The sequence below is a fragment of the Phalangium opilio genome, unplaced genomic scaffold (assembly GCF_054372755.1).
Source record: "Phalangium opilio isolate 3A_F unplaced genomic scaffold, DU_Popi_V2 ptg000014l_1, whole genome shotgun sequence".
Lineage (NCBI taxonomy): Eukaryota > Metazoa > Arthropoda > Arachnida > Opiliones > Phalangiidae > Phalangium > Phalangium opilio.
The window spans coordinates 1542511-1665363 of NW_028324149.1; the positions used below are offsets into that span (position 1 = coordinate 1542511).

Here is a 122853-nt window from a genome sequence, read left to right on the forward strand (position 1 = left end):
TAACGCTGTACATTACCCCCTAACATATGTCCTAGTTCGCGGACCCCTTTTGTTGGTGGTGAGCTTTCCAACAGTGCGACTTTTTCTGTATGATGAAGCGCCCTCTTTTGCTTATCGAAAAGACGAAAGAGGATTCAAAAATATACTCGAGGGCTCAAAATTTGAGGGAATATAAACGCGTGCAGAGGTGTAGGTGGGTCTCTCCCCCCCCAGGCATAGAGACCCCCGCAAAAAAAGAGAAAAGAAATATAATTTCATTTATTAAAAAAACACCGACAACTTTACGAGCTTTGGACCCTCTTCTCATGAGTCGTTTTTCTTGAGTTTTTAAACCCAAAGTTAACGTATACGTTTTAAAGGTTATTGAATTCACCTGCCAAAGGATAATTTACATAAATATAAATGGAAAATATTAGTTAATTTCGCGCGCGGTCTAACTCGTGAAATACTAACTCTAATGAACATTTTTGGTTTTTGAACAGTCTGCCCAATCACTTTCTAAAGATTTCTTACGTCACTACCTGAAAGCTTCCTGATTATATAAGAGTAAAATTAGACTATTATATTCAAACCTAACTTTGAAGGTGAAGGTTTACGTCTTACCTTGCTTGTTCAGGCTTTGAAATAGTCTTTTCCAAGCCTATTGGCGTATTACCTACCCCAAGATGTCCCTTTTTTGATTCATGGTTCCCTATTGGATTTACGTTCGATCCCTTTTCGTCCTTCCACTCTTCCTTCGCAATCCCCATTGTCTAAAATGGCGCGAAAATAGGAAAGGATGAACATAAATGGACTTTTTTTTTTCCTCCAGCCCCATCTCTTTCATTCTTTTCGGATTTATCATTTATTTTTCAAATAGAGGAAATGAGGCGACCAAGGAGAGCGACCAAGGCTTAGCTCTTTTATTATTTTTTGACGTTTCTCTCTCTCTCTCTCCATTTTATTCTCATTGGTTATAATAGAGTGGTTAAGCCCGTAAAGGAAATTTTACCGATAATTTTAGTAGTACCTTATCTGGTAGCTATTTTCCAAGATGGCCGCTTTCTTGGTAAGTAATTGGTACTTAAAACACTGCCTCCTTTTTAATTAGTTCCGATGATACATTAATCCAAAATATTAAAATTCGCGAGTTTTTTTTTAAATTTGAAATTACTTAACCTATCTATTATTGGATCATTTATAACACAGTAGAACACACTGACTCTGGTTGCAGCCGCCCCCTCCCCTCCCCTGGTGTTTCGCGCCTGCAACGAAAGTCGATATTTTTATACTAACTTCTTACACTAATTAGGGCCACACAAAAATATTTTTCGACCAATAGCCAGTATTTTTCTCCCAAACATTCATTTGCGTAAGTGCGTGCGTGATGGATTGTAGTTGATCTGTATAGACTATTTTCATTGAAGGAAACCCTCGCTTTGGGTTTATTGTACTAATTTTCATTAAGATTGCCACGAGAGAGGCTGGAATGAGACGCGCTGATAGCGTATTTTGATACGGCCCATGAGAGAACTCTGGAAATCTGACCGAGGTTATTTTCTTATCCGCTGTACATGTTTGGGGGGTGAAAAAAATCCCTCGCTGCAGATTTCGTGATACGAATTGAATTAAAATGAACGCGAAAAGGAGTTTTTATGGATTTTCCACACTCGGAAACAAAGCTAAGCTACATTATTTTCAACACGAATATCACCTTCTACCAAAGACCGCCTTGAATTACTAATAGAGCTAGGGTTATAACACCGAAAGTCGAGTTGTCATAAGGATAGCGATTTTCATAATTAACACTAGCTAATTTGGTTAATTACTCGAGTTCTGATTATTTTAACCCCAAGTTTTAGGTATCGTTGGAAAGGTCAGAAATGGGGCTATGACATACTCGGAGAATTTCCTCGTATCTCTTATAGAACCAGCGTTATAAGGCCTGAAATTAGAGAGAATTATCAATTAGTATTTCTGCAATAGGTATTAAAAAAAATACATTTGTTGCTCTTCAAATGGTATCACAACACGGTTCAACTCCCCATAATGTAATGCTCTTTGTAAGATGCGAGATGTTGAAATCCAATTTACGGGGTATACAGTATACTACCTTGTAACTTGTCGTACGTATCTCCCATTCGAGGGGTAAGCTACTATACTCGGAGATTCGGAATCGGTGTACACGCTAGCTGTAATCTGTGGATTACGGCCTAATCTTTAAAAGCTACGAAAATTTGAGAGTGGTTAACCCCTCGTACTCGGGTTTTTCTTCACGTCTATAAATACCAAGTCTGAAGGAAAGAAAAAATATATAAATAAAACAACTTTGGGTCGTCAAGAAAAGTAAAAAAAAAGAAGCGCTAAAAAGAGAAAAGAGATTTAAGAGTGTAAGAAAACTGGCTAAAAAATCTCTGTCCTCTCTCATTCTCTCTCTCTCTCTCTCTCTCTCTCTCCCCCTCTCTCTCTCTCTCCCTCTCTCTCTCTCCCTTTCTCTTGAGCTGATCTTGGTTGGTTTTAGCTAGCATCTAGCTAGCTAGCTGTAGGAGAAAAGTATAATGAAAAATGATAGCTGGAATTCGCTTCGTTCTTTGAAAGAGAACAGCATTTTCTACTTTTCAACTCTAGAACATACAAGGATGAAACGTCTACAAGCTATACAGTGTCTTTAGGAATGGGTGGAGATATTTTTGAAGAAGTTTTTTCTTTTTTTTGAAGAGCCTGAAAAACGCCTTTAGGATAGGTTTCATACCCTCAACCTCTTCTTCGCTTTTGCTTATATTTTTAAAGATGACTTTGGAGGGTGGTTGTATGAGGCGGTTTTTTTTCTTGGCAAAACAATTTGGTCAAGAACGTTTAAGGGGCTTAGGAATAAGTTGAATTAAAGGAAGTTCCAAAAAGGATTGATATCTTGTCAGAATGTTTTTTTTTATTGTCGTAAATCGTAACTTGTAAATAGAACATTTTAGACTCAAAATCGCCGTAATTACCGTTCATCTTCCAATATAAATACAAACCCCCGTAAACCTTACCTATCTTGGAAGGTTTAAAATAAACTGTACTGGAAAAAATATGAGTTAAAATAGAAGAAAAAGAAATAGAAAGGATAAATGGAAAATATTACAACTCGCTTGAATAGTTTCCAGCTTTATACCTTGTAATCAATAGTCTTCTTCCAGCTCTCTTATTTTTATTTCTTGACATGAAAGCTAAGAAGTTTACCTTAAGGTACCTAAGAATAAGAATCTTTGAAACAGGTAACGTCGGATTATGTTTACGTATTTATTCGGGTTTAAAAATACATATTTTTTAATTTTACTTTCGCTGTTAAATGTTAAAATTCCAAGAAACAATTTAATTTACATGAATAATTAAAATTTTGGGATAGCTAAAGTCAATTTAAATAAACTAATTAAGTATTTAAAATCTACTTCCTTTAAAAAGTGGAAAATATTAGCCAAGTTGAAACGTTAATTGCAATACTCTGAAATTACGTTGTTTATTTTTGTAATGGAAACCGCGAGAATATTCTAGTCTGACCTCTTTCCACTGGAGTCAAAGATTTAAGCTATTTTTAGGCACACAAACGAACCATTAAATTGTAACTAAAATAAAGAATTCGGTCGGAGTAATAGAGGAAGTACTAATTATCAGAGAGCAAAAAGATGGAACTCTTTTTTCTTCTTTTTTTATTTGAACCTCTTCCGAAATTACTATTCACTATAGGGTACAGTTTCCTCCTTAACTGAACTATACGTTCCCATTGATACTAATGGTTCTATTCGCGGCATTATGGTACAGTTCCAGAAGAATTTTTCCATTCCATTGTTGGATAAAAATGGAGGGAAAACAGCTCGCGCCAAAATTGAGATAGAAGAGAGTGCATTGCACTAGCTGCAGTTGTATAGTCTTAACCCGCCACTTCTCACCCCTCATCCTACCCTTTTCCAAACTACCACCCATTAATTGAGGCAATTATGACTTCCGGTGAACCCATTTTGCCGGAAACGGTGGCGCCCCGTATAGGAGAAAAAGAGAATTAAGTATATGTTTTAGAAGGAAAAAAAGGCGCCCTTTCGCGATCAAGGCATGTATGTTCTGCCATAGCGGAATAGGGAAGGAAGCGCGACAAGGCTTAGCTTAGTAAGAACAAAGGGTTTTCGTCCGTCCGGGACAAGCTCTGATTATCCAATGGGATGGGGTATAACTCGTTAATATTTGGAGGGGGAAGTAGAAATGATTTTCCGTGTAACGCTTGAACTGGAAACCGACAAACTCTGTAGGGTCTTGAAGGCATGGGACATTTTCTTTTTAAAATTTATTAATTTGAACATTTTTAACTTATGCATTCATAAAATAACATATAATTAGTACATGTATTCTGGTTACTTAGGAAGGAATACAATTTTAATGACGGTGCCAGTCGCGATAACGAATTTATACAGGGTGTCTCTGAAACACCTTTAACAAATTATAGGAGGGGTTTCTCTGGGCGATTTGGAGTCGAAAATGTGCTATGAAAGTTATGATTGAAATAAGTGTTTTACGGATGACCCCTTTAATTTAATTAGCATCGTCTTTCAGTTTCTTAATTTACTTAAGGGGTCATCCATAAAACACTCCAATCATTGCTTGGGGGTAAAATGTTATAGATTTTCGGCTTAATATCTTACAGACGTTTCAGAAACACCCTGTATTATGGAAATCGAGCCTCTTAATAATACGGAAATGTTTCAATAAAGACTGATGTCTCTTGTCATTAGAAAAGCAGGCTGGAATGTAATCTTTCTTATATTGGGATTAGGGTCAGGTGATATAAAAGCTTCAGTTTGACGTTCCGCGCGTTGATGGCGCTGAGGTCTCGGAGAAGCGACGAATTTTCTCTAAAGGAACCCGCACGTTTTTGTTCCGTTTCTTAAGGGATACTGTATGATCATGGACCTGATAAAACATGCTGTAGGGATGGGAAAATTAGGGTGTTTTCTTTCTCGATACAAAAATATATAATAACGGTATGGAAGAGCTAGCGTGATTGTTTGGATGATAGTATATCAAGGTTATTCTAAATTTAACTTCAGGACTCGCTGTTTAAAGGCTATGACATGACATTATCCCTTTAAAACTGAAAGAATAAAATAGACCAATCAATTATGAGTGACGTCATCACGCTTCGTCAACCCACCTCCTTTTTGACACTATTATTTCTTTCCCTTTCAAAAATCTTACTCGCATCCTTGGTCCTTCATATTCGCGTTCATCCTAAGAAAACCCCTTAAAGTCCTTAATATTTCTATATAAAAATGATCCCTTTCAAGAATGCAAACTCCCCCCCCCAAAATATCGTACCAGCAGCACCCCGTCACGACCCGATGTCAGACACTTTCATTTAGGTCCGGAACAAACCAAACCAAAACATAGACATCTTAAATATATATTGAAACCAAGATTATATTTTAGCTCATTTTCAACTTAGACAAGTTAATTCGATTTAAGAATTATCTCGTTATACTTTATGTCTAATATCTATGAAAAGAACCGCAACAACCGACCAGGGGGGGGTGAAGGGGGAAAGTTGTAATTTCGTGTCAAAAAATCTTCCGCATCGAGGGATTCTTTTCTTAGTCTACTCTGGTCGTCCTTTCTCTTTGTGGTTCACTCTCTCTCTCTCATTTTTGGTTGGTACTCTAATTATACGACGTCGACACTTGGACAATAGGTGTCGCTTCAGTCTAGTAGTCTTCTTCTCTCTTTAAGCTTTATTCCCGTACCAGTCCTAGCTAGCTACCCCCTATGGGCTCGAAATGACGTTTTTGTCTACGTTCTGACAGCAATTTGTCTGGAGACGTACGGTCATTACGCGAACGCGAGAAGGCTTACCTCCTATAGCGATGCTTCTCGGAAAAACCCAACGCGTCTCTGGCGTCTTCTCCAATCTTTATCTTAATCTAATCTGATCGGTTCAGAGCAAAAACCTCCTATCTATGGTTATTTAAAGTGAAGTAATGACATAAGTAAATAATTGTCATCTGTAAGTTAAATAAACTTGAAATTTATTCCGTGTACCTTCACGAAGAAATTCCTCTTTTTTTTTCTTTCTAAAATCTCACTACACTATAGAATCTTTGCTACGTGGAAAGTGAATTTGTTGAAACAATTTTATTTTGTTCCCTTTTTAATGAATCCCACTATAACATTTACATTTAGTAAGGCAAAACCCTCCCTCTCTGTCCACGTTTCTGGTCAGTCGCTTGCCAATTTTAGGCATAAAAGATCTGAAATTAATAACGTTTCTAGCTTGACTCCGACTTATGGGATAAACTTTTATATTATACCTAATTTTAAAAGTGATAATAATGTCGTAATAAGTTATGAACCAAAAATAAACCTTAGTGACAGTTACGATATTTTTGCATTAAACTGGCGTATCCTCCCTGTCATATTGTTAGGGTGGGTTATACAGGGAAATACGACTCCTTCTTTCTCTTTCCCATCATCCCTCGCGTGATCCCTGTGTGCCTGGGAGTATTTTTTTCTATCCAGTTCATTATGGATCCAAGAGCCTCCATCTCTTCTGCTCTTGGACGTCTCCTCTTTCGAGCAGCTCGTAACATCCATTAAGAAGGTGTTGATACAGAGCGTACTGCTTGCTACTTTAGCATCCACTCCTGTTCAGCACTAGGAGGGGTTTTTTTTTGTGTGTGTGTGGTGCAACCAAGATGAAAAGAACCAAAAAATTTGATGGTCTGTTTTATATCACGTTTTTTTTTTACTCTCTCTCGCTCTCTCTTTTAAGGTTAGCTGTTTTCAGGTTTTTGCTATAATTGGTTTTAGTCGATAATGCAGGTAGAATTCCAAGTACATTGTCATCCTTTCCTGATCCCTATTATCAATGTTTGACGAGGGATTCCAAAAATTGCCTCTTCTTATGAACTCCCCCATCCTCTCTCGTTGTAGAATCCCTATTGTATAAAAGCGAATTAAAGGGAGAATGAAATGGTCTGACAACCATTTTTTATCCTTTAAAAGATGAAATAACGTGAAAATTATAAGCAAAAGCTTTCGTTAATTTTGATTAAAATGTTTTATATATGTTTCAAAAGAAGGGTTGTTTATATTAAAACAGCATTGCCAATTAGCGAAGGCGAGAATATATCGCGTGCACTCGGTTGAAAGCGCCACCTCGCGTTTCGGGCCCTAATTGGTTATAGTTAGGCATAGAGTTCCTTATAAGGTTTATAAATCAAAAATAAGGTCCTCAACTTTAAAAATTTATAGATAATTATCGGTATACTTTTATTAATCTTAGTTAATGATTTTCATTCTCCCTTAAATTATAGATGTATTGCAACGTTCTCTCTCTCGCGCTCGGCCAATTTTTCCTCTTAATTTAGTTTAGACCCTAAAGAAAGGAGGGAGTTACTTTTAGTTATACTTACGCTTAAGGTTCTATCCAAGCGTAGATAACTCTTCCATTAAACCACCTTCCTCTTTTAACTTCCGGTTTTTCTTCTCTATTCCATCGCCATCCTCTTTGTCGGAAACCTCCGGCTCCGCGCGGTTTACACTCATTTAGGAGAATGGAGAAGCGAGCGAGGATCTTTACTTATTTGAAAGCTTTGACTCTATTAAAATGAGGTAAAGAGGTTTGGAAAAGAGGAAAAGAAAAAAAGAAAAAACTTTCGGCGTGGGTGAAAACAAACTCGCCGGGTTTGGTTAGGAAAACCGAGTTCGTCTTATCTTTAGTTGAATGCTTCGCTTATATACGAAGGAAGATGCCGAAGAGAGGAAAGTGAATTTTACCAGTTAATAAAAATACCGAAGTAAATTCCTTAAAGTAGATAATTTAAATGTTAAAATTAATTGAAACCAAGGCTTAACAAGCCAAGGTATATTTTATTGTATTCACAAAGCACGTGGTAATTGTCAGAGCGCGCGAAATTCAATAATTGAAAACAAGGCTTAACAAATATCTGAACGTGTTCACAAAGCACGTGGTAATTATCAGAGCGCGCGAATTTCTAAAATTGGAAACAAGGCTTAACAAATATCTTAGTAAAGCACGTGGTAATTTTTAAAGCGCGAAATTGAAAAATTTAAAACGAGGATTATTGAATGAAACGAGTTGAGGAAAGAACCTTTTCTGATGAACTTCTTTAAACAAACTTTGGGACTGAATTACTAAGAACATCCTACGACGATGCACCTGTAGACATCTTTCCATCAGTGCTTCCTAGTTTTAGACCTAATCTAAAAGTACTCAAAGGATTCTTAAGGACTGTATTTCTTTGAACGTATAGCTTTTGATGCATCCTCTACGTACGTACGTTTTTAATGGATTTATCAGAATTATACGTCGAGTTTTGCTGAGCCCACCCATATCCATTTAAGCGTGAAAAAATGTTTTAAAATTTTATTCAGCTTCGATGGGAATATTCCAAGAATATCTCTAATTTTCTCTTACACTGAAGTGTTTGGAAAACATTATATTGTAAAGAGTTGTTTATTGAAATTGTTTATTTAAGGGTTTAATTTTTAATATACCCATACAACTCTAAAATGCGTTCTTTAAAATTCACTTTACCTTAAGGTCTTTTTCGTGTAATTAATTTGTGGTAAACATACTTAAAACTTTTTATTTAAAAAAATTAATTTAGGATGGTCCACTTCGTTTAATTATGAAGAAACCCTATATTTAATTATTTTATCGAAGAAGTAATTCGTATAGAAAAATAAACAAAATATTTCTGAATCTGGGTCAAATAAGGTCAACTATATGATATACTCGAGCTTCATTCTTTTTGACTTTATTTATTTTTTTTTATCAATGAAACCATCATCAAAGCTTTGGTTCTTTTCAAAATGGAAAAACCAATAATATGAGCTAGCTAATGTCTAGAATTAATAAACCGTGCGCGAACCAGATAGACCAATACTTATTTGTGATGGGTACCAAAGAATAATAATAATAATAATAAAAAAATGCATGGTTATAAAATTTATTCCATACTTATGAAGGTCGCGGTTCATTTTGTATGTCTCTTTCATAGAACTGAATACCAATATTAACAATAATATATATATATATATATATATACATAGATAAACGAAACGTTAGTCCTGAGAGATGTTATTACTGTTTTGTTTGGCTTTGATAAACAAGAAGAACAATCGGGATTTGAACCCTCATCTTTGCTAAGCTTTTCAAATTAAGCTTAAGTTATGTTTTTCTCATGATTAATTGCTAATTATTTTATAAGAAATTCAGATAATTTTTTATAGATAACTTCGTGGTAGGACCTATATTTAATTAAAATTTATACGCCTACTTAGATAAATTATTTTTTTTACAATTTATTGTCTCCGCCTATAGCTACAATCTCGCCTGATATTAAGGAAAAGTAATCTTTAGGAATAAATCAATTTTTTTTCTCTCTCTTCTTGTTCTTCTTGAAATTCTCCCACGAAACCTTTTTCCTCTAATACATCTTCAACGTGCATAAATTTCTCCTAATATTATTCACCTTAAATTAGGGAATGAACTACAGCGTTAGTTTCCGTATACACTCACGTGTTTCTTTTATTAACTAGCACGTGATGAACGGACCCTTTATAAGCGGGGAAAACTTCGATTTTTCTTTCAAGATGGGAAACACGGTATCACGCGAGGTTTTCCTTTTTTTATTTTATTTTATCTTTCGGATTTTGGCGGGAAAATGTGGAGGGGAAACTTCTGAGAGTATACTGATTCTCTTACTCGTGTTGTAAGTTAAAAGCTGCCTGACTAAGTTCTGACATACTCAAATATTTCAAGCTTTTTTTTTAATTTAGTATTAACTGTAATTACTAATTAGATAATAATTTTATAACTACTGAATTAAGGATTAAGGGCATAATTATTAATTACTTATTTCTAGTAGTACACGCTAATAGAGTCAATGGTCTGTGGTTTTGCGTACCCATTTAGTCAGGATTTCAGCAGTAGAAATAAGTGTTTTTAGAATGCCAAGATTCTACGTCTATAGCGTTAGGTTCCCTTCTGAAACTCCCTAATGTAGTAATATCGTTGCCCACGAAGTTCTCAATTTTCCGGGCCTATTTATCGACTTATTTGTTTTATTTTCCGATATTTTTAGCGCATATTTGCGTGGCTGGTTACAGGGGTTTTTCCCTTCTATACCTTACTAAGGCTTGGGGTTTTTTTTTCTGCATAGAGTTCCACCTAAACTGCGCCTAAATATTCAAAGGATTACTTTTAGCCCTTTGCGAAAGGTGGCGGCGCCGGCCAGTAGAGAAAATAGAGCGGGAGGAACTATTTTTTTTATTCTTCTTTTTCTTTTTTTTTTTCTTTTGATACAGGCCAATGTTAAATCTTTTTCGAAAAACCTTTTCTCAGTTTTTTTAGGCCGAATAGCCTACCTCTAGTTGAAGTTACTTTTACTGGGGTGGTTATACAATAGTTTCCGAAGTATTTGTAGTGAGTTTGGAGGGTTGAAATATTAGTTTCTTTAAATCCTTTTGGGTAGCTGTTTCTTGAACACGAGTGTATCGCGCGATAAACATTTATACAGGGGCTATGGGAAAATACATGGAGTTGATTCAGCCTGTAAATTGGCTTCCCCTGATGTACTTTATATTAATACTGTTGGACATATTTAAAAATAACGGCTAGATATGTTACTAAAACTTCTTTTTCAGCTTTCATAAATAACTGTTTATATTTGTTTTACATTATAATTCATCTAAAATTTCATGGGACTCTCTTGATTTTACACCAATTGTCCTTCTTGTTCTTACCTGGATACTCCCCATTCCTTTGCCTTCCCCTTGGCACCCCTACCCCGATTTCCGTATGCCCCTCGGGATGAAATAGAAAGAAAATCGGCGGTTTGAAATATCTTCCCTTCTTTTTTTCTTTTTCTTTTTGCTTTCGCTCCTCCGTGAACAATTCTGTTCTAGCCCTAATGTTTTATTGATCAGGCCAGTTTGAATCTGGTGGCCCCCTAGCGGTTAGGCTTATCCCCTTCTCTCTCTCTCTCCCTCTAGAGGGCGCCCTGTGAACGGAAGAAACGCGGTCCATTTAAAAACCGAGAAAGGGGCCCAAAAATAACAAAAAAAAAAAAGATTCGTATTAACTACCTTTCCCTAAATCATATACTCAAATAATAAAAATTCTTCATTAAACATCGCTTCAAATGTGATAATGTTGTGAACGATGCTTCTCAACCATGATTTTAGTGATTTCGATCATTATTTTTTTTTTATTAAATAACCATGGGGATGAAGAGATCCTTATTTCAGAAATACTTGTAACTGCAAACTAAATTTCTTATTTAGTTTGTAGTCTAAGATTTTCTTCATTAATAAATAGAAAGCTTATTAGGAAAAGAAATGTGATTTGTGGTAAAAATATTAAAATGAATCATCTTTTCTCTCTATTCCGGGATGATGGATGACGTATTTCTGTCCACGAATTCGTGGACACGTATCTGCAAACGACAGGACCGGCTAATCCCCATTCGCGGCTGAGCACTGACCAAATATACCGAAAGAAAAAGCCGGTCGTTCATTCATTATAAGAGCGCATTTTCTCGGGCGCCGAAAGTAGCTCGAGACGATCGTTGAGATTTGGCGCGAAAAAAAAACAGTCCGCAAAAAACGAGGTCTAACACTACTGGCCTCTTGGTCGAATATAAAAGCGTTTTAGGTTGTATGGTACATACCAGAGGCTCGCACACATAACATACCCTAAGCGTGGGAAACCCTCGGTCGCTACGAGATGATCGTATAGAACTCTAGAAACTGAATGAACTCTAAGAAGATCAGAAATCCATTTGAGAGCTCTTCGCATCGGTGAAATAAGCCTATCTGTCAAAGACTAGGGAGAAGTAGGGCTTGAAATAAGCCAAGTACACGCGCTAAGCGGAGAAACGGAAGAGATGAGCGAGGATTCGAGCGACGGAATAGGAAAAAAAAGACAGAGAGAGCTTACAGTTCGTGACTGATAAGCCAAGTGTTGCGCCTTTTTCACAAACTCCACGCTCTATAAACCTTTTTATTCCCGGACATTTTATACCGTCTTAGGACGGCGGCGTCATTGACAATGGTACTTTTTTCACGGTCAACTATACCATTTTGTATTTTTTAAGTTGACCGTATATAGAGCGTTCATGGTCAGATAATATTTGTCGTCAGGTTACGCGCCTTTAAAAACGAGCAAGGTTGCCAGCTCAAAAACAATGCCGACCATGCGGTATTATCTGAGTAAAACGTTCATCTTAAGAAATATCAGTATCGTAAACTCAACACCATCCATAAGTCTGCATCCATTTTATAACGATATTGAAGTTTGTATAATTCTGCATCCCAACTTTTGGAAAATAAATAAACACGATTCGCCAGCCAGGAATTATGGGAAATATTGGCCCTATTAAATATTTTGGGAATTGGTTGTCAGGAGAACTGTATCTCTTACGATGAGAGCTGATGAACGAAAAAAAAATATGATTCCCGTAGGTGCTAATGCACGTTGACCCGCAAAGGCTTAGCGTATATAGATGCCATCCCCCCAAAAAAACCTTGACGACCGATATACTATATACTGCGATGTCGTAAAATATCATAAACTCGGGATTTTTCTGGTACGCTTTACTACCTATCATCATCGTCTGCTATTTTGGGATTTCAGTGAGGCTTTATTTTTCTGCCGGTGCGTCTCGCGTTAGGCTTAGGCCTGTGTAGGGACCTATCTTTCCAAATGGCTAATGATTCCGACTGTCGACGCTCGCTACCTATATTTTTGACGAGCAATGAATGTAACAGAGTTCCACCAAGATACTATTCTAGCCTATATAACTGTGGCAATAAGCCTTGGCATTCTTTTTTTTTTTATTTCGCGCCCTTTTTGTTTTTTTTTTGCCGTAGATGTCTTTCCCGCCAAAAGTCCCGCTTCTATCTCGCTCGTGTCCTAATGTGGTTTTATATACCTTGGGAAGTGGTTAAGGTTTCCAGGTGTGTTTGGTACACGGTGGCAGGTTTACACTGACGTTTCTTGTAGAGAACAATTAAGGCTGGTTCGACATATAGAGCAATGGCAGTACTACGTATGCAAACGTCATATTTTCTATCTCTTAGCTCGGTGTCATCTCCCTACTGGGCCCCTACAGTAGTGAGTATCCCCTCTTACAAGAGCACGTCCAGATGGAGGGATACACAGTCTACATCCCTCTCTACCGCCACTAGTCTAAATTTCAAGAAACCGCTTTTGTAATTAGTTTATCGAATATTAGTTTTGTTCACAGTTATCTTGGGAATCGTTTTGAATCGATTCGAACCGGTTTCCCTCTTATTCGTGGCTTTAAGAAGTTGAAGCTATAGGCCTAGTATATCAGGGACGTTAATTAGCGAGTTGTGGGTTTTGAAATGTCCTGTTTCCCTTGTTCAGTCTCTATTTGTCGGAATATTTATTATTAGACGGGTTTTGTGCCTCGAGATCTTTTCCTTTTTTCTCTTTCTCTCTCTCTCTTCTCTATCTTTCGCAGTCCTCCATTACTTCTTCTATTTTTTCCTTTGTACTTTTTTTCTCCTTCCCCATGCGCGTAGAAGTAAAGCCATTTGTCTACCGGCCCGAGATGATGGAGATGGATTTGCATTCACAACCAATTTCTTTTTTTTTTTTGTCTTTCTTCTAAAACTAGGTATCATTCTTTTTCCGCAACGTTATTTCTTTAAAACTGTCTGTGAACTATTACATTTTTTATTTATTTCTCTCTCCACGAGTCCTTGAAACGGGAGGAATGTCAGAAAAAGTCAAAATATTTTTAAACGGAAATAATATTTAAGATAATCCTTATCTAGTGTGTTTACGACTCTGACGCAAAAACAAACAAATATGTTTTAATTTTATAAATTTCGCAGAACTTTGGTAGATGGGGATTCGTGTTTCTCCTTGTAAATAAAATCGTCGTGATGGTCCAGTGGGTGTTAGACTCAGTTCATACGAATCTTTTGCTCCGCATCTTCTCGCAGTATTTCGAAAGATGCTATGGATGCTTGCTAAGGCTTGCTATTCTTTTCTTGACTCCATTTCTCTCTCTCTCTCTCTCTCTCTCTCGTCTTCTAATATTTACTCTCCAAACAAAAATCTACAAATCAACGCTTTCTTACTATGGCTTATATTGAAATTTTCTTGGGTAGTTTTGCTTCTATATACGTTCTTCCCACCCTTGGAATAGAGAGGTTAAGAATGGGTATGAAATGCCTTGTTGGGTAATATGAATTGTACAAAGTATTAACGAAAATATTCTTTGATTTTTATTTTATTTAGACGCTATGAAATTATTATTTTTATTCGGTTTAAATTAAGTTAGTGGTTTGCTTAACCTCTCCATTTTACTATAACACCCGAATTTCCTTCCCAATACCGTAGGGAATACTGAAAATACCGAAGCCTTGGATTGAATTCGAAGGAAAGGTAGTAATAGTGAGTGTTAATGAAGTAGAACTCTATTTTTTATTCTGAAATTTATTTAAAAAATTTGAGATTTATTTTTTAAACTAAACCACCCTACGTATTTCGTAATTTATTGAATTAATAGTTTTGCGCAATTTCTTGCACTTAAAATGCAAGTTTAATTGAATTTTGTTTTTTTATACTTAAACAACTAGATAGTTCGGCCACAATTAAATGTTTTGAAAAGCGCTTCGCTCAAATAAAATGCGTGGTTTCGAAGCAACTTCGATTAAAATTGTGTCCTGAACTACTGTTCGTCATAGGAAAAGATGAAAAATATGAGAAAGTTGAGAAAGTCAATAGTAAATTTCGAGGGAAGCTCGCGGATTTGAGTTTTCCTTTTATGCTTTGGCGTCCGGTTAGATTTAGCTTCGAATTCCCCTTAACCCTTAGCGGCTAAGCCAGAAAAAAAGAAAGATCCCCCAACGTGGAAGTCAGTAAGGTCCTAGGTTTTATTAAGAAATTCTTGGCCAGTTTCTCTTTAACTTGGATTTCCCTTGACGAAAGACTGACTGAACTAAGGTCTTCCTGCTGAGCTTGTCTGGAAATTCAATATTTTCTTCCTTATTTTTTCCTGAAGCTAGTATAGCCTTTCCCCACCTTTTGATATTTGTAATATGTTTACAAAAATGTCCCTGGAAAACCAGAGGTGTTAAATAATCTAAAGAATATTAGATAAGATAGACAGAAGTCTATCGATTAAAGTAGGATTTAGTTTTAATCTACGCCTCTCAGTCAATAAAAATGATGGATATCTGCATGCAGGTCTTCTTTCTGAAAATGATACTTTAACGGATAAATGTCTGATAAGATAAATAACCCATGATCTTTATTCTTTATTTTTTTAGGGTGGGGGGCTAACTTTTTAGATCTAAGAACGGTCAAAAAGAAGCTATTTTATAAAGAATTCCAGTAATCTATAACGAGCTTGGACTAATCCTATTGGAAAAGATTAAGCCCAAAAATGTTCCACCCCTGACGATTTATTCTAATGAAATGTAGGTCAAATCTTCCCGCAGCGCTGCGCGCGTCGCCTCCCAAAAGATTATCATATCTCTAGGACCCCATGGCCCAGAATGCCCCACGCTCACTAAATTGAGACTCTTTTTAAACCCCTGGAATCCAAGACACTAACGGGCTTCTTGAAGTAAGACAGAAGAAAGAAATCCACTTTTTCTGGCGATAGTTAATTAACCCAGTTTAGGTTGATTCAGAGTCGCGACGGACGTGAATTTGACTCCCCCCCCCCAATACTCAGTGTCACGTGATTTGGGTGAAACAAAATCAATTTTCCAATCATTATTATACCTCTACTTTGGTGTGTTATAATTTCGATTTAGGTAAGTCCTTTTGAGTATGTAATTGACCCGGTTCTCCCCTTCACAATGTTGATAAATACTTAAGGTTACAAGAATCGGAACACTAGTAATTAAGTACAAAGGGTTTAATCTCCGCTTCACCCTCTTGTTGGTATTGCCACTGATTTTTCTGTACAGCGTCTCTTGGCCGGTTGCCTCGTGAGGGGTTGAAAGATTGCCCTAAAAAAAGGGGAAATCGATGGACAATGGCGAAAGGCGACAGATCATTGTCGAGCCCTCTATAGAGAGACTGGAGAATGATAACTTTACGTACGAGACAAACTATACTATATATCTTTTGTATCGAGAATTTAGGGAGCACGGAGTCCTGAGCAGCGCAACCTCAATGAAGGAGATATGGCAATTTGTGTCGTGTTCTCCGATCATTTTGCTGCCCCACTAATCATCTTTCACTCTTTTAATGACGATCGATATGTTACTGGAGAATCGTTACTACTATCTTTCTGAATTGCGTAGAGTTAGCAATCAAGGCATTACGCATATGGTTACCAAAAATGTAATTCTAAAGAAGGCAAGGATAGGAACCGTTTCCTTCAAATTTAATTTTTTTTTGGGGGGAACTTCAACGTAAACATTGCCTAAAATATAATTAAATATTCATATAGATTATAAATTTAGCTTTAATATGAGGCCAGAAACGCCCACATAGGTCCATAATTAACTAAGCTATGAATTTTTGAAAAATCTCATACACCAGTGTATTGCGGGTAAAGAGTTTTACAGGGGCTGGTAGGAAATACATTACTGGGTTTGCCCCTGGAAGTTGGCAAACGTTTTTTTTTCTCTAAAAATCGACTGACCATTTTTTTTTAGTTTCATAACTGCTAACGCTAACATTTTAATAATAAATAAATAAATCTTATTTTTTCCGACTAATTTGAGCAAGAATGAACCTTTTACCTTCTTACCTAATTACATGGGCCTCGAACAACGTCATATTTTTCAGGGAAATGAAGCGTTTCCATTATCACGAATTTTTTTGCTATACGAAACAATTACCTTTAAATTTATTTTAAGTATATAACATCATTCAAGTAAGCCTTAAGAATGAATAAACTTAAAAATAAGAGGGGAGTTTGAGGTGCTTTCTTTAAAATTGCCTCTCTTAGTGCCGCGATAAAAGGAAAAAGGACCGAAGCTTGTAGTATAAGATGCCCCATAAAACTCAACGGTATATAAAAAAAACAACCGCCACTCGCGACCGCAAAATAGCCGGTCATAAGCGTTAAAAAAGACTGTGGAAGAGAAAGTGTAATGTGGAAGTAGGAAGTAGGGGTATTTCCTAAAATCTATTAAGTCGTTTATACCGCTCGCCAAACTTTTAAGTTACTCCTTGAGGGCCATTTTAAGGGCACCTGTAGTTGCTCTAACTTTCAGTTCCGCATTATTCGCATTTTCGATACGATAAGCTTATGCCCAATAAGTCTTCGTGAAGCCAAGAACACGAGAACTTATGAATGAGCTCAAACCTTTTGCAAGTATATCCATAACCATTGGGAACTATGACTCGTTTCTAAGAATGCTTCCCATGGAAAAATATGTTCACATGGAGTTATGGGTGATATCAGAACATAACCCTTGACTATGAAATAGTTTTCATATTAAAATATTTTTACTTCCTCTGAAAACTCGGAAGTGTGTTTTGAAGATCATGTATATTGGTGTCTTAGCTTTTTGTTTCTCGACGATGTGGACAGATGGCGATAAGGTTTCTACAACGAAACGCTTTATCCTTGGACTAACTAACTAAGTGTTTGTAATTTTTTTGTAATTGACCTTTTCAATTGTGAGATGGAAATTACTCCAAGGCTTTTCGCGACGCAATTGTCGTTTGGATTTCTAATCGAATAAATCCCAGACACGGTATAATAGACGAAATAAGGCTTAAATTAAATGTAAATATCGGAATTTATCCATCAAACTTGAAATTGAACTGTCTTCTTTTTTCTTTCAAACTGCATACACAATCGTTCAAAGATGTCTAGTCTCTTTCAACGCTTTAATACCGACTTAAAATCCCTGGAAGAGACTTTGAATTGTTGAATTCGTCCATTGAAATGCTAACTTCGATGTTTTTAAAGCGTGATTTCTTCACAAAAGGCAAGACCAAAACGCGAAACCTCGTATATTTCGTGAAAATACACTGAAAAGATACTATGATTTGAAAATGTTACCTCCTTAAAGTATATGCTGATGGCGCGCGTGAACTTGAAGAGACCATTCAAAAGTTACCAAGGGGTGGGACAGTTAATAAATTTTCAAAGATTGTATTGAAGTTTTAAGCGGTTTCAATATTGGTAACGTACGAAGTTTTCGACCTCTCGCGTGGGAAAAAAGCTGAGGGGGGAAAGAAAAAGAGAAGCTCAAGAGCGGAGAAAGAGAAGGATGGGCCAGGGATCAGCAATAGAGAATACATTATACACGCGAGACGTTAGTAAGAAAAAAAACCGCATTTTATGAGAAATATATCGCCATGCGCTTCTTGTAGCTCAAACCTTCTTTCTTCAAGATTGTCAAACTCTTTACCTTCGCGCCCTAGCTCCCAGCTCTCCCACTTTTCAGTACAACTACCTAGTAACCAAATAGACGTAACTCCAATTTAAAGCGTTTTGTTGGATGTTAGGAATTATTTTCGGAATAGCCGATACTATTTTGTTCTAAACTGCCAGGTACTTTCTATTGGTTGAAACCCTGTTCCCTAGAGGCTCTGTCTATAGGTAAATATTATGGAATAGATATAAGTAATATACAAGATGTTTCTGAAAGGTACGTCAGAAATTAAATGGGAGATGTTCTTTGTTCTATTTCGAGTCGAAAATTGTTCCATGACATTTTTGCCCTAAGGACCCATCGTTTTTGAGTTATGTATAAAGGTGTTTTAGGGATAACCCCTTTATTAAATAAATTAGGATTGTTTTACAGTTTCTTATGGTTAAATTTAAGGGGTAATTAGTGAAACAGTACACATATTTCTTATATCTATGTTCTATATGAATATATTTTCTCTTTCGTTTTTTGACTTCAAAATAATGCCAAACCTATTTTCTCTTTCTCCAAAAATTCTCTTTTGTTTTTATTTAAGCTTCCGAAACTTTCAACCCTTCACTGTTGTTTTTTTTTCAAACTTTTTCCCGCGCGAATTTAAGGTTTTTGACACACTGTAGTCGGGACTGTTTGACGCGGTATTTATTTGAAAATAATGGATACTGTGGTATACGGTGGTTAGTTTCAAAATGTTGGCTCTAGCCTTCACGTAAACGAACGACCATTGAAAGTCCAGCTTTTGTCAGACGTCCCTAAAGTCCCAGGATTTCAGTTGTCGTTATTTTACCCAAAAAGCCCCCTTTTTCCCGCCAAAAACTCACGCGCTGTTCTTTCCCTTAATTAGCCCGGCCTCATTTTCTTGGAGGGACGGACGGACTGAGATTACGGCATCTTTCATTTTAAAAGGGAATGTGAAATATGTGCAGAATGCTAGAGAAAAGGGTAATAGAAGCACAATAGATTTTATGGGAGATTTTCATTTTTTGAGTCCGAAATGTTTTATGACATTTTACCACCCTGAAAACACCGTATTTAACATTTATTTTAAATTGGAAAAGATCCTAATTTTAACTTTAAACAGTATGTTCTGAATTTAGAATAACATTGATATAATTTGCATACCGTATAATATTTTTGAAATCAGTTTTCTATCCCCTATTTTATATTGTACGTAAAATCAATGATTTCACTATCCCTTTAATTAAAGGTTTTGGGAGAGTTAAGTTTTTGGCATAATTCCGCGCTTGGTCGAATCTAAAAATCTCCCCTTACTCCTTTTTCTATTTTTTTTTATTCAAAAATTCAAAAATCATTCTTATGCAAATTTTTCAAATTCGCCTTTTAATTACTTTCTTGTTAAAATGTCGAAAACAAAAGCAATAAGATTGAGCGGAGTTGCGCTCCCATTGCGTCCAATTCTCTATTCCCCTTTAGTTTTGTTCACGACGCATGATTTAATGAAGGGGAAGCGGGGGAAAATATTAAAAATTATTAGATTAAGAAATACTCCGAGTTGCCTCGCGATACATTCAAGGGTTTACAATGAACAACAAGTATCATTTTAAAATTCCCAAAACCCCCTCCGCTCCATTGTTTTTCCTGGCACGGAGTTGGTAGTTTTCAAGTTTTGTCATGATGGATTGGTGTAGAATTCAGGCGGAGCCTAAGGCCAATTCAGGCTTAAAATTATATATATATACTTGAGTTTTTATACATGCATGCCTTAGAATAAATATATGCGTGTACACACAGTCAATATTTTAAACTAAAATTAGGTATGCATCTAATTATGTAGGACAAATATTTATTATAGCAGTATTAAGTATGCCTTACTAATTAAAATGTAAATTTTTAATAAGTATTTGTTCGTAGACGAAAATTAAATTGAAAAATCTATTTATGTTACTAAAAAGCGGTTACAATATAAAATAGTTTTATTTTATATCAAGCTTCAAGGATAGTTGAAATTTCAAAGCACCGTTTAAACGTGTACCCACGTGTCGGTGGAAGTAAATCAAATGTCCTCCCCCACCCCTAGGTCGAAAGTGGGAAGCGCCCGTTGGCAAAGAATTACGTCATCCATGTGTAGCTGCATTCATCAGCCTTTTGTCTTCGTTCGTTTCGGTAGCCACGATGATGCCAGCCAAGAAAAGAATTATTTAATATTTTAATATTTTAATTTAACGCTTTAGAAAAGCTAATTATAAATGTGAGGTTAGTTTTTTGAAGTTTAAACCTATTATTAAGTCAACCCTACTCGCCCTCGTGCTTTATTTCATCTATTTAAGACAATTTTTGAAGATAATTGTAAGTAATTAAGTTAAAATTAGTATAATTAAGGTGTATATATTATTTTTGTTGGTTTTTAACCGTGGTTTTATTGTTAGAAAAAGGAATTTTATCAGTTTTAGTTTAGAAAAAATTATGGTGTATAATTATTTTTTTTTTTTTGATAGGCGATAATTAGGGTAGCCATTTTATTCCCCGTCTTCTTCTTCATGCCTTAAACGGTCTTGAGATATTCTAATCACGTGACTCGAATCGACCAATAAGGTTCAAGGATTCCTTTTAGTTTAGTTAGATTTTTTTGGTTCAGTATGTATTTTCTATTTTCTTTCTTTGACTATAACCTATATTTTTTTAATTTTAATTTCTGTTCAGCATGATCTATGAAATTTTGGACTGAAAGAGAGAATTAAGGGACAATTTATACAATCGTGGACGGTGGAGGATTATGGGTAAGTCTTTGACCTTTGGTGGGGAGGGATATGATTGCAACCTCTGTATTATTACTGGGCCCCTTTATATTAAGCCGCAATTTCTAATTAATCCTTCAAAGTTATTTCGTAAGAGACACAATGGCCTGTTTGTCATTAAATAATTAATTAATGCAGCGGCTCATATTGAAACGCGATCCTAGTGACCTCTAGGTTGCCAAACCTAATCGAAAATAGACGTAATACAAAGAAAATAACCCCTAATAAGTTTCCCGTCGCTCTCTCTCTCTCTCGCATTTTACAATCTAGACTCTAGGCATCCAAATAGTTTTGTCTTCCAATTTTTACAAGGTTTTTTTTTCTCGTTCTTTCTTTTGCTCTGTGTGTTCCCCGCTTTGCTTAGCAGGGACTCGAGATATTAATCATGTTCTTGTCGTATAGTAATTATTGGTTTATGAGAATACCGAATACAACAAAGTTTGTCCTAGCAGCGGCAGGAGGAGGGTAATAAACTAGGTTAATATTTTAATCGAACTGATATGCATACATGCATCTACTAGTATAAAAAACATAACAACGATAAGTTTGGTGTTTGACCACACATGTGACAGTAGTCCGGTATGTGGACAAGCATAGGTTGTAGGATTACTATACCCCTGGTTGGTAGGCTTCGTATATTCCAGGGGTCATTTGGGCAAGGAAGAGTTGTAGGGTCAATATAGAGGTTAAAGCAGACGTGAGATGAGACTAGAAGTGAAGGGCTCTAGCATTGGTAGTAGATCCTGGCATTAGTGAACAAATTTGAGGATTTTATGCCGCTTCCCACGCGCCTACACTACTGAGAAAAAAATTGGTCGAGTTCCAAAAACATTTCCTACCCCCTTCCCCTCAACCTAAAGCGGCCGAACACGGACGCGGCTCCTTGAATCTAGTTCGGCCGTCTACCACCGCTAGCGTCTTACGTTTTGAAGGGAAAAGTCCGAAACCGCTACTAGAGGGCCAACCGTTCTTGTGTTATCAAGAATATACACTTTCGCCGAGTGAAGAATTTGGTCAGCTCAGTACTTCTAGTCTCATCTCACTTCTGGTTAAAGCTATAGGGGCGTAGAAGAGAGTTGATGGAGAGGAGGACGGGTCAAGGTAATTTCGTTTTTTTTTTTTAACTGTAGGGGGACGGGTCAGCTAGTGCTTCAATCAGACGATACTTCGCCCCCCCCTCCAGTCTGTTTTGAAAATTGTCTAATCTATCCAGTTACAGTTTAGTTTATATTCCCTTTAAATGTCGCCATGCACTTTAAGACTAGGCTATAATTAGGCCTAATTTTGAGTTGCGGTTCCCATTGTGTCATACTTATTGGTATGGTGTTATTTACGCTATCAGTTTGTTGCTCACTCCTAGACTCATTTTTTTTTATTCCAAAATTTTCGTTTGACTTTTATAAAAAAAAAAAAGCAATTGATCGATATTGGGCTACTTTTTTTAAAGGGTTTGTGTAATAAAGTTGTTTAATCTAGGGTTTATCTTTAGACTTTATCCGTGAGTTGAATATTATCTTAAAGGTATTTTCAGGATTTAAATATTATGCCTACCCTAAATTATTCGTTATAATACAGTATAAATATTGAAATTTTTAAGAAAAACATTAGCTTTAATAATTGTATCCCCTATATTTTTAATAATAACGTCACGTAATGAGTAACAAAGGGCTTTTATTATTATTTAAATGTAATCTTTATTTTATAATTATTTTTGTTTCAGTACTTTGATATTTTAACTTAGTTGCAAACATTTTATGCATTAATTTAAATTACGTATTTCTTCTCGGTATTTTTTTTATTATTATTTTAAAATAAAACAGCCTTGTCTAGGCCTACATCCATATCTTAATTTTTTTTTAAAAATAATTTTTGTATATCTCTATACCGGAAAATGTTGAATTTATCATTTTATGCAAATATTTTAAAAACGACAAAAAAAAAACAACTTTGTCTGGCAAAGTTTATATAGTTAGAATAACGAAGTACCTCCTTCCCGAGGGGCTAATCACTATTAGTTTCCCTGTACACTGATTACGGATTACTTGTAATAATTTTAGCGCTGTCAAGGGCAGAGCTTTCAAAGGTTACGCGTAATCACTGTAAAAGGTACGTCCTTCTACACCGGTTACACAGAGTGACAAGCCCCTCGCTCCCTCCATTCGTCCGTCCATTGTTAGAACTTATTACTTCCGAGGAAGTTTGTTTATAGGAGCTATAGATTAGGCGCGCTAAAGATGGTAACTTCAATATGTTCGCGTTGGAATAGGGAATACAGCGGAAACGGAAGGAAAAATAAACGCGTATCGTATATAAGGCTGTTGCTTTTAACAGGGTCGTGACGAACAGAGTGGTTATGTATGTTTTAGGTAATTTTGCCTATTAAAGGGATATGGTGAAGTTTATAGCGCCTTTCTAAAGTAAACCGTGCCTTTGTTGTTGTTGTTGTTTTCTCTTTTAACCTTTTAGACAGTTTCTCGAAACACTAGACGGCTACGGCTAATTTATATCCAACGTCAAAGGGATAATCGTATATATGTTGTTCAGAAGTGAGATGAGACTAGAAGTGAAGGGCTCTAGCATTGATAGTAGATCCTGGCACTAGTGAACAAATTTGAGGATTTTATGCCGCTTCCCACGCGCCTACTACTGAGAAAAAAATTGGTCGAGTTCCAAAAACATTTCCTACCCCCTTCCCCTCAACCTAAAGCGGCCGAACACGGACGCGGCTCCTTGAATCTAGTTCGGCCGTCTACCACCGCGAGCGTCTCACGTTTTGGAGGGAAAATTCAGAAACCGCTACCAGAGGGCCACCCGTTCTTGTGTTATTAAGAATATTCACTTTCGCCGAGTGAAGAATTTGGTTAGCTCAGTACTTCTGATCTCATCTCACTTCTGGTTGTTTTAATATATTGGAGAATCTAACCGTATTTTGTCAGTTTTTTCAACCCAAAAATTTCATAAGACTATATCCCTAAACTGACCGATTTTCAACGATAATAGGCCCAAACTACTGATTTATTTACATATTTAAGAAGATGAACACACTAGTGTTAATTTACTCTTTAAGAAAGATTTTTTTACAATTTTCCGCCATTTTTCAAGATAGTGGTGGATTGAAAAAAAAACAGGTTTCTTTCCGGAAATGTAACCTGGAGTCGTTAATGATGGCATAAGTTTCAACCGATATATTTATTTATTTTAGCTTTTTGGTTTACTATATTCTATGGTAAATAAACTTTTAGGGTAATTTAACACGTCCTTCGCTTTCATAATTTAAAATGGCAGTACGAAAAGTAACAAAAAATATCCCTGAAAGTCTCCGCATTGCGAGTTGGAAATATTGAGAAAGTTCGGTTTCATTTGTTTACCACTTTTTCCCTCTAGATATTGAGAAAATCGGTGTTACAATAATTGTGTTTGTTTTGTGCCGGAATCCTTGGGAGTACCTACTTATATTTCTTTCTCTAGAAAACATTCTTCTTAAGCCTTAGCCCCCTTTCTCTTTGATTAAATATTTTCTTACCTTTTTTCTCTTTGAGATTCAGAGAGAGAGAGAGAGACAGGCAAACCCGAGTTAGCCCTTGGTCTCACAGTCAGTGCATTTGTCTTATTAAAAATATTCTGCAATTTTTTTTCATTTTTCTTTTCGAGAATCGTTCTAAAAATTAATTTACCTCTAATATTTTTTTATTTCTTGATTTATCTTCATTTTGGTTCAAGAAGAAAAAAAATATACTAAGGGAAAATTGAAAAACCAATAATTTAATTTTCGGTAGTGAATCAAGACTTTAGTCAATTGTAAGTGGTTTTTTTTGGTTTTATTTTCTACGAGTTCTTTTAGGTGAATCAAAATTTCTTGTTTTTTTAGGTTTATTGCTTTGTTTTATTTGTTTTTTAGTAAGAAATCCAAAGACATTGATAATTATATTCAAGGGGGTCATCAGTAAAACACTGTGTCCCTTTGGGCAAAATTTTATAGAATATTTTAGACTCAACTTTGTCCATGGAACCCTTTTTGATACACCCTGTATTCATTATTTTATATGGTCTTTCAAATAAGAAATTATAGCTCTGCATAATTTAGAGTGTGTAGGGAAAAATATAGCTCATTTTCCGATAAAAACTTTAATTTTACGATAGCACATGGAAAATCCATAAATTCTGAGTTGTATAGGCCATCCCAATTTTTATAAGGAAACTTGGAGTCTTTTGAGGTGTCCCTCCTGTAATGTCCCTGAGGTCCCTTTAGTAATAAAAACTGGCAACCAACCCAACATGGGGACAAAGTAATACCATTGCCATACCCTTTACTACGTATACGTCTGTCTCAATCGCTTTGCAGTACTAAAAATATTGGGTTAAAGGTATGAGAAGTCTTAAGACACGGTGACAAGTTAAATGGTGATAGTTTTGCTTCCGTTAGATAGGAAGGGGTTGTTCCCCAGGCCTGTTCCCCCAAGAGTGACGGAGAAGGACACGCCCACTTTAATTTCACACCAGCAATTTATCACGAACGCGTCAACCCAAGTACCGTCCCGACGCTAGAACCGCGCGACTCTAGTTCCTCGCCTTGGTGACAAGCGCCTTCGAAACTGTACCTATGGTCTCAAACGTTGTAACTTAGTTAAGTAATTATTAGGGAATATTCTTTTTAGACACTTACGACATTTTTACACGCAAATTATAATACCTTTAGTATAACCGAGTCATTCTTAGTTGTCCACGTTAATAGCTATAAAATTCCGTAGAAGCTTTGTTAAAAATACCCTGTCATTGTTGAATGACCTTAAGGTTCCCACGACGCGCGTGAGATTGCTTTTATAATATAAATCTCACGCGAAACTTTTCCCGGTTCGATCCGAAACAGTAAGTCTCAAACCAGATTTTGCATTAAAAGGAAAGGCATTCCTTCATTTTCAATCTCACTCCCCCGCGTCATAACCTATAGTTTGTCTCTTAATTCAGAGCCAATGAGTATAAAGCTTGACGCGTGTAGGGCGAATAACGCTTACCATAGTTAAGGATTTATTGGCTTTAATTCGACGAACAAAGTCTTAAGGCCCGCTGTTTGCTATTATTTATAATCAATAAAAATATATTATATAGCGAATTTTCACCCGCTGCTCGACGTGAGTGCAAACTTATACGCGATAAAATTGGTTCAGGCTGTATTTTACGAAATAGAACTTGCCTTCAATGCCTTGCCTTACATTACAACCCTAGCTATAGGTAACGGGGGAAATGCATTAGATTAAAACAACTGTGCAGTAGTTAATTTACTTTCCTGATATTTAAGTGGAAAAGATCGTGCTTAGACTTAATTACATACTCTTATTTACGTGTTTATTTTGTTTTTATTGTTTTAAATTAAAGTAATAGTCCTAAAATTAAAATCGAGTCAAAACCAACTAAATTCGTTGCAGACTAGCTATAAAAATACGAAAGGAAAATGTTCAGTAATAATAGAATTTTGAAAAATCACCTATTTTACTTTAATTTTAAAGAATTTGGAGAAATATGCTGGCAGTGGAATGCTGCAATAGATTTCGTCCGAATATTTCGCTCGATGATTAGGGTAGCATGCTCTTGTTTCGACGATTTACGTTGACGAAACTCGATCCATCGTCGTTTTGGAGCGTTTGCCCATTTTTTTTATTCCTTTCTTTTTTTTGCGCTTCATAATCTATAGATTTTTATAAAGGGTGGGGAGGGGGTTGGAGAAGCAAGGGGGCCTTTTTTCATCTTAGTATAGGTTTTTCCCTTTTAGGCCTTTTTCCCTGTTCACCGATAAAACGGTACAACGGATCTTTTCGCGCGCGCAAAGTTGGGGCCTCGCGCTTCATTGAACCAACGATCTTTTTTTTTCCTTCCTTTCCTTAGAAGAGCTCGCGCTTCCTTTTTTCTTTTCCTTACTTTATTCCTGGCAAGCCAGTGATTATGTTCAAGATGTGTTCTTTACGCCAGACTAGCAAGCTTTTATGGCGTTGACCAGGGTGTTTATAAACGGTACAGGAAATCCGGATGAGTGATAAGATTTGATGGAATTAAAACACGAAGGACCGAATGTATTATTTTAATGACTAAACAATGCTATACAGAGTGATAGAACCGAAATATGGCGAGTTCTGTTCTAAGGGAAATCAGTTTTTTAACCATTGTACTTCGATCTTACGACCCTTTTATCCTACATGCGTAAGTTCATATGTTCCATAAGTTGTCAGTGGTTATTGAGAGTTTGTCATGAAATGGCGTAGGTCATAGATTCTCGTAAAGCAACGCCTGGTTGTGCGCTGTCAATGGCTTAGTATACAGACTAAATAAGAAGATAGACTTCAAATTAACGGAGTGTAGTCAATTCTCGCTTGTCCTTCCCGAATTAGCTCGAGCTGTAAGTCTCTGGCATTACGAAGTATCGGTAGTGTCATACTTATGGCACATATATTATAAACTTATGTACCAGTTGCGTGTTATTTATTGTATTATATTCAAAGATGGAATTAACGTCCTAGCTACTTCTACAGAATTTAAGCGTTAACACTTGCTCATCAAATGTTTTTTTCGGGCACTAGCCTTAGTTCTGTCGTAGGGTTTAGCCCGTTTTCTCTATCCGCGCTCGCTAACTGCGGATCTAGGACTCATGGGGACGCGTCATTATGCCGTTGACGTATAGAAAAGGCCCTTGGTGCCCAGAAAAGACTTCCCGCGCTTTTTCAGTATAGAAGATACCTTCGGGACTCGCGCTCCAATACGCTCGAATTTTTATAAGCCATTTTTTTCTTTTACCTTCGCCAGAGTGGGTCCCGTTTAGATCTATTCAATGATTTCAAACCATAGATGTCGCGCATTTACTCGGAATAAGAACAATGGGCAATTTTGCGGGACCCCAACATAGATATTAGAAATACATACAACGCGGTTAAGGCATTTGAAGCGATTTTTGGGGTCGAAGTGATAGAATGTTATTTGAAATTTTAGCCCAAAAAATTTGCTTAAAATTTATAAACAGGAGAATTGATGTTCATTACTAAACATGTAGTAGGCCTAACCTATTTGGGACAACAGCAAACCTTAAAATTATTTAAATTTAAATATTTTTCATAGCTTCTTTAATCAAAATAATCAATTATAAAGAACTTTATGGCATCTATGGAATGACAAAATCTCCTATTTCAACCCATTGGATAATGACGATTATTATCTGTGTGACCTCGTCCTTCCGTTCATGGTAACCGCGGCGAAGCGCTGAGGCGGAAAAAGCTTCCACCACTGGCCGTTAGATAACCCCGTGCCTTACACCACCTTCACCTGGTACGATATCCGTGCCTTGGCCTAAATGACGAAGATTGATTAGCGTTTTCAGTCTCGGATAACCCGCCAGCAAAAATAAAAGGGGAGTCAATCAATGCTTAGCCTTTAGTTCCGAATTTTCTATCTTTATAAGCTCTCGCGCTGCATGGTTTTTCAGTCGATTCTCGTGCCATTTTTAAACTACTCCAGGGAACATCTAACTCCTTGGGGTTGCGCGTGGCGTCCTGTGGCATTGGGGGGAGGTTGGAATTTCATATAAATGACTTCTGACAAAACTGTTTGACCCGTTTTCTTACTTTGGGGCTGTCGCTTTGAAACACGACAAGGGGGGACATGGGCGACAAGCGATTGTCAAATGAAATAATTACAGACTGAGGTGATTGGGGAGTAACGGTATTTAAAATTCATTTATTGAAATACTTTTTCTATGTCGAATAAGGTGCTGAAGTTTTAATGCAGGGATTTCAGTTTATTAACGCTGTAAAAACAAACGGGTTACAGGTATCGACTTTTTTAATCGAGTCCAACCCGTTCAAAGATTATGTTAATTAGTGTTGCACTTTAAAAATGATATACCACTCTAGAATAGGTCTTGTTACACCGAAATTATCATTCGTCAAACGATTTTCAATGTACGCAATTTTTGTACAATAGTTATTAGTTAGCATACCCAACTAAAATTATAGCTAACGTTAGGTCTCGTTAACAAATTCGTTAATGCGTGGGGTCGTTTGTAGAAATCGCCTAAAACTGTTCAATTTGTTTTGAATTCGTATACTGTATCGAAAAGACTGTAGTAAAGAAAATCACACCTCAGTAATTTGTTGTACAGTCAATGGGTATCATTGAAAGCTACAAGGACATGTTTGGAAAAGGGTTGTGTTAATCACTTCAGACCCGAGCAAGATGGTAGGTATACTATCAACATTTTTCTTCGCTCTTTCTCTCTCCTTATGGGCTGTCTCTAGTCGACTGCCGGTCGCGATGCTTCGATAGAGAAGAGATAGGGTAGTTACGGTTAGAAACTGCAGGATGTTAAGGAAACGGGAAGAGGTAGATGGGGAAGAAGTCCACTTTCCTCCGACTTTATCGAGTACCTTTCGATTCCCTAAAGTGTTTTAGTCTGGAAAATGGCTCGAGCTACTAGAGCCGAGAGAAACTCTTTCTATTCTTATTTAAGTAGAAAGTTTATCGTAACGCTTAATTAAGCCCGGATCGTATCTTCTTAGTGCAGTGATAAAAGGCCGGAGGTTAGAACTCTTTCCGCTGTCCTCATCTTTTAAAACGTATACCTCTATTTAGGTAATTGAAATTGAAGTTTTTTTCTTTATTTTTTGACCTAAATAACTTTTTCTTCTATCACTGGACAATTTTAATTAATTTGTACACAAAATCTTAAATTAGAAGTTTTATTTTCCGGTCTACCATGGACTTAAGAAATAGTTTAACCTAATTAAGTTTATTGAATATAATTAATTTAAGTAGCTTATACTCGAGAGTGCGTGCAATTTCTTCTCGACATTGTGAGTGATTGCAACAAGTTATTGATTTTATCATTTTAGGCTCATTCGATTCCGATCATAATGTTAGTTCTTTTTTCTTCTTTTTCTTTCTGACATTCATTTTTAAACCAAATATTTTCCGAAATGACTTTCAAATAAAAAAGTGAAAAAAATACCTCGAGGCGGCGTACACGCTCTCGCTAATAACTTTTCCGATTTATATACCTTCGTGCATTGCTAAGCCTATTTTTTTTAACCGTACCGCGTAAGGGAATCGCGCTAGAGCAAATTGAAAGATTGGTTTGCTATAGGGTATTAAGAGGGAGTTACCGCGTCCAATCTTTGCTTTTGAATTTGAGAATATACGCCGAGGCTTAAGGAGGAAAGCAAATTTGCTCTGGTTCCGTGGGAAGGAAGGCTATATCGTTTTCAATTCCACTTAAGGAAAGTCAGGATAGGCCCCGGGAAAATGTGTCTATAAAATGCTCCGAGACTCTGTTGGATTCTGTCCTAACTTCCTAAGCCTCGGATAGATCTCCTTGGAATTTTCCCTTACATCTTCGGGCGCAATCCCCATTGGAGTTTAGGCTAGAGACTCGAGTCAAGTGTCTCTGTATACGCCTCTTATTACTCACGGGCTAACGATCAAAGTCGTTTTAGCTACAAATAGGATAGTAGACGCTCGGAACCATCCGGAGACTCGAGGTTAGGGTTAGCTTTTGGCGGCAATCGTTTCTTTTTTCCCGCCCATTTTTTTTTAAGTGAAGACCTTGTTAGGGTATCACTAGTTTTATTTTTTAGTTTTTGGTGTGTATGTGTGTCCTGCTAGTTCTTTTTGTTCTTACAATTTTTTTTGGTTATTTAGAGCTCATGATACACACGTGGTCTCAATTTCTTGATTGAGATATATTAATATTAACAGTAAATCGGCTTGATTCATTCCGTAAGAAGTTTGAAGTATAATTTTTGGGGGACGAGAGAGGGTGTTAATTATAGCGTCGTATCCATCTTGTTTGAGTCTAGTTCTAGTGGAAAATAAAATGTAGGAAAGAGGTAATAAGTGGCCTTCTTAAAAGACAACCCCCCTTCGTTTCAATTGGCTCTTTATATGTTCTCCCCGAACGAATATTTAGGCGTTTAATGAGGGGTAAAGATGGAAATTCTTTCACTCCTTCATTCTCCAACCAACTCGCCGCTTTCGGGCGTTCCCCCTCCCCCCTCCTACCCACGAAGCCTTTGGATGAATCTTTTTTCTTCATTTTTCTGATGGGTTGAATAGCTTATGTTTTAAATTGAGTAAAGCTTCCGCTTTTCAAAGTGAATCGAGCGGAATGGATAGCTAGTTTTTACGGTTAGGACTGGGGTTTTTTATCTTTCTTCTTAAGTAATCTTAAAATTATTCCTATTTAAATGATAATTCAATAGCGGAGCTGTGGTTTCATAGCCGGCTCCTTGAAAGTGTTTTAGATGAAGTTATGTTATCCTCTTTTTGCAAATGCAATTTTGGGATTATATCAACCGAGGTTCGATAAGGGTTTTAAACAAAGTGTAATTTTTAAACAACAGATTTGTAGACGAACATGGATGCTTGTAGAAGACTTTGACAGTATGATAAATCTGTTTATTTATAAAATATACCTGGGGTCCTGGGTATATGTCAACAATAACCTGAGTAAATAAAGTTTGTTTTAACATTTTCCCATTTTGATCATAATATTGGGACGATTTTTAAAGTCAGAGTTCCGGATATTTAATTAATTTCACTTTTTGATAGACCGAATCGTCTTCTACGCGGCGATGCAAAATACTTCAAAAAGAGTAAATAAAATCGCGAAGAAAATAATTTATTTAAAATCAGAAAAGGGCCTTTCCCTGTCAACTGCACTTAAGCGGTAAAATTAATTATTTCAAATACTCCGGTATGGTTTATTAATGGTTTATGATTTACCAAGGCTTAGGAAAACATTAGTTTCGACTTTCAATCGCATTAGGGACTCGATAAAACCGCGTACTTTCACTTCCGTATGGATTTTGCGACCTACTTTCGGAATTTTGATGATATACTAAAAACCATTTTGGTTAAAAATAAATTTATATCGATATAAGGAATATATTTAACTTCTCCCTGAACCTTAATGGATCAATTACTATCAAGAGGAACCCTCAATATTATAGTAATGCTGTACAGCGTTGCGCTTAAGTTTAGGGAATATCTGTCATACCTTGTAGGTCCCATTAAAGTATTATAGTATAAAATCCTTAACCTTTTGACGGCTTAGGCTTATTTTGGATTGGAAAAAAATAAATAAAATAAAACTTAAGTTGACATCCCTCTTTTCAAATACCTTTTTGACTCTTTGGAGAAAGGATTTTCCCATGGACTCTTTGTATTGCTAAGAGGACTAGCAATGAAATAATGTTTTAGCAAGTCAAGTACCATTAAACTGTGCATGAGCTGTGTTAAATAAAATATTGAAACATTGACCTTGATATTAGAACGCTTATATTAATCTCTCGCTTCTGTTATACCGTTTATGTATAGACGAAGATAGCAACAAAGTTTTCTAATCCCTTATGTAGAATTGAAGATCCGTGGTTTAATCTAAAATATTTTTTGATCTGGATTTTTGTTTCCTATATGTTGTTAAAAGGAAAACCGTGTAGCTTCAACTAAACCTTGAAATAGATTTTCATTTAGAAATAGGCTCGGAAATTTTTCAATAAATGCGCTATAGTTTTATCTGTCTTATCATTACGAACACCGTCGATCTAGCAATTCTCACGGTTTAAAATCTGAGCGATTCAACCAAACTTCAAACGCTAACAATGCTTTATAATTATTTCTTTCTTTATTTATTTCAAGGGAAACTGTAATACAATTAAATGTTGTAGACCTCTTGTTCCTCGACACTGTCCACTCAGTTTGACCCTAAAGAATACAACCTTTAATATATGCCAGACTTATCAGAAACCAAAACTTGAACGAATTTTAATTCTAGATTTTTTTAGAATGGCTAAAAATTAGTTCAGATCACGTTCTCTCCAAAAATGGAAGTTTGACTTTTTCGGTTAAAAATGAAACCACAAAGAGAGGGGGAACAAAAAAAATTTAAATAATAAATATGTTTTAAAAACGACCGACCAAACTTCAGTTATCTTTAGAATTTATAAAAATGCCCCACAATTTTTAGGCCCGACCAGAAGGCTTCGCAATTTTAAAATTATCTATTGAAAAGTAAAAAGAAAAGATTGATTACACGTCCGCAGTTTTATGAGCTCGGTAACTGCGGTTACGTGAACGGCAAGAATAAATGGGATCCAGGCAAGCTGCGATGTGTATTAGGTAACGGCCATTGTTTCCCGAAACCATCATTTTTTAGTAGATTCTAACTTTTATGTTTTTAAAGAAAATGTGAAAGATAATGTTCATCCATTCAAGTTTTTTTTCTTCCCCCTTTTACTTTTCTCACACCGTTACAAATAGACAGACAGACTTGGTCTAACTAGATCTTTCTTACAATACCTTTAAATTTCCAAAGGATGGATCTGAATTATAGTTTTAAAGTAAAGTAAAAATAGGGGTTTTTCGAAATTAGTTTTACACTTCAGACCAATTTTAAGGTATTATATGTACAGGGTGCTACCCCTAAATGGAGGCAGGACCCAAATACAGTGGGATGTTTCTATGGAGTCGAAAATGTAACTTCTATGACATTTTGATCTAAGGGCCACCCTAAAATCCAGTTATAGAACATTTTATACTCGAAATTGTTCGTAGAACCATCCCACTGTATTTCGGTCCTACCTCTCATTTTTGGGGGAGGGGGGAACACCCTGTATATATCTCTTTCAATTGGAATTGCGCTGCGTTTGAAGTTTTCTTAAATTTCGAGAAGCCAACGCTCAAACTAAATTGTTAAATAAAACTAAAAGTTTTGATGGAGTTTTAATAGTTTATTTGAAATACTCTCTTTAGATAAACCTCCTCCCATCCTTTTGTTGTTTGTTTGACCGTCGAGTTATTTTGAAACGAAACAAAGAAATATATTGGTTAAGCCCCCAAAAATCTACTATTTCATTTTACACGAGACGTAATGAGTTTCTCAGCTTTCCATCGCCTTTTAGTTCACTGACAACATAGGTGCGGTATCACCTTTAAATTGAGAGAAAGAGTGAGATATATATGTACAGGGTGGAAGGACGATTTTGAGTCAAAAATGTTCCATGACATTTTGTCCTAAGCTATGATTGGAATGATGAAATTAAGCTATAAGAAACTGAAAGACATGCTAATTTAATTTAGGGGACATCCGCAAATCACTCCAATTATATCTTGTATTAAAGAAAATTTTTGAGTTGAAATCTCCCATATACTTCGGTCCTACCAACCTTTTCTTGGTATACCCTGTATTTGCCCAAAATTGCGAGAAGAAAATCGTTATAGCGCGATATTGTCTGTGTTTGAGCTAAGGCAACTTTAATTCCGAAGTAGAAATTGATTCTCTTCACAAAGGCAGAATTCTAATGTCGTTTTAAATGAAGAATTCAGCTGCCTCTTTTCGTGGATGAGGATGATAATAAGGCTAGGCGTAAGGCGCGAGGCTTTTCTTTTAATCCTTAAGGCTCAGCGCCAAAGAGGCAAAGAGCTTGCCCCCCCCCCGCTCCGCACCGCATCTTAAGCTTGGTTTTGGATGGTTCTTCGATTTACACGTATATCCAAACGCAAATTTGGGTCAATCGATTTGCCCGTTAGTTTTCTCTCTCTCTATCTCCTTAACTTATGGTCGAACACAAGCGAGGGTTTCAATTGGTCGATGGTGGTCTATTAGAATTTGTTACTTTAATCTACATAGTCGTATATTACAAGCAGATACACACGTCCTTAGTGGTATGCTGTGGTGGTAATGCCAATAATATAAATTTAACCATAGATGGCGTCACAAGAGACCAGGCTGAATCCCTTAAGTATTATGTCTGTATTTAGGGATGGAACAAGAGGGCTCAATCTAGGATGGAGTTTAGGCATGAATTTCTTCTATTATCTCTAATGGTCCACCGTGTGCCCAGACTACTTTGGTCTCCATATGGCTCCATACTTGTTCCGTAACCAGACGGAACCATTTTTGGAAGTCAGTCCTTTTGCTTGAAGTCTTATCTGCCCTCTCTGTTATCCACATAGGTGGTCAATAGCAGACTCCACAGCTAACCCACACTTATTCATGTTAGGATGTACCTTTTTGTCAACACAAAATTTAGTAGGATTTTTACAACAACAAAAAAAAAGATAAATAAAAATAAAAAACGAAGGCTATAGCTGTGTTATATCCCTAACCAAACGAGAGAGAGAGATGGTAAAGAATCCATTACTGGAACCTTACACAAGACTTAAAAGAGATTAGGAAAGAGATGGAGTGTAGAGATATAACCCTCGAGTAACCAACACCGTCATGAAGGGATTAATGCACCCGCGGAAAAACTTCCTATCCACGGGATTTTCTCTGGGTCTATGTTCGGTTCTTCAAAGAGGAAGGCATCTAAATCCGGATGATTCGCACCAATGGGAAAGCGATCGCGCGCGAATTCACTCACTCACTTCCGGTCTTAACTCTAATGAGCCAATGAACGGTGCCACCCTTCTTTGCTTTATTTTTTCACGCGCCAAATAGATGGGAATTGATTGCCAAATTACTTTTTTTTACTCTTGAACGAACACCAGTCTCCATCATTTCAAGTACTAAGTATTACTCGACATAACTAATTTAACTTCTGTTAAATATGATAAGTTATTTTGATTTAACTCTTCCGATGTGATATTTAAATAACAATATAAAGATATATATTCAAAATAGCCTTAAGGAAAATATAATATGTCAAAAAATACCTATTTTATTTTCGTTTTGTATTTTCAGATTTTATTATGCAAATATACAAATACAGGATGCAAATGGAAAATGACGTTAAAAGTCCCATAGAGAAATAATATTAACAATACTTGATTTGTATTTGAAACATTTGGCCTTGGTGACGTGCCTCGTTTGGGATTTAAAGAAGCCGAAGAGAATGATGGGAGAAAAATAGAGTTTATATCTCCCGCATGGTTTTGGAGTAAAGAGAAAAGGGGTAGTCCTGGATGACTGAGCCTCCCCAGAAAAGACTGCGAGCTCACCTTGTCAGGGTCTGGAGAGCTTCATCAATCAAATGAATTGATAGGTTGATCACCGCCCCCTCCCCCCGTTCTTCAAAGCATCATCCAAGATCTATGACCTTTGAACCCCGCGCCATCAAGGATGCGACGACGAGGGATTCCCTGAAAAATGATGATAAACTCTTACCCGTACGCAAATTCAATCCCGATGAACTCGGTTTGACCTCTTGAGTCTTTTTGATGCTAATCAACCTGTTAACTGCTAGCGTCTTCCTAAAGGGGTAAGTGTAGACCGAAACCTTTTTGTTAAATTTCTTTCAAAGCCATCGCGTACGTGAAAATAACCCTACGCCAATCATTTATGCTAATACTGATTTTGGAATATTTGGGGACTTAATGACTTTTTGACAGGTCCGTTAAGCGTTTTAATTTGCAGTTAAGTTTGTTGCTAGGAAGTGTAAAACCTGTTAAAAGTTTCACACTGAACTGGGTTAATTTTTTAATTATAGTTTGAATTATGGTCCTTACAATTTTTGTAAGAGTTGTAAGGGAAATGGTTTTATTTTATGAACTCTAGAATTGAATTTGAAAGCCAAGATATAAAACTAACCAGATTAGCTCAGACGTATGAGAAAAATGGCCATTTTATAAACTTTATATCTCTCAAAGTGTTTTGGAGTGACTAGCATTATACCATTTTGCGGTTTTTCGCGCGAGAAAAATTGGCGCGCTTTTTCATCCTGCGTTGGTTTAAGTCTCGAGAGATTTCAAATACGGAATAAGGAAGTAAAAAAAAAGGCTTGTCACTCTTCGTTTCGCCTTTCAACAACACGTCAGAGTAACGCGGGAAAGAATACCAGTATGGGAACGTGGTTAGGCTTAGCCAAAAAAAAAGTGAGTTGAATCATATGACGATGCAAAAAAAACGTGTTCCTTTTTTCTTGTTTCCAACTCTCTTCTGAGAGTTGTCTCGCGCGTTTTATTCCATCGACTTTTTCGATGTTTGAAACACGTGGCGTTATTTACGTTATTTATGAATAAGGTATTAAAGGCTGAAAGAGGAATTCTCGTGATTTGCGTAAAAAAGGCGTAGTATAGAAACATCGAGAGAAGGATGCGATGTTTAATATGAATAAATCAAAACAGTTCTTCTTTTTGGCCAGCTAGGCGCTGCAGTTCCAGTTAGTTCGCGCCTTGTGTGGTGTTTGTTTGTTTTTTATAGATATCAACCGTCTGAGTTTGTCATTCGCTGGAAAAAGGCTTGTTTTTGTCGAAACGTACTAAAAGACAGTAAATGAAACGAGCCGTCTGTCATCGGGTCTTGCTTTTGTTTTGATTTTTAGCTCGTATACGTTTGTTCTCTAGAAATTGTCTCCTCTAGTCTCTACTTCTTTTGTTTTCCGGGAATTTTAAAGAGAGGGTGAAAAGGATTTCCCCACTGTTAAGGAGTCCATTTCCTCATCTTACTTCCTTTTTTTAAATTCGGAAAGGTTTCTCGCTATCTTAGCTCCATTTCCACGTATCTTTTGCAGGAGTTACGATATCATTTACTTCCTTTTACCATTATCGCGTTTCTTGAAGAAAATCTCCCAAGGGATTTGTAGCTAGAAAGCAAATCGTATTTACCGGATCCATTTTGTTCCTTGGTCGCCGACGGGGAACTTAGAGAAAGAAAGAAAAAAAACATTCTTTTAGATTCTTTGCCACGGTTTCATACCCATAATTCCCTGGGGTTTTCAATCCAAAGCTGCATGCTCTTCCCCAACGAGGAAGGTATATACTACGATTTTAAAAGCTTTTTATTTGCACTTAGAAAGTTCCAGTTATTAATCGGGTCTCGGTTGTTGAAATTTTTTATTTTCCAGCTTTCGTCCTAGGCCTACTTAAATAATTAATAAAAAAAACTTTAAATAAATTTATTTTCTGAGCAAACTTTACGGTTTATGTGCACAGAAATATTTCAAACTCGTTTTAAAAATTCAAGACGCATTTTTTCGGGGTTTAATTTACCAGATTACTTTGCTCGCTCGTTAATGGCATCAAAATCTATCCATTACGAAAAGCAATCCGTAAACATTTTCAATTTATTTTCATTTAAAAAAAAACAAACTTCGTTCTCATTTCTTTTAGATTTATGTTAATTCCCTTTTTTTGGTTTGGGTTTTTAAAAGGGGTTGATTCTAACGTTTTCATTAAAAATTGTATAAAATGAGGGTTTATTTGCTGAAATCTCTCCTTAAAATTGAGATCTCTTATATCTAATATATAAGGTGTTGGAGAAATTAATTTCGGAGTGTTTACATCTTACTTCTCACTCCCAAAATGAAAAATATATATTGCACAAGGTATAGCCCAAACCGCTTAGTTCAAACTTTGCAGGGACGTTAATCTTTAGTTAGTATTAGGTACTTAGTAAGAAATATGTTTAGAGTACGATGCCATCTTGGAAAATGGCAGCCAAAATATCTTTCCTTCCGTAAAGGCTTGAAGGAACCAGCTTGACTGGAGGCGAAAATCTTATACCCACTACAGAAAGGACTTGCACCCATGGTTGGCATAGTTTAAAACACCCAGCATACTTTGTGTTAGCGTGGGCCTACTTCTCAGGTGGCATCTAGTGGACCAACATTTTTGAATGTTGACACATGCAATGTGGCTAAAAACTGAGGTATGCACGATTGATGGCGCTACAATCGTAGGCTCAAGTAAACTAATACTGCTGAGCTTGTCACACCCTCTTTTTGCCTTCAGTCAAGCTGGTTCCTCAAAGGTTAAAGTAGTATTTGACTACAAGATTTAGAAAAAAACCGGAAATGATTTCTTATTTACTTCCTCCAAAATATATATATATCCGTTTTATCTCGGGATGGGTGCTATAGTCGAAATGGCTTTCCCGATTTCGTAATTCTCGTACTTGGGTCGGATAAGAGACCGGTATAGGGTCGCTATCCTCCTTAAATTTCCTTTATTTTTTTCTACTCCCACGCATTATATCGGCGCTTTTGGCGGGCGTAAATGTCTTTAAATGGCCCTCTTTTTTTTGGGTGAAGTGTTTTCTTTTTTTATTCGTTATTTTTCTCTTATTTCAACCAACCAATTCTTCCGGCGCTTTTAGAGAGAGAGAGGGAGGGAGAGTGGGGGATGAGGCTTATATTCGTTCTTCCGAAAGGCCGTTAAACGGGATATACGTTTTTCAACCGCTATACTTTTCTTTTACCTAACAAAGGGGTACTAAATGCCTAATCTTTAGTCGAGTATAACCCCGATAAAGTCGTACAGGGGTCAAAGAAACGCTCTTAGTAAACAACCTTTGTGATAGCAAGTGTTTTATAATATATTATCTGTACCTTCAGGCGTTAGTGCCTTGATTATTTTTATTGTACATGCGAATGTAAACCGTTACGTAATACGTCACAAACCCTTGAAAGTTTTTTGAACTTTTTTAAAATAGAGAATGACAGCAGTATTCGTACAATCATAAGTTCGTAAGATATGTTCCATAAGTTTGTCATTGGTTACAAACTGGAGCTTGTCATAAAGTGAGTGGTGAGGTAGGTCATAGATTCCTGGTGAGGAGCTGTCAAAGGCTTAGTAATGCAGACTAAATAGTAAGGTTGACTGCAAAATTAACCAAGTTTAGTACTTCAATTCTCGCTTGTCGTTCTCGAACTAGCTCGAGCTGTAAGTCTCTAGCATTACGAAGTATAGGTAGTGTCATACTTATGGAACTTATCATATAAACTTATGATACAATGCAATGAGGAAAAATTTCGGATGCAACTGGAATGACTATTTTAAAAGAAAAAGAAAACGTTTTAGGGCGTATGTTTTTTGCGCCTATATAGATATCACTTTCATTTAGACAATCTCTTACTGGACTGGTACTATCAGTCCCGTACTATTTTAGTAGTAATGTTTTCGGATTTAAAAATGGTAGATATAGCTGATTCCTCTTCCTTAAAAGGGTCTGGAGGGAAGGAAAATAGTCTAGAAGTTCCCCTCCAAAAAAAACCCGTCATGATTTCCTGAGAGAGTCCTTTACCGAGTTTTCCCTGTAGCAAGGTGTATTTGGTCCCGCGCTTTCTTAAGGTACACGAGTTGACACTTAACTTTGGCTGGCGATGGATCGTTTTCCATCTTCTAGTGACAAGCGTGGGTAGAAGGGAGACTGATAAAATAGACAGTCGACCATTTCTTAAGGGTCCAATCCTTCTCTTTCCATAAAAATACAACGAAAGGGTGATGGGTCTTAACATCTGAAATATCTGATGGCGGGAAAACGGAGGAAGCATCCACGTGCGCCAAGGTTTTCCCGCCTTATTTACGTTTTTTGAATTTAAAGTTAAGGTAACAAAAGTGAAATATCATACAATTGAATATATTCAAATTGAAATGACAAACGTTATAAATTTATATAGCTTATGCTTGAGACGAAGATTTTGTTTTATTTAACGGCCTCAGTATATCAGTGAACTCCTTCCCCCCCCCCCTCGAAAGAGATCAGCCCTCCACCATTAGTATTTACCTAAAAAGGTTTTTTTGTTACAGCGAAATTTTATTGCCATAGTTTAGTTTGCGAAATAGAGAAACATATCGCGGATTAATATACGATGATAAACCTGGCAGAAAATAAAGTAGTCCATGATCTCGACTGACTCTGAGCTAGTTGACCCGTGAATACTGACGTTGCAAGTGCACGTGGGAAAAACGTATGGTATGGTATCGTGAACTCGGGCGTATACGCCATCTTGATCGTCAATTTTAAGGGTTTGCGTGCACGATATAGGACCCTCATTTTTTCATGGACTTTGTCGTTAATGAGAGGACAGGCAAGGGGAATACATCTTAATTACACCTCCCTCGCGCTTACATTTAAATAGTCCTTGTCCGGTGACCTTCATTTTACCAGAAACAACAAATCTGGCTTATATACTTCACTCACACGTGCCCAGCTTTAAGCACTGATTTTTGAAATTAAAATCAGAATCATACTATCCCATTTCTCACGCATATTGAGCCTTTTTGTACTATCTTCGCAGTTTTCCCATCCCATATGGTTTATAAGAGCCATGATTTTATACACTGGGAGTATCGTAAAAACGGCGATTGTATATATCTAGTTTCGTCCCGAAAGTTAAGGATAGAGTTGGCTTTCCTCGCTTAGCTGTAATAGAAAATATAGGCCGGGGTTTTTTTAGGTCTATACGGATTTTTATTGTTCCCCGTATAGCTTTTTAACTTTCAGCGGCACGTGAGACTCGATTGAGTTCTTCTCTACCCGGTACTTTCCGACACGCTTGGGTTTATAGATCAAAGGAAATGTGAAATAAGCACAGCCTATTTTATATTTTTGAATTATTAAAAAAAAAATGAATAGAAAAGATTGCCAACTTCCAGGGGTAAAACCAGTAATGTATTTCCTATGAGCCCCTGTAAAATATTTACCCGCAATACACAAATGTATGATGTTTTTCAAAAATTCATAACTTTGTTAATTATAGACCGATTTGGTCGTTATTGGTCTTATATTGAAGCTCTTATTATTCTCTATATTAATCCGGAGTTATATTTTAAGTGGTACTAAGTTAAAATTTAAAATATGCAATTCGAAAAAAAACAAGTGTTTAGGCGTACGATGACATTTGACCTGAAATATCCCGGCCTACATATGGACTAGAAAACGATTCACTATTCCTTGGTAAGAGAAATTCCTACCTGCACCGCACCAACTACCGTGTCCTCGAAACTGGCCAAACAATTTTTATTAACTCTTGGCCAGGTGAATCCCTGCCAAGGCAAACGTTATATTTTCTTTTATAGTAATATACTTTTACCGTCCTATTGACCCGACGCTTTTTCCATTAAATTATGGGAGGGATTTGGGGTACGGTAGCTAGCTAGAACTAGCTTCTCGGACTGCGGCTCTTTCTATAAACCTCGGAGATAAACGAGACAGTCCAGACGTAACAAAAAGTCTAACTTTATTTCGGGTTGTATTTCTGGGAACTGCAGGGAGCTAGTTATACCCAAAGAGATAAAAAGAAGTCGGCGTAGACTTCTTAATACACAAATATCTGATTTGATTTCTGACTGAAGACAAATAGAAGTATAGAAAAAGTGAGGGTGAAAGTCTGTGTATTGTTTACGACGTAGTCTCTTCTTGAATTTTTGGTCGACCAATCAGCACTCTGTTGAAAATAGGACCTACTTCTCATTTGAGGCATTAATCTAGGAGTGCGTTTGAAATTAAATTTTTGTTTCTTGGAGATAATTATAGATTTCCTATTCGTTCAAGGGTTTTCCCCTGGCGGTGGAGTCTTCGATTTTTATTTCCATTGCTTCAGAGGCAAGGTTAATGTCAATATTGGCGTCTACTCTCTGTTATTCGTATTTGCCTTTGGGACAATCAGCCGTGATTTCGTGACGATCCTATACTCAATTAAAACAACTATCCAGACAATATTCTTCATCCAAATATCAGGTCTGACCTTGGAAAGATCGAGTTTTGCCAGTAATTTGGTAAAGGTTTCGCACACGACCCCCTGGTAATAAGTAGCTTATGAAGAAACGAAAAACAAACGAGGTTTATATATACCTACAAGGGAAAAGAAGTTTAAGGGGTCCGTACCCCAGCGACCTCATCCTTTTCCCCCTCCCCTTTCTATCTGTTAATTAATCATTCTCGGCCGGTTCTTAGTTAATTCGCTCTCTCATTTATCAAGGTGACGGTTTAATTTCATTATGCAAATAAGGTAAGGAGGCCAGGGGTCCCTGGACCCTTTCTATCTCATTGCGCTGCCAGGCATTGCAGCCCAACTTTTGCAAACCATTTTCGATTTGTCCCTTCTTTTTCTTTGACCTTATTTTTGAATTATTTTATTTTCTGCAAATATCGCCCAATATTGTCTTAACATGCCACTAATTTTTGCACTTTGGAGAAGTTTCTTGATATTTTGATTGTCAAGCAGCATTTATTTTCCATTTTTAACTATGAAAGTTTTCTATAATTTAGACTTATTACGAAATTAAATCATGATATGATTAAACCGCCCAAAAAATAACGGTTATCGCCAGAATCAAGATTAAAATCGCCCAAACAGGCAACACTGTAGAGCCAGTAACGCGCTAACGCCTTTGCCTTTTTCGTTCAGCCTTCTAGCAGTTTTCTATTTTTGTTTTGTCAAAGGAGGAGTTCACTCTGGCACCCTGGACCCTTCCAACTCCGGATTCATTTGAAGATACGCGACCGAACTCCCTAAATTTCTCTCTCTCTCTCTCTCGCTCTCCTTTCTAACCCACTAAAAGCCCTTTAACCCTTTTCCAACTGTTTTGGGATTGGAAGCTAGTTCGAGTTAGGCTAGGGGAAGCTTTCCACCTTGGTCTTGGGTATCGATTAAAATCAATTTCGCGGTTCGTCGGCAAGCAATTCACTAGGATGGGCGGATATCAGGTTCTTAAGTCTCTATCGGGTAGTATGGGAGGCATCGGTCACCTTCGTTAGGGTTAACGTTGCCTTTGGATAGCATCGGATCGGACCCTGGACTGCACGTGGGAAGAAGAGATAAACTGAAATAAACTTGTCCCAAGCTCGTGCAAAGATTCAATACGGACTGCTGCAGTATTTCATTCGTTAGGTCACGCGTGTCGCCTATGCTCCGATCTAATAAAAAGAAATAAAACAAGTTGCATAAGTCAAAATTTAATTGGTTTGGGAAAATGCGAATTGAAAAAGAAAAAAATAAACATTAATACGATGACCAATGGTTTTTTTCTGAATCTCAAGAGATGTTTAAAATAAGTATTTAGTATCCTTGGAAAGTGAAGAAGTAGGGCTCTGACATTCTATGCAGAGGATGGTCATAAACAGTTTGCTTAATTACTCAGGCCCCAATTATTGTAACCCAAAATTCTCTGTATCTCGCTTAGAACCAGAGGTGTCGTGTAAATAACCCCATGTTAATCCTGCGGAGAGGTATAATTGAATCTTCAGATTTTTACTTTTCTATCAGACTAATAAACCCTAAACTCTTAACGTTTCCTGAGGGGTTTAAAAGCAGAAAAATCCTCGAAAAAGGCCTAGAAGCTATAAATATTTTTATTTGGAAAACCCTAGAAACTAGGCACGAGTACATCGAGAAATTAATTAGATTGTGTAATTTAATAAAGCTAATTCGGCATTCGTCATATAATCATAAATAATTCCTCTGATCGGATTATATTATTATTTTGTTTATCCTATTTACTGGAAGTCTGAGACCTTCGCTCCTAATGAAAACCTATCTTGCCTGAATGTCTGAAGAGCTTTTACCCGGGCACGCGAAAATTCCACAGTATAATCCCTTAATTGAAACGACTATACAAGGCCAACAAATTTAACCCGAAGTTTACCTCGGAAATTGGAACTAAAGGGATTATGAAACATATTTAATACCTATCTTTTTTATTATTATTATTATTGTAAAACATGTTTATTAATTAGTGTCTGAATGCGGTACACAATTTCTTAAGCTCTCTAATCTTTTAAACTAGTAGACCATTGGAAAGGTTAGGCTAATTTAACAAACCTAAAGGGCCAGTGCTCAAATAATGTGTTTAACTTTATTTTAAATACAAATCGATTGAATGAAAAACGGTACCCAAAGGGGACCCTAAACAAACACTATAAACGTAAACTTGCCTGATAACGTAGTCGAAACGCATTTAGAATTCCGTATAGTTTAATTTTAAGCCTTTGTAGAGTAAAAAGCAGCGGGAAACTAGCGCGAAACACAAAACACGGGAGAGTATATCCCGTATATGTCTGTTTGTGTGTTTGGTTTTGACACAAGTGACTATATGGTTTAACTTCAAGTCTATTTTAACTCGTTACGGAGAACGATGATAGCTTAGGGGTAACTTAAGCCTTGGCTTTAATGACGAGTGAGATAGGTAAGGAACTTGTGTTTAAAACTACGCCATCAAGGGACTATACAACTCTCTCCGAAACAATTTTATTTTCCCAGCGGGGGTGGAAAGGGTATAGAGGGGCGGGAAGTTGAAAACGTTTTCTAGGTGCTTGCAAGGTGTCGCGCCCCGTTAATGAATTAGGTAGGCCTTGGTCTAGCCAAGGCTTAGTTATAGGTCTCTTTCTCTTCCTTTTCTCCTTCTCCGCAGCCCCACAGTCCCAGACTTTTGACAGCTAGTTTTCCCTCGCGCCGCACGTGCAGCCTGTTATAAATATTTTAAAAGTCTCTCTCTCTCGCTCCCTCTTTTCTCTTCTCTCTGTTTCTCTGGCATCAAGAATTCAAAACAGAATTAAATTCTGGATGAATAAACTCGACTCGTGAAAACCTCTTTGCATTCGACTCAATTGAGGCAATGCCTACGTTAGGGGGAGCTTTATAAACAGTCTCTTAAAAATTTAAGCCGTGTTTGGATCGTTTTCGTTGTTTTAAATTCGTTAAACAAACTCTAGTTAAGTTCGTAAAAATATGACAATTTTATTTCGCAGTAACTGCCCTCTCTTTAAAATTTTAATATCAAAAGTTACAATGTTCCAACTAAGTATGAATTGATTTAGTTTCCCCGCTATAAAGTATTTCGCTATTACTTTAAGGTACATAATCTAATTTAATTATAGTTTATTAATTATTTAAATCAAAGTAGAAATTCATGTTTTAAATATTTCTTTCCTGAAATTGAGTTTACTTATTTTGTGTTAGTACTTTTCTTTTAAGTTTGAGAGGCTAAGCGCTAAGACGAGGAGAGGTCCTTTCCCAGGCATGGACGTAAAATTACCCATAACACCCCGTTTTCGTTGGGAATAAACTTTAGGTGCCACCTGGTGATAGCAACAAGAACTTCTATTTACGCATGCCTTGGCTACTAAATTGATGCCCAATCAAGAGAAACATGTTGGGATTTGGATAAGCTACATTTGACCCCCAACTACTACACTACTCCAGAATTGAATTTTCGTCCTCCAAGGCTCTATCAATATCTTAGTGTATTTAATGCTATGCGGGTTAAACTCCATATATGATCTTCAATTCTCTAGTGTCTTTTATTTACTCCCGGGGGACAAACGGTCAAATTTTTTTTAATTTACTTAAAACTCTTCTTTTTTTAAGGAAAGATGTGGTGTTTATATATGGTTCGTTTCAGTCTTTCAAAGATAGGGAATTAATAGGGGAATGATGGGGAATTTATATCCCTTTTAAGACTGCAACTTCCGGGATGAGAAATAAGTAGAGGAATGGAAAAGGAAGGGTATAAAAATAAACACTTCTTTTTAAAACAAAACAAGGGGCCAACATGTAGTAAGAAAAATTTATTTCAAAGGAACGGGACGCCCTAGATTTTTTTATTTATTCCAAAGAGCATATGAAATTATGAATTTTGAAATAATGTAATAATTCAATTCCAAGGGAATAACAAATTGTTTTGGAATTGACTCTAGTTCTAAATGATGTGGAGGTTTCTTAGATACTCCCTTCAAAACCTACAAAGCAGCAGTATGAATTTGTGTACTATGTTTTTGACAAGACGTAAATAGACAACAAACGCCTTGGATTATACAATTTTTATAAACACTGAGATAAGACTTTCAGTGGAGAGAGTATCCTCAGTTATACCCTTTGAGTTGTATAATTCCATGCAATATTCATTATTTTTTACGGTTTTTTCTGTAGAAAACGAAAAATGTTTGGGAGTTCCTTTCCTTTAAAATAAAAATAAAAAAGTTTTTCAAAGTTAAATAAGAAAGAGCTTAACACAAAAGCTTCAAAAGTCGAAAGGAGGCTATGGGTTTCTATATAAAAAAAAAATAAAAAAAGAAGAAATTCGACTTTTTTACATTATAAATCCACTTAGGATGTCCGTACCCCCTATTTACTTGAAAGCTTTGGGCAAGAGGTCTTCTTTTTAAAATACTTCGGTAATTTTTCTTTTCACTTAAATTCTGGGAGCCATGCTTGAATTTTTTAAAGAAAAATATAGGAGAATATCTTTCTTTCTGAAGTACTATCTGAAGAGCTCCTTGAGTTACCCAATCAGATGAGATCCCTTTAAAAAACATTTAAAGGTCTAGTGTAAGTAATTCGTGTTTAATGATAGCTTCCTAAGATCTTTAAAAATCAACTAACTAAGATTGTTAAATGACCAAAAAACATTTAAGGAACATGCGAAGAAATAGCTCAAAGTAATTGCGTTTGATATTAAGTTAATTTGGCTACCAGGTCAGAGGTCATCAGTGCTGAATTATTGTCACTCTTACCGATGTTTATGATGTGAAACTAGACCTTTACACAAATAAAACAAAACGTGAAAAGCTTTCCATATAGGATCTGGTATTTCTTTATTTTTTTTGGTTCGGCAAGCCACGTGCGTCTGGTTGCAGGTTTTAAAAACCTAGAGTCCCCAGGTATGGTCTTATCTACACACGAGGCGGTTGATTCTACCGCCAGCTGATCTCGATTTTGGATGCGCGCCTATCATATATATCTCTCCCCGTAATCTTTCCGTTTCTGCTTCCGTATATATACCTTCTTCGATATATTCAATCTATCCCAAATGTAAAACAAAAAAAAGAAGAAAAGTTCAACCTCTTTTAAGCAAGAAGAGAAAAAAAATGCGGTCGAGTTGCACGCGCTCCAAAGAGGATCATCCAATCGGGTTTCTTTTCTTTCCTTAAGGGTTTTAAAATCATCCCGAGAAAAAACTAGACTCTACTCCCATCCCAAGAAGAACGAGGGACAAAAATAATAATAAATAGGGTATTTTACACCCTGGGAATTATTAGAGTGATTTGAGTTTATTGATTTGATAAGAATTGGAAGGATCGTCAGTCATTTGTAATAATAAATAAATATAATAATTATAGTTACAATAAGTAATAAAAAATAATTAATAATAATAATAATAATAATAAATAATGCTTCACACGATGCAATTCTAGATGAAGCTTGAGTTCGATAGCTGAATACAGTGAGTTTATGGTGACTTAATTCATCTCTAGTTCATTGCCTATAGGTATTTCTATAATTACCATGCACTAACGGCTTGCGTTCCCTATGCGCATCATATTACTGAAATGGTCGATACGACTGTAATGACGTCATCATAGGTATTCCGCGTTCAATTAGGAGTATATGGACACAACATACTATCGCTTAGTCTTCAGCGACATTTCGAACTATTTCGAAGTTCAGATTTATAATATGTCTAGCGCACCTTATTTTTCTGTATCTCCGCACACAATATTGCGTATGTCTTGTTAGATTTGGCATCTTCGGAGACTTATCTCGTGCTTTCGAGTCACGATTCCGTCGTAGGAAAAGATGTTCATGGGAGGAATGGAGAAAGGGAGGGAGAGAGAGAGAGAGGTCCAAGAGACAGAAGAAGAGTAAGAGATAGCTTAACTCGAACTCGTGTTTTTTCTTCCACGGATATACGACGGAATTCCAATTTTTTTTTATTTTCGCCCATTTTATTTCCTATATTTTGACCCGAAGTGGTTCATGTCCCGATTTGAAGGAGAAAGAGAGAGAGGGGGAAGGGGGGGGTCGAGAAGTCCTTTTAAAATAGATATTTTTATCTTTTAAAGATACGACAACTTCCGTCTGTTCCATATCTTATCAACGCAAAAATATTCGCGTAGAGAGGGCGGGAAAAAATTGACCCTCCGTTACGCTACTTTGAAGTTTTAGAGTCGTGGACTCTCTCTTGGAAACTTTTTGTAGGAACTTGAGGCACTTGAGAAATTTGGTTATTTTTATTGGGAAGGATACGCTAAAAATCGTAAAATATCATTCGGAAGTTTCTAATATACCCGAAGGATCCAATTTTCTTTCAAATTCAAATATTTTTAAATCGATTTTTTATTATTGGAGTCCTTAGAGGGTTATATAAGTATTTATTTTATTGATGTTTTTGTCTTTGAAATTCCTTGAAAGGGCGACACTGAGACAAAGGGAGAAATTTCCTAATGGGATACTTTAGTACAAGAACGTAGGCGGTCTTCAGTTGGGTTCAGTGGGACTGATCATATTAAACGAAATCTGTTATATAATGCGTCTCAGTTTGAACGCTATATCATTAGGATACCATTGTGAGGATCATGAGTCACGTGCTGTTTTGTAGCTAGGTCGTGTCACGTGATGGTTTAAATTTGAAATACCTTTCTTGTTGACGTCAGTCAGTGCTCTCGTGAAGTAGAGCTCTCCTACTGATTATCCTTGCAACAGCTCCCATTCTCCTCGCTATCAATGTGATTAAGGGTAAAGATCACGTGGGAGAAGGCGATTAAGTTACGTTTAATTAACCTAAGTCTTTACAAACTTTTAACATAATGAACTGCAATTAATATTAACTGAAAATGTAGGCGTAATAGTACCGAACCTTTGGTTAATTACTATTAATCAGTTGAATAATTCGAAGCTATAGAATTGGGACAGAAAACACGTAGACATCATCATTAAAGTAAATTTAATCATTTAATTAATTATGAAAAATTATCTCTAACCATAGGTAATGGGATTTCAGAAAGTCACTGACCCCTAGTTGCAAATAAATTTCTATATAGCGCTGCAGACCATCGGCTATAAGTTCCACACTATTAATTTTTTCTTCCCTTATTAATTCCGACCGTTCAAACTCTCCATTTGAAGTAAATGAACGAAACCACGTACTATATAGGGCCGGGATTCAACTTTTCCTAAATGAATATCGTGTAGACTCGTGACATTCTTGGGAACCAAGTAAAAAAACCTCTTTTTTTCTTCTGTTTCGCAATCTGATTGTTTCTATATGACCAGTTAAAATCAAATTAGGAGTAATTTCCGTTTTTTGCTTTCAAACTTCATATTTTGATGAGAGAGAAGAAAAAGGTAACGCGTTAATAGAAAAACTTTCCAGGAGTTAGTTAGATTTGGAAGATTAGTTAAGTGTTAATGTTGGATTTATAATGAAGTGGTAAATATTTTGATTTCAAATTAGCGTCTAAAACTCTAAAATCATGGTCCATTCCAAACCGCTGCAGCAACGTTAGTTTAATACTCTTAGATGTTTCCACTTCTAAAATATTTATCGTAATTAACAGCTTGTATTATAATTTCCACGTGGCATGCTTCGCGGGCGCGTGACGTTTGGACAACCGGAAACGTTTCGGGCCTTGCCTGTCACTACCTTTCAATCTAAAAAAAAAGAAAGTGGAGATCTTAAACGAGCCCAGAACTTGGACCTCAGAAAAAAAACAATGCTTATTACCAGTCCCACGTTTGCGAGTCCGCCTTAATGCTGAGCTATTCTCTTCTGGCACTTTCGGGAAAAATGTCCAATAACACGCGATCTTTACTTCTTAAACCTAATAGCAAACCCTTGTGGTTTGTTTCCTTTATGGTAGTGAGAATCTTGGGAAACGCGTGGTCGTACTACGCTCCTTAACGTTGTTCTAATTCGGGTTGAGTTTAGATTATATTCAATTTAAAATTTTCCTCGCTTTAGGCCTTTGGCTAGTTAAGAGTAATTTAATTTCATTTGAGAACGGGAAATTAAATTTGTCTCTTATTTTGATTCCACCAGGGAAATAGACGTTGCGGTTTAAAACGAATTATCGTGGTTAGAATTACTGAAATTTTACACCAAATTACTTCGAAAATTAACTTACTAGAATCCACACATCCATAGATATCAGAATATATTATATAAAAACAAAATATTCGCTCGCATATTGAACAACATACATATCCTATGAAATTCCATAAGTTTGTCACTCATGGTTACTGAAAGCTTGTCATGAAGTGAATTATGTCATAGATTCTAGTAAAGCGACGCCTGGTGAGGCGCTGTAATGCAGACTAAATAGGAAAATGGACCGCAATAGTCAATTCTCGCTTGTCGTTCTCGAACTAGCTCTCTGTAAGTCTATAGCATTACGAAGAATAGGAAGTATCATACTTATTTAACATATCTTATAGACATATGCTTATATGCCAAGACAAATCCCCCTATTTCTTCCGGACTTTCGCCTAATTACCTTTTCTATGGTCCAATATCTACTAAACAAGCTTGCGTTACATGATAATTGCAAATGAACAAGAATTTAACATCCTAGTTTAATTTAAAATTAAGAGATTATAGGCCTACCCTTTATAAATCGAGTTGATCGCTTAACCTTTCAAGCAAAATAAGTTCTAAAACTACTAACCAATGATAGAAACATGATCTGGTGGAGGAATGAACAAAAAAACACGAAATCTAAGGCTGCGGGAAAGGTTTAGTAGAGGTTTGTTAGCACGCTAGTCACGCTAAAGTCTTATAGCTTTGCAGCAGCGTATTTTTTTGAGGAGTGTCCGATAAAAAAATCTTTTCCTTTGGTTTCCGGTAGCGTAGTTTGAGGAATTTCCGGTTCCAATGACGTTCCAAAGTTCCTATTGGAGCCCTAGCTAGCAGAGGCGCCAAAGTTTATGCGTGAAAAAAGAAATAGTCTGCTATTATATGAAAAAGGGCTCTCGCTTTCTATAGCTGACCCGTAAAGCTGTAATTTGGTCGGAAGTCATACGTAACCGGGTCCGACCCTAGAACTAGCCAGGGGTTTTTTTGTGTTTTTTATTTCACGAATTTTTTTTTTGTCGGTCTGGGATAGTATACATACAAACGGAGAGAACTTAGCATAAATGAAATATTTATATTGCAAGTTTCAAAAAAATGGTTTCTCGCAATTTCAATGCCTGTAGGTAAGCATGACACGATTGGCATCGTGGGAAGATTTAAACTTAGACCCTTTTTTCAAAGGTCCGGGGTAAAATAGAGTCTGCGTTTTTAACCGCCTTGCAAGATCCGGTATGTTCACTCCAAAGGCGTAAGACAAAAAGACTTCTAGAGTAGTAACTTTGAAGAAGCCCAATCTAAGGTCTTTGGAATGAACATACGTATCAAGCAGACGATACTGCAGCGCCTTCCCTCCCCCTCGTTCTTTGGAAAAGGGCCTCGAAATGCATGACTATCATCGTGAAAAGATTTAAACTCGAGTAATTTTAATTAATTTCTTTATGAATCTGACTTAAACATGGTAAATTTCGGGGAAACGTCGAATAAACGCATTCGATTGTATCGTGATTGAGAACCAATATTTCTGGCTCATATCCATTTGTTTAGATCGAGTTCAGCAGGTCGCTTTGAATTGCAGAAACCAGGTTGGGAATAATTTTAGTAAATACGTGTAATTTACGACATTGAATGGGTTTAAGACGATCCGCTACAGTTTGCTAGAAAATCCCCCATCCGTTTGTGTATAAAGGGGCGACTCAAACAACGCGACTAATATTGGGAATATTCGCGACAAGTTTCCGTTCAAACGTCGCCGTCATTTTGGGAGTAGGAGAATTAGTCCCGCGAACAATGTACATGGCAAGGCTTATAGGTGACAGCCGAGGCCCAATTTAACAGTCTTAGCGGACAATGTGTGTCATGAATGTCACCTCTCTCTCTCTCTCAGGCGCGCGCGCTTCTCTTCAATACTCATCCCCGCCCTATATTAAAACCAGGGAATATTAAATTATTAATTACCCAATTAGTTTCGTAATTAAAAACGGTATTTCGTTAAAAAAAATCAAAACAAAATGTTCCTTAGTTTCGAATTAATATTTCGTTCCTTTCGCCTGATGTTTCGGCTATAGATTTCATTTGAAATTTTCACTACCTTTAATGTTAAGGCGTATTGATACCGTATATTAAATTCCCTAGAGCAAAATATAGTTAACGATGATTGAAGGTGATACGTACGCAGTCAAAACGCGAGAAAAATCGACCCTTCTTTCCTAAAATGTATGAGTACATGCGTACACATGCACGGCGCTTTCGTGACGAAAGAAATTCTCCGGGGGTAAAACCAATAATTATGGGGACTCCAAATAGGGGTGTGGGAGAGAGAACCCTTACGCGCCCAAATGCTTTAAAGGGATAGTTTCGTAAAATATTAATTGAAGTTTTCAAACAACGGCGTAATCAAAACTTTCGAGATTGATTTGAAAATGTTTGGAAAATTCATACTGGGCACGATTTTTGTCCTAATTTGGCTCATCTGTACTAAATTCGTTTTTAAAATTTTGTATAGTAACCTAAAGAAAACGGGGAATCTTTACAAAAACTTTAAAACAGATTGTTTAATTCATTTTGAAGCCCAAATTCGCCTCTTTGTTGACATAGGGATATGGTTCGAAGTCTGTTCAAACGTAACTTGGATCATGCGCATTGTTTAGACGGGGACCCATTAACCGGTTTGCATGATCAGTCAGTCCAACTGAACCCAATTGAAGACCCGCCTTCCCACCATATTTTGATCTCTCCTCAGAAGGAATTTGAAGTAAACTATTCCTTTAACAGAAGAATTTGTGCTGGAAAATTGATCCATGGAGGTATATAGTTTGTTGCGGGCGAATACGATTTATCAAGCAGTCAACTTGTCGCGGGCGGAGGGGGAACAAGATGGGGGTCGGGGTGGGGTTCTGCCTCTCTTTTTCCCCGTTCCTTTTAAGTTAAAAAGAGAACCTAGAAAACTTTCATGAAACCTCTCTCTCCCACGCACACACACACACTCCTTAAAACGTTACGTTTCTAGCTTTGTCATCTACTTTGTCCATACTGACGTCTCCTTGCCTCGTGTATAAGAAATGGTCACGCACCCCGGGTCCGCCTGGCCAGAGAGTCCAGCTAGATCTTCTCCCCAAAGCTGTCTCGTTTTAACCAGACCCATTTTTCTCGGGAACCTCCTCTCCAACGCACGTATATATGTTCCGATTCTGTCTTCCAACTTCGAGTTTTTTTTTCTTCTTTTTCTTTGTTATTATTTGTTTAGAAGAGAATTCGCTTCTTGTACAGTATAGTACGTAGCTCCTAGAAAACTTTGGGTAAAGACGAAATGGGCGCCATTTCGTTTTAGTCTATATTCTTTTTGCAGCTAGGTCCGTACTTACTTCGATCGGACTTTGAAACTTTTTTAAGCCTTGGTTTTATTTAGGTTTCGCGCGCTGTTTAAATGAGCTAGCTCTTCAGTATGTAGCTTATTTTATATTTTAAATTGGTCAGATATATAAATATGGCTACAAGAAAGTTCCTACTCAAATTTAGGTCCGGGTAACTCGCGTCAATTCACTATTGGGTAGAGCGAGGTTCTAAAAATTATTAAAATAAATAAAAATGGCTAGGGATGTTTTTGGAGATAGGCTTAACCTAAAGAAATGCAGCTGTTTGAGGTTGCCAACTTGAATTAAATTTAATATAACTAATATGAAAATAATCATGCATTAATAATCTTAAGCACATTAGGCTTGATTTAAATTTTATACATCTTTGAAGCGCATTAGGCTTAAAGAAACACATACCCATTCAAAGCACATTAGGCTTGAATGTAAAATAAAATAAAATGAAGTAACTGCTTATTACTCTTAAATCAATATGCACCTGGGCTCATGGCCCTTAAAATAAAATAATAAAAGGTGCTTTACCAAGTGGGCTTAAGGCCCTTAAAGAAAAGAACATTTGGTTTGCATTAAAACAAAACCAATGCTTTGCCAAGTTACGACAATCGATTTAAATTTAAATATAATATCAAAAGTTCAACCTTACGGTTTTATATTGTTTATGGGCCAGGCTCTGGTTGACCCTGGTTGAATCTCGCGACGTAGCGGCTGTGACGTTTTCCGAGGCGGTAACCGGAACAGTAGTCGCGGGTACGCGCATTTTAGTATCTCGCTCCTCGCGTAGAGTCTCTTTTCTTTTTAGTCTAGCGAGATGATGAGAGAGCTTAACCCTTTTTTATATTAACTTCCCAGTCCGAGCGCGCTCGACATGGCTCTTCTCTTTTGTCGCGGGTCAAAAGCTCCCGAACTTCTTCTTCCAAGAAAGCACACCTCTGTCTTTCTTCTTCGGGTCCAGTCTCACCTTTTATGTCTCTGCCATCTTTTCTTAATCTTTCTCATTTCACCAATCACATTATCAACATTGATGACGTAGCAGAGCCTGGCCAATCGCGGTAGAGTTCAGTTGGCGGGAAAATATATCCCAATCTCACGCTCGTAAACCGCGTACAAAGTTAAAGTTTTTATCTTGGCAATAATCTTTTGTTGGCAACCTCAATGCTTGGTAAGGACATGTCAAAATCTGAGATGTACAGTATGGGCCTATAATTATAGGACGCGGTAGCCACAGACCACCGACGCCACTCTCTCTCTCTCCAATATAGAAGAGACGCGGAATATAGAGAAAGGGGGTGCTTTGACCATTTTAAAATAAATGTATTCGGGACATGTGAAAAGAAAAGGTCCGACTATGAGTCTCCTAAAGGATTAAGGTAAAAGCTACCAACGACTATTTCTTTTCAAGCAACGACTATTTCTTTTCAAGTTAGAATCTACAGATCAAAGGAAGCTCCGGACACAACCCCGACCTGCCCATCCCAACTAGGCGCCAACCCTTATCTCCTGCCATTATCACGTCCAGCATGACAAATGTATCAGTAGAAAAGGGTATAGCGTAGCTTTAAACTATTGAGTTTTATAATGGGGAACTTTCTAAACCTTTCAGTGTAACGAAATATTTAAGTTTGAATATAAATGTTTAGGTTCTTTGGAATGTTATTTAATTTTTGTTACAATTGCCCCCCGACTAATGTCGAAGTCCCGTGAGACCGAATACACCCTGTTCATACCCATAACATAAACTAAAATTATTCAACGTACTATTTACAAGAGCGCTCATTCGAAAAGTAAAAAAAATTGAAAAGTACTGCTATGTACAACCTAGGACACATGAAAAAAATACTGGTGAAAAGTAATTCTACCAGGCTAATAGGTATTAAAACGACATTAGCGTTTGACTTTCCCCGTTACCGGGTCGCGGGGACGCAAGGTGCGCCCACCAAAATTTGTTCGTGGTACCACATTAACTTTAGCACTGTTGTCCAAGTTATCTTGACTGTAATCATCAGCCTTTAAAATATGCTCCTTTCTTTCTTCAAAAGGTTTTAGCTGTGAGACGTGATATGTCCCGAACAACACCTTTTTTTCATCTAGGGTGGTAAGCCTATAAGTATAAGGGCTTAGCTTAGTGGAGATGCGAAAGGGGCCGTCAAAGCGGTCGGCTAACTTGGAAGAAAAATCATCGGCAGCTTTTGAAATAAAGTGAGTCTTTTTAAGCACAAGAGCGCCTTCCTCAAATTCCAATTGCCTATGGCGCCTATCGTAATAGGTCTTTTGCTTATTTTGGGCCATTTTAATGTTATTCTGAGCTTCCTCGACGGCTTTGTTTACCTTGTGGAAAACCCGTAGCCCATAACATTTTTGCGTTTCGTCTGATTGATAATCATCAGGATTTTTGGGCAAAATCGCACTAGCGACGGTTCTGATTTCCCGTCCGAACATTAGCATGGCGGGGCTAAAATTTGTAGACTCTTGGACCGAACTACGTATTGCCATCGCAAACTGCTGAAGGCATTGATCCCAATCCTTCTGATTATCATCAGTGAAAGATGCCAACATTGTACCAATAGTCCTGTTGGTTCTTTCTGTCGGGTTACTTTGCGGCGAATAAACGGACGTGAATCGCTGCTTTATGCCAAGAGTTTTTAAGACATTAGTCATAATCTTGGAGCAGAATTGTTTCCCGTTATCGGATACGACGCATGAGGGTAGACCGAAACGTGTGAATACGTCCTCGACTAAATGTCTAACAATAGGACCTGTAGTTGCTTTACGGAGGGGGAAAATCTCAACCCACTTCGTTAGGTGATCTGTAATAACCAGGATATATTTAAACCCACGCTTACTTCGCACGAAAGGACCCTTGATATCCATAGATATTACTTCCCAGGGCTCGGCGATTTCACTCGGTTTCATTAAACCGGCGGGTAATTGATTGGAGGGTTTGTTCTTCTGACAAATTTTGCAGCTTTTACAATATTTCATAACGTCACGCGTTAAACCATCCCAAGTAAACTGTCGTCTAATTCTATTAAGGGTTTTCTTTGTCCCAAAATGACCCGCAGAGGGTAAATCATGGCAAATATGCAAAATTTTAGTTTTTAGGGAATCGGGAACCAAAATTCTCAAACTATCCCATTCATCAGATGAGAGTTTCCTACAATCTTTGTATAAAATTTCATTCTGCACCTCACAATCAGGGGCTTCCTTTTCTACATAATCACGGATTGCTTTCTCAGTAGGTAAACAATCGTTTTCCAAAAAATCCTTTAATGGACCCAATTTTGGATCAGAATTCTGGGCCGATATAAGTTCCTGCGTGTCATAAATTATTTGCATTGTCGCCCCGGCAATAGCCGAGACTTTTCCTTTCGCGTACGAATCTTCTAAGTGCTCAATAGGTTGCACATTAGTGGGAGGTCCATCATCCTCATATATGCGCGAGAGCGCGTCTGCCACAGGGTTATCACGACCCGGAACATGAATTATATTGAATTCAAAGGCTTGCAGCCTAGTATTCCATCTCGAAAATTTTCCAGTGGGATCCGGGGCTTTATGCAACCAGCGGATCGCGCTATGGTCAGTGTAAACATCGAATTTTGTTCCTTCAACATAAGGTCGGAACTTCTCGACAGCAAAAACCACCCCCAAAACTTCTCTTTCCGTGGTCGAGTACTTGCGTTCGGCAGTGCTCAACGACTTACTCGCGTATTGAATAACATGACGTTTCCCGTCAATGATCTGTGACAAAACTGCACCCAGCCCCACGTTGGAGGCATCCGTATGGATAATAAAGGGGTAGTTGTAGTCAGGTGTGCTAAGAACAGGAGCTGAGCACAAATGATCTTTTAGTGTTTTAAACGCGACCTCTTGTTCGTCCGTCCAACGCCACGGGCTGTCTTTGTGTAACAGTGCATTGAGCGGACTCGCCACTCTCGAGAAGCCTTTAACAAATCGCCGATAGTATGAGGCCATACCTAGGAAGCGGCGGAGTTGTTTGACATTTTTAGGGGTAGGAAAGTTTTTCATTACTTCGGTTTTATCGGGGTCTACCATTAACCCCTCGTGAGTAACAATATGGCCTAATACCCTAGCTTCCTGCTTACAAAACTGTGTTTTGGAAGCTTTTATTGTGAGTCCCGCTTTCATAAGCCTGTCAAAGACTGTTTCGAGAGTTTTAAGGTGGGTGGTGAAATCTTGAGATGCGATGATCAAATCATCGAGATAAGCGCACACACCGGCAGTCGACAGGTCAAGAAATAAAGTGTTTACCATGCGCTGGAAAGTAGCGGGCGCGTTGGTAAGTCCAAACATAAGGACTTTAGGCCTAAATAAACCACGATGGCATACGAATGCTGCATAATCGCGGTGAGCTTCATGCAGGGGCACTTGCCAATAACCGCTTCTCATGTCAAGTGTAGTGATATAATTTGGTTTACTCATTGATTCTAAAATATCATCGATGCGAGGTAGTGGGTAGGCATCCCTTCTAGTAACTGAATTTACCCCTCTATAATCGGTACACAGTCGCCAATGGCTTTTGTCCCTCTTTTTCTCAAACCAGTCTTCCTTTTTCAGATCTAAGATATCGTCCTTTTTACCTACTAGTAAAACAGGGCTCGCCCATGGCCCACTACCCGGCTCGATAAGATCTTCTTCTAGCATTTCGTCTATAATACTATCAATGATTTCACGCTTAGCGGGTGAAAATCGGTACGGAGCTTTTGAAATCGGCAAACTGTCCCCCACATCAATATAATGCTCTATTATATTTGTACTACCTGGCTTGGTTGTAAATACATTTTGGTATTGGTATACTAGAGATTCCAAAGCTTTCCGTTTATCTTCATCTAAGGGGGCGTCAAACAGAGCCTGCTTTATTCCTTCCATGTCCACTATATTTTCTTCTTCTGAACTAACCTGGCTAACACGAGACTGCTCACAACCCCTAAGTAAAGGGATTGTATATGAAAAATTGTTTGGCCAACAATAGGAATTGGTGCCAAAGTCTATTTTCAGGCCAACGTGACCTAAGAAATCTCTACCTAAAATACATTGATAAGACATATTTGATACATATACAGCCTCGAATTCAACTTGTTTGCCCGGTAAACATATTGGAACCTTAACAGAACCTTCAGTGGGCAATAAACTATCATCTGTTTGACGTAATGCTATTTTGGGATCTCTAGTTTCAAATCCTTGGGATTCGAGGATAGGTTTTAAATCGCTATGAATTAATGTATTAGTGGACCCATTGTCTATAAGGGCTAAGCACGGGGTGGATCCAAGAAAAATGTTAAGAAAATCCTGATTTCCTACTTTTATCGTTTTGGTAGGGTTAATTATAGGGGTCCCCGTGTTGCCTTCGCTTTCTTTTATTGCGGAGTGTTGTTCGCGGGCTGGGCCACGGGTGCATTGGACCCGCCCGCCGCTTCGTTTCCCGCTGGGGGATTTCGCCGGCGCCTCTGTGGGCAGAACGGTCTGCAGAAGTAACTGCTTATTACTCTTAAATCAATATGCACCTGGGCTCATGGCCCTTAAAATAAAATAATAAAAGGTGCTTTACCAAGTGGGCTTAAGGCCCTTAAAGAAAAGAACATTTGGTTTGCATTAAAACAAAACCAATGCTTTGCCAAGTTACGACAATCGATTTAAATTTAAATATAATATCAAAAGTTCAACCTTACGGTTTTATATTGTTTATGGGCCAGGCTCTGGTTGACCCTGGTTGAATCTCGCGACGTAGCGGCTGTGACGTTTTCCGAGGCGGTAACCGGAACAGTAGTCGCGGGTACGCGCATTTTAGTATCTCGCTCCTCGCGTAGAGTCTCTTTTCTTTTTAGTCTAGCGAGATGATGAGAGAGCTTAACCCTTTTTTATATTAACTTCCCAGTCCGAGCGCGCTCGACATGGCTCTTCTCTTTTGTCGCGGGTCAAAAGCTCCCGAACTTCTTCTTCCAAGAAAGCACACCTCTGTCTTTCTTCTTCGGGTCCAGTCTCACCTTTTATGTCTCTGCCATCTTTTCTTAATCTTTCTCATTTCACCAATCACATTATCAACATTGATGACGTAGCAGAGCCTGGCCAATCGCGGTAGAGTTCAGTTGGCGGGAAAATATATCCCAATCTCACGCTCGTAAACCGCGTACAAAGTTAAAGTTTTTATCTTGGCAATAATCTTTTGTTGGCAACCTCAATGCTTGGTAAGGACATGTCAAAATCTGAGATGTACAGTATGGGCCTATAATTATAGGACGCGGTAGCCACAGACCACCGACGCCACTCTCTCTCTCTCCAATATAGAAGAGACGCGGAATATAGAGAAAGGGGGTGCTTTGACCATTTTAAAATAAATGTATTCGGGACATGTGAAAAGAAAAGGTCCGACTATGAGTCTCCTAAAGGATTAAGGTAAAAGCTACCAACGACTATTTCTTTTCAAGCAACGACTATTTCTTTTCAAGTTAGAATCTACAGATCAAAGGAAGCTCCGGACACAACCCCGACCTGCCCATCCCAACTAGGCGCCAACCCTTATCTCCTGCCATTATCACGTCCAGCATGACAAATGTATCAGTAGAAAAGGGTATAGCGTAGCTTTAAACTATTGAGTTTTATAATGGGGAACTTTCTAAACCTTTCAGTGTAACGAAATATTTAAGTTTGAATATAAATGTTTAGGTTCTTTGGAATGTTATTTAATTTTTGTTACAATTATAACCATAAGTTCGTAAGATATGTTACCACCATAAGTTTGTCACTGGTTACAAACTGAAGCTTGTCATGAAGTGACGTAGGTCATATTCGAGGTATAGCGATGCCTAGTGAGGCACTATCAAAGGCTTAGTACAGACTGAATAGGAAAGATGGAAATCCTGCAAAATTAACCACCGTAGTGTAGTCTGCAATTCTCGCTTGTCGTTCTCGAACTAGCTCGAGCTGTAAGTCTCTACCATTACGAACTTGTATAGGTAGTGTCATACTTATGGAACATATCATATCAATTGTAATTTTGAACTTTTCAGGCTTATTTGGAGAAGAAATTAGGCTTAGCAAACGCCCGTCTATTCTACAGTATGCATGATTTTAAAATAAATTCAGCATTCTGATAAAACTACTAAAGTTTGTGTCAATTCTGCTTGCGGGTAATACATTTTTGGAGCTTCAAACGAATGGCGTTAATTATAAATGAAAATTGGAGGGTTTTACTTAAGCCTTGGCCATTCGTTTTGCCGCTTTCATTCCAAAAAAAATCAACGGTTCGCTTCGTATATAGACCTAATTCTCGAGTTGCTTTGAACGAGTTATTCCCGCACGCGATTTTTCGTGGAAGCTTACTCGTTCACGCGAACGTATAAACCAACGCGTTCGGTGCTAAATAGTGAGATTTTTTTTATTTTTACCTTCTCTTTTGCTCCTTCTATTCTATATGGAATAATTAGAAAAGAAATGTTTATTTCCATTCCGACGTAGGCCTACGTCTTATTCTTAATTGAAAAATAAATTTCGATGGCTTCTGTACTACAGTTTAGAAAAGATCTGCCTCAGACCAACCTTTGTTATATTTAGAAATCGCGAAACTGCTGACGGAGAAATTGGTATAACATTTACTGAAAAAACAAAGAAGAAAAAATGCAAAAAAGAAAACCTCATCCGTTTTAGTTTTAGCAAGACCTCAAAAATATGTTTTATGTGAAAGGAAAAATGGGACTTGGAGGTTGGGATTTCTTATTCTTAATGCTGAGCTTAAGTTATTTTTCGTGCTAATTTTTTTACCACTTTTTCCAACTTAATGACTCTCGCTAACGAGGAATCTCTAATTACCGCCAATTTTTTTACGTAACCGCCTTAAAAGTAATCGATTATATTTGGGATGTAAGCTAGTAGCAACCCATTTTTGAAATTGGGGGGTTTACAACCATAGATATGTTAAATACAATATGTATCAAAATGAGTCATATTGGGGATAAAACTGCCGAGAGCCTATTGGAAAGAGTGGTTTGAGTTTGGACTTTTCTACGGTGTTGTTCCGTTAACGTATGTCCCTCGTAGTGAGTGGGACTTTTGTAGTTGCGCTTTGTTTTCCGGCTCTCCGTTTTCTACTGGGAATTTTATATACAACTAAAACTAGGTTTCGTTGAAAGATAGTGACACCTTGCTTTCGTTTATATTGACACGAGAAAGGTTAGAAAGTAGAATGAACTTTATAGCTCTAAAAGAGGACCGGAAAGAAAAGTCATTTTTGGCGTTCCAAGTAAAGTGAGCTTAGGAAAATGTTTACTTTATCCCAGTACTAATTAACCTTTAAACATTCGTTCTTTTTCCATTTTGTGGTGCTAAAGTCGAATTTAGAATGGCCTCGGAGGTGCTAAAGTTGAATTTAGAATGACCTTGGGGGTACTAAAGTCGAATTTAGAATGGCCTCGGAGGTGCTAAAGTTGAATTTAGAATGACCTTGGGGGTACTAAAGTTGAATTTAGAATGACCTTGGGGGTACTAAAGTCGAATTTAGAATGACCTTGGGGGTGCTAAAGTCGAATTTAGAATGACCTTGGGAGTGCTAAAGTCGAATTTAGAATGGCCTCGGAGGTGCTAAAGTTGAATTTAGAATAGCCTCGGAGGTGCTAAAGTTGAATTTAGAATAGCCTCGGAGGTGCTAAAGTTGAATTTAGAATGGCCTCGGAGGTGCTAAAATTGAATTTGGTATAGCCTCGGAGGTGCTAAAGTTGAATTTAGAATGGCCTCGGAGGTGCTAAAATTGAATTTGGTATAGCCTTGGGGGGGCTAAAGTCGAATTTAGAATGACCTTGGGATGCTAAAGGTAAATTTTGAATGACTTTGACATACTAGAATCACAATCTCCATATGCTCGCCCATACTGAGTTATTTTGTATCGACGAAGCGCTCTCCCAGTTTTCCCATCCCATAGGGTTTGTAAGATCCATGACACGAGACCCCTAGGCTCCGGAAGGCAGGCAGAAACATTGTATGGTATTAACTCTTTCCTTTTGGAACCTTTAAGACGCGTATGGATGGTTTTCTGCCCGAAAGAGAGACCGTAAACTGAGAGACAAACACAAATACTTTTGGCCTGGAAACGCCGGGAACTCGGCAGAAAGTGATCGGGTTTGCGTAGAGTCGGAATTGTTCCTTTGGGAGTCATTTTGCCGTAGTTCTAGCCACTTTCCAAGAATCTCTCATCCCTTATAGCGATAGCCCCTCCTTCTACATTTACTGCAATCCAACTCAAATAGCGAATGGAAAAGGCGCGCTCGCGCTTTCTGCTCCGGAAAACCCAATCTTTTCTAAGATAAAAGGCGCCTTTTCATACCAATTTTTTACACTCGCTTTTGAAACTCCAGCAATGACAATAAGAAATTCCTTGGTAACGCGCCTTTATTTGAATTCGAAGGAAGGAGGGTCAAGCTCGTAACGCTTATCCCAGAATTCCGGGGCTACTATCTTATCATAAGTATACTTATCAACCGATATAAGTCTCGGTAGTGACGTCTCAGCCATAAAATTAAACGGTTGTGATATTTTTTTATTATAAATTATGAATACGTTTCTATATTAAATAATCTATTAATATTAATTAAGGGAAGTTAGGCCTAATTGTAAAGCAAATGACGACTATGAAATTTTCCTATTTCATAATTCAATTGATCATGTTTATTTTTAATTCAAATATAATAGAAACCTTGACATAAGTTTACGATAATTCATTAATAAGTCTCCATAGTACAAAATTGTGCATAGAAAGTAATTTCTTATTCGCAATTGAAGACTTGCGTATTGTAATAAACGTACGCTCTTTTATATATATATTGGCTTCTCCCATATACTTCCAGTATAGTCCCTGCAGCGCCGCTTGGAAACCCATAAGACGATTGAAAATGGTTCTCGAACGTGTTCCGTTTTACTCATTTATTTGCCCTTGGGGATCTTCCATAAAATTTGATGTCTCACCTTCCTGTATGTTAAATCCCCCGTGACTTTTGTACTGGCCATACCTCGATGCTCAAATTCCCCTTAAAATTATATTATATTTATGTCTCAAGACACTCGAGGTATGTCTTAAAAGTCATATATAAAGTTTATTGTCCTTTGGGAATTTTCAAAATTCTCTTCTCTATATGCTTTTTGCGCTGTGATGTCAATTTGTTTTACTCCGTTTTATGCTATAGAAAAATCATTGGAAATTGGAAAGAATTTCCGCTTTTAATTTGACGCAAATACCATTGTGTGGGCATGGCCAACTAAGAATAGACTTAAATTGGTCGTGAAATTTCCATAGTCAATAGGGAGTTTGTTTTAACCGGTGTCGTTTTAGAAAAGTGTTGAATTTTTGCACAAATACAGATTTATGGGTATGGCCAACTTTAAAAAAGACTTAAAAAGTTCTCAGTGAAATTTAATAACACTCCGAGAGTGGTGTAAAAAATTGGGTATCTGATAGCGTAAGAATTGTAAATTAAATTAATATACGCGCTCGCTATCATGGTAAATAATTCTTTCTTACATTAATAAATAACCTCTTGACCCCGTTTAAACTATTAATAACTTGGTAGGTATATGCCATAGATTAATCTTTCATAAAAAAGAAAAGAAACATAACACAAATAATTTTTACTTTTTCGTTCCTAATTAGTAAAAAGAGGGAGCTGATCAAGCGCGCGCCAGTATTATCTCGCGTCGTGGAATAAATAAGTAATTAACTGGTAAAAAAGCGATCTTCCTTCCATATTAAACTCTTGGCTAAGCTAAGCCTTGTCTAGCGAGTACCACCCACCGCACCCACTGTAATTGTTCAAGGCGGAATGAATAGAGAGAAAAAATTGGACATAGTAAAGTATAATCAATCTAAATGAAAAGGGTTAATGAAGAGTTTTCTAGAAATAGGAAAAAAATATATTTGCTCTTTTTCCTTCCGCCATCTTGGGCTCTAGATAATACACCTTTTTTTTATTCCGAGTGCTAAAGTTATCTAGGCGAATTAAAGATGACTTCACGCGCTCCACCAGCTGACTTCTAATTCGCTAACGAAATTGGCTTCTGCTGCAAAGGCAAAATCCTCTATACCTACCTACCCTCACTACCGATTATTTTTTCGGATTTCGATTCAACGCGCGTTATTCTCAATGCAACTGACAAGGCTTAGTTAGGTTACGTGTTTAGAGGAAAGAGATATTCTAGGAAATTTTCTCTCTAGGCCATCTTAGATAGGATAAGAGTTAATTGCATGCATCTGACAAGGCTTAGGGGTGAATTTTCTTTTCGAAAGATAGGTTTGATTCTGGAGTGGTAAAATGCATAGAGAGGGCCTTTTCCCATGCATGGACGTAGCAATCCTGGTTTTTGGTTGGGAAGAAGCACCCTGGGACTTTTAAAGAGCTACAAATGACCCCTAAACTCTGCTACTCCAGAATCTAACTCTAATATTCCTCCAAGATTAAAGAAAATTAAGTTAGGCCTATTTTTATTGAATTAAGCAGACGACGTGAGGTTGTTGTGTAAAATTAGCTGAACTGACTACAAAAATGGACCTTTATACAAATATTTAATAACCAAGGGTTATCTATGAAAAAAAAATTGTTATAAATAGAATTTCGGTTAATATTTTTGACCAACAAAATAAATCCAACTCTCTTTAATCGATGTTAGGGCTAGCGGTTATAAAAAGAAGGGGCCCCCAACAATTTATAGGTTTAAAAGGATGGGCCCATGCCCCGCTTTTATTCCTAACCCCTTTCTATATAGCTTTATGACTGTCTTTCCTTTGTGAGGGCTAGATTTTTTATACCCATACTTATGTATATATATATATTTAGTTGGCTGAGGCTTAGCTGTGTTTGGCAATCAAGACTGTGAAAGAGGGGGCGGTGAGGGACGGAAGAGGGTCAGTAGGGTTCCGCACGCGCGCCTTGGCAAATAGAATAGAAAACCGAATTTTCCAAAAACTAAAATGGCCCGAGAGATTTAGGATTCGTGGTGTGATTTTTAATACAGTGGAATAGTAACCGTCCTTCTTCAATTTCCTGGTTTCTCCTAATAATTTCTGTTCCATGGGTGTTTGCGTATGAACTGGGAGGTTTTGTTCGCGGTTTAAGGTTTAATACTGTCAAAATTTGGAAGTATAATGGCTCGCTGTTTAGACCTACTGCTATTCTATATACTTATTAACTGTTTCTTCGCGTATACAGAAAGATTTTCTTTTTTTTTTTTTTGGAAAATGGGAGTCGAATAGAATCCAATTTCTTTTCCTATTTCAAGCTTCTAGGATTTTTTTATTTTAGTTTTTGAAGGCAAAATGTAGAGATCGGATACTTGAATATTTCGCAAAACTTTTATTTCAAACTTCGAAATTATTTATAGATTATCTCAAATATTTTACTTAAGATTCACTAATTTTTTTATATAATTTTCTGTGTAATAAATACCCTCTATAAATTCTCTAAATAACCTTTACAAATTTAGAGGGACCCCAAAAAAGTACTCGATCTCTCGGCATGAATCCGAAATCCAGTCTGGAAAGATAATATTCCTTTTATATATTTTCTACTCCTGTGGAATTTTCGGTCACGGCAAATATATTTTCACGTTTTTTTTTATATTTCATACATAAAATATATTTTTCTATTTGCTTTTCTCATAAACGTCTATTAAATCGAAATGAATCCCAAAGCATTTAGTAGAATAAATATTTTTTAGGAACGACACTTTAGCCTAGATTTTGAACCCCTTGGTTTTGGTATTTACTATTTTATTTATAGGTACCGTATTTCTTTTATTTGTCAGATAGAAAAAAAAATAACCGGGTATTTTTATGTCATTTCGTAAACGTGAGGGTAATTTTTGATTCGGTTTCACTTTTGAAATAAGGTCGAATGCCGGGTTATGTTTGTTCTGAAAACCTTTGTAAGCTGTATTCCCTTCCGAACAGTGATGCATTGCGGGTGAAACTCTTCTATAGGGGCTGGTAGAAAATACATGGGAGTGTTTCAGCCTAGATGTTGTCTTCCCTTTCAAAGTCTATAATTTTTATTTTTAGGCATTAGCAGAAGGGAATAAGAGAGAAGGGAGACATTAGAGCCTGCTTTGGTAACGAGAGTCCGACCAACCTCAAGAAAACCGCGAAAACTTTGCGCAAGTACACAGCTTTTAACCAATTTACTGCAAATATAGTTCTTTAAGTTCTCCGAGTCCGCGGTATCAGGCGGCCTATTTGTCTGCTAGATTTTCATTCTCCAAAGGCTTAGGGCTGTCGATGTTTCGTTCTTGTGTAATTATAACCTCAAGTATGTATTTTATTGAAACTAATTTGAATTTTTTAATATTAATTCAGAATAATTAGTTTTCATCTATTTATTACCTTCAAATTATCTGATTTTGGTATGTTCTCAATTCCCGTGTATCTAAATTAATTGCACAGCTTGATTTCGTTTATCAACATGAAATTCGGCCATTTTTATCTCCTTCAATGTAAAGTTGTAAACAAAACTACTTTTTATTCGTCAACCGAGACGTCACCTTCTTATCTGACGTCACAGCTAAGACAGAAATTAGATAGCCAATCAGCGAAGGGTAGTTGATTTGAGGTTGGTAAGACTGTTGTTACGAGTGTAAAGCATTATGGAGATATAAAGTGTGTCCCTTCTCTGTTATTCCCTTCTGGCATTAGTAGTTAAGTTTTTAATATTTAGGCTAAGGTTTGTTTGCTTTAGAAAATATTCCGACAAAAATTTGGCTTAACACTGTTAAATATTTTAGAATACGGAAGTAAACGGAAAAAGCAGTTTAAAAATTTAAAAATTTCCTTTCAAGTTTAAACTGAAATCTGTTCGAAAGTTAGATAAATTGCAGCGCTTAATCATCCAGGGTTTTCTGTTAAAAGTGGGAAAGATGAAAGAAAAATTTAAAATTCTGAGTATAAGAGCGCGAAACCTAGGACTATTTTTGTAGATAAGAAAAGCGAAGGGGCGCTCGCTAAAAGGTAAGAAAATATACCTTTTAGCCGAGCGAACCTTACCTTAGTCTCCCCCCCCCCTCCATCGCCTTGAACCCTTGCAGGTTTTCCCGCCTAAAAATGTTTTATGTATAAGTAACGTCAAGCTTCTCTAAGAGATTCTGCAGTTTATATATGTGAACACTTTCACGTTTAGGTAAATTTGTTCTCTAAGCCTCGGCCGGTTCTTACCTTGGGGTGAGCTAGGGGTCGCGGGGTATTCTATAACATACACGAGTGGTCAGAGAAATTATTCGCGCATCGATTTAGAACGCTCCCTCGGACCCAAAATCGAGCTCGCCTTTGGAATTCTTAATGCAAAAAGGTTGGCGAGTTAAGGTTTTCTAGCGACAAGCTCGTAAAGAAGTTAACTTCGCGCGTGTAGGCCATAGCTGTTGAAAACGCGTTTGGAAGGTTTTGTTTGTATAGGTCATTCATTGGGTTTTGACTGAAAAACGTGTAATTCTTGAGGGAACTTGTAGGGACGATGTTAAGCCTAATTTGAAAATGAAACTTGATAAGCACGTGTGAATTTTCTCGCGCCAAATTTACTTGAAAGATCTTATACGTCATACGCTAGAAGTTTTCGTATACACTGTTGTCACAGGTAACGTTATAGTCTTGGAACTTAAAAAGGAAAGGGTCCTACTGCAAATACTTTCAGTTTATTTGTCTTTGCAGACACGGTCAGTTCTTTTTCTTTTCGAGAAAATAATAGCTCAGTTGGCCAATATCTAGGGTATTTTTTGGCGGGAAAGTACATGGCGGTATTATGTTTACATTACGGTCTACGCCCTTTTTTTCTTCTCGTTTTTGTTTGGGATATAATATAAAAGCGTTTCTTATCTGAGAAAAGAGAGGCGACGTTTCTCTAGGGGACAATTTCGAGGTCCTCGTCCGTGACATACCACCGGAATTTATGGAGGGTTATTAAGACCCGTATATGTACGCGGTCCTCGCGCACCCAACGATGTCACCATTGCCACGTGATATTATGCGTAGAAAAGAGAAAAAAAGGTTAGGCCAAGTATTATTAACTTCGGATAAAATTACTTCTGATGATAAGAAAATTCAAATAAGAGTGGGATTACACTAATTACCAGTAGTTCATTGTTTAAATTTTTGGGAAAATTTTAATTTATAGTATAAACATTCAGGGTGTTTTAAAAATGGTGGTTGGGCCGAAGTACAGCGGTTCTATTACTTATTTTGAGTCGAAAATATTCTAAGAAATTTCCCTTGGAGAATTTAGGGATGACCCCTCAATTAAATTAGCCTTTTTTCATTCAGTTTCTTACCTAAATTTAAGGGGTAATCCGTAAAACACCCTAATCATAAAACAGTCCACTCTGCGTGTTTATTCAGGATGAGAAACTTATTAAATTAATCTTTACTTTTAATTATTAGATGTTAAAGTTGGGGGAGGGGGTATATATTGGATCGGATTTCATTTTCTCTTTACCTTTAGCGTATAGGATAATATTTTATTAAAACTAAGCTCTTTTGGTAATTAAAAGAAGTATTACTTGGGTCCCCGCGGTCGCGCATGTCGGAACCAGCGCTTTTTATAAGGGTACTTTTGCATTTTTAATGTATTAATCGACCTTTGTAAGTATAGACCTTTTTCATAGAAGTTTATAAGATATGTTCCATAAGTATGACACTACCTATACTTCGTAATGCTATAGAGACTTACATGCTCGAGCTAGTTCGAGAACGACAAGCGAGAATTGACTACACTCGGTGGTTAATTTTGCAGTCTGAACTAAGCTTTTGACAGCAGCGCATCACCAGGCGTCGCTTTACCTCGAATCTATGACCTACCTCCCTCACTTCATGACAATCTCCAGTTTGTAGCCAGTGACAAACTTATGGAACATATCTTATGAACTTATGTGTATACGTAACACGCTAACGATTATAGTTCGAATTATCTCCTTTCAACGAAAAAGGTACTGCAAAAAGGCGGGATAAAAATTGCGCCTAAACGATAATATTAAAACTGTCCTTTCATTATTTCTTTTTTCTCATTTAAATTTTATTGCATAAATTAAAGTTTATTGAAGCGATCGTGTTTGTATAATGGGGAGTTTGTTTTTCTTTTCCAACGCGTATTTTTTCCTAGGTTAACGATATTTTAATAGGATGATTAAAAATAAGTTTAAAAATTAATTTATTTTCAAGCCTGTAATATGCTAAATTAAATTTTGCATAATGAGGGATTTCCAACATAGATATCTTAAATAATAAAACCCATTCCACCTCGTCATCTAGCTCTTCAAACAAATCTAATTTAGTTATTACAGTTGACGTTGCTATACGGGAAAACCATTAATATAGACTTATAATCATAAGCTTATGATAAAATAAATATTTGCCTTGTAAATAAGTGAACGCTAGTCTGAGCAATTTCATGGTACATTTTTTTTCTTTAATTTTAATTTTCAATTTTTTTTGTCGACAATGAAAATACATTTCCATAATAATCAATGAGCATCCCTAAAAAAAATTAAAATGTCTTTAGTTTCTTCGCTAAATTTGATTTTTAATTTTTCCTCCATTAATAATTAACAACTTAATTAATAATTAATAATAATATATGTATTTATACTTTATTACATCTACTTCTAAAGGAAATGATTGCTCCAAAAAATGGGGTCAGAGTTCATTCGACTGGAAGAATATATATATATAGTTTATTTGAAACAATTCCAGATAACTTCCGACACTTTCTTATATTGTTTTTATTTTTTTTTTCTCGAGCACGGAATTGGATTTGTATCGAATACCAATCATATTTGACCTCTGAACTTAGTTATATCATTTTATTACCTCCTCAATTTTGACGAAGGAGATGCAAAAATTTTCATACCAAAAAATTATACAAAAATTTTCGTCGTCATATATATTTATTTATACACATATATATTATATATTTTTAATCATAGCGAGCGGGTGTTGATGTTAATTTTATCGAGAAGTGGTATTTGTTTTTTGGGGTTTTTTTTAAGTACCTACTTACTTATTTTAAAGGAAGGGTCATATGAGTTATTTTTCAAATGAAAATATAAATAATTCCAGAAGGGAATAAGAGAGAAGGGAGACATTAGAGCCTGCTTTGGTAACGAGAGTCCGACCAACCTCAAGAAAACCGCGAAAACTTTGCGCAAGTACACAGCTTTTAACCAATTTACTGCAAATATAGTTCTTTAAGTTCTCCGAGTCCGCGGTATCAGGCGGCCTATTTGTCTGCTAGATTTTCATTCTCCAAAGGCTTAGGGCTGTCGATGTTTCGTTCTTGTGTAATTATAACCTCAAGTATGTATTTTATTGAAACTAATTTGAATTTTTTAATATTAATTCAGAATAATTAGTTTTCATCTATTTATTACCTTCAAATTATCTGATTTTGGTATGTTCTCAATTCCCGTGTATCTAAATTAATTGCACAGCTTGATTTCGTTTATCAACATGAAATTCGGCCATTTTTATCTCCTTCAATGTAAAGTTGTAAACAAAACTACTTTTTATTCGTCAACCGAGACGTCACCTTCTTATCTGACGTCACAGCTAAGACAGAAATTAGATAGCCAATCAGCGAAGGGTAGTTGATTTGAGGTTGGTAAGACTGTTGTTACGAGTGTAAAGCATTATGGAGATATAAAGTGTGTCCCTTCTCTGTTATTCCCTTCTGATAATTCCTAACCCTAGGCGTAGTATGTTTCAAAAAGAAAATTCTAAACTGAAGTTTTCGGACTGTGTAATTCGGACCACTTTGTTTAAATTTAACATGAACACTGGCTCGCGCGTTAAATACGGTGAGCTCGAGGTATGTTACAAACGGCTTCGTAGAACCCAAAAAGAAGAAATTCTCGACTTGAAATAAAATCGGTGATATTAGAATTTTATTGTTTTTATCTTTACTCTTTCTTTTTCCAAGTTTGGAAAGAAAATTCACAAATATGTTCAAATCAGTATTGCTTTTTTTCCTCTTCTTCTTCTTCTTCTTCTTCAGAAATTTTATTCTATATTCTATGTAGCCCACTTCTTCACATTCTTAAGAATATACTGTCTAAGAATGTCCCGAATAAAGGCCCTGTAAATCACGTTTTGAGTTGAATCTCAAAAGTTATACTTCAGTATATACCATTCGAAGGCGCGAACTTATTGTATATTGTGTCCCTTTTTCCTGCCCTATTTCTTAGTATATTCTTAACATTCAAAATCATTCACACTTCAATCGTTGGTCCTGGTTGATTCTTATCTGTCTTTTAGATTTTTACGACGTCGAACGCGTCAACACGTAAAATATAAATTCACGTGTTTTTCTTGAGAAATATTTTTATACGCCATTCACGGTGGGTGAGGGGGGAAAAGGTTAAAGTTCACTGGTCACGTGGGTTGGGGTTCACGAATGGCTATAGAGATTGTCGGTGGCGTGACAAACCGTGTTTATCCTTCGTGAGAGAAACACGACGAGAAACGTGGTGAAAATTACCAGCGAAAAATTTGATTTGGTGGTTCTGGGTGTACTTGAGTTTGGTGAACTTCGAACTGCTTTGGGTTGGGATTTTTAAAGTAAAAAAAAATAGAGGAAATGATCTATTAGTGCTATATTGCAACAGATCTTAAAGGGTAGCGCAAATATCGTCTGCTACGATAAACAAATGGCCGCGAGTAACCTTTATACTTCAGAAGGTCATTAACAACAAAATGCGACCACAGGACTCACCTTGTCCGTCGTTTTCGCTGATCTGTAGGAGACCGGAAGTTTGTTGTAGCCCTCCGAAGACGACTTCCTCATTGGACATGACGTAGATTTGTGATACGGTAGCCATACATTTCAATTTCATGCTACCCTTTTCGAAATGAGCCGTAGTTGTCGTGAACCTGAGACCGAGGCTCGAACTTTCTAGGCCATCATCGTGCAATGTGGTGGCGTAATCTACTTCGTACTCCGGTTTCACCTACAATATCCCGTAAAAGAAAGTAAAATACTCTAGTTTAAGTTTAATTCGAGTTAGTTCCGGTGGAAGTGAGCAATTTGTAGTATGGAGTTTTTACTTCCTTCTTGCAAAAACACCTCATCATTCATATATACATATATATTTTCTCTCACCCTTAAAATTAGCCTTAAAGTCATTTGATAAAGTTAAATTTAAGGAGAAGTGGCCGAGGTAGTTTTCAATATACCCCAACTTCCGTTTTAAAAAATATTTACAATTAAAAATTGTACTACGTAATTATGCGAGCCATTTTCATATTTTCAAGTATGGTATTGTCGAAATAGAACGCTATTACTCCATTTAAGATGGGTATTTACTACTACGAAAATTTGTCATTATTATTTGCTCGTAGTAACGAGCGGCAAAGGCTTAAGTTTAGCGGTCGCGTTACGGGTTAAAATATCGGGTTCTTTTTGCCAGATAATAATTCAGCTTAATGAAGAGAAGGTTTTGCATCCGGGAGTTTGTCCTCCTTAATTTGGCGCCAAAATGAGAGGGAAGGGGTTTTGCGCAATCTGGTTGGGGACTAGGTGTATATACATTTTGGCGGGAAAATGTCTGAAAGGCACTAAATCCCCGCCTAACAAGCGCTTATTCTTCTGTATTTTTGGCGGGAAAGAACTAAAGACGCTCGAGATGTATGCGCGGGATCGAGTCGACGAGCGAGTCGGGGAGAATTACGCTCTAACGATCCTTATTTTTATTTTATTTCTAGATAGTCTTTTTCGTCCTTGTCGTCATTCGCGTTTACGTATGCGTTATACGGTTTTGTTTTCGCGTAGAGTGCGTTTTCAACCGTTCATTCGTGAAATAACGAGAATCTAGCGACGCGTACATTATCTCTCGAAACTCTTTCACAGTTTCACTATCATATGTCCTGTCCTCTTGTGAATTTTTGGCGCCATTAATACCAGAAGCGGATAAACTGGAAGTTTCCTCTTCCAATCTGCCACTTTGAGGAGGAATTTTTGAGAGCCCTTACCGCTCATGAACGTAACATAGCACCCCTGTTTTTGGTTGGGCATAACCTTCAGGGGCCACGTGGTTATAGTTACAAGAACTTCTAACCATGGAGCAAAACCTAGCTGCGAATATAATTCGTATCTTACATACATTGACTTATCCACTTCTGTTGTTAAATACACTCTTGAAACGTTCCCTTTTATCCACTCTGAAAACTTATCCACGAGAAAATGTTGTATTTACATAGAGAAATAAGGCAGCTTTATCCACACTCTTCCCGCTTCTCAAAGCCGAATTCCATGTATGACTTTCTACTACATTGACTCTAATAAATGTGGGAAATCGCTAGCAGATAAGAACCCTAGCTGTTATTATATAATGTAAACTGGTGGTAAGGCCGAAGAATGTCTCATTGTTACGTGCGCCATTTTGTCAACCGAAATTGCCACTTGAGTTTTTTTGACGTCACTCTCCGTATGACTAATTTTACCTTTCGCAAAAGGTTCCCGGAGTTTCCCGGTTAAACCGTTATACATTCACTAAGCACGTGACAATTATAAAAGCGCGCGTAATTTTCATAATTAAAAAGCAAAGGCTTAACACAACAAAGCACGTGAAATTGCAAATCATGAGCACGCGCGAAATAAAAAAAAAAATTCAAACAAGGCTTAACGAATTGGCTAGAAGACTGCAACTTGACTAACCCTAACCTAGCGTCTGTTGTATTAGCGGTAACGAATCTCTACCACTTTATTACGGTATAACTGGTAACAACAAAGCGAGATATAAACTTAGAATAGAACCAATTTTACTTATGATTACGTAGAACAGTGAGAAAAAAATGTATACCCGCAAAGAGACAAATGGGTATCGGAGCTAGTTGCTTCGAATTTGGAATTCCTAAAAGGCCGCTATACGCAACCAGGGCAACCTTTACCCTGGAATTAGTACCTAAAATAAGAGGATTCCAAGGAACCAGGGAGAAAAGAGGGCTAACTTTGGAAGAAGAATAAAAAATGAGTAGAAAGAAAAGATATTTTTTTGCTCTGGCGATGGTGGTCTCTTCTTACCTTCATTAAGACTCGGAGGTTCTACCTATTGAGGCGAGGCACGTATGGAAAACCCCCAATGGATTTTCTTTCTACTCTATACCCTTGTACCTTTTGTTCTTTTATAGATACAGGTAGTAGCAAATTAAACCTTAAAGTTATAATACGATATCTGACCAGGAAACTTATGTAAGATCAGAGAAGCTTCAAACCCAAGTTTATTTACTTTAGGTTAATGTACTTTTGTTCGAAAACAAAAAGAACAGTCTTAAAATAGAAACTGCGAGTTTCAACCTTACCATATTTTTTCTTTCCTATATTATATTAAAATTGTAAATGATCTTCCTTTTTTAGGAGAGAAAATTGCGTTAACTTAATTGAAACGCCCCCCAAGTTCCCCTTTTTTTCCTCTCCTTCATCCCTAAGGAAGGTTTTTTTAGATGAATTTTTTTTTTGAAATTTTTTAAAGCGACGTGAATGGGTAATTTTAACCGCCATAGGCCAACGTCCGTTAATTGCCTAACGTCCACGTAGCTAACCCTTACCTAAACTATTTTTGGATGTCGTCTGCTTAGGATTGACCTAATATTTAATTATACCTCTCTGAGTAGGTATTTGTAACAAAATTTAAACTGGGTCATTCCTATTTTAGAGGCCGTTTTCCATAGTGGTAAATTTTTTAGTAGGATGGTAGTAAAAATAGTAGTATTCCCCCTACATGGAAAAGAAAACCTATGATGGAGAAAATAGTATGAATTGCTACATTGTGCCGACTAACCATAAATTGCCGCCTTTTCCAAAACATTGCTGACTAACCATAAATTGCCGCCTTTTCCAAAATATTACTGACTAACCATAAATTGCCGCCTTTTCCAAAATATTGCTGACTAACAATAAATTGCCGCCTTTTCCAAATTATTTCTGACTAACCATAAATTGCCGCCTTTTCCAAAATATTGCTATATTACTGTCTTTTTCCGTGTAAAGAGGCGCATACTTAGCCTTTCGTGAATAAACAGGAAAAATGAAATGGGGTAATGCACTGGCCTTTTAACAAGGCGTTTTAAGTGTTCTAATTGCGAGGCCAGTACAGAATGAACATGCAAAACGAAATGTTGGAATAATACATTGGCCTTTTAACTAGGGGTCCTAAGAGACCTAATTGCGAGGCCAGTACAGATATGCCCTTAGGTTCAAACGAGATTGGACCAGGTTAGGTTAGGTTAGGTTTGGTTTAGGCGAGGCGGGTGAAATTTCATGTCGGGCCTCTCAAGTAGGCGTTGGTAGTGGCCTACTTGAGAGGCCATTAGAAAATAAACACGCAAAATTAAACTAGGGACAATACATGGGTCTCTTATCTATGTTTTTATCGTCGGCTACTTGCCGTTCGTGAATAAATATTAAAAACGAAATGGAAGTATCACATTGGCCTTTAAACTAGGTGTCCGAAGTGGCCTAATTGCGAGGCCAGTACAGATATGTCCTAACGTTCCAATTAGGTTAGGTTAGGTTAGGTTAGGTTAGGTTTGGTTAGGTTTGGTTAGGATTGGTTAGGTTTGGTTAGGTTTGGTTAGGTTTGGTTAGGTTTGGTTAGGTTAGGTTAGGTTTCGGGCCGCTCATCTTGGCGTCAGTAGTTGCCTACTTGAGAGGCCAGTAGAGAATAAACAAGCGAAGTGGAACCATGGACTATTACACTGGCCGCTCAACTAGGCGTCAGTAGTGGCCTACTTGAGAGGCCAGTAGAGAGAAACAAGCAAAATGGAACCATAGATTATTACACTGGCCGCTCAACTAGGCGTCAGTAGTGGCCTACTTGAGAGGCCAGTAGAGAATAAACAAGCAGAACGGAACCATAGACTATTACACTGGCCTCTCAACTAGGCGTCAGTGGTGGCCTACTTGAGAGGCCAGTAGAGAATAAACAAGCAAAATGGAACCATGGACTATTACACTGGCCGCTCAACTAGGCGTCCGTAGTGGCCTACTTGAGAGGCCAGTAGAGAATAAACAAACAAAATGGAACCATGGACTATTACACTGGCCTCTAAAATAGGCGTCAGTAGTGGCCTACTTGAGAGGCCAGTAGAGAATAAACAAACAAAATGGAACCATGGACTATTACACTGGCCGCTCAACTAGGCGTCAGTAGTGGCCTACTTGAGAGGCCAGTAGAGAATAAACAAGCGAAGTGAAACCATGGACTATTACACTGGCCGCTCAACTAGGCGTCAGTAGTGGCCTACTTGAGAGGCCAGTAGAGAGAAACAAGCAAAATGGAACCATAGATTATTACACTGGCCGCTCAACTAGGCGTCAGTAGTGGCCTACTTGAGAGGCCAGTAGAGAATAAACAAACAAAATGGAACCATGGACTATTACAGTGGCCGCTCAACTAGGCGTCCGTAGTGGCCTACTTGACAGGCCAGTAGAGAATAAACAAACAAAATGGAACCATGGACTATTACACTGGCCTCTAAAATAGGCGTCAGTAGTGGCCTACTTGAGAGGCCAGTAGAGAATAAACAAGCAAACTGGAACCATGGACTATTACACTGGCCGCTCAACTAGGCGTCAGTAGTGGCCTACTTGAGAGGCCAGTAGAGAATAAACAAGCAGAATGGAACCATAGACTATTACACTGGCCTCTCAACTAGGCGTCAGTAGTGGCCTACTTGAGAGGCCAGTAGAGAATAAACAAACAAAATGGAACCATGGACTATTACACTGGCCTCTCAACTAGGCGTCAGTAGTGGCCTACTTGAGAGGCCAGTAGAGAATAAACAAGCGAAGTGAAACCATGGACTATTACACTGGCCGCTCAACTAGGCGTCAGTAGTGGCCTACTTGAGAGGCCAGTAGAGAGAAACAAGCAAAATGGAACCATAGATTATTACACTGGCCGCTCAACTAGGCGTCAGTAGTGGCCTACTTGAGAGGCCAGTAGAGAATAAACAAGCAGAATGGAACCATGGACTATTACACTGGCCGCTCAACTAGGCGTCAGTAGTGGCCTACTTGAGAGGCCAGCAGAGAATAAACAAACAAAATGGAACCATGGACTATTACACTGGCCTCTAAAATAGGCGTCAGTAGTGGCCTACTTGAGAGGCCAGTAGAGAATAAACAAACAAAATGGAACCATGGACTATTACACTGGCCTCTAAAATAGGCGTCAGTAGTGGCCTACTTGAGAGGCCAGTAGAGAATAAACAAGCAAACTGGAACCATGGACTATTACACTGGCCGCTCAACTAGGCGTCAGTAGTGGCCTACTTGAGAGGCCAGTAGAGAATAAACAAGCAGAATGGAACCATAGACTATTACACTGGCCTCTCAACTAGGCGTCAGTGGTGGCCTATTTGAGAGGCCAGTAGAGAATAAACAAGCAAAATGGAACCATGGACTACTACACTGGCCGCTCAACTAGGCGTCAGTAGTGGCCTACTTGAGAGGCCAGTAGAGATGGGGTTTACTGATTTCCGTGTAGAGACAGACGAGACTAGGAGTGACCTCACAATAGGGCGACTATAGACACCTGGTTGAGAGGCCAAGATGTGGGGAAGTTCCCTTTGGTGACATATGTTTCGTTATTTTGAGCGCATTAATAGTACAAAATGAATTTCTTTTGGGAAATTTCGATGAGAACATTAGGTTAAATAATCAAAAACTGTTAAAACAGTAAAATCATACGAAAACGTTGCTTCTGAAATATGCCTAATGAGTATTCAAATAGAGCTGTTCATAGTATTTTCTCCGTCATTGGTCTAGCTTTTTGATCTAGGAAAAATACTACTAAAATACTACTATTTTTACTACTATCCTACTAAAAAAAATCCCACTATCGAAGGCGGCCTCGTAAATAGGAAAGATCCTTTAAACTTAACGAAATTAAACGTAACGCGTTTTCGTTACACGTTTTTCGATTCGTTTCTTAAATTCTCTCTCTCTGATATGTAACTTTCTGAAAATTAGGATTTAATTGAGAAGTTTGTAAGGGCCTCTAAGCCTAGGCCATTTGAAAGTCTTTTATAATTAACTTATAAGAAAACTTTTGAAAAGATGATTTTTCCTTTTTAAGCTATACTAAAGAATTTTTGGGGTAAAATTTTGAACCAATTATCTTATTTTTAGTCTTAAAGTCTATTAAAATATTTGCTCTTAACGCCTACACTCCACCTGTTTCGTTAAATTAAGTATTTATGGATTTTAAGGTCCACAATATACACTGTTCACTTTGAAAACGTTAATGGACGAAACCAATTCTCGCCCAGCAATATGCCTTTCATTATTCCACAATTATACCGTGAATTAAAATTTCGCAAATTTTTGTTAGGATCTTAATTAGAAAATGACCAAATATAAAGGGGGGCCAATTTCCGACATCGCTTGGAGTAACGTGCTGTCCTTTTCTTTGTACTCGATGTCAAGTAACTTGGAAACTTGTAAATAACATAGAAATTGAAAAGTATTTTTGTACATTGTGCATTGGAGAAATCAAATAAGGTAATCTAAATTCGGGAAAAATTTGTACGATATGACCTAACACCGTGTTAATCCTATGGAGATGACTTGAACTCCTTATTTTATATCTCCAAGAATGTATGGAACAGAGCGGGAGAATATTGTACACTCTCTCGTGTATGCATTTAATATTTATGCAAATTTTTTGAACATTAACGGCGAGTTTTATGTGGAAGCACGATTATTCAATATAAATGCACAGGGCCGGTTTGCGCCAACTAGGGACGCGGGAGTATAGGGTCTTACCCTAGCCCTCAGGGTTAATGTTTCTAAACGATTAAACTTTGCCCGGGATTGCACCAAGCACCCCTTTTTCCGATTTAATTTAAAGAAGTTTGCCAAGGCTTAGTTGAACGCTCTCTTTAAAATTATTCGGTAAATACTGAATTGCGAAATGGGGTCAGCTAGAAATTTATTTTTCGATGGTTACCTCGCCATTGGCTAATTGACTATTTATGAGTTGTACTTTATCGTGGAAAGTTTATTTTGAATTTAAGTGTAATATTTATCACTTTTCTTTGAAAGGTTCTGATTTTTGTCTCGTTATATTTAATTTAAGCATTGCATAAATTCATGACCTTAACTATCACTTTCTTCTCAAACTTCAACAAGACATCTTGGCAATATCACTATAACAATCTTTTGTTTTTCTTTTCGTTTTAGACATATCAACTACTGGGTTTTTGGTAATAGAAAACAAAACTACAGTATAGTAGGAAGATTTCCAGAGGTACCCTGTAGGGTAAAAGAAAGAAAGAAGTACTTACGGGAAGTCCATTGATGTACCACGTTAGGACGGCAGCTGGCTTTGATTTGGCCGATGTGCAGTTGATGTTGACCGTATCACCCACCTTGTACTTAGAACGACCACCCAGAATTGTTGGCCCTTGTGATGGCAAAACTAAAACAGCAAGATGGATGGAAGTTAAGCCGCGTATAAAGAAGTTACCAAGAACATCAACAAATACTTACCAAGTACTTGGAGGACTTTCTCGGCTTCTTCCGTAGCGAATGAAGGCGCCTCGGCCGATACTTCGCAACGATACGTCCCTGCCGAATTCAAATCTACCCGTAAAAGGTACGCCGTGAAAGCGTTGGACTTTGTCAACTGTCAAGTAAAACAAACGAAGTTGGGTGAGTGAAAGTTTATGTTTTGGTATTTGTTCGAAGATACGCTTTAGAACGACGTGAAATTCAACCCTACAATTTATAATTACTTTCAAACATCAATGTTGATTTTGGTTACGTAACCACACGTAGCAAAAACTGTTTTCTCGCGAATAATTAAACGCATACCTCGATCTTGACTTGATCCCACAACAATCCACGCGAAACAGCGACACAACAATAACAAGAACAACAACAACCTTCAGTTTAAATTAAAACTTTCTAAGCTAAGCTAAATGCCCATCGCAAAACTTAAGGAATTTAAACATTAACATCGTTAGCAAACCGCTGACGTGATTTCAAGATTTTTGGTATGGTGATATATTTTTACTAAAAGTTTCTTAAGATGGGAAAGTCTGTCTTTTCAACTTGAGCTAATTCCAATAAAGCGCGGGGAAGGGTTGTGATACAACATTTCCTAACCTTAGTCGCATTAGCTCCCGAATGTTTATAGTTTAGGTGTGTAAGATGGATTTTAAAATTGCGTGAAATTAAGTTCTTGGCTCGCGACTTTTGAAGTGTCTGGAATGTTAAGGTTCCGCGTGCCTGTTTTCTTAGCTTTATGATTGGCTTAAATTTAAGTCTAGGGATTCTGTAGGTACCCATCAAGGGTTTGGACGTCGGGCGTTAGCTACTGGACTCGTATCGTTAATCTCTTTGACGTCAAACTTTAATTACATTCCTCGCAGTCTCAATAACCCAAACGCCAAGGCCGGCCTCGGTCTTCCCCTTCTAATATTTTAAAAGTGAATTTTCCTATTTTCCCCGCTTTGTAACTTTGCCCCAACTCTCTCTTTACATATATAAAATGTCGACACCTTCTCACAATGAAATCAGTCCACGTCATTAAATACTAACGATTGATAATGACGTCAAGATTGATTTCGTCATACTATGGATGAAATAATTTTTAAGCTCAATATACTGTAATCACAAATTCCACGTTAACAGAAAATAATTTGGGAAAGATATGAATAAAATATAGCTGTAATCGAAGCAAAAGCTTCAGGGGCCCGCGGACCCCAACTTACGTAATACCATAGCGACCCCTGGAGGGTGAGGAAAAGCCAATATAGAGCTATTTCAGTGGGGGAAAAATTTCGTCTGCTACGAAAATTGGGCCTGCCTTTGGCGGACCAGGGCGGCCATTTTGTGCAGATTTTCTCTATGGGCAAATAGCATTGGTGACGTAGCCATCACCCCCTCTGAAATAGCTCTATAAGAAATAATGTGGTTTTACAGATCAAAGTCGTAAAACTAATCTATCAAAATTAAAGTATACCGTTAGGTAAAGGCAAGAAACCCATTTATATTATTTGTTAAAATAACGTTTCTCTTTTGCTTTGAATTAACTACCGGGTTATTTTAGCAATTGCAAAAAATTATTTCATCTTTTTTTTTCCATCTCTCTAGTTTCCATCCAAAAAAGTAATCTCTTAGAAATTGGATACTTAGCAATATGAAATTTGAAAAATAACAGAAGAATGATTCTTTCTTGATATTTAATCCGCCGTAAAGAGATAGGACTTGCTCATTATATTTTTATCGTTATTAAAGATCAAATATCTTTTTGGCAAAGAAAGAAAAATATAATCTAGCTAACTTCTATGTCTTAAGAAAAAGAATGAAATGGTTTTTACTTATTTAACTATAGACCTAGTAGCGAAGGTTTCGGGACATGCACCTGTGTAAAGATTTTGGTTGAAATATATCGTTATATCGTTTGGTTACGGTTTCTGGGCGCCATTTTACAAAATTGCCGTGGATTCAAACAAAAAGGTCATTTGTTTAGATCGTTAACCAGTTTAATAGTTAGTCAAACTTGAAATCGGGGATCATTTTTTTGTTTGGTTGGTTTTCCTGGCCTCCATTTTTAAAGATGGCGACATACCAAGAACGAACCACATCCATTTTTTATTTTTAGCTTTATATCTAATCCCAAAATTTAACCGTCATCCCATTGGTTCTCTTAAACCTGCGTGAGTGCAACGCGATGACGAAAATTATACACGAGGTATAAAATAGATTTCTTCCCCCCCCCTCTTCTTCCGTCACGTGGGAACTGGATAATCGCGCGTGCGTGCGGCGATGCAGAGAAATTATTCCTTCCTTCTTATTTTATTATATGGTTCCCTGTTATCATTTACATTAGATTGAACTTTTAGATTAAAACTTTTGAAAGAAATAATGTATCTATCAGAGCTAAGGATCTTGGCTTAATCAAGTAATGGATGATGTATATGTTGAAATTCATCTTACTCCTGAAATCTGATCAGAAATTCTAGAAACACTATAAAATTCAGTCGGAAGCATTTGTAATGTATTCCAGTCGGAAACGTAATATTATATGAAGCTTGATTTGATTTAAATTCGAATTATTTTGATTTTAAAAGGACTCCATCAATTTCTAAAATAATCTTCGAGAACTGCGAACTAGAATCCTTATTCTTGTTATTTTAAATGGATTATTTGAAACTTTAATGAGCTTAAAATTAATTAGATTTTCCGAAGGGGTACATGCTGGGAGAAACTAAATTAAAAGGACGTTGTTTCTAGCTAATTAAATTTAGCCAAGTTTTGAAAGTAAAACCTATAGAATTTTTAAGAAGTTTGAAGTAAATAATTGTAGGACTTGAAAAATTATATTGGTTTTAAAAATGCTGGGCTATTGGATTAAATATTTCAAGATACTATTTTCGTTAAAAAAATTTAATTAACAGACCTCTTCAGATCTAGCCTGGCTAATATAAGTTAATTATATTATTATGTATAATATAGTTAATTAAAACCACATCTAAAGAGGGATAACTATATCTATTTAAGTATACTAATTAAGGTATATATCAGTCATTGAAAACATTTGTAAATGCACTTAAGAAAACCTTTTAACTCATCTTAATTAATTTTATTTTTCTTGTGAAGCTCGAATTTTTATTTTTTATTTATTTATTTACTTTTCGATATTGGTTTGGCTCTACGCTAATGATTGTTTTGCTATTTGGGAAAGGGATAAAGGTGATGTTCCCTTTAATATGGATGTGAATCGACTTAGGAAAAGAAGAAAAAAAACACAGGGTTTTCGGAGAATGAACGAAAGAGCAGTGTTTATCTTAGCGGGCAACTTAATTGTTACTTTGCTCGTCGTTCAATTAGCGAATGAATGAATAAGACATGGGATAAGAAAGAACTCCTCAATGAATAGAGCGGGAAGAGGGGGGAGGGGCAAGTAAAAGGCGGGAAAACTCTTAGCTCTTTTAGAGAATTAGGCCTAAGAAACTAAAGGATAAGAGTCTGGGATCGAGAGGCGAGAGGGGCTGAAAATAAGCTCTCTCTTCGGCTGCATCACCGTTCGCGAAAAAGTTAGTGCAAAGACAATCGTACTGTAATAGCGTAGCGTGGCGTGGCGTCTCCCCGCTTTTTCATCTAGACTATCTTTTGTCTCAAAACTAAGGAAAGGCTTAAGTTGACGTCAAATAAAGTCTTTATCATTCTTCCGAGAGAACTACTTTCGATTCATTTATATATATATGATTGTTTTTATCCTCTTTGCTAGAAAACTTTAGTCTTTTAAAGTGACAGACAATAAGGGTATCTCAAGCTCGTCAGTTAGTAAAGTTTATCTCGCTTTTTTAAAAATAGATGATTTACCGTACTGATTTAAGAAAGAGTATATTTACTTACGTCAATTTTTATTCCTGGTGCTGGTAAATATTGAGCCGGCGGCCAATCGTTGGGTACATAGCGGTAAAATTCGACGTCATCCTTGTACCATTTGACAGAATAAAGGGGCTCATCCTGCAAGTCGTATAGACAGGACAGCTCTACTGATTCGCCGACTAACGTGGGAGAAGGAACGTCGACGGATATAAGCCTCAGGGCAACAGCTGGCACTCGCACTAAAAACAAAGAGAAAGAGAAAGAAATTCTCCTCAATTCTTTGAGTGTTTGCTCTTAAAGGGAAAATAAAGTGAAAAGACAGACAGCGCCCAGTATAAATTATATGCCAATATTCTACAGTTTTCTATTTTTCTATAGCACGAGCGATTCGAATCACGTGGTTTTAATTTTATTTTTCTTAAACACGTGCTTCTAAAATAATTCCAGTTTTTTTTTTAATTATTGTAGAAGTAGCGTTACGTCAGAAGTTTCATATTAATATTATTGGATTATACTATGTGAATTTTACATGGAAATTACTTGTTCTATGGGGTTAATTCTCAAAACATCAATATAAGCAGGAGGGTGTGTTTATGGTTAATTCCGATACCGAATACCATTTTGAAAAGGAGGGATAGGAATTATAGAGTTGCCCCCTCCCGAACTAATTAGGGAATACAACGTAATTAATTACTCTTTTGATTCTGTTTCCCTAGCTCTTTCAATCTGTGTTTATTTTGACGTTCCCTTTTCCCGCTTTCTAAATGATTAGAACTATTATTAATATCATAAGTTTATAAGATATGCTCCATAAGTATGACACTACCTATAACTTCGTACTGTGCTAGAGACTTACAGCTCAAGCGAGAATTGACTACACTAGGTTTTGCAGGACTTCCATCTTCCTATTTAGTCTGCATTACTAAGCCTTTGACAGCGCCTCACCAGGCCTCCTTCGCTTTACCTCGAATCTATGACCTACCTCATTCACTTCATGACAAGCTCCAGTTTGTAACCAGTGACAAACTTATGGAACATATCTTATGAACTTATGGTTTATTTTGGTAAGAATACCATAATAGGAGCTGTATCTCTTCCGGTATATATTACGTTCGCTGCATATAATATACTATAGCGTTGCAAAAATTACTGCTCCGCTGTAGTCATATAAAGTCCCACGATTTTTACCAACAAATATGAACTGTGTTGGGTTGGGTTGGGCTGATATTTTGGAATTTTCCCGCACATGGTATGTATAGTAGAAAGCGAAGAAAAATCAGAAAAATCGGCCAGTTGGAACGCCGTTTGTTTTTGAGAGTGCTACGCTATACGCACCGAGGCTCGTTTTGCGAATATTAATGGGCGTGTCGTACCCCTGAAATTTTTCTTCTAGTTTTTTTTTCCGTTTTAGCTTCCTCTATTATTTATCCCAAAAATATATCTACTTCCTACTCTTAACCACTGATATAAACCCGATGGTAGTAGGCATGCTGCATGTATATACTGTTTTTAAAAAAAGGTTTCCCGCGTTTTTTTTCGCGCCATTTATAAGTGGTACTCTATACTTCCACTGCCGTTTCTTGATTGGTCCCCTTTTATTTTACCGGAACTATACGAAGCTTAAACCCACAAACTAACTAACTACCTTTGATGAATTAAATTGGAGTTTGTGAGGACTTTAAAAAAAACATTGCAGGTTCGGAGGAATGGATCGAGGAATAACACTTGTTTTATTTATCCAAGACTGTGAGATTTATAGAGAGCACAAACCTTTTTTTATTATCACTTCTGAGCTGAGAAGAGAGAGAAAGTGGAGAAAAAGAAGGCGAAATTAAGATGGGGCATTCTGTGGCGTTGTACGTTAGTTTTGGCCGGAATTTGGCTCCAATAGGAACCAGACCCAACATGACAACAATACCATTCTCGTTTATTATGGAACCAAAGCCTTAACTCTTTTTATTTGCTGCCAGCTTGGAGAAGGTCAGTTTGTTTCTGGAGTGGTGAAACACGGGAGTTCCTTGCCCATGAATTGACGTACCCCGATTCAAAATTAGGCATAAATTACGCTTTAGATGCGACCTGGTTATAGAAACCAGAACTTTTATTTACGCGGTACCTTCGCTACTAAAATATTTCCTCCTGCACTAAATGATGTCCATGCAACTTTGAAAAACATTCTGGGAATTTTAGAGAGCTATGCTACTCCAGAATCAAACTTTGTTCCTCCAAGAATAAGAGGACCCCCTTTTAATCCCTTGTCCAAAAGCAGACAATTTACACAAAGGAAATCAAACTTATGGAAAGTTAGAACTTTGGAACGTCGATGCTTTTAGTCTACCAAATACGTTTAATCGCAAATTTTTGGGAATTACCCCAGCTCTTTTGTTTAAATAGTAAGGCTTTTAGGGAGCTTAAACGTGTTTTCGAATTGTTCCGAAATATTTTCCTAGAAAATTGAAATGTTTTATTTTTCTTCGACGCTGCGGAGAACGCGGGGATTATTTTAACAGGTGGATTGAAACCCTGGGGTGGATGTATACGTAACAACCGCCTTTTACTGTGTAAACGTCAGGAATATTAGCGCTTAGAAAGTTACAAGCATGGGAAAAATATCTCCTTGAACCAGATGTTCAAATTCATTCCAATGAATAACATATTCATTCTTAACACACTGGCAGGAAAGGAAAGTTATTTTCAATACGTGAAAAAAAGTTTCAAACTAAAAAAAAAATAAATAATCAACTTTTTATTGAGAACGTGGTTTTTGGTTATTTATTTTGTTAGCCGGAACGGAACTCCTTTAACTGTGTTGTTCAGTGGGAATCATCATTCTAACCGGTTTATGGAAGTTATACGAGTACGGATCATTGGGTTGGGAAGTGAGGATACTCTGTAGTGGGTGAAAATCTTCTGTAGTGCCCAGTATGATGTTAACTATTTAAGTCTGGATCTTCTTTGGTTGACTTATCAGCGTTATTTTTTAATATCTGACTTTTCAGGCATTGATCTGGGAATGCGTTTGAAGATTATCATAGATTGCTTAGTTGGTCTTAATAGGCAATGATGGTGCATCACGTGACTGTCGCCTGTACGCTGACCTTATACTGTATCGCGTCACATTCTGTTAATTCTATTTGTCTCTGATTATACTAACCCGGATACGTAACCCCTTAACTTCAATTATTGGTCAAGTGAAGGTTAGGTTACTCGTTCCGAGAATGTAGTAGTAGTACAAGTATCTTCGCGTTACCAACCACCAAAGAACGTAAAAGAAGAAGAAGAAAAAAAGATACTAAGACCTGACATGTTTTATAGTATGTCCTTTGGTTATCGGAGTCTTGAGAAAGCTCTCCAATTACTTTTTCCCCTTCGAAGAAGAGCTCAAGATCTAGCCCCCTTTTTTTCAACTACTCTTGATAATACAGTCTACGTTAAGGCGGAGTAATACGTAATGTTAAACGTAATAGGTACAGGAAGTAGTTTATCTCAAGTGTGATTGAATGTATACCTGCAGTTTCATCGTCGAACTTGCCCAAAATCAAAACCGGGTATACTCCACTTACAATGCGCCCTCTACTATTTGACCTCCAATCACGAGACTGCCAGATAGATCGTAGAGGGGTTTTTTTTAGAGCTCATAGGCTTTAAGATGAGGTAAAAATCATCCGGTTCAAGCAGGTGATCGTCGACTTTGGGTTTTTTTTTTATTCTTACCCCTTCCTCCTCCTTGTAATCGATTTTTTCCTATTATCAAACTAGGATTTAGCCGAGGGTGTAGTTACTCCATTTATCTACTTTTATTCGCGCTTATAACCTGAGGAAAATGGGGACTTTGTATCAAAAAAAAAAGATTGGGGGTGAAATTTATATTTGGTCTTAACCAACGTTTTTCCCATTTTGAGATCGCGGATAGGGCCACTCAAAAAAGGCTCTGGTTCGAAAACAAATAAAAAAATAAAACGGATTTAAAGCTTCATCCCTCAGCCCCCCCCCCTCTATCTTGTTCCTTTAATATAGGTAGTTTTTCAGTTTTTATATCTGAAACATTTTTCTTTTTCCACGAACCACAATCTTTCCAATTTTTTAAACAAACCAAAAACACAAAATAGGTAATATTTTTTTACTTACAGAGTTAGTTTTTCAACAAAATATCTTAAATAAGTTTTAATATCTGACATAAATAATTTGAAGTCGCGTAATCAATTTCTACAAAACAAATTTACCATCTGTCGGCCTAGAAAATGAAAAATTCTATAATTTTGAGCTACCCATTCTCTTCTATGTATATTTCTATACTTGGATCACGTGACCCAATAGATTAAATATGTAATATTTTTACTTCGATTAATGCGCTTTAGGATTTAAAATGGATGGCTCTTGCCATGAATACACACTCATTTTAGATGTAGGCCAAAACAAATATTAGAAAAAGCAATTTTTGGCGAATTCTATCTCAATTTTCTTGACCTAAAATGGATCATTTTTGATCTATAAATAATATACGAAGAATATTTCAAAAAAATATACTAAAGTATCTAGCATCTTTAGGCCTATTTTTTCGAGACCAAGGCTTCGCGTATGGATTGTAAATAACGTAAGAGCACGCGAGATAAACTGAAGATTGGAGTTGGTTGAAATAAATGGAATAAGGGGTTTTTTGTTTTTCATCACGAGATAAAATATATTATGCAAATATTTCGATACAAAAATGGGGTTATTTTTTAAGTTTATTCTATATCTGGATATTAATGGATATATAAAAAATGGCCTAGAATACTACGTAATCAATTCCGTTGATAACTAAGAAGTAGCCGCTGGTTTCACATAATTTTATGATAAACTTTGAAGTGCCGACTTTACAGGGGCAAACATCCTAATGCATTTCCTATGAGCCCCTGTAGAAATGCTAGCCTGCAATACTTCGGTGTATAATGTTTTTAAAAAATTTATATCTTCGTTAATTCTAATCCGATTTTTACGTTTCTGGTCTTAATATGAGGCTAAAATTACGCTTTATACGTTTAGGTAACCTATAAGTTGGGAAAGGTTAAGGCTTAAATGTTGTAGTAACAAATTTGAAAATGTAAAATTATTTTGCTGTGAGATTTGAGAATTCTAATAAATCAAGCTTATATAGTATAAACTTACGCTTTTCGACATAATTTCGAGAATATATATTGGTTATAGGCTAGTTGAGTTGTAAAATTTTTCCTTTGCTTTAAAAACCAGGGGCTTTTCAAGCTGTTTTCGAAGGGAATTTTTAGAGTGGTGATTTTTGCTTTTGGAGCCGCGGTTAATATCCAATTAAGATGGTTGGCAGCGCGAAGAGTTATTAACGCACGAATGCTTCCTATTAAATTAGCAATTAATTAAGGTTTCATTATGCCATCGCCTAGCTCCATTTCGCCGCCTTTTCTAACTCAAAGGATTCTTCAACTTTATTCCATCTCTCATCTCTCAGGGATGCTCTGATGCATTTGCTCTTGGGCCTCTCGCCGTACCATATATACGCTCTTATCCCGGCGTATTCCACCTAAAGAGGTCTTCATCTCTCTCTCTCTCTCTCCCTCCATCCCTCTCTTTACGCGAATATCTCGATCGGTTTAAGGACCGAAGCGAACTGGGCCAAGTCTAACAAGTTTACTGAGAGCGTTGTCAATAGATACATACATTAGTTATCTACTTCTTCTATGGTTTTCCCCCAAATATTTGTACCGACTTTGGTATTTATTCCCTATGTCTATGGGGAGATTCTTCCCGTATCTCGGTGAGTTCCGCCTTCCGGTTTCCATTTGTCTGGAGGATATAGCTTGCTCAATACGAGCGTATCTTTACAGCTCGAGTGTTTTAAAGGAATTATTATGAATTTCGTTTTAATTCACTTCGGTTTGTTTTTGCGCCTCGTTATAAATGGTGCTCTTTATCACGTGAGACCATCCGTATTCACTAATCACTTGACATTACTCTATCAATTGATACAGCTCGTGAAATTTTAGAAGTTCAAAAACAGAGGCTTTATAGGGAGTATTTTAGCGCATTCACAAATCACTTGTCATAACAAATTGTTAGAAGCCTGCTTTTTATAAAGTTTTCCTCTTTGATTTTTCACGGCGGGGGTGCTTACAAACAATTAAGAGATAATCTTTCCATCCTTACAACTCAAAATCGCCGATAGATTTGTTACAAATTCGATATATGCTAAAAATAGACTAGACTGATGTGTACATATTCTATTCCATTGTTGTCAATTGCACTGGGAAAGTTTTCTGTATACCTAGCCTTATTTGTTTTGTTTCCTAAAATAGATTTCAACCCTCGTTACAAACACCTCGTATTCCAAAAATGGGTGTGAATTTAAAATGTATTTACATGAATAATGAATGAACTAGGAATTTCCAACCTGACCTTTTTTGTCTATTTCAACCCCGCTTTGAAAATAAAATAGGGTTCAACAGGTTTTTCGCGCAAATGTTTACTCTTTCTAAAATTGGATTCAGTTACAGATACATTATTCATGGTCTAAAGATATTATTTCTTGGATATTTAAATTTCTAATTCATAATAACTTCATAGACAAAGAATATATAGACTAATTCAATGTAAGTCTCGTCTAGTTTCCATATCTGCCTTTATTTTCACTATCATTTTAATATTGGCGTTAAGCTGGTGAAAGGCAGCGGACAATTTGGCACGCGTATTGAATTGAAAAATGTCATATTACTGACCTTGAGTGAGGAAGCAGATGAGGAATAAGGGCAAGAGTAAAACGGGGGGACGACTGGGGTGTGACGTTAATTGCGGACGCCAAAGGTGAAAGGTCATTAGTACGGATTTCCATCGTACTCCTGTCCCTCTGATAATAACGTCATCGTCCACGTGACCCCGCCTTTCTTTAACCGATTCGTCTTGCTCCGAATTAGATTCCATCGAAAATAATGGAATAGTTGCCGTGCAGTGTACGGAACTCCTACGAAAAAATAAAATCAATCAATCATATAAAACAACACCATTTTTCCCCCCCGGGTCTTCATCCGCGTGAATTTATTAATTTTCTTCATTTATCACACGACAATTCAACCAACCGTGAGAGAGAAAGATAAAAAATTATTCCCGTTTTGCAAGTCTAGCTAACTTGACCGACAATATGTCAGTCAGTTTCGGTCATGAAGTCAAACCCCTTTTTATTGATTCAATACTCTTTAAAAATTTAAGACGATAGCGGTGGAAATCATTTCTTACAACCGGTGATTTTTGAGCTAATATTTGGCTTCGTGCCCCAATTTTTGATGGACAAATGAGTGTTAGCTTAAAGGGAGCATAAAGCGTGAAGTTGATTTTTATACGGTTAGAATAAAAATACGCCCCCCCCCCTGCCCAATAAAATGTTCCTTGATATTTCGTTGATCTCCCTTTAAATACGCAGAAAGGGTTAGCTATTTGAAATCGTGCGAGTGATTTGTACCTACCTCATTAATAGTTTTTGCGATATAATCGATCTGAATCGTTTAGGGGTTTTCTTTTTTGGTCTCCGATAGCTTTTTATAGTCCAGTAGAGTACAGTTGACCTCGAGGTTACTTAGGGTCGCTCTTCTTCGTGTCCATTTGCAGCTGGTAAAGGTTGGTTGAGAAGAGAGAGAGAGAGTGAGAGAGAGGGTTTCTTCCTCCTTCGAAAGTCCACGCTCGTCACATGTCCGGTCCGATTTATTAGGGTGTGGGAGCTTCCAGATCTCTCTAGCTTTCCCCAACGCCGCTGCCGCCGCGTTTGCGTTAAGCTTGACCGGGTCCGCGGTCCCGGGTCGTCAGCTCTGTACGTCCGGAATATAGGCGGGAAAGTCACCCGCCTTCGTTAAGAGGCGTGGTCAGTCCTAAAAACGTCGACGTTACTGCAAAAATAGAACCAAAATCCCGAAACCTTTAATCAAATTGCCCACCACCAAAAATTTGGTAAAAAAAATTTAAGTTAAGAATAATTTCAAATTACGATTACGATTTCATTATCATACCGTGGGAATGTTACGTTTAAGGCATTTAACTGGACTCCCGTTATAGTGGTACGTGAGGGTTACTGGGTATGTCTACATTTTTACGTGGTTTTTGGATAGATCCATTTAGAAGCGAACGTAAAACATTATTACACGTCTAAAAGGCGGTAAAACCTGCAGGAAAAACCTTCCCGCCAATTCCCCTCCCACGTGCTCTGGTAAATCCACGTGAAAGTTACAGCTACAACTAAAGTTATATAAGAGCTTCCATTAGCCACGCGACAAAATCCTATTAATAAAACTTAGGCCCGTGTCAGTTCCGCCAAGCCTGTTCATTACTCCAGAGACGTTTTTTTTTTCATATATACTCGACTAGAAATAAACTGGTAACTCAAGCTTTTCCTTTTCCTCATTGGTAGACGAATAAAAAACTTAAGGAAGGACATGTTCTGAAAATAATTTCTCCGGTATTCAGTGTTTTTGTAGCGTAGATCTTAGAGTGAGTAATTTAATTTACTATCCTATATTTTGCGATTTATTTTGAATTACTTCCCCTAAACGGTCCTCTCTTTTTATTTAAAACTTTCGGAAGCGATTATTCGATGCCATTTTTATGACATTCGTGACTTTTAGCGCCGTTCGAGGGGCTTATCACTATACTAGGATTGATTCAAGAGGGTATAGGACATGGTGTGTACACCGGGTTACTGCATGGCCCCTCCGTATCGTTGGACAAATAAGTAGACATATCCGGTATGGATATCACGTAAAACAATTACCGTTAAGCCTTGGCTTCGAACTTGTACACATACGCGCGCCTTACAATTTTAAAAATTTATTTACAGCCCGGGAATTTTTTTTTTTTCAAAAAATAACCTTTATATATACCAACGCAATTTCTCTCTGCGCCCTCGATATAACTTAGGAGATACTAAATAATCACGCTTCGGCACACGCGGCAAAATTCTAGTCCATATTTTAAATTTTTAATTACATCGTTTTCATCGTTAAGATAATAAAATTCATTTTTCTTCCCCAAAACCTCGGTTGGCTGAGATACGATTTAGTCTGCCGCTTCTCTCGTGCCTTAACCCCTTCCCCCTCACCAAGGGAAGGGTTAAAGGGAGAATGAAACGAACGCGATAAGTATAAAGGGTGTTATAGAAAGGGTGGTATTTGTGTCCCTTGTGGCAAAGTATCATCAAACATGATCGACTCAAAATCCCCTTATACTTCGGTCGTACCATCCTTTCTTTAACATTCTATTTTATTCCATTATCCCTTTAGATACACCCAAACTGAAAGTCTCCCTTAATCAAACCATGCAGTAAACGCGTATTTTCTGGCCCCAATTTTTGATGATATATATTTGAAAGAGCTATAGTCTGACATTTATAGAAACCTTCACGAAGCTGAAAACGTGCGATTCATATTAAAAACGTTTTGGTATCAAGCTCTTCATATTTATCTATAAGGTCTTTTGAAAAGAAAAAAAAAGAGTCATTTCTACAACGAAATATTTTCTAAAAATAAATAAAACCTCATTAAAAATTGGAGATATGAAAGAAGTACTTGATTTTAAACATTCTTGAAAGAACCCACCGTTTTATCCCCGTTGAAATATAAATAGAAATTGATGGAAAAAAATTAAAAGAGAACGGGTTAAAGAAGCGATATACAGCTAGGGTGTTTCTGATAAGTCTGCCATAAATTAAGGGGGATTTTCTTTGGGAAATCAATTTGGAGTCAAAAATGTAACTTCTATCTCCATTTTTGCCACATGGGCCACTGTTTTCGAGTTATGATTTGATTAGTGTTTTAGGGACGATCCCTTAAATTTAATTAAGAAACTGAAACACTATGATTGCTAATTTTATTAAGGGGTCATCCCTAAAACATTCAATCGAATCATAACTCTAAAACAGTGTCCCTTGTGGCAAACAAAATGGAGATAGAAGTTACATTTTCCACTCAAAATTGATTTCCCAAATGTATGCCAGACTTACCAGAGAGCCAGGCCATTTCAACTAATAAGATGTAAGATATTTTAAGTAATTTTCCTTTGACCTTACTATTTGTGTCCTCAGTATAATTAATATTGTACCATGTGACGCGTCGTATACTTATAATAATAATAATAATGAACAGTGATCCATATGGCGGCAGAGGATATTAGGCCGATATCTTTAATAATCTTAGGAAGTATAGATAACCATGCAGGCTTTCCTTTGATACCATAGATCTTCCTTTTCTGCATCCCGCGCTTTAATCTATTTATTTTGCTTCACTCCATTTATTATTTGATCTACGATTTCTATCTTTTCTCTCTATTATACGGCGCGGAGTTAGCGAGCGACCTCTCGTCTTCCGGGATCTAGTTTTCCAAATTTTCCAATTCCGCTCGTTACAAATTTACCCTTCTAACTCGATCCTCTACGATTCGCTGGTTTGTCTTAAACAGAAAATATTCGCTCCTTGGTGTTGTAATAATAACTCGAAAGAAATTTTGTTTTAATTTTCGCTTTGAAATTGAAACGAGCACGAAAAGGAACGTTTCTAGTGCAATATTGTAATTCAATTTAGAATTCGTGTTAAAAGATCTAAGGGTTTCTTTGTTTGAATATTTATGATTATTTTAACAACAAGGGTAAATTTAGAAAAACGGAATGTGAAGCAGTTAGCGGAGAGTGTGGGGGGCGATGTAGGGTTCGTGTTACCTCTGACCCAGCAACGAAATTTACTGCCCCCTCGCGATAATACAATTTTTAACTCATCCTCAGATGAAATTGGACTCAAAAGCCGAACTAAGTTCTATTTTCGTCTTTTAGAAAAATTAAGAAAAGATAAGGTAATATTAAACTAAAGCTCTGATTGGTCTCCAGCCAAATAAGCTAGAGAGATTGAAAGAAAACAAACCAGGCTTAGCTCCTGCAGTAGTGAATCACTTACTTTATTTTTCCATTTGTTTTAGGTAAAAATTAATTTAGTTCATCTTATTATTGATTTTTCTTCAACGGAAGATGCTTCTAATTTGGGTAAATTCAATTCTTTATTTCTGATTTTTGAAGAGCAAATTGGAAAATTGGCGGTATTTTGTTTGCAAAATTTTAAACAGATACGTGGGTGTGTTAATGACAGTACGTAGCATATATTCACTAGGGACATAAAAGCTATTACAGACAAAGTTTAATATTAGTTAAGTAAATATCCTAACTGAGTGACAATCAATTAAGACCACTAACTAACTAACGTAGTTTGAAATAATGGTTAAGTGTAGATACGTCGTTTTTACTCTGCAAAACTCGCTGCATGGAAAAGCCAATTTATTAAGTAACTTAGCCTCTAACAGTCGACCTCCAACTTAATATCCAGGGTTGTTATATTAACATCTCTCTATCGCGTTCTTGGTTCAAATGAAGCGTCGTTACCCTGACGTTAAAATTAGTGCCTTAGTTGGCGCGAGCGGGAATTAAGATGACTTTAGTCCAACAAATCGCTAAACCGGACGGCGTTGACGAGCCCGGCAACTCTATGGGTTTCTAGGCGGGGGAGGGATGTTGGGGTCTTTATGGGTATGTCTCGCGCTAAATTAAACCCTGTAGCCGAGTATCACAGCTCGACTCGACTCGGAATCGCAAAGTAACGGAGTACCGAGCTATCCCGGACATCCAATGGTGTAAGTTTTGTCCTGAAATGACCATCATTAATTAGTTCCGTTTCGTAAAACAAAAGACTAGGGGGAAGTTATGACCCGACCGTTGATAAGTTTTGGGCGCAATTTTCTATATTACAAGGATATAATGTTACCCGTAATTCTTATTGGCCAAGGATGCCTTCTTATAGTTTGTAATCAATAAGCCATAACCTTAGGGTTGGGTTGGGTTTTGTATCATTCGCTAATCACGTGACATTACTAACTGTAAAAGCTCGCGCGCGATTTCAAATTAAGAAACAAAGGCTTAAGGAATAGTAATGTATTCGCAAAGCACGTGGCGTTGCGAATCGTTACGCGCGTGAAAAACCAAATTGCATTGCAAGTCCAGTTAGAATCTTACTATCACTTACGCTTAGTACTAAGGCAGTGTTCGTATTCGTTTTGATGAAAATTTCCAATGTAATATCGCTTTTTAAAATAACAACTGGCGTTTCTGTTTATTAATCAAAACTGGAAACACGTATATACATCTAATCTCCCTTCCAATATATGTATCAAAATTTCGACTGCAACAATAACAGTTCTCGTGTATAAAGTTGTCCGAAATTATGAACAACCTAAGGGGAAATTCCATATAGTCACCCGAAATTCACCTCGCCTTATTTGTGAATATATTTATATCTATATTGTATATTTTAAACTTAAAGGGATCGTTGTGTTTAATTTAGACTAGTATTAAATACTTGAAAATTTCTAGCCCAATATGTTAGGTAAGTTGTTATTTTAAAATCGAATATATTTCAAAATTTGTAAATCAAAGATTATGCTTAAACTGAATTTTGGATCAAGATATTTATTTATTGATTGATTTATATGCTACTATCCCTAAAATTGTTGGTTAGTCAGTCCTACGTGAAGCTGTACTCGGTGTAATCCCACCTTGTTTCTTCCGAAAACACGATTTTGAACTCTCCAGGGCAGGACGAAAGTCGAAATTGCAAATATAGGCCTATATCAAATTTAATTAACTTAGTCCAACTTGCTTTGTAAATTGAATCTTATTTCTTACCTAGGTATGTTAAATATATTTTTTAAACCATATTAACAATGTCTTAGCACAGACTATATTCACTCCGGTGCAGTACACTTCGGCTAATGAACTTTAGTAAATTAGCGAAAAGCCTTGGTTCATTAAGGATCTTCTATTGTATTTAATTGATCCGCCTTAAATCCCGCTAATATGGTATAATTTAGAGTGCTTGTTTAGCCTTAGGTTTAGCCTGATGTGCCTTATACGGGGAAGACATTCAAAGAGCTGAAGTTATAATGATAATAGCCTGACAACAATGTCCTCTATATCAAAGCCTGTCTATTTCAATTGAATAACATACACGTAAGTTTGAAGAATTTCCCTATGAAACTCCCCTGGAGTGAAAATCTCTTCAAAGTTTGGATACAAATCCCCTTTGTCTTTCGCCGAAGTTTAATATTTTTCCGAACCTAGTTATCGTATAGACCATAAGTTCATAAGATATGTTACCACCATAAGTTTGTTACTGACTACAAACTGGAGCTTGTCATGAAGTGAATGAGGTAGGTCATAGATTCGAGGTAAAGCGACGCCTGCCTTAGGCGCTGTCAAAGGCTTAATACAAACAAAATAGGACTAGATTGACTGCAAAATTAACCACCGAGTGTAGTACTTCAATTCTCGCTTGTCGTTCTCGAACTAGTTATCTCGAGCTGTCTCTAGTATAGATACTTATGGAACATATCTTATAAACTTATGTGTAGATGGCGAGCGATTTGCTTTTCCTAGCACGATCTGGGGCACTCCCCACTGCGGCTAGATTGTCAGAAATTTTCACGGAAGATCCAACTTGTCCGCGATGTGGTGCCGCATGGGAAGATGTGGCGCATATTGTAATGGAGTGTCCCGCGTTCGACCACTTCCGTGTAAATGTTCCCCCAACTATGAGCCCCACCCTGAGGATGAAACTGGGGTTTGAGACGGCAACCCGAAAGGACGCTGTGGCGTCGACCAAACTATTACTCAAAGAGTGGAACACTATGCGCCTGACTTCTCAAGCTAACGCGTGAAGAAAGCCCTGTTATTTATACATTTATTTATACATTTATTTCTATTTTATTTGAACTTATATAATTTTGTTAAAAAGCTGTACATTATACTACTTGTGAGCAATTACTTGCTCCTCCCTGATTTAAAAGGGATTCACCTATGTGAAAAGTTAATAAATATTCATTCATTCATTCATTATTGAAGTTATTGAACTCAAAGTAAACCGTAACTCATTCGGAATAATTACATAATTACTCCTCCCCTTTTAATTGCGTGACGTAGTTTATGAACGGTCCCTTTTATAGTTACCTACGATTTCAAGGAGCGATACTAACATTAAATATTTTTATAAATTACCTAAGAACTTGACGTAGGCGAAGAACCTGTACGGAAACGTCTAGACTTAAGGTCTTTAAAATTTTTACGCGAGAAAAATACCACGTACTTTTAATAAAAGATTTCACTTTCAAATTAGGCCTAGGCTTAACAAAATGAACGTGAAAAACAGTTGTTTTCGTACACGGCTTTCGTTCTTAAACTTTCTATGACATTGGTACAGTAACAAATTACGGGTCAGCGTAAGTTCTGAGAGAGAGAGAAGTTTAATTCCCAAAGCGTTTGTAATATTGTAGAGTAAATATATATATATATATATATTGCGTTCCAGTTAACATACACGTTTTATACATTCAAAAAAGGGGGAAAACAGGCCTTGAATAATCGTACCGCATTTATTTGTCTTCTGTGTCCTTAAGGGGTTTTACGCAAAACTAAATTGATATTTACATATCCTTCCGCGAGTTTTCTTGCTCTTCCTTATTCTTAATCGCGTTAGAGGCTCTACGTTTCGTCCCATTTCGAATGGAATATTCAAAGTTTTGAATTTAACCAAAACGCAACTGGACTATATACTTAACTGTATTCTCCGTTTAGTATCAACTAAAGGTACTCAAAACGAAACGATGTTGAAAGAGTACACGGTATACATTTTTAAAAATTTAAAACCCCAGAAATTGAATTTGCCCCCTAAAATTATAGTCATTTCGCATTCGAGTTATTTTTTATTTTTTATTTTCATTTTTTAAATTTGTCGAGAGCTTGGAGTGAAATAAGGGGTTTTACAGAGCCAAGAGAAAATAGTTCTCTAAAAAAATAATATTTTGTTCCTTCCCAGCTTTAAATCGCAGGAGTTATTGTATTTTTGCTAATAATATTGCAATTTTTGGCTACATGTTTACAGGGTTGCAGGTTTATTTTTTGGGTAATTTAGAATCAGAGAGAATAAATATTTAGGAGTGGAAAGTGGCACAAAAATTGTTGCCCTTTTTAGAGCTGATCTTCAATGCAGTACAAAGGAGGCTTTATGGTTGATCTCTTCCTTATTAAGCATCGTTATATTTAATTTAAAAGTATTTAAAAAATAGTTTCTTAAAAAGAACATCATGCTGGCAGCGTCGGTTCCAAAAACTAGGCCAATTTAGTGTTTAATGTCTGCAATCATAATTGCTAAACTCTTCCCTGCTTCAACTCTCTCTTAAAACACCCTGGCAGCATAACTAATAGTTTATAGTTTACTTATTCATATGAAAATGCAGTAAATTCATGAATATATGGCTATTCAGGACATGAAAAAATTATTTTCTTAGTATATATGCTCTATATAGCACGAGCCTTCTTAAAGACGTCGCCAGGGAAATCAAGGGAAACTGGCCCGTGGAATTTTTCTTTTCTGGCTTGTCTATATAGGCTAGCTATCTCTTGCAATATATATATATGTGTACCCTCTTTCTCTTTGCAATGCTAGATAGATGGAGCTTGTTTGTATCATTGAAGATTTCTAACATAGCCACTAGAGATATAAACATACGTACAATCTAAATCCGCTGTTTTGATTTTTTTTTTGGGGGGGGTGCAATCTAAACGTGGAATACCCAACAACAATACGAAAAACTATGGAATCAAATGGCGTAATCAAGGTTTTTGATACGAATATTTAAAAATTTAGGCTGTGTGCTGTATTCATACTCGAGTTTTCCCTTAAACTACGCTTCAATGTCGTCTGCTTGAAATCGGTTTAAGACTGAACGTTGATTGGATATGTTCATTCCAAAGATAGGGCTACGAGTTACCACGAGCTCTTTTGTTTCAAGTCATACCATATCTAACATCAAGCTGGTCAAACACCAGTCTCTAATTTACCCGGCGACTTTCGAAAATGGGCTATTACACAATTGATTGTCATCTGTGATATCACTTTGTTATTTTTTTTTAAATATGCTTTTGGGTTTACTCGAAGGCCAGGCACTATCTTTGGATGGCATCCTTTGCCAATTGGTTTGGTGGCTATCTGGAAATGTATAAAAAAAAGGGTTATAGGAAAAAATGGGGGCAAGACATCGCCCGCCTGTTTACCAGGTTCTATAGAAATAGATAGGTTATATTAAGCCTTGTCCGAACATGGATGACCCAATCCGTTCCACTTAGTGAAGACCACTGAGAAGTGGCTATTGCTGCGACGCTCGTAGTCGTTGGAGCAACGACAAAAGAATCTAATTGTTATCAGGAGACTAGCTCCAGCGCGTGTGACCTCGATATATACACCATTACCAAGAGTTGACGCTTTCACGCGGCCAGCAGTCAATCTCAAAAGACAGGATGAAATCATAAGTCGATAATTATCACGTTAAGTTACTAGGTTTTTTTACCAAATATTGCAATACTCTACTTCGTTCCTACCACTCATTTTAGAACATCATAACGGTTAGTAAATATAATCAATTATATTTAGTACAACTGTTAACTCAGACTTTATTAGTCTTTTAACAGCTTTACCTCATTATCTACCCTTTCAACTCATTAGGTTCAGCTCAATAAACTCCGAAACCCCTTAAAATATATATGGATTTAAAAAAAACTACAAATGTGTGAAGAATAGGTTAGGTTAGTGTGTCCGGGCAAACATTTTGTCGCTTATAGCTAGCTATAAAGAAGGGGGTCCGTTGTCACGGGAACCTTTTCTCTATTTCTTTTTCCAGAAGACAAAGCTTAGTTACTTTTCACTTTTGGAGTGGATTCTATCTCGTATTGGTGACAGATACACTAGTTCAACGACGGTTAGTGTATTATCGCTTATTGGTTGTTGGGTCGAAATACGTTTCTTCTCTATCTGACGAAACATTTCGAGACACTCGGGCCCCCGCGTTTTTCGATATACCCTTCTGTACTCTCCCGAAAACTTTAAAAACTTTTTCTCCCGATTCTCCTACCGGGGTTTTGATGCGGAAGTCATTTGTAACTGAGGACAGGAATGTGTCCGTTTGCTAGGATGGCGCGTTAATGGCTTTCCAAGATACCGTAGCGACGGTGAATGTCGCCCTTGATGATCTTGATAGGCCAAGGAATTTGAAGGTTCTGGTTTTTTGAAAAGCTATAGTGGTAGTGGTAGCCTTGTGATACTAGGATAGATATTTCAGAGGGCGTTTCGGTGAGGTGTAAACCCCGGACGCTTTTTTTTCTCCCCATTATATCTGGTGGGCGATTTTTGAGTATGGAATTTCACGGTCAACTGTTTCAGTAGGTATTTTTAGGCTTGGGTTGGCCGTGGACTGACTCAACGAGCGAGCAGTAATGGCGACTGGAAAAACTATACGGGCGAAGGTTTGTGGTTGGTTGTAGAATACAATGAAGGTTTGAACACTTGAAATTTATGAGGGCGAAAGAAGTATTTTCACGTATCAAAGCGCCATGAACTTACAGAGTTAATTTTTATTATACAACTGTTTCGATGCCTAGTATGGACGTAGAATTTATAACAACTGACATTCTATGGTGGTTTATTTAAGCACGATTGTTTTAACGAGCTTTCGTTTCACCCATAAACAGGGAGGCTGTAAATAGGGAGCTATAATAAAGGAAACCATTCTTCTTGGAGAGCACGCGTCACGTTGTTGTTTTCGTAGTCGTCAGGGATTCGTGTAACGATGATTGTATACATGGAGTCTTCCGTGATGAGGGCGGTAGCTTTTAGGAAATACTAAGCTAACACCGTCGATAGAGTCTCCCCGCTTTGGTCTGGCGTTGCAGTATATCTTTCGGTTAATTGAGAGGGTATTCCGTACGGATATAGCTAATTGGAATCCCCCTGCAGTCTAGTTGACTGTTGATTTACAAACACGCGAAACTTCGCTATATATGTACGACGAAACGGTTCAAGCTTTCAAAGCATATTGGATCATACGACTATCCAACCGCCACGATTGCTTTCCGATTGGACCGGTCTACTCCTGTCATTTCTCAGTAGTTATTTGTCATTGACAGGATGCGTGGTGGTGGTGCGGTGGTTCGGTGGTCTATATATACCCTAATGACTTCGTATATCCGACAACGTATCGGAATATTTAAGGACAGGGTCTTTCATCTCTAATGACCGCGTTGTTTTGATGATTACGTGTCTAAAGTTCTGTACTTTCGTGGTTTTTCATTTATGGGTGTGGATTGATGCGTGTTTTAATAAATCGATTTGTACTTTCAACATAAGTAAAGTGATCGGCGTCTAAGTCGAGTGGCCATGAGGCTCCGGACCCTTATATTTCAGTTGCTCTCGAAGATTGCTAATTAAATTTTATTTTTGATCACACAATATCATTTGAACTCATTTAATATTAATTAGCTAGATATTTGATATAGTTAAAAATATATTTAACCTTAGGTATTTGATTAAGTTTTTCAGATGAAATTTCGTCCTTTTAATTGGAGCTTGATTGGAAATGAAATTATTAAGTTCTTGAAACAAGAACTTTCCAATCGGACTGAATGATTGTTTTGTCATCGTTCCTATAGCTCAAGAATGATGTCCTAAGCCTAAATCTCTCTCTCGCATATTATCCTTAGGTCTCTCAGAGTTCTTGATGCATCTTAGTTTAGCCAAGGCTTAGAGCTTAATGACTCAAGATCATTGCACCTTACGTATCTACGCCCCATTTATGCCGCGCAGCGTAGCCCGTAGTCTGCTTTAGAATTAATATCAAGCTTTGAGCTAGAAAGATGCGTGGTGGAAGTTTCTCAACGCGACGTGCCCGCGCTAACTTAATTATTAAAGAACGTTCGCTACTAATGGAAAATCATGACTAGCAAAATTGCGAGTCTCTTTCGCTCTCTCTCTCTCTCGCTCTCTGTGTCGGAGTTGCAGGGAGATTAAATACCAACTTTTCAGGTGCTAATTATTGTGTTTCCAGTAAGTTTGGAGGAAAACTTGGGTTCGTCGAAAAATGCATTAGTTGTTGCGCGGGGAGTATTTTTATCAGAGATATTCGCTAAGCCTTGGTCGTATTATAGGATTGGATATTTGGGTATTAATTTTGAATGGGAGCAGGCCGGGGTGTTAGGGTTACGAGTGGTCAACAAAGTGGCTAATAGATATACGGGGAACTTTGCAGTTTCCGTTTATGACTTGGTCAATGACTCCATTAATGTAATGAACTTTGGTATAATTTTATCGACTTCGTTTCGAGTTTCCATTTAGGTTAATATGGGAATTGGGGGAAAGTATGGGTTTCTGTTTGACGAAAGATACAATACTGGCTCGCTATGTTATTTCACGTTAGGGAAGTAGTTGCAAAATGTTGTTTGGAAATTGTGAAAGTGCCAAAAGTTAGGGAAAGATGGAAAAGTTTATTTGTAAATTATTAAGATGAAGTCCTAAAATGGCAGAGAACTGTCGAGAAATTATAAAGGTGAAGTTCAAAAAAAGGTATTGAGCTGTCGGAAAATTATGAAGGTGAAATCCAAAAAAAGGTAGAGAACAGTCGGTAAATTTTAAAGGTTAAGTCCAAAAATGGCAGATTACTGTCGAGAAATTAAAAGGTTAAGTCCAAAAAAGCTATTGAACTGTCGGAAAAATGATAGAGGTCCAGGGAGTAATAGAAACATTGGGAAACATCCAAAGTTAAGCCCAAAACGAACAGTTTCTTACAATAAGCCCCAAAAATTGTGAAAAACCTAGAGTGACGGAAATAAAATCATCCGAAAACGTAAAATTAGTAGCTACTCGAGGGTGTGCCGCTTGTAAACTAGGGAAAAGGAATCAATAAAGATAATGATCTGTTTAAGCCGACAATTAAATTAAACCTATAAGAATATATATAGAGGGAGAACTTGTAAAGATTTTTCAAGCCTGCCCCTCGTGTGAGAAGAGCGCCGGGCCAGGACGGGGCCAGAGAAGGGCAGAAAAGCCCCGATATCGGATTACTTTATTTTTCTGAACCTAGCTCCTCTTCAATACTCATCTTCCCTCGGGCTTTAGCATGGCGGAAAAGTCGTGGAAGGGCTAGGTGTTCGAACATTCAACGTCAGCGTAAGGTCTCTGCAGTTGTCAGATTTCAAAAATCGACCTAATACAAGTTCTATGTAAATCGAAATCTCATACCCTTCTCCCCCACCACCACCACCACCATACCGTGAGTGAGACATTGCTCGGGGCGCAAATTGTGCGCACTCATTCAGTATATACCCATCATAAGTAACCTTATTGTCATCTAAGTTCGTGTCTTAGGTGACAACCCAAATCTTAAGCAGTAAATGCTGACCAAGAAAGACATTAAAAATAAATTATCCATGGTAAATTTTTTCTGTTTTGTACTATCGAAAACTACAGGCAATCGTGTTTTCCGTAAAATTGGCGGCCAACTAAGGAAAGAGTTTGAGTTAATTGGCGGTCATTTTTTTAATTAGTAACTTGGAGGAATATTTTAAAAGTATGATACCTCGTATCTTAGCCCTTAAAAGAAGCCAAGTAAGTTCTATAAGAACTAGCTGTATTCCAAAAACCCGCGGCGTGTATTTGTGTGTGTGTGTGACGACGTATCTTTCCTGCTATTTTGTTTTTTTTTTATATATATATGAAGGTGAAATGTTTACGTAGGGTTAAACTACTTTAACCTTTCAGGGTCAAATTCATTACCCATACTTAAATTCAATATGTTAGAAAATCGCAGCTAGATAAGTTACTAAAACTTCCTCTAGCCTATACCTTGTAAATACTTCATTTTTACCTTTACAGTACACCAGATATGTTGTTTGACTATGTAATATATATCAGTTTTCACTCAGAGGGGGTAGAATTAATTCCTTCCCCCAATCTCATTGCATAAATACATGTTAAATGCAAGATCAAATTGAGGAAATTATTGTATGTAGATTTCGGCACGAACTTCTATAATCTAATACTTGTATGTGTTCGTACGCGCGCGCGTTTCCAATATTCACAACGTATATATCATTGTTATGTTGTCTTATTGGAACAATTCCCATGCCAGTATAATTCCTTTGATTACGTTGCAGCGCTGCTATTCTGACGCCAAATCAAATCTACACGTATACATTCAGATTGTTAATATTCATATCGGTTTCGCCTTAAACTTGTATTATTGGCCATCGGGTGTAATATAAACGTAAAGGAAACGTGGTACTCTTTGCATAAAATTATAGTTATAAAATGTATCTTTAATTAGTTTCGTATAAACAGGAATATAATTTTTTGATACAATAGCGTTTCTCGCGTTTGTACCGAAGTACAATGGAACTGTTCAAATTTAAGTCGAAAATGTAACTTTTATATGAAATTTTGCCACAAGGAAAATCCCCTAAATACAGTGTACTACAGTGCTGTACTAATGACCCCTTAGATTTAAATAATTAAAATTAAGGATAACGCTAATTCAATTAAGGGGGTCATTCGTTCGTAAAACACTTAAATAAATCATCTCTTGTTTAGAGTGACCCTTAAGTCGGGGTGGGGTCAAATTATATTTTCGACTAAAATTGTTTGACCGTATAGAACCAACTCCACTTCCGGTCCTACCATTCTCCATTTTTGGAACATTCTTTCTTTATGAATTTAGCAAAGATTTTTGCAAGGTGCAATCCGAGTACTTATAACATGAATAAGTCCATGATTGGTAAGGCGAACCCCCTTCCCTCATACTTTTACTTCGCAAGTTGGCCTTCAAACTCGTTAAAATACTCAGTGGAATGCAATGGTAGAGAATGGTAACAAGATGGCCGATAGAAAAAAGGGTAACGATGTATATTTACGTATGGTAACTTAGTGTCGATTATTTCACCTTCTCTTTAAAGTACAGTTGCAGTCCCTATCGTTCTCTCTCGGTATTGATTACTCGACTGCAGTCCGCCTTGCTTGATTTATCTCACGCCGGTAAACTTAAAATATGTCCATGCTAGAATTATCGGCAGCGTATTACCGTGGTATTACATTCGAAGCTGATTGTCGACTCTAATTAAATTTACGTCATGCATGTATGAAATATATTTTAGTCTTAGCTCTGCATCCACGGTTTTACAATTTATATAATCCTTAGGTCAGTTTTCCTCGTTCTGCGCTCTTTGCTCTTTGTTCCGAAGTGTTTCTGATAAGTCTATCATAAATTAAGGGATGTACTTGTTCTTTGGATAAAACATAAGTTTACAAGATATGTTCCATAAGCATGACACTTCCTATACTTAATAATACTAGAGACTTTCAGCTCGAGCTAGTTCGAGAACGAATTAAACGAGAATTGAAGTCCTACACTCGGTGGTTAATTTTGCAGGACTTCCATCTTCCTATTTAGTTTGTACTAATCCTTTGACCGCGCCTGACCAGGCGTCGCGTTACCTCGAATCTATGATCTAAGTCACTTCATGGCAAGCTCTCATTAACCAGTGACAAACTCATGGAACATATCTTATGAACTTATGGGTACCTAGCCTTTGACAGCAGCGCCTCACCAGGCCTCCTTCGCTTTACCTCGAATCTATGACCTACCTCATTCACTTCATGACAAGCTCCATTTTGTAACCAGAATTTACAAACTTATGTTGGTAACATATCTTATGAACTTATGGTCAAATTTAATGGAAAGTGTCCAAGCTACAACATTCAGTTTCGGATTACAAAAGTCCATTCTTGCTCTAACCATTTAAAAGTTTAGTTTCTAAGTTTAAAAATACAATAAATTAAGGCTTAGAGTTTTTGAAAAAAAGGAAAGATAGAGGTTAAGCGATCAAGTGTAGAGTATAAAAAAGCGCACGGAATAGCGTTGGGGAAAGGAAAAAATTCCTCATTAGGCAAGATAGCTCTCACTAACTTCTAAAAAGGAGAAAGAATTTTTTTTTCTTTCGAAGACTAACTTCCGACGAGTTTTTTTCTTTTTCTTTTTTCCCCCTAGTCGGGGGCGTTATGTGTGTCCCCCCCCCACTCTTTTTTTTATGGATTTTCGAAGCGTCTGTTCCATGCCTTTATTAAATAAATGGAAAATCAGTCGGGGCTTGACATTTGCTCTTCATTAGCCCCAGCTTATAAAATATGAAAGAGGATTTGAGACCAACTTTTTAACCTCCTGTCTTTGTATAAAGGATTTAAAGTGAATTGCTTAGCGTTATTAGGAGAAAAAAATGACAAGTCGCGATTCGAGAGAAGAAAAGTTAAAAACTTCATTAGATTAATGGTAATAATTTTTTATCTTTTTTTTTTGTGGAATTAATGAGGGTGGAAATGGTGATTTTTATTTTATTATTTTTAGATATTGGCGAGAAAAATTGGTGCAAGCACTGCATGGTGATTTTTGTGCTGTTTTTCTTCCCTCCAAAAGGGCGCTTATATTTTTCCCGCCAAATTTTTCCACAATATTTTCCCGCCAAAATCCTTCGTGCCATTTCTTTCCCGCCAAATGTTTCCACAATATTTTCCCGCCAAAATCCTTCGTGCCATTTCTTTCCCGCCAAATTTTTCCACAATATTTTCCCGCCAAAATCCTTCGTGCCATTTCTTTCCCGCAAAAATTGTATCCAAAATATTTCTCTCTAAACCACACGAGATGCCTTTTGCGGTTTAAAAAAAAAACAGGAATTCAAATATATAAATTCGAGATCCCTAATCGCCTTTTGCATTAGTACATACCTAAATCTTGAGTATTATAAAAATAAATTTCACCATTCTTTTTATCGCTCTTATTAATGTGAAAAAGTACTTTCAGTCGATCTAAATCCATACCCCTTTGGGATATGACTTTAAGTGCACCTGGCTATTACCTCTAGAACGTTGGGCCCCGCATTTAAAATGGGTTTTAAATTTAGCGGAACCCTTTATCGGATAAAATTTCGATTAGGCCTCGCGGCGTTTTTCTGGCAAACCCCATGCACCACCGTTTGATCTGCAAGAGCGATTTTCTATTATAATACTAATGTTTTTATACCTGAGGTACAGAAAACTTCAAAGGACTTAATTTCAATCTTTTTCAACACGTCGTGAATAGAAGTGGAAACTCCTTGGAAACTGGCGCGAAAAGTGTTTACCGGACTACTTCCAATTAAAATAGGCTATTTATAATATCGTCTGCTAAAATATATTCGCAAGGTTCAACTCACTACCCTAGGGCTATATACTCTTTTAAAAAAGATGAGCCCCATGTATCGTGTTCTCCATAAAAGGGTTAAGATGGAACTTCCGGTATGTTAATTCCAAAGACGTTAGATAAGGCTTAAACGTTACTAGTCCACCAAAGTCCTTTTGTTTTTGAAGCCTTTCTAACATCATACTACATTTTTACCCCCCGACAACATACCGAAAAGGATCTATAGTAATTAAAAGCAATCAATTATAAAATTAAATATATAAACCAAACGGGTGAGATCAAAAGTCCATTACTTTACTCCAGGGGATAAAGTAAAGGACTTTTGGTGAGATGAATATATTTTAGGAATCGTAACTTAACCTTCATGATAAAGAGCTCCATATTCTTTTAAAATTTATTTACTAGAGCTCTCGATGTTTCGTTATAATTTGGAAAAAAATTCAAAAAATTCCATTGTTATAAAAATTCCCGGATTAAACTAAGACATTTATACATTTTGGCATTAATACATGCTCGGCACGGTATGAAGGATGGCCAAGATTGGATAATATTGAGCCGGGATTCACTTTGTATGACACATTGGAGCGAGAGTTGGCGCGTTTTCTTTTATAAATGGGAAATTCGCGCGCCATTCCCGATATATACACTTTCTCTCTCTCTCTCCTTCTCTCTCTCTCTCCTTCTCTCTCTCTCTCTCCTTCTCTCTCTCTCTCTCTCTCCTTCTCTCTCTCTCTCTCTCTCTCCTTCTCTCTCTCTCTCTCTCTCTCTCTCCTCAGAAACCATTTTTTCTTGAATACGTTTTTTTTTCTTTTCGATTTCGCCTCGTGAAAGATTAGCAAGAATTTTTAGAAACATCAACGTTACGCATCCCTACGTGCTACGCTATCGAAAAAGATTACATATATACATATATACCTAAAGCCTCCTCTCCGACAAAGCCCGAAGATAGCTGGAATTTAGGTTCTTTGCATGTAATTTTTTACTTTTATTTTTCATTTTTTCCTTCTATCCTCCTTGGGTATTCTGTTCATGGTACTTTTTCATCGCCTACTTCATTTTTCTATAAGAGCTTTCAATACCGCGTTTTGCGTGAAGGTAAATAGAAATAACTCGAGGCCCTAAAATGGAACCACTGGGCGAGGTGTGTTTGGGTTAAAGAAGGGATCCAAAGTTTGCAGAGAATTACAACAGATTATGTTAATTATCTATTGCGCTAATTTTTCCTGTTGATAAAAAGGATTATTGGTTTATATTTTAATTTTTTATCGGGTTAAGATCCGGGCTTCATTTTCTTTTGTATGTTTGTTTGTTTATAAGAAATCTAGAATAACTTATCTTGCCAAGAAATATAGCAAATCGCACAACGATTTCAGAGAGAATTCGCTATAACTATAACACTTTTCCAAGCAAAATTCCATTTGGGCAAAAAGAAGAAAGAAAAAACCAATCCTGGTGGTAGCTCAAATACTATATAAGCTAATAAGGGTGTGGCTAAAACCACGAGAAAGTAATTCCCCCATTCAAAGTGTAGGTTAAGTGTGTAGTTTATCTTCCGTCTACCTAAAGTAGTTCTAGAATCCCTGATTTATTTTCGCGTGGCATAAAAGGGTGCCTTTCTTGACGGCGAGAATATTGTTGTAAGTAATTGTAAAAAGGGCCTCAAATAAATATTTGATTATCGAGTAAATTCCATTAGGTCAAATTAAATATTAACTCCTTGGAAGAGAACAGATGTTTTTAAAGAAGAATAAGGAGATACAACCAGCCAGCCTGGGTCTTTAGACATTAATCCTTTTCCTTTTTAGAAAAGCTGATCCAAAACCCATCACGAAACAACTAGGACATAGGTCTACCCTCTTTTTATTTCTTTTATCTAGATCTCTTATTCTTGAAAAGATAGCGAAACAGACGACGAAATAAATGGGACGCAGTCGATCGCAGTCTGGGAAATAAGTACATTTTTAATATTGGTCCTTGGGACCACTTATTCCCCCCCTAGCGTCGTCAATAATAAAAGCCCTTAGGACTGGTCCCGATCTTAGTTTTCCAATAGGGTCTCAATTAATAAACTGGTCCCAATCTTAGTTTTCCAATAGGGTCTCAATTAATAAACTGGTCCCAATCTTAGTTTTCCAATAGGTTCTCAATTAGTAAACTGGTCCCAATCTTAGTTTTCCAATAGGTTCTCAATTAGTAAACTGGTCCCAATCTTAGTTTTCCAATAGGTTCTCAATTAGTAACCTGGTCCCAATCTTAGTTTTCCAATAGGTTCGCAATTAATAAACTGGTCCCACTTTATGAATTTAAAAACTTCTCCAAGCAATTAATAAACTTATGGTTTTGGACTTGAGAACACGTGTACTATTTCCCAGACTATACGTATGAGTACTTGATTTTAGGTAAAAATAGGCCTAAGTGTAATTAAATTAAATTAACTTAATTTCTTATACCTTGCTGTGAAGAAAAAAAAATCTGGCATATTTACCAATTTAAAACTTTCATGGCCGTATAAAAAAACTTACGTAACAAGCTCGCTACTTATAAAATAAGAAAAAAAAAATCATTCCAAAAACGATCGTTGTCTGTCACATCGTTTCATTAAAGATAAAGTCACTAGCTTGCTCGTGGAAGCGTATATTTCTAGCTTGGAAGAAAAAAATTCTCTCGGCTTAGCTGTTTGAAACTAGGGAGTAATTATTAGCTAATAAACCTCGACCCTCGTGTAGCTTTAAAAAAAAAGAAAAGAAAAAAGGAGTAGAAGAAAAAAAACTTCAGTTCGAAAATAAATCGAAGGTAACATACCGTAAATCCTATAGCCACGCTTAGACCTTTCGATAATGTTAAAAAAAAGTAAACTAAACTGAAATTAAAAGTGTCGTCAGAAATGAAGTTTGTTCTACTCGATCATGGGTACTGTATCGTTAATTTACTTTAGTTTGATAAAGAAAGAAAAAACTTAAGGGCGTCGGAGTAGATTAATTAAACTGCGAAAGAAAATCAACTTAAGCATGCGCTACAGACCTTGGGAAGAGAAACTTCCTCCGACTCCTAGCTATATTGCCTTATTAGGATATTTAAAAAATGGGATATCTTGTTTTTCAAAGGGGGTTTGGAAGCTCAGTGGAAAAAAAAAACTAATTGAGAACACATCGGAAGTAATTTTTCCATACCCTTTTTTTGGGATGAAGGATTTTATTTATTTTTTTTTTACTTCCTCCCCTTCTTCCTTCCTGAAGATGCGATAAGATCAAAGCGAATTGAGATGAATCTCTTCTGATCGAATTGAATATTTCAGAGATAAGTTACCTATTTTAAGATATTTTTTTAATTTAGAACTTTACGCAACGGAAATTTATACTGAAAGATTCTAATTTAGTGATAGAGCTAAGTAGTTGTTGGTTTTATTTGAAAGTTCGTTGGGATAAATAATTCGGGGTTGTAAACGAAAAGCGAGGAAAATGAATGTTATACTTAAAATATTTATTTTAGAAAGGCAATTTGTATATTTAAAAGCATTCAATGAAGAACTTAGTAAATAAAGGTAAAATAAATAATAAAATAGTATAAGTAGGAAGTTTTAGGGAATTTTTAAAATATGTCCTCGTGTTTAAAAATGTACCTTGAGTATCTAGGGGGCTTTAGTTCAACCCATTTCACTACAAAATCAGCTGCAGAACTTGGGGTTTCAAATAGTTCGGATATACAGTGATTAGTCTGCGAATTAACGGATTTCACTTCATGTATTTATATAATAAGGATTCTGCATTTTTGTTAGCTTAAAATTTTATTTAAATTAATCTAGAAACGGTTTTGCGTTCTAGAAAGTATATCAATATTGCACGAGAGTTAATTGCTATCTATTAAAAAGGATAAAAAATTGGGAATGTTCTTTCGGTTTATTCTCTGTCCCCTCTCCCTTTTTTTTTCGTTTCGAACTTGGTTTGGGAGCGACACTAAAAAATCTCTATTAGATGACCAATCTTATTAGGAGCAAAGTAGCAGTACATTGTAATCCCTATTAAGGTTCCTTCAAAGCCGGATTTTCTTGGTTCCATAGCTCTCTCTTTCTTTCTTTTTTTTTTCTTTCTCCCATGGCTATTTTTCTTTCAATCTGCGAAGAAGAGAAGGGGCCACTAACTTTCTCTCCCGATCGAGAAAACTTAGTGCCCCTCTATACTAACACTATATATATCGTAACTTGGATATAATAAAAAATGGAGGTTTGTTTACAAATATTTTTAAAGTTAATTTTTAATCTTATATTCTTTCTGATAATTTTATTTCCATTTAACAGATGACCCCTTTGGCATTGTTTCTTACTTAACTTAAAGGGGTTATCTCTAAAACATTACAATCATAACGTTTTTTAGGGTGTCATTTAGGATAAATCGTCATAGAAGTGACATTTTTGACTCAAAATTGATTGTAAACAGAACAATGAAACTGTGTACTTCGGTCTTTAATTCCACCCCTTTTTGTAATACCATGTATATTGGAGCTCCATTTATAATTGTGTCTAAACTATAGAACTTCAAGATTGACCTCATCGTTCTACTTAGTTTCTTTTAGATGGCCCTAGCTTTTAGTTTCAATTGAAATAGATTAACTCGAAGAAATTAAAATTTTAACCATTTCCATATCAAAATTATGACCCCGGTTGAACTCCGATAATTCTGATGGAGATGTTTCTAAACTGAGACACGTACCGTTTGGAATAGTTCTGATATCTTTGTTTTAATTAACTTTAGTTAGTTTCTTATTATATGAAAGCCCCTTACTTATCCGTATGCCCCTGCATGCTCTGGTTTCCTAAATCCGGGCTTGGGTCGTGAAGGTTTTTCGTAAAAAGGAGCCAGAGAGTGTTTTTTGCCATGCAGGCTTTTAAGAATTAACGACTACAGTTATAATTAACGAGAAATGTTATAACAGCAAATTAAAATGGATTGCCCCAAACAGTTTTAACTTAAAGGGACATTATATGTTATAATAAATGATGTACAAATTTGCATAAATTTAAACAACTTGCTAATGAGACTATATTTCAAGTAAATTGGCTCAAAAGATAATAAATAAAATTTGTAGTTTGAATGTTTATTTTAGTTATAACTACAACGAACGTTGTTAAATTTCTACAAACTTCAAAGTATTATGCAAATTATATCAGTAAGCGGAAAATAATTGTAATCTATTTTCCCTTTTACATATACTCCTTATCAGCCTTAAATTATTTATTATAATAATATACTTATCAATGAGAAATGTATCTTTCTCGACCTGCAATACCGATCCCCTAATAATTTTTCTAATATCAATTAAAAAACGGAGATACGCAAGTTATAAAATACCGGTTTTCCCACGAAAATTTTGGCCATTATTAACCCACTAAAATTACGGTTAATTAGGAAATAATTAAATACACAAACTCACCTTGCATTACCTCAGATTAGTCAATTAGTTTAACATAGAAAAAAATTATTTTTGTCGATAAATTAAAAATATTATCCAAACTTATCCGCGAATCAAAATGCACCGGTTATTTTAAATCCATTACGAAGCTCCTCCGTTTTGTAAATCTTCAGTTTTTCTTATATTTTAAGATCACAGCGAATTACGAGTATGTTTTTTTTTTCAAACGCAATCCAAAAATTTTAGAAATCGTAACGTGGCACGAGAGTTGTAACTCCGCACAAAGTTTTGTTTTTGCCGCGTTCGCGATTGGTTTGTCGGGAGCCCCGATATTCAGGGATCCAACTTGACCCGAGACTCGTTGCCGTTTGGTAGTCGCTTGAAGCTTCGCTTCTCGGTCGATCAGACTAAAACCCCTCTATCTACCCCCTCATTTCCAGAGCTCGTGAACGATAGCTCCCTCGGTTTTCTCGCATCCGAATCTGCAGCTTAGGACCCGCCAGGAACTTTATTGGAGTAGGATATAGAGAGGTTCTGGGTATTTTCTGGCAAGCTCTCTCTCTCTCTCTCTCTGTAAGTTTGGGTTTTGCACCTTCTAACGGTGATACACGTTACTCCTTAAAGTGTAGGCATGCTCGAACAGAGGCTGAGAGCAACGTTACCTACCTGTGTTGTTTTGAAACGAACCACAGCGAGGATATGTGGGTTCATTTTTTATATCCGAAGTGATTCTTAGGGTGTTAAAGGTTGTTTAGTCGGTTGACAGTGATTTTTTTTCTATTCTTATTTCACTATAGACATATGGGGTGACCTCTGACCTGAAATAACTCAGGCCCTAGATGAAACTATTCTTAAATTGTACTACATTCTTCCAGACACAGATCACGTCTTTAATTAAAAACCAAAATTGGGTAAGTCATCGCTGAAAAACAGCGTTAACTATACATTATGACCTCCGACCCCATTGATGTATTCAATCATGGTATTTTGGACTTGTTAAAGAGATTCTTTGAAGTCTCATTAAGTTATACTAAGTCTCATTTATCTTATTTGAAGAGAAATTAAGTTTAATTGAAATGTTCTGTATACTTTGCAAACGTAATTTTGTATCGATTCGAGGCTTTTAAACGTCGTCTTTGTTAACTTGTTTCCCCCACCCCTTACTTCTTACGAAGCTTTCTTCCGATTCGGGTAGATGTAAACGCAGGTAGGCGAGCAATCTCTTAGGTATTTTATTTTGTATTGCGTTTCGAGGACGCGTTCCAGATCATCTAATATGTATTTTCCCTTGGCTCATCTGCCGGAGAGAGATCCCTTCACTCTCTTGGGCAATTTACTTGGTTCCCTTACCTATCTAATTTGATTCCGATTTTATTCATCTCTTTCAAGCCTACAGCGACATCTACATACCGGAAACGGTACTAATTTAGTTAACTATTACACCTTAGAAAATATACCAAGATTATTAAAAGGTTAGCCTTATAAAATGCCACCGTGTTTAGTTTGGTTTCTGACTTATACACTATTCCTTTTATTGGTGATATATATATATAAAATAGCAGTATTTGACAGAACGGAAGTAGAACCCGTAAGATCATGGCACCTTCTGAAACATACGTTTCAACTCCTTTATCTATATTCTCTCTGATTTGACCAAATTATACTCGACGTTAGATTCGAAATATTTTTGATGAACTAGAGTAGAGACTGAAACAACTTAATCTAATTCCCCATAGATCAAACGTTCATAGTATGAATTAATTATATCGTTATTCAGTTGGCTAAATTTCTTTGATGCTGTTGAATGAAACTTTTGAATGAAAAAACCACAAATCTAACATTCGTGTGAAGCTCCAATTTAATTCAGCTCAGGGTATTTGCGAAATTTTCGAAAAAATCTCGTGGAAAAAAAACCATGAGGAGGTAGTGTTATATAAAATTTCCAGGGTTGCTATAATATTTGGAAAGAAATTTGGTTAAGTTTTACAAAATTTACCGTCAGTTTTAGAATTATTTGAAGATTAAATACGTATGCCAACATCCAGGGGCAAACGTAGTAATGCATTTCCTATGAGCCCCTGTAAAACTCTTTACCCGCAATGCACTGCTGTATGTAGTTTTTCAAAAATTCATACCTTCCTTAATTATGAACCGACTTGGTCGTTGTTTGTCTCGTATTAAAGCTCGTTTTATACTCTATATAAATACGTAATTATATTTTAAGTAAATATTTTACGTTGAAGTTAAACAGACAATATGAACGAAACTGTTTGTTTAACATTTCAAAACTTATTTCTACACTTTAAATAGTGTATAACTTGGGTACTTCCGAGCGGATTTCGTTGAAACTTATCTTATTTTTAAATATTTAATCTAATTTATAATAATATCTGAATATAATATGCCCTCATTCTTAAACAATTTACGAAAATTACACAAAACAAAACTTACAAAAAAAATCATAAAAATTGTAAGAACCCTGAAAACACGTGTATACTTACTGACATACCTTGAAATATTTTCTGCACTTTTATTTTTATTACTATCTTTTTGTTTCTTAAAAAACGCTGTAGAAAAAAACAATCTCGTCTCCTCATCTTGTCTTGAAAGATGCGCTTGAGAAGCAGAAAGAAAATGTGAGAGAGTGAAGAAATTATATATAACGTGAAGGGAAAAAGCGATTTTCTTTTCCATTGAATTTTTGCTCTGTTTGTCTCAATCTAGCATCTCGCCTCTTCCTCCATCTCCTCCCCTCCATCACGGATCCAACTGTTGTTCTCTTGATTCCCAAGTCTCACGAAGAAAATTTCTTCTCACACTATACGCTATATTTCCCTCGACTCTTTGCGCCTTTTTTATTTTTCAAGTTAGGGTTAGGGCGAGGGGCTAAACACATTGGAACACCCTGCATCAGCTTGATTTTCGTATGGATTTTTTAAACCCCTGTAAGGGATACAAAAGTTGGGTGGTTTCTTTGTCGATACAATAACCACACTCGTTAGAATTCTAGTATATCAAGGTCATTCAGGACTACCCTTTGCGTCGTCTGTACATTGATTGCGCTTAGTGATAGACCCCTCGATTTAGGAGGAAACTTGTAGAAAAACTACGATAGACCAAGGCTTAAGGCAATTTTTAAAGAGGAGTTGTTGGAATATGTGAAGAAAAAAAAATGGGGAACGGAGAGATAATAACGATTTCCATTAGCGTGACAATATGCGGACAAGGGTTGAACCAATAGAAATACTGCTGACGTCATTAGACCCAGGCCATAAGTAAATATTATCTACCCAAGTTGACCCTAATCATGTTGTAGCTAGGAGAGTGAAAAGAAAACAACAAAATGCGGGATTCATATGGAACTTTTTTATGTTTGAATAGAAAATGGTTGAGGTTCCCGGAAGAAGTTGCCTTCTCTTTGGGTGGTTTTTAATTTTGCCGTTGGTTGTTATGGAGCAACCGAGGCTTAGACGCGTTAGGCTTAAGGGAAAGTTAACATTAGGCATCGTTTCCTTCCTTCTGGTTGGCTGATTCCTTCTACTTAGATCTTTTCTTTAATTAACTCAACGGACGAACCAAGTCTTAAACAAACTCTGAAACTCTTTTTTTAATAATTTTTTTCTTTGGTCTGTCTATGGGGGTTAAAATCAAGCGCAGTTTGCAGAGAGTTTTTAAGCCTATGGTAAGGTTTGTAAGTTTATCTTTGCGAATTCGGTGGCTGGAGATGGTTACGTTTCGGGAGTTTTTGGGGTGTAGAAGAATTCTAATTTGGAATGTTTTTAATTTATTATAACATTCCCTGAAATTTAGATTAGTTACTAGGCCTGGTTGCTGCTGTTGTTGTGGTGGTGGTCTACTACGGAATGAAGTTTGAATAAAAATAATTTTAAGGATTTTCTCTTGAATTAGGCTTAGTAAATATTTGAATTAGCAGACGACGGATTAATTAGTCAGACCGACTCGAGGTATAATGTTAAACCGTGGTTCCAGATGGAATTAGTTTGGTCGTATTTCTTGATGTCTTTCAGGATTATTTGAAAACTAATCTAGTTGAACTGAATTTGTTCGAATTTTTCTTCCAAAAATTAATTCATTCGTGGAATACGAAGATTGATTACGTCCTATTATAAATTTACGAGTTTTGTTAATTTCATTTGTGAAATGCACTAATGACAGATAACTAGGATATATCTCCAGAAAGATTTGTTTTAAGTTGCTGAAACTTGTTCTGAAGTAATATAGATATTTCTCAAGTAATATGAACCAAGATAGCGTTTTGTTCCTTATTTTTTAATCGGCAAGTATCCGTCTTCCCTCATTTAATCTAATTAAATTTTTAATCATCGAAATGAAACCAAACAATCTATAATAAAAGCAAGAAGTCGATCGATGAGATGGGATTCTTCTATCGAGCTTTCCTAAGAAAAGTACACGTAACGAAATATTGACTTTTCCTTAATTAAAAGGATATTAAGATAAGAAACGTCATTGTACCACCAAAGTATATAACCTTGGTATAGGAAAGCCCTCATCTCGAGGAATTATGGGATGGGGGAAAAAAATCTCATCAAAGATGCCCTAAGGTTACATCTCGAAATGTAAACGCAATTCCATTATTTTAAGAGTTACTACTCTCCTTGTGTTGTTACATCTCTATGTTCTTTGCCTTCTGCCCAGAAAAGGGCAGGGGAAAAGAATGGACCAAGGCTTAGCTCAAATTGGCCTTAGGACGTTTTGTATTAGCTATGGCTATAGCAGGGGTAAATAACGAAAGGAGTTAGAGACGCTAGCTTCCGTAGTGTAGAATACAGTGGGACTTTCAAACGTAGACACAGAAAAGAGAAAACGCCTCGGTCGCGCCGCCTATAATTCAAAATAAGTATGATATTTTCCAACCAATAGCGTGGCAGCAAAGTTTCGAAAGGCATGCTGGGATATCGATTTTCTCCTGTCTGCTAGCATTCGTCTGCTAGTGTTCGTCTGCTTACGACTGAGTGACAATTAGGGTTAGAGTAAAGTTTATTCATTAAGGTGCACTTGAATTAGAAACAGGTAACTTTAAAGTTGGTAAATTCCTTATTCGATAATGAAATGGAATTAAATGTCGTTTTTGCATCCTTCAATACAGTTTTAGTTGATTTAATTTCTTTAGTCACAGATACAGTCGATGATCCTGATCCCACAGTTCCCACTAAGCCTTGGCTCACTGGGCCGACTCTGTAACCGCGCACTTACGGCAAAAAGAGTTTGATCACATTTTGAGGATTTCCCCGGCTTCAAATTGCAAATTGATGACTTATCTTTCTTCTTTAAATTGCTGTTTACTCGCGATTGAATATAATAATTATATTGGGTTGATTTATGAGACGACTTCACAACATCGACAGTTCGACACCCGCCATTTTACTTTACCCAGAATACCTTGCTGTGCGAGATTTTAAGGCAAAACTTTTAAGGTTCTGCTCTTATTTACAATACAGTTCCAAAGATGGCACTACGTTAGTTACAAATTCTATGACGTTTCAAGGTCCCACTGTATTCTACACTACGGAAGCTAGCGTCTCTAACTCCTTTCGTTATTTACCCCTGGCTATAGTAGTAGCAATCGGGAGAAGCAAGGGGTCGAGAAATCTCCGAAAAATTATATCTGCTTTACTGCCATTCTTTCGCTCTCGACAAAAGTATTAGCTCTAAGCGTCTTTCGAAAGATGCCATCAACGGATGAAATTATGTAATATAAAGTTTGAATTGGATAGTTTCGAGTTTGCAACTGGATCCTATTGAAGCCTCTAAGAATTGATTGCAATTTTGCATGATACTCAAAATTTAAAAATAAATTTGTACAGCTAAGTAGAAATTATGTTCCCATTCTAGGTGTAGATTTGCAAAAGTGTACGTTGCATTTACTATTTTTGGCAGATTTTTAAATGAAAAGGATAATTTAGACAAGCTCTTAACTATATGAGGTGAACTTTGACCTTCTAATGCAATAGCCCACATATTCCGCTCCACATCAATTGCATTTACTGTTTGTCAATGTTTCAAAATAGTAAATAAGGTTTAGGGCTATTACCTGGCCAATTATATATGGAGTGGGTGAACTTTGACCTCGATAATCTCTGAAAAAAATAGCCCTAGCCGCATTTTATCACCCCACAATTATATTTTAGGTAGAAAATCCTACATTATAGATATTTGCAGAAAGTTTTTTATATTAACTTTTCTAATGTTTAATCAGGGCCATCTTTAAGGACTGGGTCACCTGGGTGACACGGGGGGGGCTCGGGTTAAGAGCTCCTTAATTATATAGTAACCTTTTTAGTTCAGTATGGGTCGATATTAATTTTTTTCTTGAAAACCTTGATGACTAATTATTCCTTCAAAAAAGGAGCGACCGACATATGCAAATTCATTTGTCCCAATTAACTTAATTAACATTTTTATTTTATCAAATTAAGAAAAATCCTGCTGAGACTTTGTGTATCGAACTTATTAAATAACTTGAGTCAATGTTTCAGATTTTAATTAAATTGATTTTTTAATGAAGTATAATAAATAAAGCGGAGGGAACGCAGCTTTCCACTAAATGTATGTTTTCGTGTGCGACGGGCTTTATTTCTTGGAAACAAAATTGTGAAACGACGACTACATCCGCGCATTATTGCATTATTAATATCTTGAATTATGCCTCCCTTTTCCTACGGATTTTCTCTATGACTTAATGTAGAAATCCGGTTTATGCTTTGGTCCCCAGGTTTTGGTTTCTCCGAACTTCCGAAGGTCGATTATTTTTAGCAAAGGCCTAAGTTTGGCTTGGCGCGCTAGAGCTTCGTAAATTATTGAGCCAGCCTGTCTTTTTTAACGTCTTTAGTGGCATCTATCGTACGGTTTAAACGTAAACTAATCAACAATTTTAGAGAGCTAGTTTTTCTTTTTTTTTTCGCATATTTAATTTATTTGCGAGTTTCTAGTCTTGGTAAATGCGCAGTTTAAAAGTTAATATAGTTGTTAAATTTTAGTTAGTAGTATGATAGATGGCGCTGTGGAATACATAAGTATAGCTAACTATTGGGAAATCCCTTTGTACTCTGAAACATTTTTTCCCGCCAAATATTTAAAATCACCTTCGACATCCAAGAGATTTTTAATTTATTGTAAATTTCACAATATTAACTAGGCGTTTAAAGTTATTCGCATTGTTGGGAGACATTAATGTCAGTCTGAATTTTGTTCTGGTATATCAAGGTCACTTTCAATCTCAAAAAGCACTGTTTGAAAGTAGTCATTTAATGCAAAGTATCATGCTAGAATTTTTCCCACAGCTATGATAGATTTTCGAAACACTATCCAAGTTAAAGTTTCCAAAAACTTTTCGTACTATTTCAGAAACAGGAATTTGGAAAAAACAATTTTAGTATATGGCAAAACGCGGGGAAAAAATTGGGTTTTGGCGCCTGAATGTTAATTCACGACATGTATTTTGATATTTTGACCTCCCTACAACTACAAGACGTTCAAAACTCAGTGGTTGGTATACGGTATTTCCCTCTTATGATTGTACAATTTCACCCCTTAACCAAAAAAAATACCGATACCATGGAAGGAAGCACCTCACGAATTTGATGAGACCCTTTTCGGATTCGGAAATCGTGTTTTGCGAATGAAAACAAATCCACGTCAGGATTTAACTTCGTTCTTTCGTATTAAGCGTGACGCGTACAGCCAACATCTCCCATTAGAGAATAATATCAAAAGGAGTAGATTTTCTTTAGCCAGAGAGTACATAGGCGCTAGAAAAGAACAGCTCGGCACTTCCACTCCTGTTTGTAGAATTCTCTTTGAGGCAAGAAGAAATCATTATGACCTATTTACACTTGAAATATCAACTCGGCGTGAAAGAGGCTCTGCTCCTTTTGTTGTAATTCTCTCTGATGCTAGAATGAAATATTTTGACCCAAGAAACTTTTCGAAAGTATCCAATTGAAACATAGTTTGAACCAACCGCGCATGTCACATCAGATTAGAAAGAATATGATTTTTTTATGTTAATTACGGTTCCTGACCTTGTGACCCCTTCAAAACTGTAGGTACACGTGTTCGGGAATTTTTGGATTGACTTCAAGTAGAATTTTGAATTTCTACCAATAATTAAATAACAAAAATCAAATTATTCTTTCACTGCACCTTTAAATTACTTAACCCCTTCCCAAATAAAAAAAAGGTTTATCGGTTAAAAAAAATAAGGCTTTTAATCAAAAATCTCAACTTCAATCTTATGGATAATTTAGAATTAAATTTTTACTACCCATTAAAAAGTTAGAAGCCAGAGACTTCCACGGGTTTTACGAGCATTTAAAAAGCAATAAACTTTGAAAATATAAAAATAGGTAAAAATGTTTCTTGGAGGTTGAAAACCAAACTAGGCCCAGAAGAAATTGGGCGGGAAAAATCTATCCATCGTGGAACTAAAAAAAAAACGCGGCGGTTTTTCTCTTCAAAAGAGCTAGGGGTTAAGGGCATGCCGTATCTCTATTGGAAGATCTAGCAATTAGCACATATGGAGAGTAATTAAAAATACCTGCCATACTCATACGTATACAGCGTGGGCTTCTTTTTATTAAAAATAAAAGAGGAGTTAAAAGGGACGAAAAATCTGCCAAAGAAATTTAAAAGACCATTTGAGAGTTATAGATTACTGCAGCATAGGTTAAATGATACTCAACTAAGTTTTCATTATAGAAAAATACGGAATAGATCGTTTTCAGAAGTTGGGGGGTAAAATAGAGTCTGGTGTATTGGCAAGTATAAGGGGATTGAACCATTGAGTGCCATCTCTGGTCAGTCTCAGGAAACAAAACGGTAGGCCTATACTGC

General features: G+C 36.8%; 1 protein-coding gene and 1 long non-coding RNA gene across 4 annotated transcripts; one reads left to right on the forward strand and one right to left on the reverse strand.

Annotated features, from left to right (window-relative positions):
• Positions 1-20882: 20882 nt before the first annotated feature.
• Positions 20883-80602, forward strand: LOC149705009 (uncharacterized). The gene is made up of 4 exons (XR_016381492.1): positions 20883-21006; positions 21073-21149; positions 35887-36403; positions 80287-80602. It is a non-coding gene; the product is annotated as an uncharacterized LOC149705009 (long non-coding RNA).
• Positions 70520-114354, reverse strand: LOC149705010 (uncharacterized). 3 transcript variants are annotated; one of them, XR_016381491.1, is made up of 9 exons: positions 114001-114353; positions 91914-92330; positions 91173-91414; positions 84472-84686; positions 80596-80731; positions 80391-80524; positions 72817-73051; positions 71477-72641; positions 70520-71420 (listed from the first exon to the last, which is right to left on the reverse strand). XR_016381491.1 is itself a non-coding variant. In XM_089865165.1 (8 exons), the coding sequence occupies exons 2-8, from the start codon at positions 91916-91918 to the stop codon at positions 72493-72495; spliced, it is 1113 nt and encodes a 370-aa protein (XP_089721291.1). In that variant the 5' UTR covers positions 91919-92330; positions 114001-114354; the 3' UTR covers positions 70520-72492. The 3 variants fall into 3 exon arrangements, 2 of the variants coding, with proteins under 2 accessions (XP_089721291.1, XP_089721290.1); XM_089865165.1 differs by having other exon boundaries at positions 70520-72638; positions 114001-114354; XM_089865164.1 differs by having other exon boundaries at positions 70520-72641.
• Between the last annotated feature and the right edge of the window lie 8499 nt (positions 114355-122853).

Excerpts from the sequence above, each read along its gene's own strand:
- LOC149705010 (XM_089865164.1), bottom strand. Across the intron at positions 80,525-80,595 it reads GAAAGTCCTCCAAGTACTTG|TTTTGCCATCACAAGGGCCA; the intron begins GTAAGTATTTGT and ends TTGCTGTTTTAG. Across the intron at positions 72,642-72,816 it reads CAGCGAAAACGACGGACAAG|CAGTTCGAAGTTCACCAAAC; the intron begins GTGAGTCCTGTG and ends CCCAACCCAAAG.